This window comes from Phalacrocorax carbo, chromosome 2 (assembly GCF_963921805.1).
Source record: "Phalacrocorax carbo chromosome 2, bPhaCar2.1, whole genome shotgun sequence".
NCBI classification, from domain to species: Eukaryota; Metazoa; Chordata; class Aves; order Suliformes; family Phalacrocoracidae; genus Phalacrocorax; species Phalacrocorax carbo.
In genome coordinates this window covers 68,024,540-68,157,585 of record NC_087514.1, presented here as the reverse complement: position 1 = coordinate 68,157,585, position 133,046 = coordinate 68,024,540, and the positions used below count along the sequence as shown (strand labels likewise).

Sequence of the window (133,046 nt, the reverse complement as noted above, 5' to 3'; positions counted from 1 at the left end):
ATCAAGCAAACAAGAAAAAAGGGAGATGCTGAGATTACTTCTACCTCCCCACCTTTCTGCTTCTTGTTTAGCACTTTCTGAGAACGGCTTTAAATTATTCTGTTTTCAATTCACCTTTGCCTATTTTTTTTTGGTCTGGCTGTCATTAGTCATTACCTGACTTTTGCTGGAAGCACTCAGGATCCAGGATCCAGAGAAGCCAAGATGTTTTGGTTCAACTGTTTACATGAGACTTGTGACAGATGGCAAAACTTTATTCTTAATGAGAAGTTTTTCCACCACAGGTCTTCAGCAAGAGAGAGCTGCCTAAGCCTGCAGCAAACCCAAGGTCACTGCAGCAGGACAACCTCAGGTGGGTATCAGGAAAAAGCAGGAGCCCCAGGTTGGTCTGTTACAGTCTGCACACACCACAAGCTTAATAGATGGTGGTGTTACCCCTAGCACTGTTCTACCTTTTGAACACCGGTGCGCAATAATACGGATGGCAAAAAGAGGATAAATCTTTAGCCTCAAGGAAAAGTGAAATATCAGCTGGTGCATTCCTGTTGGAGCCAAAAAAAATATGTGTCATTTACTTGGACTTTATTACAGCCTGCATCCAACTGCATCAAAGATTAGTCATCTTTATGGAGTTTTAGTAGAAGGAATGACTAACGTAATTACAATAAAACCAACTAAAATATTAGTAGGTAAGGTCTAAAACCATAGAGCCAGATTCTAATTGTATTTGAATGGTATAATCTGTAATAATCCTGTCACGCTTAGGTATATTTTTCCAGATGTATACCAATGGAATTGTTATCACGACCTTTTCAAAATTCTCCCAATAAAAGGAATCAATGTGGATAAAAAGTTATGGCGTGAGGTAGTGATTAGCTTTAGGGTATGTAACAGTCATTATGATTTCTATCTCATACGTTTGTCACTTTCTGTACCAAAATTTATATCTGAAAATATATTCTGATCCCCATGCGAATATGTAACATCTGTTAGGATGTAAACACAGATTTTCTTGTACTGTATGAAAGATGTTGATGTTCTAGAAAATGCTAAGAAAATGTTTTAAACATCATATTTTTTTCTTAAACATGATCCTTTTTGGGTTTTTTTCTGAGACCTGTGAAGAGAGTATGTTTTCCTTCTCACTATTTCCATCACATACAGGAAAATTCTATTTTCCTTTATTTAATCAAGTCATGATTCAGGGAATTCCTAAAATAAACCTAATCTCTCTCTAGACATGCAAAACATTACAGGAGTTGTCCCAGGCTAATATAAATTGTTTTACTTTTATTGGAGCAAATCTTTCTTTGTTTGCATCTTCTGAGGGTTTGCCTCTGGACTGTGAGAAAGTAAGTGGCCTTTTCATCTTTGCTTTAGTAAGTGTTCGATATTCCCAGTCAACTATGACATAAATCAATTTTGCTATCTTGTATCCATATTACATTATAAATATCCTCTTCTAAACATTGGAAATTTGATCTGCCTTTTTTCAGTGCTGCAGTTTGAAACGAAATGGAATAAATTTTAGGTGGGCGTTCATGAAATTGAAAAAAAGGATCAGAGGCCTCTTAGGCAGTATTTTTCCCTTCTGTTAGTTTTTTGGGTTTGCTTTTATGGCATATGAACAGGATCTACCTTCGCTGTTTTATGACAGATAATTGGATCCAAATCTTTCCAGATATTAAAAATAGCTCATCTTCATGTATCTTTGTAAAATACCTGGGTTTTCTTCTATTTTCTGCATCACTATTATTCCATATATTGCTATTTCTCTTTGTCTGGAAGTATTTCTTTTTTCAAAAGAGATCATTAGATGAAATATGACAATGTGTTGGGAGAAGATTTAATAAATAAAGAATGACTAATGGGGGTTTTACCATTATTCCACATTGCTGTTCACTTCCAAGTGAAAACATCAACCTACATTTTAAGGAAGTTATTTGTATGAACTTTAATAAGTTATTTGTATAAATTTAATGAAGTTATTTGTATTGGTTTGTTCAAATAAACAGCGTAGGGTTATAATTTCTCTTTTGTCCATATTTATCTCATGTAATAGTTCGCTTTCTTTCCTGTCTTTCCAGTTACTTTAAATCCTACCTTGATTCTTAGAAGCACATTATCACATGAATATTTTACTTTTTAGTACATGGACATCCTTCTGCTTTTAGCTTGTATATATTTTGGCCTTTCAAAACTTTATAAAATATTGTTATGTCTAAGGGATTTAAATGTGTTAGCTATTGTTTTGCTAAGTGATCTACTTCATTCTGACTATGATTGAATTCTTATAAGATCTAGTGGCAAACCAAATATTATACACAGCTACAAAATGTATTAACCTACAGAATTTAATAATATGGCAATTGTTTAGAATTTCTATCTATAATAGCCATAAAAGGAGAATCACATTTTAACTCAAAAGTCCTCTTGAACATTGGAGCCTGAGATAATCTGTTTTAGGGTTTACATTTTGTGATTGCTCTGTTGATTATGTCTCATTTGACAAGAAGTTATCTGATAAAGTGTCTTCTGAGTTATAGGACAGGAAGATTAAAGAAATGTAAAGTTTTCACATCTTTGGAGCATGAAGTTGGGCTCCAAATCCAAGTTAAGCATTATAAACCAGAGGTGACCTACCTTGCAAAGGGGATGACTCCCAGCTGATGTGGATGTGAATTGTTCTCACTCATCGCACTGTTCCACTGAAATCCTCATGACTTGTCTCTGCTCTGTTACATGTGACGTCTTCTCTGATCATGCATTCCCTCACCTAGTTCTTGTCTCCCGAATTTTGACCCCAAACCTCTCTTCTCCTTAAACCCTTTTCAACAAAACTCTCTGTATGCAAATCATCTTAGATTCTAAAATTCCATACAGAATTTTAAAAGGCAAGACACTGAGTAAATCTTGACCATGACCTATTCTTCATATTCTATTCTCCCATCGCCTCCATTTTTCCCATGATATACTATTTACCCTGCTCCTATTCTGTTTAGAGATTTATATTATTACGTTTCTATAAAGCAATTCTCCATTTTGCCTTCTTCACAGAATGTCTTAGCAAATACTTGGTTAAGGCTTGCCTGTATCAATGCATGACAATTGCTCACCATCCTGTAAATCTGGTTGAGTTTGGTCACTTGCAGTTCTTCCCTTACAGAGTCAGTAGCAATTTGGTGACCTACAGCTTTCTTAAACCAAGCTACATTTTGTACTTAACAAAAGAAGAAAAGGTTACTGTAAAATATTTGTAAAAGGAGAACTGCTCCATAGAACTGCCTGTGTTGCTTAGCACTGTAACGTCTCGTGGTAGCAGCATTAGTTAGATCTATCTTCTCCAGCTTGGACCAGTGAAGCTGGTTCCTCTTCTTGCTTTTCTCAGAGGACAACCTTTTCAACCCTTACAAGTGCTTCATGTTCCTTTTTCAATATTATACCTGTTGCTGAAATCCCTATGAAATCCCTAACACTAAGTCCTGGTCCTCCAGTTGGCCATATCATGGGCCACCACCCATCCTTCCCATCCCCATGTCCTTTCTATAGAGAGAGGGGCACAGTGGAAGACAACGTATTTTTTCCCTTCTGCCTTCCACTGCCACATCAGTACTGTCCTACTATGGATCCAGGGGTACATGTACTACCCCACAAGGCTGAAGGTGATCTGAAATCCAATAACCTGAATGCAGCTTAAGATGGCAGGCTTTGTACCGTGTTTCTGAGCAAACACTTCTGTCCTGCCAGCTCCGCACTAGCAAGGTGCGACCTGCAGCCAAGGTGCAGAGTGGCTTGGTGCATTTTGTTATTTCCTAAATGGCTGCAGTAAGTTTTGCCTGAGTTTTTTAATTAACCCCCTCAACCCGCAGAGCAAATACAATAACCAGGCAAGACACAGCATTCATAAATGAGGACACTTCTTCTCTGTTGAAAACATGATTATTTTCTGGACCGCTTTCCTGTTCAGCAGCTACAAAATAAGATACAGATTTCCAGAACCGGCATCTTTTATCGTGAGATACTGTGATATTGCTACATCTAGTAAGCAGCCAAGTTCCTTCAAGGCAAGTACAGTTACGTTTTCAGTTAAAGCATGATGTCATACATTTGTTTCCATTCCTATTTAATTGGCAGACATTGGAGGTGAAGAAAATATATATCGCATTTGAAATCAGTTTGCATTCAGTGGTGAGGTGTTTGAGTACCACTCTTAGGTAGGCAGGAGCACTGTACCTCAGCAGCTATATAGCTTCGCACACATAACACAAATTTGCACAAGCGCATCTATCTCTCAAAAACATATCCATCTTTTCAATGCCATTTGGTTTCAAGTAGTCATTGGTTTCAGTCATTCTATGTCATTTAGGTAATACCTGTGACCCAAATGTTCTCCTCCACTTCTGAGCACTGGGGTCAGTTTGAACTGTTTGAACAAGTGGCCTCCCACATAAAGGCAAGCGAGAGATGTGATTCTGGTCTTCACTACCTGGAAACCTATTGCTCTGCCATACAGGTATTTTGGTCCCATCCCTGAGTCCAGCAAACATTTTTACATTTAAAGTTAGCATCTCTAATAAAAAACATTTTCCTTACGCTAATCATTTTGGTGGCACTTAAGAAGTGCAGGTTTTATTTTATTCTTGTTTGAGTATAGGTTGGTTTAAAATAAACTCGGTTTACTTTGCTAGGTATCATTTATATAGGCCTGGAAGGAGGTAATAAAGATGTCGGAGTGTGCTGTACTCTGAGGCCTGCATCTGCTGATGTGGCCCCTGTATAAGCTGCACCATATACGGAATGTACGGTAGAAGCTGGGTAGCCTTCAGCATGGCTTTTACCACAGTACACTGAGGTTGTAACTTTGCTAATAACAAACTTTACATTAATTTAATCTCCAAAGTAGAAGCTAAATCCTTTTGGTTTTTTAAATGTAGGGCTGTCAGGAGTCCTGGGGACAGTCCTGAGTTTTTTCAGCCTTATAAAAGCAAATCACCCAACACTTTCTATGAGAGGTTCTAGAAACTTTTGTCAGAGCTGCTTTTGTACCGTCTACACAGGCTGTCCTCAGCCTCCCACTGACAGGCTGGTCAAAGCCCTACATGGCTGGTTTTCTTAAAACTTGGCAAGTGGATGTCCTTATTTCTTCCCCTTGTTGAAAAGAGCTTCTGCCTGTAGGTTGCTTCTTGCTGTGCTACGAAGGCACACGTATTCTCACCTAATGAAGTATGATGATAGCCTTGCTGATCTTTGCCCCACTCCTTGATTTTTTCCCTTGTGGTTCAGCTGAAGCTGATTTTCAAACCTTTTCAAGAAATTTTAGTGAGAAAGAATTTTTGCATGGATCATCCTCCCTCCCACTCACAGCGATTGTTATGATTTTCCCCTGTTATTTGAGGCAACAATATTTCTAAAGAGACATTACTTATGTGGAAAATTATTACTTGGAAAAACTACTCCCACTACTATTTCACAGTTTTTCAGATAGGATCAAGATAAAATGGCTTATCCTATATCCAGTTTGCAGTCTGTAAGCCACTTATAATAATACTGTTTTGAAGTTCAGCAGCAGACACAGGAGGATGACTCAGAGGAATAAAAAAGGCTGAGTGAGTATCTGGAAACATATTCTTGGTCAGTCTGTAAATGATTAAACAGAGTTTTCCCCAGGAGAAAAAAAATTGTCACTAGCTTGAAACATTGAAAACAAGGTTGGATGCAATAGCTTATAGAAGAAAAATGTTTTACTACAGCAGGTAATAAGCAAAAGGGCTCGATAGTCCTATCTGATGTTTCCTGCCTATGGAAGGTTAATTAGCTACGTGCACAATTTCAAAGCAAATGTCATGATGATGTTTTCCTCAGTCAGATTTGTTTTTCTGTTCCTCTAATTTGGTTTTAATTAATACTCACAGAAATAGTTTTTTTTCTGAATATAAACACAGGTATATACTGTATTAAGGTTTAAATCATGCCTGTGATGCACTTGGATAATTTCTATTAGTATCAGGGAGGAGGATACCACTTTTTCTTTATGTGTGCAGGTGGAGCAGTGGTACCCTGAGTATAACACCAATAGTCATGCTTTGTTCCATGTGCGAAATTTAGCAAACGGAATTAACAACTGAAACGAGGGCTCCCACATGAAGGATAATATTAAACAAATCTAGCTTTAAGTCCTGACCTTCCTACCCATAATTCCTGTCAGGGGACTTTGAAGTCTGATACTAAAAAGACTATGAAGCTTGGAAACTGAAAACAGCATTTCACAAGTATTAGCATGATAATTAGGAGTCTGTTTTACACATCATTTTAATTTGAAAGTAAGTAATCAGAGTTTAGATGACACTTTGCTTAATTATATTGAGTGTTTGACATGAAAGTAAATTAATAGCAAATTGATTTCCACCATCTGCTACTATTAACACCAGGAAAAGCAGAAGAACTTCAAACACCCTCCATTTTTTATATTATTATCTAAAATAGATGTTGCATCTTTGTAAGAAACAGCACAATGCACTTGATGGAAGAATAAAGCAGCCAAAACAGTTCTCTAGAGGTAGAGGAGAAGGTGTTGGGACTCTGGGAGCAGAAGGTGGTTAGCAGGGCATTGTGAGAGGGATTGAGCGTGTAGCACCACCACTGCCCACAACATGCAAGGCAAACTCAGTTTTCGCTGCTGCACATTCCAGACTCTCTAGGGTGTTTTGGGTACAGCTACATAAGAAAGGGAGAGAGTCCCTCTACAACATGGAGAGAATTGGAAACTAAGAGCACATGTGTTCAGGCTTATCATTATTCTTTATTGTTAACCAAGGCTGTATAGATCCCAGCCAGAGATAACCATCAAGTGTTAGCACCCTCAGTTTTACAGACAGGTTACCAGAGAGACTCTTTGGAAATGTTCAGCCTTTGTTGTTGTTGTTGTGGTTGGTTTTTTTTTATTATTTTCACAATGCAAATGATTTGACAGTTTAAATATATGAACCATTATCACTCTGATATTTTTTCTTATGAGAAATATGTAATGGGAAATCACTTCTCCTGAAGAGCATGGCTTTCTGGTAAAGTATAAAATTCATATCCAACAAAAAAGAATACAGTGAGATTGAGTTATGGCAATAAAGCTGTGAGGTATTTTTAAGTGTGAATGTTTATTCACTTTCACAATACAACTTGAATAACCTGGACAGAGTCTGGAATATTTCAAAGGCAAACACTATTCCCCATCTGAAGCTGTTGTTGTTATGGGTTCTGTCACACAGTGTGTACACTTCATTTAAAACCTAGGGCTAAATTGCATCCAGCAACACATGCTGTTACTGTGATCTGATAAAGGCTGGGACAGGCTGTGCTCACTTTCTTGAGGAGCAGCAATTTTAAAATATTCACATTCCTACATCCATAAATCAGAGACCCATGATAAAGGTGGGTCAGGTATGGTACTAGTTCAGGGAAAACTAGGGGTAAAATGGAACGGCTATATTATGTTTCTTGAGATTAATGTACTTTGAGAACACTTTTTCAAATAACGTGAACACTAGCAACATAGGGGTCTCTTCTCATTTTGCTAAACAGCACACAGAACTACTGTGCTCATGCTGTCTTCTTCACACTGTCTTTGGCTAATGGTTTTCAGATCATTTTAGCAATTATCCAAAGGAGATTATTTTAGAGAACCTGGAAGAGAATTAGGCCCTGAAAAAATGAAAAAGCCCAAATGCAAAAACTCCAGCAACTCAGTAGAGAACAGTCAGGTTGTGCAGAGGCAGAGCTGAGTCCGGCAGGCAGCAGTGAGCAAAGCACTTACTACCAATAACATTTAGTGCTTTGTGGATTGCTTGCAGAATACAGTTTTACAATTGTTCTTGTTCAGCCCTACCTGAGACTTCCCTCCAAAATTCCTGTCCTGTTCGTAATAATAAACAGTGTTAGCAAGCTACAGAAATGATAGATGTTAGGAGTTGTGATTCTCTCAGATCTCAAGCAGGCTTCTTTTTGAGCCCCTAGGAAAAAAGAATTTAAACTGATTTTTGCTGCAGAATACAATATTACTGGTTCCTGAAGGTGAAAGCGAGGCAATTTCCCTAACAACCTCCGAGACTCCTGAAACATAAAGACATCAGCTTTATGAAGGCATCAGCAAGACTTGAGAATTTCCTTGTGAAGAGCATCCCTCAGCAACCAGCCAAATGCTGTTAGTTTTCACCTGGTTTTTCTCTCACCGGTAGTCCTCGTGCCAGATTCATAACTGGAGTACTTGGGCCCCCACCTCACGTCAAGACCGGGGCTCAAATATCCCTCTTCAGCTGCAGGTTTCCTGCCAGAGACACTCACCTTTGATCACCAGCCACCTCAGGCACATTGGCCGTTCTGGCCATGCTGTGAACAGGCTGGTCTTCACAGGGCAGAGTAGAGACACAATTTCCCTTAAACGTTCATATCTGTGATTTTTTGCTCACAGTGACAGCTTTTAAACATATTAGTAAGGAATATTTTTTTAATGCTTCTGGGCACCATTAGTGAGTATATTTCTTAAAGTATAACTGTAAAGTATATGTCTTCCTGCATCTTACTAATTACAAAACTTAATCTAGTGTATTAGTATAGACATTTAACATATATGCCATCCTCAGAAGAGATATACTAATGCCTTTGATTTATGCTGCAGTGACAATTTAAGCTACATGGATTGTAGTTTTATGTACGTTTATGAAGATAAAAATATCAGCATTATAAATGATTCTATGTTAGCTAACACCTTGCTAAACAAATTAATTCAGGTCAAATAACTCCACTGACAAAATTCAGGTGATCTCTTTGTAACTAATAGCCTCAACACCCTATTTAATTTTCAGATAGTATTCAGATAGCTCCTGAGAATGGCTGTGAAATTCAGACCAGTTTATCAATTTTCACTTTCACAAAAGAAGGTCTCTTAGATCAAGTGAGAGAAAAGTTTGAATTTGGTAACTGGAAATAATTCCTCTCTCTCTCTCTCTCTCTCTCTATCTCTCTCTCTCTTAAACATTTAAATAAATGGATAGTGGTTGTGCTTAAATAGAAAAATTCAAATACTATTCATGAGCTAGACTCCCCTCTAATGAACACCCCACATCTGATTTTAAACAAGCACAGAAAAAAACAGGTTTATAATCTATGATTAATTTTTTTCTGAGCCTAATCTAGTAGTTCCTCCCAGATTTCCTTGCTGCTCACTGGCAGCACATTATATTAGATGACACATCGCTATAGTTGTCATATACACTGTCACATAGCATGACAGGAATGAGGTTGAGATCCAGATGACTTGGTCAAAAATTCAGGCAAAAAGATCTGGCCTTCTGAAATGGTCCTCAGGTTTACACTTGCCATCAAGCATTGGAGGAAGAAACCCAGAAGATAAACCATGGAGGTTCCCTTTGTCTTTCTTTTATGCATAACCAAATTTAGACATGTTTTTATCAGCTCTTCAACAGACCATCCCGGGCTTCCCATCCTAGTGATGACTTGCTTTGTGAAACTCTAAAACCAGAGAAGCCAGACATGGCTTTGCAATAATTACAGTTTTAACTGGACAAGTATGTGAGAAAAACTTAAACATGTTACCATTGCCAGAAAATAAAGGCAAAACTCTGCTTTTAACAGAAGAAATAGCTTTGCTATGCTGGATTTCCATGAGAAGACTGGAACGCTTCCATCCCAAAGTGGGAGCAGTAGCTGCTGGCTTATACAGTACAACAGCAGAGTCTGTGTGATGTCCCTGGGTGGGCTATAGGCTTTCCCTCTGCCAGACACATTGTGTGTCATAAAAAATTTAGACATGAGATTTAGAGGCTTAGATTTTTACAAAACCTGTTCGGTGTGAAATTCCAGGGGGACAGTATTTGCAAATGGTGTTGGAATTAGGCAAAAATTATTAACTGATCCTGCTTTTTTACTTTGCATCTTTGGCATGAAAAGAACTTATCTTTCTTATTTCATTAAATATGTAAAAAAAAAAAAAAAGAAAGAAAAAAAATAAGAAGATGCTTCCAGCCTCTTTTACAAAATTACTTTTACCACAGCAGCATCTGAACTTTCATGACTGGCAGCTCTAACCTCTGTAGTCAATATAGAAACAGTCAAGGAGAAAGAAGAATATCTTACTGTCTGTACTGGGAATTTAAATTATCCTTATTGAAGCTCAAGACAGACTTACCTTCTATTAAACAGGGGAAATAAGGAAAAGAAGCACCTGAATTTGGGATAAGCCTGCAAAATCTTGTCAAGCCAATGGTCATATTAAGAAGCAGATTAAATTCCTTGATAGTGATCCCATTAATAAAATATCAGTCTGTTACAGCTGTGTTATACCTGTATTTAGAAAAAGTTAATGGCCTTGACACTCAGGATGGCCATCAAAAGCAAACTTGTCATTTTTACTCATTTAGATTCTCATGCCTAATTATAATGCTGTGACATTCAATTGCAAAACCCTCAGGGAATACAGCCTCCCAAACAGAAAATGTGTTGCTGAAGTGATTTTTAGTACAGAAGAACAACCACAATGGTCCAGACTACCGGGACAGATTTTTTCTAACAGTTATACTTGTATAATTGTCAAACTGGAAGCAGAGCTGTTTCTATTAAACAGGAAGTCCTGTGAACACCAGACCTCAGGAGGCCTACTTGGTTTCAGTCAGATCTCCCTGACGAGGTGCAATCAAGAGACCGGCTTTGACGGGAGATGAGGCTCTCCAACATCTAATAAGATATGAGCTCCAGCTGAAGCTTTCCTGAAGTGGGAGCACTTAGCATCTGAGAGATGTCAAGCAGGGTGGGGTGCCTTGGGTGAGGGCGCTGATGGCCATGCCTATATTAGCAAGCAAGTTCAGACCAGTAGGACCAAGTCTGTAGAGAGGAACATCATGGTCTCTGCTATCTACATTTCAGGGGTTTTTGAGCATCCCTTGCCTGGTCTCATGGAATGTATGCCCATATGTGACTGAAGTATATTGAAGACAATCTGGGAGAGCATCTCCCAGTTCAGTTTCATCTGAAAGGAAGACTGTTTGTACACACTGAGACCACTCCATGATACGAAATGACATGCAGCAAGAGTGGGCCAATGGGAAATTTGCTTTAAAATTAGTACTTTAAAAAGTACTCAGAATACTACTCATACATACAGTCTGTCTCCTTTCTCACCTGCTTTCTTCAAATGTACAGGAAACTTGTGTCTTTGAATCTCTGTCCTTTTTTTTTTTCAGATTTGGTTGAAATATACTGGCAAATAGAGAGTCCTTGGCCGTGACTTGTGTTCCAAGGTTGTTAGAGGGAAAATGAAACGTGTGCACACAAAGCAGTATCACATACTCTGTGTACATTAACTGGGGGCAGTACAGAGTTACATGGGCTTTTCTTTTCACATGTATGAGCATGAAAGTTAACTCTTAGGACTAGAATGTCAGTTTATTCAAATGTTCACTAACTTTAGAGTAGACACAGTGTTTTACTCAAGTCAAAGACTTGGACCCTTGTGTTTACAAAGTGCAAACTCATTTAATTCAATTGATCGGAGAAAGACTCCTGGTTAAAAAGACTTTACTAGGGATAGCTGTTCATTATGCATACCCACAGCTTCACAGAGAAACTCATCCTCGGCATCCTGCTGTGACAGAGATTAGTCATTATGCAGTAAAGCTGCACTGCTGGGACCACATTTGCATTATTAAATGAATTAGAGTATTACTTAAGAAAATGTAGTCCCATAGCTGTGATCACCACCCCTGGACCTAGGCTAAGGCAGCTGGCAAATGTTGCAGGGCACCTCTCACCATTTGGAAAGAGATGCATCCTCAGTCATCTGTCAGAGATAATCAGATTTGCACTGGCATCAATAAAATACAATGTAAGGAAAACATATCAGAAATGTTACATTAGTAGCCAAGTAGCAGTTATCAAAAGCAAAGCAACAGTAGATGCTGTTTATAAAACATCACCGTAGTGAAGTGCTAGGGTTTTTTTACCACTGCGCAAAGCCTGCAGCATCACTGAGCATATCTACATCCAAGCTTTAGCATGGACCTTTCTCCTGGTGCACTGCCTGACCCATTGCTGCTCTGACCACATCAGCATACAGCCAGCTACTACTCAGCCAGCCAGGGGCAACTAGCATTTGAGGTGAAGTAAGGAAAAGCTTTTAAGTGATCTTTACACAGCCTTCTCCTCTCTGGGAAGTTCCCTCTTCATCTCAGTGCAATTTTAAGTAGGTGTGTGGAAACATCTTTTTTAGTTTGAACTAGAAGAAACTAGAAGGACTTACAGTCAATGTCACATGTGTTTTGGGAGACAAAATTGAGCTGAGGCACTTCACCTTCTTAAATGGCCTCCTGGCCATCCTAGGACACTTAAGCTTTTCCAGTCCTTTTCAAGGCAATTTTAAACACAACTGAAATAAGGTAATAAGTTTGAGTTTAAACTTTTGTGAATTAAGAGCCTGTGGGTGTTCAACGCAGTTAAAAAGAAAATCCCTATTTCTACACAGCTACAGACTGCCACCTTTTAGCCTCTGTTTCTGCCTGATGTACTCATTCAGGCCCCACAACATGCGGAACATGGGTCATGGCCACCTTTAGAAATGCTGGCTGCGTCTCTTGCCTCCGCTCTGAACCACATCCCCAAGGAGATTTCAGGAGCTAAGCCAGAACATCCTATAGTTCAGGGCTGGTAGTATGGCTGGATAGTAAATGAAGGCATATGCTTATACTCAGGTAAAGGTTCAGGCATCATGTGCCAAAATTCAGGCAGCCCAGAAAGCCATGTGAGGAAAACCAGGAAGGCAAACTGAGCTGCAAGCATGCCCTGACTATGAAAAGGGGTGAGAAATGGCTGGTGGCCAAATGCAACAAGCTGGTGTACTTTAAAGTACAAACACCAAAATCAGTAACATTTTGGAAAAAAATACCAAAATCCTGCACTGTAGAAGCACACAGGCCCTGTCTGAACTGAAGGTGGCTTTTTACCCCCTACAGTTGCTATTATTGCAAGCTAGGAGCAAACGGGTGACTTCAACTTAGTTCATATTTTCAAGGTTATCAGCATAATCATAATTCTACAGACCCAAACACAATAAGGTATAGATCCTAGCTGTTATCAAACTCTTTGAAAAGCAAATGAAAAGTGAAGTTACAAATCTAGCAGAAAAACATGACCCTAAACATTTTGTTAAATCTGGGTCTGAACGCTTGAACTGTGGAGGCTCTGGGATATTCCAAATCTACTGTAGGACCCCAAGGGTCCAGTAAGGTTAAATAGGCTAAACTGATCCAGCAGGTCAAGGCTGCTAAAAGGAGCACTCCTCCTCCCTCTCCTCCTCCTCCTCCTTTTTGTCACCAGTGCCCTCCTTCTTCCTCTCACCCCAGTGGTCCCCAGCTCTCCCCTGGGCTAACTTGATGCTATCTGACCTTCCAAGGAGGCAGCTGAGCTCATGAAAGTAGTAGAAATTAACCCAGGGAAAAAAAAAAACCAAACGAAAAAAACAAGTATTTTTTAGCAACAGTAAGCTGTGAAGTCAGCTTGGCCATCTCATCTGATTGCATCTTCAGTCCTGCTGAATATAACACAAGCAAACACTGGTTGTTCTTTAAAAAAATATGCTGAGTTTTTCAAACAGCAGTATATGCCCTTGTTATTCTTGCAAAGTTGCATGAAAGTGCAAGACAGTAGAGTTTGGCTCAAAATTTGTACGGTTCCCTTGTGCTAATTAAAAGTGGCCTTTCCTTGTACCGGCTCCAAAATCCTGCCTGAACTTTCAAGTGCTTTTGAAGACAACAGCAATTTCTTACTTGAAATGAAGGACCAATAGCTTAATATTTAACCTGTAGCTGTTGTCAGCTATTTAACCTTGTTCAGAAGTGAATGGGTAATTCCCCTCTGCTAAGAAAGTGTTAAAATATCTTAAAGTGACCTTGTGCCAATTTTATGGTGAAAAGTCACACTTCAGTAAAGCTACACAGCTAATAACAGTGTTGACCTTTTGTTCTCAGGCATCTAAAGAAGTTAAAGTCTGACTGAAAGATGATTATGCAATCTTAGTCTCAAAAGTGTGGTTAAATGAACACGTATGCTTAAATAAAACAAGGGGATAAAACAAGGGGGCAGTGGTAGCGAGGACCAGCTAGGCAGAGGCAGAGCCAGCTGAGCCCTGCTCCTGGCAGCCCTGAGGAAGAGTTGTTCTAATTTTATCTCACTGATTCTTGGCTGCTTGTAGCATTTTTGTTATCGGAATAGACTTCTTTATTTGGACAAAGAGTGACTAAGAAGGGGTGATTTATTCACATTAACAGACAGTCAGTACTAATGACTCATTAGGATATGATCAGAGAGAGTTTGTAACCCTGCAGGCCTGTGAACAGGGCTGAGAAAATCAACAGAAGAAGAAAAAACAATTATGAGTTTGCATTTGAAAATTTGTTTTAGGAAATTAACCCAGATAAGAAGGTCATTAGTTATTAGGCACCTAGACTGACTGGTGCTCATTCCTATTCAAGGAATGAGCATATTAAGATTTCTCAAACTGCAGTGTCTTTGCAGTCATATGAAGCCTGAGACTAAGCTGCAAACAAAGCGCAAAGGACCCTACAGATGGCTCATGAAGCAGTCTTGGACTCAATGGCTTGGAGGTGCCAGCCTAGTTACTCACACACCCAAAAGAAACAGGAGATTTTGTAAAATGCAGTTCATCGAGCTCTGTTCATGGCCCTGAAGGCTGAAACATGCCCTTTAATTTCACTCTATCAGGGTGGGATCTACCCACTGTAGCCTTGTGAAATCTATAAGGGGTAATCTGGATTTTAGTCCACTGCTCTACTACAGCCTCTTGGTAGTTTTTAACACAATCAGACTCATCTGGACAAGAAATCCCACTCCTTACAACTCTTGGTCCAGCAGCTCTCCTGGTTTCCACTCGATGCCAACCATGCAAGACCTTGCTGCTCTAAAGAAAAAGCTGTACAGCTCTCTCCAGAGAAAATCCCACTGCCTTCTGACTCAGCCATCATGAAAAAAAAATTTGCTTTGATGTAAAATTGTTCCTGAATGCACATAAACAGGCAGGGTTTGAAATTTTGGTGCAGAATTTGTCCTTTGGGCACAGTTTACTGTTTCTGGCATGATTATGTTTTGAAATGCTTGATTTCATTGTACTTCTCTCTATCGCTGGACTGGATTAAGTCCAAATGAGCTCTTATCCTCTTCTGTAACCAGGCAGGTCTCACATCCACCGTGACCAGAGTGGTGTCTCTGCATTTTAAAAGGAGAGAAGCTACTTTTAGTTTCCCAGCTCATAAGTGATCACCGTCACAGTCTCTTCAAAAGTCTCCAACAGCCAGAAGGAGGATCACACTGAAAGTTTAATCTCCTCCTTATCACTCGTCCTGGGGAAGAATTGCTACAGGAAACAATGTCTTGCTCAGCACAGCAGGGTGGAAATCCTGGCTCTCGCCACGGGCAGCACAAGCTCTCCAGAGCAATAGACCCAGCACCATGTTCAGGATTGCCTTTGCAGGCAGCCTGGGTAGTTGCTTCCCACCACTGTGAGAGAGCCGTGTTGCCTCTGCCTCTGCAGGCACAGCAGGATGGACTGGAAATCAATGTGAGGCTGGCATGGTCTGTTCCACAGGCATGGTAAATAAACAGAAGATAATAGCTGGGAGTTTTCATCTGTGAGCAGGAGCTTCAGCGTGGCCTGTTTCAGTTTCAGGGTGTCGGGAGAAATCTGTGTTTTGATTGTTCAGACTTCAGAACAGCTGCTGTAAACATGACGTGTCTGAAGATTTCTTCTGGGCAAATGCTGACGACAATGCAGCTCACAAATTCTGCTAAAACAGATTATCTTCCATCTTCCTGTTCACCCTTCTTAGGGCTAACTGACTAATCCTCAAAATTTTAAGACAGTTATAGGTCTCTTTAATTTGCCCCTAGCTTCCTCTAATCCAAAATGATTGTTCCAGAAACCAAAAATAGCTGCTGCACATATCCAGCTGTCCCTTTATTTTACCAGGGTTGACCTAAATACCAGCAGGGACAACAAGATACTGCATGGGTTTCTGCTAAATATCTGTGTCCCATCACATTCCCTGCCCATTGATAAAATTTTCTTGGGATCCATCACTGGCCTCAAAGCTCCTTCTGGCAGTGGAGAAGCAATGCCAAATTGCAGCAGAAGGGAAAAATCGAAACTTAGAGGACACACGATCGACACTGATCTCAGCAATTAACTTAAAACTTTGCCAAGGAGGGAAAAACAAAGCTGTTAACGATGGTGGCATTGCTGCCCAGAAGGTAGGTTTTTATCCCATTCCTGGAAGGTCAGCTACGCTCTAGTTTCTAAGCAAGGACAATGTTTCACAGCAAAGATGTGCAGGTGCAAACATGCGCCAGCAGTGACCTCCCATTTCATTCAAGCTGGGTCCAATGCTCTTTTTTAAAGGGGCAGTGAATTGATCCATTTTTTTAAAATCAAATTTTAATTTGCAGGTCTTCCGTGAGTTCCCAACATCCAGTCTGAAAGCACCTGCCTGTAGACATCATGACTTAGGCACAGCTTCATTAAAGACAAAATCAAGAAGCTTGGGTTTTTTGGCCACCTTGAGGCTATAGTATGTCCTCCCAAATTACTATGTCCAAAACCTCCTTTTGATTTAAAAATCTAGAAGGCAAATGCAGAAAGCATGATGACTAGAACCATGAACTCAGAACATAGGACTCTTCCATGCAAAAGATGTTTTTCTTTGACCTCTAAAAGCAAACGTCTCTGCAGCTCTCTCCTGCCAAGGCTAGTCTACATCAGAAAGTTGTATGATGCAGTTGCGGCAGATCAAACTTTGTGGATAGCAATCCGAGATTGTGGTGGTGATCCAATGTTGTCATTAGACATGTTTCAGCTTTTGTCTGGTTGCCTGGACTGACCGCCCAGTAGTGGCTGGAGCACACTTACTGCAGTCCTGAAGCATATGTGTTTGGTTTGGTTTCATCTGAAAGGAAGCTTGTTTTAGGGATCTTAGGAAGACCTCATCCACACATGCCAAGACCTCTCCATGATGCAAACCAAAGCACAGTAAGTGGACACAATCAGGAGAATCACTTCAAAAGCATAATTCTGATCTGAACTACATCGTTGATGACAACACATTCTGAGTGAGCCGGCATCTGCCTGGGCTTAGCTAACCAGAGGTAGGTTTTAAGGACAATGCCAAAAAAATGGGCAGATTCTGATGCACTCAAGTCTGTGAAGGCTGATGAGACCCCACAAGGGTTAGCACTCCCTGCTGGCAGGAGGACCATTTTCACCATGGGTGCACTCCATCTTTAATTGTAAGGGACCTTTTTTTTTTTTTTTAATTTACTTGTCATAAGGATATAGAGAAGGCTGAACCATTCGGTCAAATGCTACTGGCATGAGTTTTGCCTGGCAACACCAAGGGACCTAACTGCTGACTAAAACCTGTTTCAGGCTAGAGTTCAGCCTGAGGAAATTAAATCTTTCAAAAAAATCTAAAGACAAAGCCCAGGGAGAGATAAAGTAATGGGTGTGGAGTTGTATTTGAGCTGTTGGCTATTGAAGACTGATGTTCCCCCACACTTTTATGTCTGCATTTGTAACCCAGTCAGAGAAATGGCATGCAAAAAAGGAACCTTTCAAAGGCGTCACATAGGGCTGTATGAACAGAAAATACTTAGCGTTATTTGAAGTCTAATATGTTTTATTACACATGTTTAATGAGTACTGTGGGAAGGGCAGAAACATGAAACAAAACAGCCTTTCTGGTTTCTATATTTTATTTTTTTTTTTAAATAGAGGCTTTACCAGAGCTTTATGGAAATTTCATAACAGGCTCAGCATCCTATAAATACAGGAGAATTTCAGCAACTGGGGGGTTCTGCTGTGTCACTGACGTATTCTCACACACACACTATCACATTGCACAAAGAAGAGTTATGGCCTCCTGAGGGGACCAGAAAGCGAGCAGGGGCCCTTCTGAGCTTAGGACAAAGACCACATGAGCATTCCAGAGAGAGCAGAGGTGGAGTACATCCCCCCAAAAAGCATGAAATGTAAATGCTTTCTGTTTTCTGAAGACTAGGAACAGTTGAGAGAAGTATGGTGAGTGCTTACTCCTAGGATTTGAATTAAATCCTGAACCCCAAATTTCATAAGTTTGTTCATAAACTTCATATGGAAAGCTGCTGCTGCTGAAGTATAAGAAGGTACATTAGGTATCTTCCAGAAAAGCTGTAGTCTACTTCCAAGATCTTCAGCTAAAATTACCCTCTGTAATAATTCTCTGTAGGATTGTGCTCAGAATGTCATATGCAGTCATATGTGATGCTTGTCTATCTAATAGGCATGTATACAGTCACCAAAGAGGCGAGGAAATGATTGTGAGTTAGGGTTGGCTGTGACCCTCATGTACTTCTATTTGTGTTTAATTATATACCTATATACGTGATGGCCATGACTTTAAAGATGATTAAAACATCCCATCAGCAAAACAAGAGATACCCCTTCACTGTAGAATTCTACATAGATCAAAAAAGATAAGAGCTTTCCATTTTTTTCATGCTGGATCATCAGACATAGGACAGCATAGTAAAAGATAAAATAATAAATAATAATAAAAATCAATTCCAGCATTTCTGCTAATAAACAACTTATTTTGTTGGTAAGAAAGAGAAAAAGGCAGAAGTGACTTCTACAGAAGCAATAAAAGTGTGCCAAGCAAAGGAATCAAGATTGTGACAGTAGATTATTTAATCTGAAGTGGGTGACTCTTTCACCTATAATTTGGAGGAAAAAAAACCTTTATATATTTCAAAAAATATAATAGCTTCTGGTTTAAAAGTAGAAATTAAAGACTTCGATGAAAAGGATATAGTTTTCTAGTGATGCCTGATACCCTAGCTAACTGGAATGAAATAGTTATAATCATTTATTATAGGTTTACAAGGGGAATATTCTAATATCTATCTGAATAAATTCAACAATATTTACTTCTAACTGCTCAGATCATATGCTGCATAAAACAATGACGTATGTAACTGATAATTCTTTATTTGAAAGTTATGCAAAAAAGCTTTCTAATCACTCTCATATACCAAAAAGTGCTGGAATTTCAGGACATGTTCCATTTGTCATCAGAATACACAAATTTTCTAAGGCTTATTAACCAGAAATGGTTTTCTGTTTGTAATGCCATTGAAAGGAACTTAAAAGGTTTTCCAGCTTCTGTAAGTCATCTCTGTATGTTAGGTGAGAATTTCTCAAATGCAATCTTTAAATTGTTTAAAGAAATGAAGGTACGGATGATAGAAGACCGCTTTTGCTAACTGAGTGCTACTTATATTTCTTTTACAGTGTGCAAAAAGTCTTTTTATGATGTAATCTTAGACCAGTTTCATTTTATATGCTGAGGTTTCTGAAATGATGCATTCTCTGCAGAGTGCTATGACCAAGAACTGATGAAAAATTCGTTTGTCATAGATGTAACTTTATCTAAGAAACACATCAGAACACAGCACAAGGTGTGAGAAGGGATCAATTCAGTAATGTACCTCATCTCAGAAACCAGACTTCACATTTTTTATGAGTAAACAAATTTTCAGCCACCTCCTGTGGAAAAAATATCAATTTTCAACATGTCATAAGTATGATCAAAGGGATGAAATGTGACAAAAGGCTGGAATTGGGTTGTTTTATAATAATATGTATGAAGAATAATATGTGTTGAGAGATTCAGTAGAGAATTATATATCTGAGGGAACTGTGAACGTACACCTAAAGCTTACAGAGTTCCTGCTTAAAACATCTCGTGAAGTTTTTGCATAGTTATCCTTTTTCCTTCCATCCAGAGGTGATAACATTGTTTCAATTGTTCTTGTAAAGTCCAGAGTTTTTAAATCTTGCCAGGCAATTCCACCTACATCCTCAAAGACCCACCATGATGAGTTACTACGACATTCCTGTGAAACACGGTATGTTTCTGCTACTTTGGACGTTGGTAAGAGATTAGAGGTGACACACAGAAAGGGTATTTGGGTTCCACCGATGCCTCGCTCAAAACTTGGAGATCCTAGGGGTCTGAATATTTCTGTCATGGCATGGTGGATACCTTAATCAGGTGTTACTTGGGAGGTATGACAACTTTGCAAGGTCTGCTCAGGAGTTGGTAGCTTTCCATTAGTATCTCACCGAATGGCATACATCTTCAGACACACGATGGAGGGGGGCTGTACTTTGTTTCTAACAGAATCACAGAATGGCAGGGGTTGGAAGGGACCTCTAGAGATCATTTTGTCCAACCCCCCTGCTTGAGAAGGGACACCCAGAGCAGGAGGCACAGGAACTTGTCCAGGAGGGTTTTGAATGTCTCCAGGGAAGGAGACTCCACAGCCTCCCTGGGCAGCCTGTTCCACTGCTCTGTCGCCCCCACAGGAAAGAAGTGTTTCCTCCCTGATCATCCTGGTAGCTCTCCACTGGACTTGCTCGAGCAGTTCCCTGTCCTTCTTAAACTAGGGGGCCCAAAACTGGACACAGTACTCCAAATGTGGCCTCACTAGGGCAGAGTAGAGGGGGAGGATAGCCTCCCTAGACCTGCTGGCCACACTCCTTTTAATGCATCCCAGGATACCGCTGACCTTCTTGGCCACAAGGGCACAGTGCTGGCTCATGCTCAGCTTGCTGCCCACCAGCACTCCCAGGTCCTTCTCAGCAGAGCTGCTTTCCAGCAGGTCAGCCCCCAGCCTGTACTGGTGCATGGGGTTGTTCCTCCCCAGGTGCAGGACCTTGCACTTGCTTTTGTTAAATTTCATGAGGTTCCCCTGGGCCCAGCTCTCCAGCCTGTCCAGGTCTCGCTGGATGGCAGCACAGCCTGCTGGTGTGTCAGCCACTCCTCCCGGCTTGGTATCATCAGCAAACTTGCTGAGGTTTTATCTGCTGTAGCATTTGAAAATCCTTACAGTAGAGCCTGTAAATAGTATTTCTTGGTTTCATCAATAAAGATTTTTAAGAATACGTCTAATGTGTTTCTCTGATTCCAACATACTTCCTCTTACAATTTAATAGTTAATCATAAACCTAAATTAATGACAAATGACAGTTTATGTAATGATAAGCATGAATTCTTAAGGAGCATTTGAATGTCTGGTTTAACATGCAATCCTTTTTAGCACTATTCTTAAGAGCCTTGTTGTTTTTTTTTTTCCTTAAAGGCCTGATGTCGTTTCGTGTCATACTGTCACCATTCTCATTTTACAGAAATAAATAATCTTCCTGTAACTGGCTTCTGGTAGGACATTGACAATGTTTAAGAAGTATCTCCAAGTCAAAGCATTGCTACTGATTATTGTCCCTTCCCCTGATGACTGATAGTGCTGATTAGTTAAATGGATGGCATAACTGTCCAAAGCACCAAAAATAATAAGTGTAAAATCACTCGTCACATGAGATGAGCAGCTACTGCTCTCATCCCGTACTGATACATCTGAGGGATGTGAAGGTAGGATGCCTGCAGGAGCTGGTCAGCCAAGAGAATTTCAGTGGTCTTCCACTCTGTGTTAGTTGCTGCTGACATGTATTCACATTTGGCCCCCGACTTGCGTAGTCTGAAGGGCTGCCATCCATCAGAGTATGGAATGTGAAATGTTTGTGTGACAGTTGAGCAGTTTTAGCTGCACTATTGCCTCATGTCCTCACTGCTCTGGGTTCCGCCACTGCAGTTGTGCTGAACTTCAAGTAGAGCTCTCTCCATGGCAAATTCCAAGTGGTTTTAGAAAGCCTTTTCAGGATTTAGAGGACTGTGGATTAAATCCACAAGAAGCTGGTGTTGTTTTCTTCTGCAACTGGAAATAAGAATGAAATTGTGATTTTCTTATAGGGTAAACATGTTATTATATAATAATCAGTTTTATATGTATGTATCTCTGATATATATCAGATAACAATATCAATATATTTTATGAATTATATATATTTATAATAATATGTATTATTCTATAATAAAATCTGTTGAAGATTTTGGAAATCTTCCACAAGGTCTGCACAGCAGCTGTCGTGAAGTAAGGGGAAATGGTAGAGAGCTGGGAACTGAGACCAACAGCTGCAAATTATTTTTTAGAGCTGTCTCATGCTCTTTTCCTCTCATATGCATCTTCTGTTTTCGTGCTATTTGAGAACAGTTTCACACAACAAAACCCCACTTCTGGGTCTGGGATGTAGACTGAACACTCCTGAGTGACAATAAGGTTCCCTGACTTTTTGTGATGAGCTGCCTGGAGAGCACTTCCACTGGGTTGAGAGAAAACATTTTTTTCTGTAGAGAAGATGTGCAAGAAATAGTCATTGCATTTTTGGAGATCCCCAGTAGGTGATACTACTGAGGAATACTGCCCAGTAAGTCTAGAAGACTGCCCTAGTGAGACCACATTTGGAGTACTATGTCCAGTTTTGGGCCCCCCAGTTTAAGAAGGACAGGGAACTGCTTGAGCAAGTCCAGCGGAGAGCTACCAAGATGATCAGGGAACTGGAGCATCTCCCTTATGAGGAAAGGCTGAGACACCTGGGTTTGTTCAGCCTGGAGAAGAGAAGACTGCAGGGGAATCTCATCAGTGCTTATAAATATCTAAAGGGCAGGTGTCAGGATGATGGGACTGGACTCTTTTCAGTGGTGCCCAACGACAGGCCAAGGGGCAATGGGCACAAGTTGGAACACAGGAATTTCCAGCTCAATATGAGAAAAAACTTCTTTCCTGTGGGGGCGACAGAGCAGTGGAACAGGCTGCCCAGGGAGGCTGTGGAGTCTCCTTCACTGGAGACATTCAAAACCCACCTGGATCTGTTCCTGTGCCCCCTGCTCTGGGTGTCCCTGCTCAAGCAGGGGGGTTGGACAAGATGATCTCCAGAGGTCCCTTCCAACCCCTGCCATTCTGTGATTCTGTGATTCTGTAATGAGAGAAGAGGACAAGAATGCTTAGAAATGGCAGTTTGAGACCAAATACACAAAAAAATCGACACATGCACATTACGGAGAATTATCTGAAGGCATAAATTAGTGGGTGCTTGGAAAACAGTCATGCTTCTCCAAAATGTCCCAGTACCTTACCCTCAAAGAACCGAGAAACCTGTGTTTGTTTCCTCTCTCTGTCATAACAATGCTGAATATCTCATCTTTGAATAGTTTATTTACTCTTTAATGTCCCAAGTACAAATACTTCAAGATGTTTGTGTTTTAATGTAAATGGGACCACAGGACTAGGCAAGGTATTCAGTAAAGTAAAACCACAGATCCCTTGAGCCTCTGACCTCTGACTATCCAAAGCTAATTTCAGAAATAAATATGGACTCCAGAGTAATCATTCCCTGTCAATTTGAAATACCTGGTGTTGGCTCCAGCATCTTAGATAGTACCAAGAAATATTACTGAAAAACATTTAAGACAGCACCCATTGCCTGGCTGATCGCTGTAAGGTCTGATTATTTCCTATTCTTTTCCCCCATGCTCTGTTAGCCCTTGTTCTGAATAAGTTCTGTTCAAATCCAGAAAACAATTTACATGGGTGAATAAAAGGGGATGAGAGCATGAGGAGCAAGTGGAACACTACTTCATTAATTCACAAATTCCCTAACTCATAAACTTTACCAACTCACACGTTCTCACATGCTTATATGCAAGACAGGTCCCCAGTCGAGGGTGAGAGTGCTCCTCCTTCCTCCACTGTCACAGTGCAGGTGTCCCTGCTATCACACCAGGGAGCATGAGAGCTTCAGCAGTCCTGCTGCTCTTGGATCCACTCCAAAAATTTTTTGGGTGAGCTGACATACCTCCCAGCTTGGAATTTTGGTCTATACTGACTCTGTAAGCCAGTGGACTCTGAAAAAACTGCCCACAGGGACTGTTGCAATAATGCAGTTGATGGCTGCAGCAGATATCAGCTGCAGGTGACAATGGCTGCAGGATGGCCCTTATCTCTTCCTGTCTGTTGCATCCAGTGTACATGTTGCTCTCTCTTTCACCTGACAGCACTGCTCCCAAGTATATGTCAGGCTTTAGCATGAGCTGTGTGTTAGGTCAAAACCTGAGTGAGATTTGAGTGAATGGGCACACCTACCTCTCCCCTCCCCTCCCCTCCCCTCCCCTCCCCTCCCCTCCCCTCCCCTTCCCTTCCCTCCCCTTCCCTTCCCTTCCCTTCCCTTCCCTTCCCTTCCCTTCCCTTCCCTTCCCTTCCCTTCCCTTCCCTTCCCTTCCCTTCCCTTCCCTTCCCTTCCCTTCCCTTCCCTTCCCTTCCCTTCCCTTCCCTTCCCTTCCCTTCCCTTCCCTTCCCTTCCCTTCCCTTCCCTTCCCTTCCCTTCCCTTCCCTTCCCTTCCCTTCCCTTCCCTTCCCTCCCCTCCCCTCCCCTCCCCTCCCCTCCCCTCCCCTCCCCTCCCCTCCCCTTCCCTTCCCTTCCCTTCCCTTCCCTTCCCTTCCCTTCCCTTCCCTTCCCTTCCCTTCCCTTCCCTTCCCTTCCCTCCCCTTCCCTTCCCTTCCCTTCCCTTCCCTTCCCTCCCCTCCCCTCCCCTCCCATTCCCTTCCCTTCCCTTCCCTTCCCTCTTCATTTTCCTCCTCTCTGTGATCTCTCTTTTCCCAGCACCTTGCATTCCCAAAGCCAACAGGTACTTCTGACTCCAAGGCATTAATACTTTTCCTCATTTGCTTGTCCAGCAGTTTGTACCTCCTCTTCCTCCATCCTCTAACTTTGGCAATATTTTTGCTGCCATAGGACCTTCCTGAGACTCAGCCCAGCCAACCTCTCCGCTGGTCCATACCCAGTTGTCCTTTTATCTCCCACTACATCAGTCCTACAAAAATCACAGATAATCCAAAGAGAAAAGATGTCAGCATCTCATGTCCAAGAATAAAAGAGCATCTTCTCTTAAACTGAAACAGAAACTGTTGGCCTTGGGAAAATAAAAGTGCTGGTTAACATCAGGCAGGAGTTTGCTTTGTGGAATTTCTGGGAAAGACAGTGACAGGGAAGTGGTGATTCTTAATAGTGACTGAGATAATGTTTAAAAAGAGGAATCCAAAGACACATGCAGAGTGGAAACAAGGAAAATAGAATGTCGTTCAGCAAGGGTTCAGCCAGTGGTCTTTAATAGCAACATCTATGAACACGAGCTTGTATTATGATACATATTAGAAAGTGAAATACTTGGAAGTATGTAACAGCTTAGAGGTAAAATTCTTCAGAATAGGATTTTATCCATATCTGTTAAAGCTTTTGTTATTTCATATTGCAGGCTGTGCTCTGGTCCTGTATGAACAGAAGGATGCACTATCCCCACACCAAAATGCAAATGCTTTGGAATAACAGACTCCTGGCTATTCCAGCATAGAAAACACAGGAATTAGAAGTTCCTGAAAGTGCATGAATAAAGCTGTAGGGTCTGAATTATGAAGAATACTCTGAACAGAAAAATTATTTCTGTGGGATTCTTTTGCTTGTAGCAATGAGAGCACATCTTTGCCAAGGCACTGTTCCTAAATATTCTGGGCCCCTCTGGGGACTGCTGTGTATGGGGCACAGCTAGCTGATTCCAACAGACAAGGCATGCTGGCGGTCACCATTGTGGATATGACATTTATCTTTCTACAAATGACATACTGGCTTAGAAAGCCAGCAAGAAGCCAAGCCTAGGAAGACAAAACCAGAATCCTAAACCTTAGTCCACTGCTTTGTACAGTGACCTGCCATTTTATCTCAGACTAGGTCCTTACACCATCCCAGTCCCTGCAGCATTGCCATAGGACTCACAGGACAGCCCAGCTGCTCAGGACACAGAACTCTGACAGATCTGAAATAAATCCTCTGAAACAGCACTAGCAATTGAGCAGTTTGGAAAGCTATTACTCTTGCACCCCTGGTGACCTGTAACGCTGAAGTCTAAATGAGAGGATGTTCTTAGGTAGCTGTTTGTGTAAAAGGTATTTAAGAGGTCCACCATGTATTTTAGTTTCTAGTAGTATTTATTGAAAATGAGAATTTGTAGTTCCTGGGAATTCCACCGCTGAAAAATGGATGATAACCAAAAGCCAAAATATCAATTTATTAATTTTCAAGTAGCAAATTTCAGTTGAGAAATGTAAAACCACATAATTTTGCCTTGGTTTGAAACTAACTTGTCCCTTGGCCTTCCCTTGGTACCTCAGATGTGACTCGTATTCTCATTCTTCTCAACAGTCTGGGCTTCCCAGACAGATTGCCTTTGCCGTTGCCCATGGCCCCTGCAGTGCACTGTATCAGGGAGACTGCCTGACTGAGAGTAATTTGAGCTAAGAAATAAAAACATTTCAAACCAAGCTGTCTCAGTTGGAGTCAGCCACCCCTGAAATATCCTGATGAAATAAATGGTTTGGGGGTTTTTTTTGCTAGATATTTTTTATTAAGAAAAGAAATAATGTAACTTTTTTTACTAACCTGACCTATATCAAGAAAGAAATGTGTCTCTAGAAAGGTGTCTCATTATTGGAGTTTAACTGGAAAGTAAATCTGATAATTTTCCTTTAATCTCTACTTTCTTTTCCAAATAGATATTCAAAGGAAAGATAATTTATACTAAAGTGATGGAAATCCAATAATTTAGAAGTTATCTTTGGAGAATGAATCTTTTGTCAAACCTTAGTGATTTAGAACAAGTCTGACATATATCATATTCATAGCCACTCTCTATTAATTTTTCTGTTTCGATTCTTCTGTCATGTATATTACCCAATGCAGCTGCCAAATACAGCTTATAGTGTGCTCAGCTTTCATGAATTTTTCCTTTATGTTCATGATAAATTTATAAAGCAGTTTATAATGAAAATTCACTGTAAGATAAAAACTTACAAGATATCTTTACGGACCATGTCAGAAGTTTTACAATTTAAACTGGGAAGCAGTAACTGTGAAGTCATTGCTAAAACCCATGGTATATTTTAGTCATCTGTCCACAAGATGCATAAGCTGGAAGAAAAAGGATTATTAAAAATATTAAAAGAGAATTTCCTCTTCTCAAGACGCAACAGAAATAAGATTCTGAGATTTGGAGACTACCACTGATGCCAGCTCTCTGTAAAGATAACAGCAATGTAATATTGCTGAAGGAATTGATTCATTGTTTGCTGTCTCCTTTGGTATGTAGACACAGATAAAAAGGAACTGTAATACACTGATGGAACTAATGACAGATTCCTCCATGCTTGGAAATCCCCTTCCAAACAAACAGCAAAAGCACAAAAAGCACGGCCACTAGATCCTTCAGCTAAAAGTCTCTAACTTGAACATGGCAGTTGTGAGGTAGCACAATGCAGGAGAAAATACAGTCTCATGGAAATAAGTCGTGGGCCAACTAGTGATTTGTATATTTAAAGCAAGACTTCTGAATCCCCAACCATGATCCTCAACCAGCTGTTGCAGAGAAGAAAGCACTACCATACTTGCTCACAGTAAAATATCCTGCTTAATGAAACTGTCCGTCTTGCAACAATCTCGGACTCTCAGTGGGTTGGAAACCCAGTCACGACTGGGTCGTTGCCATAGTCTAGCTCTGACGTGCACAGGCAAAGTGTGGACATTCGTTGGAGGGCATCACCATCATCATTTGAGCTGTCCCCAGTTTTATTTGAGGTATAAACCAGCAGATAGGAGAGAGGAAAGTTAGATCTCACTTGGGAGGGTTCATGAAGGAGTAGGACAGAAGAAGGAGGGAGTGGAGTAGATTCTTTCCTGGGCAAGAAATTGGAGGACTGTTACATTGTGTTTGAAACTAGTTTTGGAGAGTGCTCCTCCAGAGAACCACAGGATCCAGGTCTACCCGCAGTATTTTTTCTAGGGCTTTGAGTTTGAGGAAAATAGGAAAAGAGGGATGCAATTTGCAGGGGGAGAGGTCCAACTTCATATCATAGAATCATAGAAAATCTCGAGTCGGAAGGGACCCATAGGATCATCGAATCCAACTCCCTGAACTTAGAGAACTAGGAACCATCTTAAGAGATCTGCTGCACACCTGGATATACTTTGTGTGACTTGGAAGGCCGTCTGACAGTGAAGTTTGTGCCACAAAGGACCAGTACCACATCAGTAGCTGAGCTCATGATGCTTTACCTGACCTTAAAATTTAATTACAGCAGAACTGAGAGTGTACCCTTCAATTTAATTTGTTCCATGAGTGGGTAGGAGAGGAGACCAGTAAACCAGAACTCAAGGTCAGGGTTTAGGAGGGCTGGCATAAAACCTTGTCCATGCACTCAGACTTCAGCAACTGTATTGGATGCATTTAAGTGGTAGGTACACCTTTTCTGGCACCCTTAACAGAGTATATTTGACATAAACTGAACAACAGAAGTTCTCACCGTATTGAAATTGCTGAAAATGTGCCAAAAAGTAATAGTAAATTCACTAAAGTATTAGTCAGATTAATAACATTTTGATCTATTTTATGAAGTTCAAACATCACCCAAAACGTCAACATTTGTACAAATATGCGAAGCCCTTTTGTGAGCCCTTTTGCATGCCTGCACAGAGGAGCAAGGACTACCTGCCGTCCTGTATGTGACCTCAAGGAGCTGTGGATGGACCAATTTATCTTCTTTTGGAGGTGGGCAGAGGATGTAAAGCACTGTGACCTCTTGGGTCAGCGGGCTGGGCTGCAGCCCAGAGCAGGAGAGGAGGAAACAGGCTGTGCCAGGAAAAAGGGTGGTGCAAACTGTTTCCCCTTTGCAACAAGGAGGACGCTTGACACTGTGAGTCAGAGTTCCCAGGGCAGTTTAGCTATGCTTCTCCTTTATATAGGTTGAATTGCTTGGTGGAAAGCCAGTGTTCTGGGTTTGTTTTAGAGAGAAAGAGTTAAATCCTTTTGTTAAAAGTATCTGCTCTGGGTTTCCTTTGGTTTAGGGTGGTAAAACTTCTTCATTGTATTATGCAAGGATTGGAGTGATTCCTCCTGAGGTTCAACAATACCAGTGTTTGAGGGGTTTTTTTCCATTAGCTGTTACATTAGTCAACTTTCCAATTTGCTTGACAACTAAAAAACTCTGGTAACTCGACTCAGCCTCTGCTTCTCTCCTTGCTGTTATCTGGCTCTGCAGTGATCTTTCTGTTCTGTAATTATGAAACTTATTAAATGTCTTGGAACTGATAACTTCTCCAATTTTTTGGTTGGTATAGTTTCTCACTCCATTAATGGTAGTAATAGTCAGTGTGAAAGTAACCCTGAAGCATCCTCAGGCTTTACTACAATAAAAATGCCTATTAAGGAGCCATCAACTATCCATGTACTATCTTTGTGTGTATATAATGTTTGGCATATTTTGCCCCTATAATCAGAATTATATTACAGGTATAAACGATGCCTAATTGCCTGTCATGTAGCTCTTGGGTTGCTAGCTTCTCTTAAGCAGTATGTCAGAATATCATAGGAGATTTGCATAAGTAGTGGAGCGCACTGCAGAGCAGCTTAGAAACCCTCTCTGGCAGGAACAGAGTAGAAGCAAACGGATGGGCTGCAAGAGAAATATACAGCCAAACTGATGCTGGGTAGAGTGGATGGTGAGATGATGACACTGGTTAAAAATATAATCCACTACTGACTCAGCTTCTACTTGGGCAGCTTCCTAACTGTTCAGAATGCTATCCACAGCAACCACAAGCTACCACATAGGTACTGGCAAAACCACACGGTGAGTCTTGTGGTTAGAACAGAGGACAGAAGAACCCAGGCATGTTTCTGACTTAGCTATGGATTTGCTGCGGATATCAAAGTAAATGGAACTCTTTCTGTTCCCCTAACTCAGTCTGCAAACTAGAGAAAGAAAAAATATCTGGCTATGTTATAAAATAAAAGTCTTGCCTTTAAGGAGCTAAAGGAAAAGCAAATATGTTGAAGTTAGTCCTAATTCACTAGCCCTTTTTGCTGTAGCTCCTAGTACATTCCTCCCTGTAAGAAATGCCAAAACGAATTTAAAGTTCAGTCTCTCCTGGAAGTCTCTTGCTTTTGAGAAGGAGGGGAAAGGAAAGGCACCAGCCACATAAAGGCATTCACTGTAGAACTGCAAATGAGACTGCACAGTGTTTTATCCTTCACCAGACCTCTTTGTCTCCTTCTCTTCTGACTGCATTCTTGGAACATCTTGTACATGAATTTATAAGACTATTCATTTTATTGCCACATTTTTAACTGCACAGACCACATTGCAGCCTGAGAAATTCATTTGAAAGGAATGGCAAACTGTGTTATTTTGGTTAACAACAATTCTAGCTAAAACTGAAAGCTATGTGTTTTTCTCACATTAGAACTGAAAAAAAAAAAAAAAGAAAAAAAAAGCTTTACTTTGGCAGAATCAGGACATGAAAGGTAACTGAAAAGTTGAACTGTGTAAAGTCCAAAATGCTACCAAGTGGAATTTAACTGGAAAGTATAGGGTGCAGCATCGATTGCAAGTACTTATGTGTTTTACATATTTAAAATATACGAAAACCACTTCAATTTTCTTACAGTGAATAAATAAGGATCTTTTGTAATTTGACAATTATAAGCACATCCAGTACACCTGTTGATAAACAGAATTAATGTCAGTCAGAACTGTTTAGAACTTGGGTACTGTTTTTATTTAAAAATCGAGCTGGAAGACGCAAGCTGTGCCTGGAAGAATGCGTACGGGAATCAGTCCAACACCATGGGTGTAAAGAGCCCTTTGCAGGTAAGGTCCCTCCAGGTCTCCCACTTCAGTAGGTAGCGGCACCGCTCGTCTGCTGAAAGTGATGGATGTGCTGCTTACCTGATTATCTGAGCAGCAGCAGGGGGTGAAAGCGCCGGAGGCAGAGGTCCTCCAGCAATCTTTTTGCACCGGCTAATATTTCAGTTGCGCTGGGTAAATTTCATTTAGCGGAAAAAGTGACAGACGTCAGAGAACTAATCTAAGCACAGAGATTTCATCAGCAGGCTTTTGATCATTGTGGGCTGCTTTATTGGGTGACAGGATCTATAAAACTATATGGTAAATAATAAAGAAATTATCAAAATTATATCATTAAAGTGATGACAAAATAGAGTCTACTTGTTTGAATAGTTCAAATTCCCTTGAGATAAATGACATAGAAAATTATTACAGAGAAAATATAAAAAATAATTACAAAGAAATACAGGTTAGACACATTAATTGATGAAAGAAGATAAGAGGTTTTTGAAAATAGCTTTAGGAGAAATTAATAGGGAACACAAGCTTAGGAGTTGTGGGGCTATACTTCATGATGTAAAGACATGTTTCTTTGAGAACATGACTCCAATCCCTAGCCAGAAAAGTTTGTGGGATTGGAAATTTTTTTTATGAGAGGATACAAAAACTGCTGAAATGAGTATTGGATATATTTTTTTCTCATAAATATTCAACTTAATTTGATGCATCGATTTTATGCATTATATTCTACACTTATTCATTTGAATGGTACCATCTATGATATGTTTGCATAAAATGAATTCCAGTCTCACTATGACATATTTGTTGAAAATAATTCTGAATTTACTTTGGAAAATAATCACTGTAGAAATCTGATAAAAGCTCTACCTCCAACGAAGTAAAAGAAATTACCAGGGAATCTATAACCAATAATGTTAGCTTAATTTTTGCTTTCAAATGGCAAACAGCAGAGTATAAGAAATTAAAGAAAACCTTGTTTAACATTTTCCAGTAAAGCCTACACTGGAAAAAAAAGTATGGAAGAAGTTATATTGATTGCTTCAGGCTGTTATAAATTATATGATAGGCTGTTAGCAAACAATAATAATGTTCTTTATAGTCTTTTCTAAGACATCATAGGTGTCTGGTCCGTTTTACTCGTCCATAAGTAGATGCTGCTGCACAAAAACACTTCCAATTTTATGTAACTGCTAGTTCAGTTTTTCCTTACCACAAGTGATACGTAGTTCCTGAGTCTTTCAGATGCAAAGGCATTTCCAGGACCTACCAGCTTTGTAACTTAGTACTAGATACTGTAATTTCATCCAGTATCTCTTTATTTTGTTGAACTAAGGTGTGTTACATACCTAGAAACATTAAGATTCATATTCATAGAGTGTCTGGGAACTTAGTTTGTTATAGGATTCCAGATTCCTGCTCAAAGCTCAGATTTAGTGATTCACAGCTTTTGCCAAATATTTAAGCCCTAGGTCAGAAATGGCAATATCTGAAGGTTACTTGCTCTACGTTATACTGGACAAAAAATTCCATGTATATTCAACCTATAGCTTAGCAAAATATGTTAGAAAAATTTTTCTAAAAAGAAAGCTTTTTCTATTACACCTGCTTAGTCTGCTTGCCTTGCCTGTCCTCTGTGCTTCAGCGCTGTGGAACAGAGGAGGCTCAGCTATCTCTGTTTGCAAACAGGCTTATATTTCAAATATGCCTCTGAAAATACTGAACTCTTCCATGAAATAGTATTAAAATTGGCTGAATAATGCCTTCTCAGGTTGAATGGTTATGATGAACTGGTTAGTGCTTAACAGCTGCATGGTTGGAAAAGTATAAAGAGTTTAAATATCTATGTTGGATCATACTGGTATTTTTTGATATGGAAGCATATAACCTAAACTGCATGACTTAGCACAAAGAAAGGGAGCTATTAACAATAAGACCTTGACATCAGATAAAAGATTAAAAGGAATGGACTAAATTTAGCCTTTTTATCCTTGATCATAGTTCCAGGTATTGTCTTCTACCAAGCCTGAACTTAATACAGTCTTACTTTCCCACCCAACAAACTCTTCTAAGCTTCCCTTTAATTAACTGTTTCAAAATTTTGTCTACCATCCAGTGGAAAAGGATAAAAATGTACGCAACAACACGTCTCAACTAGAAATCCTTAAAACACCTACTCAGCTAAACCATGCATACCCTTTCTTTTTTTGGAGTAGTATGAGGTCCTGTGGGACAATAATACCATTAGCTACTTCTTCTGACCTAGGATGCTCTCCAAGGCTGGGATCTATTGAAAGTAAAAGCCAGAGAATTGAATACGTCAATTCTTCCATCAGCCTCACTAGGGAACACTAGTTAGGGAACACTAACTATGGTTGGATCAGCTTTCAGTGCATTCTTAGGATCAAAGGAAAAACTTAAAAAAAAAAAAATCCCAGGATAATCTATGACCAATTCTTCTGAAGCAAAACTGCCAAGAGAGGACAAGAGGAAGGTATTGTCTCCCTACTGGGAGCAAATCTACTTCCCCTCTGTTGGAAGCTGTCATTGATCTTTGACTAGAAGTGTCTGTACCTCTGAAAAACAGAGGCATAACTCATATCCATCATTAGAGGGTGAAGTCAGTCCCTACAGCTACTGGGGTACTTGATGTTCAGCACTGTTCAGAGTGAGCAGCTGTATCACGTAATCAGCAGAGAGCAGGGAAGGGTTGTTCCCCCGCCCCCAGCAGTTTGCATCCATCTCATTAGAAAGGAAATAAATGTAGAAAGAGCAAACAGGGATAAAATGTCTCTCATTATCAACTCTAGAAGGACAGGACAAAAGTAGAGGCATGATGATAATAAATTTTGTAAGGTGCAGCGGGTGCATGTTCCCTGCACCTAATTTCTTCTAGTAATCTTTCCAACATGCCTGCCAAAAACTGAGAGTGTGCACAGTGCTAAACAGAGCCTACCTTGATAGGTAAGAAAGTTGTCAGGTGGAAGGAAGCCAGCATACAGCAGTCTCTGAAGAAGAGACCTTGAGATTACTATAAGATGGGTTATGGGAAGTAGGGAGTCAAAAAAGTGCCCTTTATTGGCCTGTGCCTGATGCAGACGACCCAGGAGACGACTGCTGACTTCCATGGGAACAGTTTCAGGCTGGTGTCTGAAGGATTATGACTCTCACCAAAGAATTTGCTTAGTAGAATCTTAATGGGAGAAGTATAAGGTACCAAAACAGTTTGTTGGGTTTTGTTCTTTGCTAGAGGAGTGCAACCAAGTATAGCAGAACCAGCTATAAGTGGGTTTGCTGTATTAAAATGAGGAATATGACAAACGGGATTCTAATTATATGAACATTTTGCTCTGTAAAAGCTGGAAAAAAAATCTCCTAGGGGATAACAAACTCAAGATGTAAATGGGGAGAATGTTAACTGGAAAGTAGTACTGATTAGAGATATAAAAGTAACAGTCTAATACAAACTGCATAGCTATAGCACAATTTCATCATGCACATTAAGTCTGTTGGGATCAGTCTACATATACAAAATCCCTGTCTGAAGACAGGTGTTCACACCTTTTATAAGGTAATGGTAATGGTATGGTAAACTTCCTCTGAAACCCATATTTCATATACAAGGGGGGGTTTTAAAGAAACTTTTAAGAGGAAGAACCAAAATGATGCATGACTTAGAAGTCAAAAGTATTAATCCAGTTTCCATTAGGAAGGTGTTGGGGGCAAGTGTCTTAAAGCATCTTTATATATTGAAAAGAACATTAGGAGTGAAGGAGTGAAGAAAGAAACATTTATGCTTAAATCCTTAAGTGGAATCTAGCACCATTTGTTTGGGATGAAAGATAAACCTGCAGGAACATTGCTAAACATAATACGAGCTCCTCCAGATCACACTTTCTGGTCCCAATTCTATTTTGAAATAAAAAGGGCAGTAAATCATAAGTAAGTTACTAAAATGTTAAGACTGAAAATTTCCTATTGAATCTATTAATTTTTCCTAGATTCAGGTAAGAATTAATTGTGGGGAACACAGCAGTTTCAGTTTTGTATCAGGATGAAGACAAAGCCTGCCTGAGGCTTCTTCAAATAAAGACACCACCCTGAAACATCCACAGCTGAACATGCATGTGGGAAGTGGGCATCTAGTTTCAGGACCACAGTCTAAAGCTGGCTGAGAAGGGATTTTAATCAGGTTCTGTATGCTACATGTGTGACCTGGACACCAGGCTACATTGATCTATGTGGATTTTCACTTTCTGTCTTGTCCCTGCCGTGCCTATTTTAAAAAATATATGAATCTTAATCTGCTGCCTTTGGAAGTCAAGGACAAGCTCTGCTAGAGCTAAAAGGATATTATCCTTTGCTGTATTCCCTTAGCACCTTGATCATCACTTTTGAGAAGGACAGAGAAATAGACAAAATACAGTTGTTGCACAGTCCCTGCTGAAAGGGCTGAGATTCCCCCACCTGATGCGTGCCAGTATTTGAGCATGAGAGGCAGTGTAGGGAGGAATTCCATCAGGATGTAATCATCAATATATATTACTCTGTGATATTTTACATTTCAAAAATTATACTTTTTTTAAAAGTAGACTAATATTTTTCTAATTATGCTGCTCTGTTAAGAGACATAGTATTGTAACAAATGAAAATGGGTACATATATAGGTATAGACACTAAATGAGGACCTGACAATCCTGAAGCCACTTGTAGGCTAAATAGCTGACAAGCAGCACAAAATTCTGAAAACACAAATCGTCTCCTATCAGTTGGTTTCTCCTGTTGTCAGAGAAGCAGGACTCTTGCCATTATTTTTAAATAAACAGGATTAAAGAAATATTTGATTAGGAAATAATTTTCTCCCTATCCAAAGCGCGCAATTAGGTTTCACATTCTAATTAATTGCTAGAAAAGACTAACTGTGAAACAAAAAAGCTTGGACTCTGAAGTGAATTCCACCTGTGATTTGCAAACTTGCTCTGTTAGAGGAACATGCACAGTGTCCTGAGCATCCTCATTTGGCACCACACCAATTTACATCAATGGAAGCGTTGTTGAGTAAGGACTACCATTAACGAGTACAGCAAAAAAATAATCTGTCAATGTACTCCTTACACTCCGACACCTCATTTTGCTTTCAAAACTTTTGCCTATTAGGGCCTTTCTACGTTGTGATAGTTCCAAAAAAATGGTTGACATTGCACTGGCAATTCAGTACAAATCTCAAGTTCTAAGAAATACTTTAAGTACTTTGAACATGACTGAAAAAGAGAGGTTTCTAAATTTTCGGTTATTTACGTCATGTTTTCTGGAACTTCTTGTATTTAGTATAAACTCACTGAATGTACTTATTACAAAAATCCTTGTGCTCCCTTGGCAATAGCTTGCCGCTTCCCTTTCCATTTCAGCTGCACTTACAATTTTCTGCTCCAATTCTGATACTTCAGCATGTACTCCCCTGCTGCCAGAAACAGAATTGAATCCTACCAGCTGCCTGTAAGGGGTTAGGCTAATGGTTTCTCCAAATAGTACAGTAGTCTAATTTAGCAACAATACACCATCTATATTCTAGCATTAAAATTATTTTGTTGGTAATGCACATTAGTAATGCCTTTGTTGGGTTTAAGTTGGTTTGTTAACTGAAAAGCTAGGACCCATGTTTTAAAAAGAACATATACTGAAACAGACAGGGAATTTTAAGTAGTGGTATAACCATGAGTCTAGAAGCTGTCCTTTTTTTTTTTTAGAACACATCCAGGTTAATTTAACAATGTCACATGGGTAAAATTCCCTAACAAGTGTCAACAGTGTGGAGGTCTGGGAGGTATGAAAGACACAGTGTCCTTGGATATCCCTAGTTTTGTTCCTCTAAGGAGGTTAAAAAAAAAAGGAGGAAAATAGAGCAACTGGAATAACTGATATCCAGTGATACATATTCTTAGATGTTGCAAAGACTTATGCATGAGAGCAGTCTAAATAGAACCCATGTGCATTAGCATCTGTGTAATTTTTTCCTGTTATCTCATTAACATCACAAAATGCAGACCAATGGGATTTTGATAGTCAGCCAGCTCATGCATCTTGCAATTACCCTTCCTATCATATAATTCCCATACTTTCCTCACATATCTGTGCAAACTAACATGGTATCTGTGAGTATTTTTAGATCATTAACATCTGTAAATGGTATATTTTAAACTAATACAGAGATAATTCAAACTTTTCAAGGAATGTGGTATTTATTGCATGACTAAGCTAGCAAATGCAAATTTGAAAAGAAAATAGCTTCTAATCTAAGTATTCATTTGCTGATGAATTAAAATCACCAAGTTATTCAGCACAATTCAAAATGAAAAAGCTGACATATCATTTATTGTAAAGGCCACAGCTATAATAGGAACATCATTGTTTCCCTTTCTGCTGGTCTCACACATTCTTTTTAATCTTGATTATTTGTCACCCTGTTAGGGGACTTCTTATGGTAATGAAATCCTTTTGTCAGTGATGTAACTGGAGCCTTTTGCTGCATTTTCCCTTCCTACGTAAGTTACAGTTGCAGTTATAAACACTGTGGAGGTTTCTTCTGAATCACACAATTGCAGATTGTTCGAAGGAGACATGTTCCTGGCTGTTGCTAGGTGGCAAATACTCTTAAAGGTATTGCAGGCTAGAGATTTCTTCAAACCTTTAATCCTCCATATTTATTTTATAGCCCACAGGAATGGTTAAAATTAAAAAAAAAAAAACAACACCCCAAAAAAAACCCCACAAAAAACCAAACACGCGCTCGGTGCTAGGATGATAGAAGATTTGAAAGAGGTAAAATATTTGGCATCAAAGTTTAATCCAATCCCTAACTGAAGATCTGTTTAAGACTTTCACGGGGAATGATTACTGTGTATCTGCAGATTGTGAAGCTGCTCATACCTTCCTCTAAAACTAATGTGCCAGCTCTTGTTTAGAACAGGGTCCTAGATGTAATGAATAAGCCTCAGCAAGAGGCCTCTGAAAAATGTACATGTATGAAAGAAGAATTTCACAGAGTGCAAGGGGAAAACCCCAAATTATTGCTTAGCATATAGGAACTGATCATTTAGGAGTTGATTTTGCCTGATATATTGCAGCAGCACTGAGAACTTTGAAGAGTATATTAACGCATTGATAGATCTATATAGCGGTAGTCTGAAAAGGTCCTGTACTCTGTCATTCCTAGGGTATGATTTTATAAAACTGCACTTTACTAACAGTTCAAGATGAAACTGCATTTTTCAGATGTCCCTTTTGAAATAAGGCCCAATTCACAGCTGAATCTAAACTGGTAAGACTTTTCATCTCCAAAAGCTGTCACACCAGTGTCAGTGCTAGACACATGTCCAAATACCAATAATATTTATTAAAGGACAGCACAAGGAAACCCTAAATAAAGGAAAAAATACCAGGCTTGATTACAGAAGACCTTCATCTTCTCCTCAGTACCTCATACCTATGTAAAAGTCCCAAGTCCCTGGCTGTCACAGAGGCAAGACCTTGTGAAGGTAGTTCCTGCAGCCAGAGAACACCGAAATCTCTGACTAGCACAGCACTTGTCTCCTCTTACGTCTCCCTCACAGCCTGGCCCTTATTCTCACATTACTTGCTGTGCCCTCCTTCAGCCCTCCCTTTTCCCATTTATTCCTACTCCTTATATTTGGCACCCATACTAGGCTGCTCCATGGACATGGAGGTTTCTGAAAATTCAGTTGAACTCCAGTTCTACAAAACATACCAAACTCCCCCTCCCAGTTTTCAGACATTTATTCTTCAGCTAAATTTAGGCAAACTGTTCAGGGACTACAAAACGCATTTCTCTGACTGTCCCATTCTGTTTACCTACATGTCACTAATTTCAGCTTTGGGAGCCAGCCTGGATCTTCTCAGCAAGACAATGGTAAGAACTATTCAGTTTTACCAAATACCTTTTTTGCTAGTCTCACTTTTTTTTTTTTTAAACAAAGCTATGCCATTTCTTCTGAAAATTAAAATTAAAGAATAAATAATTCTGAGACAAACACCTGTCGGAGAACCACACCAAAGTTTTGGTGTTCAGCATATTCATATACAACCAGAAGCATGAGTCATACAATAGAAAGTCTTGGGTGACTCTAGCAGTATCCATTGGATCTTTCCTTGCCAATGAAGTCATATTATCACTAAAAAAGTAAAATCTTACAGGACTGAAAATAGTTCCATCTCTCTTCCCTCCCTCAGACACACATCTGCTACAACTATAGGGGGCTTGGGTAGGAAACATCAGTGAAAAGGTAGGATATATTCTTCAGACTCTGATTTTAATGACCTTTCTTTAATTCTGATCAGTTGACTAAAGCTTCCGCACTCTTTGCATTCAGCATGTCACAGGAAATTCATGCTTTATACCTAGATGTATTCTCAAAAATAAGCTACTGATTGAAGAAGTCTCTTGATGGCACTAGGATTTATGAAGCATATTGGGTCCTTACACTTCTTGGAGAACTAGCATGGGTAAATGTATTCTTATGTGCTCTGTAGAAAAAGCAGTCAAGCCACGATGGGTTATCAAGATCTGACGATCCAAAGAAAGTTCCTCATTTTTTTTGTGACAGCCATTGGGAACAGAAATGTTTTGGAGAGGTACGACATTTGGTAGCATGGCCAAATAGCTCTTAGTTGCTAAAGATTTTGACGGTTACCACCTTGTAAACTCAAACTCCTTGAAATCATGCTCTGGCTGTATAGGCACACAGGCATTCTGAATAAACATTCAGAACAAAGGTAGACACTAGCTGTAGTCCTTTGAATATGTCTATATGTTATTTTTACGTCCCCCTCTTCTTCATACTTCCTGTAATAACTGCCGCAATCCCATTGTGAAACAGGTAATTCACAAAATGACAAAAATATATAGTCACTGTATAGTCACATAAAATGCTCTCCATGTAAAAAAGTAATGTTATCTTTGTAAAGTGTTTTACTATGAGGTATGAAATAAACATAAAAGATTGGTTTTATAGAGAAGTGTAATGTGCTTTGGAGTTAATAACCACTAACAATCAGGATTAGACATTTCAAGCAATGCTTGCCTCCCATCTTTTGACATTTCTCAAAAGCCTAAAATGTTTAGTGATTTTTAAAATTACTGATTTCACAAGTTGCCTGCAAAACATCCCCACCAAAACAAAAAGAAATACAAGTTTTAGAAGAAACTGGAGGTAATCAAGGGAAAAGTTTAATCTTAGAGTGGATTTCTAAATTTCACATGAAAAGAGGATTGATGTGCTTTCCCCTCCCACACTGCTCTAACTTTATTCTCACCTGGAGGAAAGAGAAAGGGAGCAATCTGACACTTAACCCTCTCAGCTCTGCTTTCCAGACCGCAGCTGGGAGATAAGGAAGCACTGCTTCCTCTCACCCCTGGACATTTGGGATGGCCTCTATGGAAGGATAAAGAGCAATTACCCGCTCTTGGAATTCATCCTCAAAGTGCTATTAATTTAGGTAATTCCTATGTCTTATCTGATTCATTACAAGCAAGCATGGAAAAGTGCTCATTATCAAACTAACTGAAAAGCCCTCTGATCGCATCGGCTGGCCTTTAGCAGTATTTCCTTGTTCTCTGTGCAGTTTGTGTTTCTGAGACCAACTGCTCTTTGTGGACAGAAACTGTCAGGCTGCCCTTCACAGCACACAAGTTCAAACCTGTCTTGACTGGTTAAATGGCATCTGCTTTGCTGCACGTGCCTCAAAAGCCCATACACAACAGTTATAGCAACCTGTTTCCTAAGGGTTAGACACAAGGTTACTTACAGTGGAAGAGGTTTCTGCCCTTGTCACTGACCCTATGCCAGTCAAAATTACCAGATTAGCAAAAACATTATTTAAACTGTTAAAGTGTTACCCACATTGTTTTGTTTAACACAGACCAGGGAACACACATATCTTAGCTGGAAGGTAAGAGCAGGTGCTAGCTAGTCCATCAAACTGAGGCTGACTGACAGCCTGATCAGACAAGCCATGGTGTGGGTAGAATTAGATGGGCTTACTCATTAGTACATTTCATATCATTCCCATCAAAGCTAAGAGGCCAGCAACCATGGTCAGAGGCCTAACTACACATAAAGGCTCAAAACAGCCATCGCTCTCTGGAGCATTGTCACTGTGAGGGTATGGGGGACATTAGCTTAGAGAAAAGTCTTGAGAATTTTGGTGTGGCACTGTGCTGGATGGTAATGTTTTCTCCTACAGAAGGTGCTTCAGATATGACAGACAAAGGTGAAGAGCTAGATGAGGGAAAACTGGTTTACCTTCTGTGTAGGAACCTGTCATCAGTCGCAAAAACCAAGCTTGCGGGAGACTCGCATTGTCAGAGGAGCGGAAGCTGTCACATCCTTGTGCAAAGTCTGGAAAACAATATGAGGAGGAACAGACAGACATGTTCATAATGCTATGAGAATATGAATTACTTCCCCTTGAACACTGACAAAGTTATGAAGTTAGACATATAGTCGATTAGGCATTACTCCTATCCTCTATCCTTATACTTCAAATGTTTTTCAGATGCAAGGCAGAACTAAACAGTGGTAGCTGTCTAGAGACTGCCATGGCCAGCGGTCCTCACATCCTGCAGGCATGAGGGACATTCTTTTTGGGGTGATGGGCTACTGCTTTCCTGAATCCATCGCACGGGCTGAAAATGATAGTATGCAAAATATTCTAGCGCTGTGCATTGTACATTTAGAGTACTCCCTCAGAAGTATGTGGTGGCATGCCAAAGGTGTGGTTGCAATCTATCACACTGGCTCATTCAAATTGTCTTAACGTAATTAAAAAGCACAATTAAGCTCCGGGCTATCATGTTTGAAGATCTCCTCAAGGTGTCTTCAAAGCCGTTAGCCTGGAGCATGCTACAGCTTTTCAGTTGTGTTAAATTAAAACCATCACAACACACATTCTGTTTGCTCAGCACCAGGACCCAGAAGCAGAGCATGTGGTTTCCATGTTTAAACTGGAAGCGCCTGAAAAGGAGGAGTGGGAGAAGTAGACTGGGTTGTCACTAGCACCACCCACTAATGCTGCTTCTCTAGTGAAAACAAAATCAATGCAGGGAAAGAGAGCGGTAAATTGGGAATAGGACTTCCGTCTCCAGAAAGGCATTGCAAAGTTCCCACCATTTGTCCAATCTGTGTGGAAAATTATTTTTAAACTGCTATTTTTGCTACCATTTTTATGCCAAACTTTTCTTTTTCAATGCAAATTTAAAATCTTTCAAATTCATTGTCAACCTCTGCTACTAACTCTGCTTTGAATCAGGAAATGTCATCCCTGGGGAGTCTGATCCGTTACTGCAGAAGACAGATAGCCGTCTTTGAAATTCAGTGATGCAGACTTGGCTGACCACACCAAATTATAAGCCACATGGGCATCCAAGTGTGTGTGTGTGTGTTTCTAGTTAATTCCTAATGTGAATCGTAGATTCATATCTGTACATGTTGATGATGTAGATAATTTATATTGCAGTAATGTTCATAAAATCGTCAGTGAATGGGAATTAACAATTCTGAAGGAGGAAACAACTTCAGGTATAAGGGGGCAGGAGGAAGAGGGCAAAGGAATGCACTTCTCTCTCTCCGGTATTACTGACATTTTGTCTGGTGTATGCTTCAGCTCATATGATCCAGAACTCTCCTGTACCAGTGTAGAGTCCTGGGGAGGCTGCAATCACACCTGACCTCAGTACTTTACCGAAGCATGACAGAAAACAATTGTTTTCAAAGGCTTAGAATGTGGGTACTGAGAAGTAAAGTGAAAAAGAATTACCCCAAAAAAGAATGAAAGATGCTGTAAGAAAATGAAAATTTTAGGAGAAAACACCCAAGAAAGCTCAAGTGTGCTCTAAACCACTTTGATCAAGCACGACTAGCATTTATTTCAAGTCTACACCATCATTTAGATGTTTTTGTACCACGACAGATTTAAGCCTTCAGTTCTCTCCTGTATCACTTGACGTTATATAAGATGTCATTTTAGAAAATATGAGACCATGCTGGAAACCAATTTCCTGAAGAGCTACGAACAGGGTCGTATCGTTATCTAGGGTTATACTTGCAGTTCTGGCAATTTTCTTTTATAATAAATATGGATAACTCCACAGGACTCCAAAGGACAACAAATGCTGTCCTTTATCTTATGGCTAGGTTTCAAAATCATGTAAAAGATGCTTTGTCAAAGAGGTCAGAAATCTTTCCTAAGACAAAAAATGTTACAAAGCCCTTGATCTAACAACGTAAAGAAGCCAAAGACACGTTTACAGAGTTGTGTTGTCTGCGAGCGGAGCAGTCAAACACAAATCATCGGTTCTGACCAGGAAACTAAGTAGTTATGTTAGAGCGGTTTAGTAGCCCAGAGCCTACATAGGGCTTGTTGGCTCATGCACAGCGCCGCACTGAGTTACCCCAGTTCTGGACTGGAGCTGCTGTGCACCTTGGTGGTTTGGATCACAGCCAGAAGAGCTCCCTTCTGTTTCCACAGTGTTGCGCAGACAAGCCTGTAGAAGAATCAGCCTTATCACACACATACAGTCAAATTAGACGAGTGAGCATTCATGCATTGATGCTCCTTGAATACAGGTTACAAACCGATGTGGGGAAGCGTGCCTAGCCCACTCCACAACCGAAAGAAAAACACCCTTTTATTCCTTTGAAATTACTTTTGCCGCCTCCTTGCTAGCTCCGTCACGGACGGTCTGCTTTAGCTGCAAAGCTGGGCGACACCAGGCACACGCGACAGCTGCTCCCTGACAGCAGCCCGTGGCCAGGCACAGCATACAGAAGGGAGGAGGTGGGTTTTTTTCCCCCCTCCTTTGGGAGGCTGCTCAGAGGGAAGCCAGCGGAGTTTAGTTTAAGACAGCTCGTCATTCCTTCCAGATGCTACGAAGTAGCCGAGTCGTGATTTCAACACCCCTCACGGGGAGAGCGGCTCCCTGCTGGCCCCCCGCCCCGCCGCCCCCGCCTGGGACCGCCTTTCCCCGGGCTCCCGCCAGCCGGGGCCGCTGCTCCCCAGGGCCCGTTACCGGCCCGGACTCATCTTTCCTTGAGGGCCAGCCGACCCCCTCAGCCACCGCCCCGTCTGCCCTTCCCCACCCGCGCAGGGACCCGCCGCCCGCCCCCGCCTGTCTCGGCCCGGGGCGACGGAGAAACTCTCCGTGGGAGCGGGGGCGGCGGGGACCAGCCCGCTCCTCCTCCGCCGGCGGAGGAGGATCCGGGTGGGAGCGGGAAAGCTGGGAGGGGACGGGGGACGGGGGGGGGGGGGGGGGGGGTAAAAACACGGGGAGGGGGCGGTGGCGGTGGCCGAGAGCTGGCGGTGATGCGGGGCGGTCCCTTTAAATCCCGTCCCAAGGGGCGTGGAAGGGGCCGCGAGGGGGGCTGAGCGCGCGCGCGCGCGGCATCGCCCGGCGCCCCGGCGAGGCGGTGGTGCCCCGGCGGGCGGGGGCGGGGCGGGGCGGCGCGGCGGGAGCGAGGGGGCGCGGGCGGCGGGGGTCCCGGTCGGTTCCCCGCCATGGCCACGTCCCCGTGCAGCAGCAGCGGCGTCTCCTCCTCGTCTTCGTCGGGGCTGGGGGCGGACGCGGGGCTGGAGATCCGCACGCGCTCCGTGGAGCAGACGCTGGTGCCGTTGGTGTCGCAGGTAGAAATATCGACGCGGGAGCCGGATCCCCCTCTCCCGCCCCCCCCCATCCCAACCCGCGAACCGGCGTGCGGGAACCCGCCTCCCCCTCCCCACCCGCGACCGGAGCTCGGCCGCCGCCGAAGTTTGGGCGCTAGGGTCGCGGCGCTCCGTAACCCCCCCCCCTCTCCGGGCACTTGGCGGGGTGGGTGGGGGGGGGGGCGGCTTCTCCCAGCCGCGCCCCCTTCGTGGCGCCCCGGGGTCCCGGCGGGGCGGGGGCGGGTGGGATCCCGCCGCCGGAGGGGGGGTGGGGGTGGGATGGGGAGGGGGGAAGGGATGCTGTTCGCACGCCCCTCCCGGAGAAAGACCCCGAAGTTCCCCGCAAGGTCGCCGTGCCGTTGCGTAACGGAGAAGGCGCCGCGGAGCCGCCGGCGGCGGTGTGAGTCCCGGGGTGCCGGGCCGGGGGGCTGGTGGGCAGTGCCGCCGCCCGCCCGGCGGAGGGGCCGCCCCGGCTTCCCGGGCCTCCCGCCGGCTGGCTTTGCGCGTGGGAGCCGCCTCCTCCCCTCGCAGCCCGGCGCTGGGAGAGCGGGGCCGGCGTCCGGGGGGCTCGGCGGAGCTTTGTGTTTTCGCGGTCTGGCCGGAGCGTTGCGTTGATTGGAGCTCTTGCCGCACCCGAGGGGAGCACCCGATTTTTAAGAAGTTAAAAAATATGCAGACTGTGGCTCGGTGACCTCTTCACGTGGCCCGCACAGTGCTAAAGGAGCTTAAAAAAAAAGATAAAAATCAGGCTTTCAAGTGGTCTGCTAAGTAATTATATGCCCGCTTCGGTGTTGGTTTTTTCTTTTCTTTCTTTCTTTTTTTGTTTTTAAGATCTTTAGTTACAAAATTGGTGTTTGATATACTCAATCAAATTTCTCTTTCTTGACGAATATCGTATGAAAACGGCACGGTTTTTGCTGTGTAGCATTTTTGTACTTTGAGTACTGATTATTAACGCTAGCAAGTCAAAAAAAAACTATCTGCACAAATTGTTTAAGCAATGTGGAACAGCTATACAAAAAACAAACTAGTCCTGGTGAGGTCAAGTTATGTTTATACCGTGATAGCCCGTCTGGAAACCAACTGTTGTTAAGCCTTGTTTTGCATTTGTACAGCTGGGCTGCAGGAAGGGTTTGTGATGGGTAATTGTGTTTCTGTACTTATCATGGTAATTTGTCTTTCTCTGTGTGAAGAAATCGCAGTCAGTCCAAAGAAGCCCAACTGAAGGGATTAAACCACTTGTTCCATAGCAAAGTAAAATGAAGTATACAATTCAATGAATTTTCTACTCCTGAAACAATTGAGAGAGGTAAAATATGGAGACCTCTTTTAGGAAGCTTAAGAGCAAGCAGAAACCCCTCCGATTGCAAAGGCTGAACTTAGGTGCATATGCTAAATTCTTACTTTTAACAGATTTCTCTGAAGATGTGCACATTCTGGTCTTATTTCTCTGTGGGTTTGTTGCACATAACCACAAAACCTATGACTGCGTCTTCCAGAAGTGCTAAGCATCTTTCACTTCCCCCGTACACAGCGTAAGGTGTCTGAGCGTTTGTGAGCGCTCAGAGCTTGCTGTTTTCCTGGTGAAGCACTCTAGTCTTGAGACAAGCTTGTTCCCTTGAAGCGTGAGCGCTGAGCTCCGTTCAGATTCAGGCTGAAGTTGTTGATGGTATCAGCAGTAGCTCCCTACGCTTGCCTGATACAATGCCCCACTTACTGTGCTGGTTTTATCAGTTCTGTCTGTACTGTTTCATCTAGGTTGTTCACTAGAGGTCTCACTGGCTGGCTTTGTTTGGGAATTTATGCAGAAAGGGTGTTTTATAGAGTACTTAATCTCAGAATTTGTTTTTATATTCTCCATAAGCATATCAGCAGTAGTGCTCAGGAATGTGTTTTTCTACTTGCACGAAATACACTTGCAAAGGGATTTGTTCTTGCTGTGAAGCTAACTTCACAGTTTACCCTTCTGTTAAAAGCTGAGAAGCGCTATGTGATACTTGTACACTGCTGAAAAAACAAGTAGTCAGGATGTTGCTACTGCTTTTCACTACTTACTTTAAGCAAAGAGCAAACAAAAGGCACCCTGTCCGACAAACTTCGCTTTCAATCTCTCTTGTGGAGCTAAAGCTATTTTATTTAAGCAAAATAAAAGAAAAAGCTGCATTGGTTCTTATTTAAATTATTGTACTGTATAGTACGTATTTCTAATTGATGTGTAACACTGTAAACGTGTGATTGACTGCTTACTCTTACTCAGCAAATGTGAGGGTTATTTTTGTTTTATTTTTTTCTTAATTGCACTTTGCAGCTTGATTTTTCTTACAGACTATGTAGTTCCAGTATATTTGTTGCCAGCAGTGGTATGAAAGCCCTGTTTTCCTGGCAGGAGAAATTACCCTTAGAGTCATTACTGGACATGTTTATTAATAAACTTGTTTTTAAGACTTACTGTTTACAGAGTTAAACTAGGTCTTCATTGTCTCTAGATCTGTTCAGACCCTGATGTGGCCCTTTTCTAATAGTGCTACAAATGACAGAAGAAGACAACAGATCCAAGCTGCAGTACCAAGCATATATGCTAACACTTTCTTGTTACTATCTACCTCTCTCTACTGTGACGAGAATCATTCTATGGTATTGTGCAAAGTACGTGGCATGCAGTTCAGAATATATGGCTTTTGGGGTCAGACCCCACAGTTTTCTTTAGAACACGTAGAATTGTCTTCTCCTGGATATGTGGCTTCTTACATGTGAAACACTGAGCTATAGCACAGCATTTTTTAAAATCTAGACATCTCCTTCACTGCTGCTACCCATTTCCAGTATAATTATGTTGGGTTTTATTTTTTTATGGAAAGTTTTTGGCAACACAAGTCAGGAAGGGTGTTTAAAGTGGTCAGTGCTGACTCATTTAATAACAAGTCATTTAAGCAGTTGAGGAAAGGCAAAGACGGGGGAAAAAGCACTTTCCAGGATGTGGCTCCACCAGTGACTTCCTCAGCTGCCATTATGTACCTGTTTGCTAGTCTGGCAGCAGCTGGGTATCTTCACAGCTGTAGGAGTCTGTCTGCCTGGATCTGTTCTAAGGAAGCACTCTGAGAAACTTCGGAATAGGTTTTTGTCAACCTTCACAGTCAGGTGCTTGGGAAAAGTTCACTGAGGGGAAGCTCTGAGCTCTGTCTGCATACGTTCCCCAAAGAAAAAAAAGTCAGTTTTCATAGTTGAAGGTGACCTATCCTCCAACACCCTGAGGGTAGACCTGTGTAATTCCAGCTAGCTGCTCGACCTTCAGAAAGCCTGTTTTATCATAGGCACTTTGGAGAATGATTGTGTGCCCACGTGTTACTGAACATGGTTTTCCAACTTCCTTGTTACAGAAGATCCTGTCAGAGGTTTTGGAATTGGCTTGACCTCTGTAGTTAAAATGAAAACTTAAACAACTACAAAAAGCTCACAATACCCGTGTGCCTGAATTTTGTTATTGTTAGTCTTATATTCTGGAGAAGTTAACAGTGGCACATGCCTTGGTGTGGATAAAACAAACCTATTCTTTACTATGGTATTGTTTCCTTGCTTGCTGTGAAGCTAGCTTAAAAAGTTTCCATTTCAGTAAATGTTATATAGTTATATAATGTTACATAATAATGTTCTGCCAGTATTCTGGTTTTCCAGAAGTTCCTGGAGGTATGTATTAGAGCCCAAAGAAGAACCAACAGCTGATGCTTTCCCATTTATGTGAAAAGCTCACAGATGCTGTTTTCAGACTGAAGGTATGACCTTGAATAACCATACTGGATCAAGCTAGAGGTCCATATATAATCGTAACTTTTATTTTTTTTTTATTATCTCAATTACCAGTGGTGTACCTCAGGGCCTGATACAGGGGCCCCTATTGTTTAACATCTTTATTAATGATCTGAATGTTCCCTGGATGATGGGCCAGCATGTTTAACAGGCATATGAACTCCCCTACAGTGAGTTGGGGGAAGTGTCTGATATGCTGGGGAACAGGGCTGCTAGACAGAGGGACAGGCCACAGAGGTGATCTGACAAGAAGTCTGTGAAGTCCAACAAAGGCAATAATACCAAGGCCTGCATCTGGGCCAGGGTAGCACCATGCAACAGCACAGGCTGGGATCAGCTGTCTACAGAGAACCTTTGTGGGGAAAGACATGGGGGCCCTGGTGGACAAGGTGCTGAACAGGAGTCAGCACTGGTGGTCAGCTGCACGCTGGGTTGTTGCCAGGAATGTAACTGGCAGGCTGCGGAAATGATTCTTCCCTTCTGGTTGGCACTTGTAGTACAGATGCTGTCTCACCATGTCCAGTTCTGGGCTCCCCAGTACAAGGGAAAACATTGACATAGAGGAGCATGTGACATAAGGGGAGAAGCCGAAGGGTGCAAGTTTGTTCCACCTCAGGAAAAGAGGCATAATGGTCAGCTAGGACCTAGCTTTCATGTAGGAAGCTACGACGGTATTTTCACATCTGTATCACTTCAATCTGTGGTGGCTTTGTCTGGCCAATGGCAGAGTTTACTCTGGCCTACAACTACCCACCTAATGGGTAGGTATGGAGAAGACAGACAGAATGATCCTAGACGTGTACGGTAATAGGATAAGAAGCAATGGACAGAAGCTGGAATGTGGGAAAGTCTGATGAGGTATAAGAAAAGGCCCTTTCTCAATGTGAGGGTGGTCAGACACTGGATGAGGTGTGCAGAGCACCTACTGAGTCTGCAGTTTTGGAGATGTTCAGAGCTAACTGAATGAGGCCCTGAGCAACACACTCTAACTGGACCTGGTTTGAGCAGGGAGCTGGACTAGATAACCCTGGAAGTCCCTTTTGTCATAAATGAGTCTGATATTTTTTTTTTTGAATGGAGGTATGTGTTGTAATGAGAAGATCTTGCTGCTGAGGAGTAAAGGTCAGCTGGGACCTAGCTTTCATATAGGAAGGTAGGATGGTACTTTCCTATCTCTATCACTTTAATCTGCAGTGGTTTTTTAATTATTATTCTGTAGTCAAATCTTATCTTTACTGTTCTGAATAATCTAGGATCACCAGCAAATTTACATCATATTACTACCTGCTTATCTCTCTTCCCTCTTTATGATTATGTAGAATAATCCACGTCCCAGCGCAAGTATCTGTGAAACTCCGTTGGTCATCTCCCTCTATTAAAGTAAGCAATCATTTACTTCCTGCCTTCCTTCATCTTCTTTCTCATTATTCTGTCTCTTAATGAGTTAAATATTCATACAAAGGGCCTTTTTTAGTTTTTTTCAGACACTTGCTTGGTGTCCTTTGAAAACTTCGGTATGGACTTTGCTTTCTAGTTTTCTTTCAGCAGAGCACCTCCTTATCCCTGCAATCAGTGATCTCTACAGAGAAATTTGATTGTTGTGTGAGGCAGGAATTCCTTCAACAAACACCATGCTGACTCTTTGCTAGTACGTCATATTTATTTGGGTGCCCACTGCTTCCATTTTTCTTATTTTTTTTGTATTGATTTGCCATGTACAAGTGTTGGGCAACCTCCATACCTCAACTGTCAATATAATTTTAAGCAGGAGATTGTATGAGAAAGTTGATAGAATCCCTTGCATCTTTGAGTCCCTTGAAATCTTAGTGAATAACATCTAATGTAGGTGAGTTGTTGCAGCGGTTCATTTTACCTAATATTTTCATAGCCTTTTCTGCAGTCATTTTGATTACAAACATATTCTTTAAGTACAAAACATAGATATATTCTGGAGTAGGGATCCCTTTACTTTCTTTTGTAGTTGAGCACAAATATGAATAGCTGCTGTGCTCTGTTCTTATTTTCTGTCAGAGGGATAGGGAAAAGCTGTGTTAAGGGAGTAACTGAGTGTGTCAGGGTTAACTCCTGAAGAAATAGGCTGCGATAGCTGGTAAGTTACTGTATGTTCAGTGGAACTGAACAAGCATGTTCTATTGAAGTGAGAAATTTGAGAAGTGTAAAACTGTAAAACATGGAGTTCAGTATGCTACTGTTCCGTGACACTGGTCTTTGAATTTTGTCTCCAGGCTAGCAGTGTCTTTGGGGGAACTTTTGTGGTCTCATTGGCTTGGAAGTCCTCAGGTGACTGGAAACTTCTGGGTTGCCCATGTTGTACCTAGTAGCAACAGAACTCTGAACAGCAACTTGCATTCAGTTCTTCAGTATACTTGTAGATGTGGACCTTAGTATGTCTCCTTACTGAAGGATATTGCCTCTGGATGTAGCAAAGGAGCTTTGTAAGGCTTATTTTTTGGGGGATGTGCATGTGTGTGGCGCCAACACTGCCCAAAACCTAGGTAAGAGGTTTATCTATGATAAGTGACATACATATACATGATACCTTTCAATGAGCATTTGTTTCTTCTAAACTTAATAGCTGCAAAACTTGGGAATTACATCGTCATGGATTTGTCTTAATGGTGGTTTTGCTAACAGCTTTAAAGCAGAGAGTCTTATATTAAGAGCACTGTTAGAACTCTAACCTGATATCACTAGCTTTCTATTCTTGGAAGTCTACAAAAACTAAGGGGGCAGGGGGAACACCTGCTTTCCCTATTTTTTCCTCCACATCATACATCAGTCTTGTATATAAGATGATGTTTGATTGTCTGTATTTGTAGTATTGTATTGTTGTATAGGCTCATTGCATACCTACTCTTGAACTAGTCACGAATCAAATGCATTCTCTTTCTCCTTTAGAGGCTAAATAGAAGTGTGTCTCATACTCTCTGGACAACATTTATGAATAAGGAATGTGTGTAGTCTTGTTCCCTTCCTGACCTTCAGCATTCAGTCCAAGATCTCATCCATTTCAACTTACTTGCATTTCTCATGTAGCAGATGCATTGAGAGATTTGTTACAGCAAGTCTCTTGGCTGCCTTGTTTCACTAGGTCTTTCCCTTTCTCACCTCTAAGGTGCTAAAAGGTTCTTATATTGTTGGCTGTTCTTGCTCCAGTATGGTGCCAGGGCTTGCGCTTTGTCCCTCATGGCTCTTTTTGAAAGATGGGAAGACTCCTGTTTGGAAAAGTAGGGTAATCCATATTTGTCTCGCTCATAGCTTTCGTCAGTGCATCTGAGGAAATACAAAAAAATCTGAGTGCGCTCCTTTTGGAATGCTTCTAGTCTTTATCCTTTAGTACTTTAAAAATTCTGGTAACTTGCAAGCTTTGAGAAGCTGTTTCTCCTCTTTCCCAGGATTTTCTTGTTTATGTTAATTTGGTACTCAGTTTAGACTTGAGGCTTGGGACTACTGTTGAGTAATAAAATTATGAATTACGGTGTAGAGGCTTGCGTTGTAACTTGTACTGAGTGAAGCAAACCTCCTGCTAAACTCTTTAGTTTACATCCTGTCCCGCAGAGAAACTGTGCCATGGATACGGAGTCATATGCGTAAACTGCTGTCAAGTCTGGAAGCATCTGGTATGCTGCCTGTGTACAGAGCTGCACCTCATTAGTTTCAATTAGTCACTAACTCAGTGACTCTTCTCCTCCCTTTGGCTCCATTGGTATTGTGGGTTAACTTTTGAGCTTGTGGTTTGTATTACAGATCTTCCTCTTGATACAAATTCTTTTTCTGGAAAATGAAACTTGTAGCAGCTCAACTGTTGTTCAGCCTACACTTGGTGCTCTGTGCTCCTAAAGGAGATGATTCTTTCTCTTTGATTGATGCAGGAAAGTTAATCCTATGAGTTCGTAGTCTGGCTGTAGATAATCTGTTTCTGCAGGCACAGTATCAGTTGTATTTCTGGGCTGATGTGATTGTGCGTTTCCCTTTACTGAGGCTAGTTTTTAATTGACAGTCATATTTAGTCATTGAACTGACATTGTTATGAAACAGTGAAAGGGAAATAGATAATTTACAGTTGTGGTTTTGAAGGTGTGCTGGGGAGCACAGGAGTACCTCAGAATATCCCAAATAGGTAACTGAAATTATTTTGTTGTGTTAAGAATTAATGATGTTAAAATCACTAATGATATTCTGTTTTACAGGAAAACTTATACTTGAGCATTTTATCACATAAGCAACAGCACTACCGTGAAACAGCTGTGGTTTCAGGGTTTTTTTTCTGTGAACCCTTGGATGGTGAAACTGGTTTTGAGTTAAGCTTGGCTACTGCTCTATAATGTTCAGTACCTTAGTCTGACTCACTTATCACATCAAAGACTAACATTTCGAGTAGCTGAAGTAAGATGCTCCTTCCTGACATAGCTGAAAATCAATTGCTCTTTCTCAGTGGAATCTTATCTTTCAAATTTATGAGACCTGCTTAACAACTTTTCTATAGATTAAACAAGTTTTTGTATTTCTCCAGCAGAATGAGTATTAAATCAAAACTGCCTCATAGTGATCCTGCACAAAAAGGATTAGAGTAGCTTGCTTGCTACTCAGCATTGTTAACAGATGGTTTTAGACAGATTAGGTGGGGAAATCCCCAAAGGATGAATTATGAATTAATGATTGCAAACAACTCGGGTTATAGTTCAGTAAAACTGCTGTATGGTACTATGAGCCTGTGGCTTTCTGCATGGATTTATTTTAGGCTTATTAGTTCATTGACAAAGCATAACCCTTGCCAGATAGAGCCTTAAATGATAACTCTTACTCATTGAGTTGTATCACATTCCATCACTAGCCTTGTTTAAAGATGGTGCGGTAAATGAGTAGTGATATAGACTCTAGTGCTAACTTGTAACCGTTAATCTACTCCAGCTACTGAACGGGATGATTTCTTAGTTTTATACATAAAATGAATTCTCACATGGTAAGATAACTCCTAAACACAAGTTACAAAGATCATGTATTAGCAAATCCTGAGGTTCTTTGAGATGTATATGGAAAAATAAAAAATTATGCAGTTGCTTTTGTCTTAGAAACATTTGTGTATTGGCTTTTTCTGTTAAGCAGAATGAATGTTACCACACAAACCATGTATTTTCAAATAACAATAAAGTCAAATTGTGCTGTAGTAATGTAATGTTGTAAATGTGATTTTTTGGGGTGGTGTTTTGGTTTTTTTGTGTGGGTTTTTGTTTTGTTTTATTCACAGGTATCAAAATTGTTTAGAAGACTAATATTGTCCAAAGTTGCAAGTGTTTAGCATGTAGGAGTTAGACCGATGTATGTCATGTTCCCTTGTAATTATCAAAGATTCTGTATTGTATCTCAATGTTACATTTAAATACTCTTAAATTTTCCGACTGAATGAGTTTTTGTTGCCCTTGAGCTCTTCAGGGAAGCAATCAGAAAAATATATAGGCTCTTCAACATAAATAAGATCATGGTTTCTGGATTATATGAAGTTTTTGTTTTGTTTTACACTCCTGTAGGTGGTTAGTAGTTGGATTTGCATAGCCTTTGCCAGAGCACACTGTGCTTCTCTATTAATCCCTAGGGCAAATATGTGCTTTTCAAGATGAAATACCAGGTGTTGCTCTGAATTGAAGTGGTATGTCAAAGTGCTACTAAGTAAGTCTTCTCTAAAAAAGGCTGGGGGAACCGTCCTGTCTGCCAGCCTGCCGTACCAGAGGGATTGAATGGTGGGTATTCGGGCAGTGAAGCTGCCTGTTTGAGACTAACAAGCAAATTTTTCTGCATCTTCAGCAGCCAACCCCAAAATTAATAGGAATAATTCTCAGTTGCAGGTGATATCAGTGTGTTGTCCCTGCTACATCCTTTATTACAAAGTCTGAATTTGTAGTTCTACATCAGTGGCCTTTTTTGAATAAGCAGCTCAGAGCTGGCTTGGGCATTATTTGCAGAAGCAGTAGAGGGTTAGGTACATTAACAAAGGCAAGTTAGGGAGGAAAGCCACACTAATAATTTGCCATTCAGTCTCTGGTTTTGAGGTTACCTGATCATGATAGTAAATTGAGTTATTTCTAAGACTTGCATCTCTCTGGTGCTGAAAACATGTCTGCATCTGTTTTGACCACATCTGAAAGTACACTTTAAACAAGGAACTTCCCTCTGAGTTGGTTTTGTTTACTTAGGCTTGCTCATGCCCAGGGTTTCTAGGTGCAGAATGAAAAAGGGTAATAGCTTTGTTTATGAAATCTACCTATTTGTGTAAGAAGATACTGAACTAGAGGGCAACAGGAGGGGAGGAAAATGTACTGGCTTGTACACCCCTAAAAACCATTATTTGGTCTGTTAGCTTATGTTCACCTTTTCTAGTGAGGTAGTTTTGTGTTTTAGCAAACTTCAAGACAGAGGTTGAGTTAGAAAGCCAATCCACATTGAAAAGTGCACTAAAGGCCATCTTATTTTTGAATGCATTTTATGATAGGTAAACACGTATTTTCTGATGCTCAGTATACTTGGTGATCATATCATATGTTGATTCATGTAATCAGAAGAGGTTAAATTGGACTTTCAATGTGAAAAACTATTTTTGCCAACTTGTGTCAAGTTGCTCAAAGGTGGAAATTTCAGTCTGTAAGCTTCCATACATCTTTTCAAACAGAGAAGGAAGCTTGAACTTGACTTGTCTGAAAATTAAGATCTTTATCAACATCACTCATTTCTATAGAAATTCTAAGGCCACCTTTTTTGGGGAAGGAAGTCAGGGCAGTCATCTGACTTGTAAGACATGTGACAATAAGAGTAAACACGGTAGCTTTGATCCATGGTCAAGCCTCACTGAGCATTCTCCGGTGATCCCTCTCCTCTTCAGTGTGTGGGGGGAAAAAAGAAGGGAGGATGGCAGGAGTGTGGGTTAGTTTTCATGTACTTTCCTTCTTCGTATCTGCAAAGCACTGGGGATCCCCCATTTTAAGGACTCTGTGAAAGGTGAACATTAAAAAGCAAGCGTATTTCTCTACAATAGTGTTACTTTAGTAACATTGTTAAAGTAATTCAAACCTCCACATAATGTCTAAGAATCCACAGGTTGCATGAACTAGTCAACTGTGTTCATTCTTTTTTTTTGTTTGTTTCTTTGTTCCTTTTCACAACAACTTGCAAAAAAGTTGGAAATAATTTAATCCCAGTGGAAAAAAAAAATTCTGAAGTTTCCAGAGTTTTTATTACTTTGATAAAAACCACAAGTCCCCAAACCCAAAATAACCCACACTGGAGGAAATAAATTCGTGTCATCAAAGTACTACATCTGAATGGAACAAGTTAATCAGTATCACATTGTGGATAATTTTCTCAATGGTGTTTGGTTTGGATCTTGAAATTTAAAGGGCCCTTAGTTTTCTAAGAATGCATTCAGCACAAAGAAGGGGTATTTGCTACTGTAGTACGGTCTTGCTGTGAGTTGAATCCTTTCTTTTGATCTCTTAACAATTCCAAGAATGTGTAACAAGTACATGGCAAGGGTACTAATAATCTCGGGTGTGTGTTTGAATTTGAAGTTGTGTACTCTTGTCTTTCCTGGCAAACTTTACAAAGAGTAGGTTTTGAAGTCTAGATCTGAAGGAGGGGAAGAGGACTGTTCTCACCCCTTCCAAGTAATATTTTCTACCTGTTGAAGCTCTTGTGTTTGTGAAGAGTGCACAACTAAATGTTGTGGTTTTTTAAAATGAAATGTACAACTTGCAGTTAACCAAAACTCTGGTTACAACTGCAGTATAGCTCATGTCCCATTTGCTTGTTTTATTCTCATGTTCTTTTCTAGGCACCCATGTTTGGGTACTATAGGAGATAAAATGCTAGTTTAGGTATACCAATGATCTGATTTGGTAGGGCTGTTCTTGCATTGCTTGTCAGCTTCTACTTGTCACTGCAGGTTCTGGATTGTTCCTTCTTTCTTTTCAGAGGTGGCTTATCAGCTTGTTAAACGCTACGTGCGGAAGATTACCTGAGGCTCCTCTAAGCATGTTAGCATTTGCCCACAGATAAGTGAACCAGCTTACGGGTTAGTTTATTTCATTTGCTTCCCTGAAGGCTTTTATGAAAGATGTGTACAAAAGCAATGAGAAGATGCTTTTAAAAAACCTTCAGGTGAAGATACAACAGTCTCAATACCACAAGCATTAACGGAACTCAGCACTCTTGGACGTGCAGCGTGCTTGTACTGCCCTTCTAGACACCAGTGCATAGGCAGTATGAGGAAAATACATAACTAAGGGGTAGCAGGATCATACCACTTCTTGGAAGCTGTTCTTTTACAGAAGTGGTGGCTTGGGGCCCTGAACAATGCATCGGTGCAGGAAGGGGTTGGTTGCCCATTTTCAATAATAATGTGTAGAAGAAACTGTTCTGGTTCAAGTGTCCATAAAGCAGAGGCAGTTGTCTCAGATAATGTTTTCAGGATAAATAGAATATGGATTCTTACAGTTAACTAGAGCATTAGTAGTTAATGCAATTGCATTTCATTTTGGTTAATCTTTTCCAACCTTTGAAAACTTTTGAAGTCGAGTCTCTATAAAAGTTTACTTGTGGGATTTTTCTACAAAATGAGAACTGAGAAGATAAGGCTTTCCAATTCTAAAAATCTGCACATTCGCCAGACTTCTAAAAAATATTTCAGTGCTTGAAATTGTAGAAGATGCTTAGTAAGACTTTCATTAATGCCTGGGCAGGTATCTAATCTTAAGAGACCTTTGATTTCTAGGACGGGTAAGCAGGTAGTCCTTGTTAACTTCTCAAGGTCCCTGAGGCTCATCTTTTGTGATGAGAAGTCTATGTGACAGTTCTGCTTGTAACCCTTATGGACTGGATGTCAAATGCCAGCTGCTGCTGCTTCTGTGCTCTCTCACATGTGTGGTTGTGTTCTGTAGCAGATGTGGGTGTTGGAACAATGTGTGCTGTTGTCTAGCTAAATGAGTCTGAAGACCCGTTTATCCTTAAGTAGTACACAAGACTTAATGAGGGACAGTAGCTACATTTTATGTAGCATTAGAAGTTCCACCCTGTGCCCAAACTCAAGATGAACTAATAAAATGAGCAGTGTGGGAAAGGCCCTTTTGACCAAGTTTTCTGCGTGTCCTATTAAATGCAACTAAATTTACTTTGCAGCACACTTCTGTCTGTTGTAGGGGGTTGTACCTTCTTCCCTAGTATGTAGTGCCATTGCATATTCTTAGCAAAGGCTTTCCATTCCTGGTATTACTTTTTTTTTTTAGAAAGGCATTTACTACCATTATGCAGTTACTGGAAGGTAAGAAGCAGAAAATACACAAAATGGAAGAGGAGCTGTTACCATAAGGATGCTAATTCTTGTTGCAGAGAGAAAACATCTTGAATATTTTTTTCTAGCAGGAAAACTGATTAGTGTGAGGCAGTAACAAATGTTACTCTTGCGAGTCTAAATCATCCTATGTACAATGTGGGTACTTACCCTGTCTACCTCCCACCCTGGGTATCTTCTAACATGACTTCTCAGTTTAACTCTTGTGTTTGTAGCAGTGGTTGTGAAATAGCTATGTTTCCCCTGGTTTTATTTATAGTTGTCTATAAATACTTCCTGAAACCCAGTCTCTTAAGTATCACTTAATTCTGTCATGCAAGACTTAATTACACTGATAATAAATAGACATTAGAATATTTTTAGCTAAGCATGCTGTCATGATGCTTCCTGTGCATGAAGCAAATAACTACTTAAATGTCAGTGTCTGAAGGCCCTCAAAAAGCTCTGAAAACAGCTGCTCAAAAACTGCCACAACAGCTTGTTTCTTTAAATATGAAGTACACCTTGATACATTATGGCTATATATGTTAGTTTCAGTGAAGTACTTAGGAAAAGGCCATTTTTCTGGGGCTGCTTATAACAATTGACAAAAGATTGTACAGTCTCAAGAAACTGTCAGTTATGTTCCTTAAACAGATTGTCTTAAATCTCAGATAAGCATTCCATGGAAATAGTGTAGGAGCTCACATTAAATGAGTACCATCCAAAAGGACTGTTTCCTTTCTAGGACCTGATCAGTAAATCCTTAAATAAACAGCATGCAGTGTGTACTACTCTTGTTTCAAGGGGCTTGCAGGTAATCTTTTCAGCTGTTAACTCTTGCCCAAACACCATAAATGTTAGTGCCTAGGTGATACATGATCAGAATACAACAGGTTAAATATTTGGGAGGTGTTAAGCCTAAAGGAGACCTTAGATAATGTTCTTGGAGTCACAGGGGTTTCCTCCTTTTTAAAAAAAACTGAACAAAACACAATAGTAATAGTTCTGGTCTGGTTGCAGCTGAATGGGCCACTAGGGGAAAAGCAGTTCTGAAATACCCTTAGACGCTGCAAGTCTTTACTAATTCAGTTTCTGACAGGCTCTTAGGATATCTTTGGAGGAAGGTGGTTGTTCTTTAGGGAGAAAGTTCCTTGTTAGACTTCTTGTGAGTCTTTGCTTTTTTTCCGTTTAACTTGTCCAGTTTTATACCTCTGTTTTAAATGTTTTTAAAAGTCAGGAGCAAAAATGTTGCTTGTTCTTTATTTTAGAAGCCTAGCTTATTGTCCTTCTAATGCTCATTGCTTTATTTGTATCCTGAAGCAAATGGTGTTGTATGCCTTTCCCTAACACACCTCCAGTTGTACTGCTTGGGGATTTTTTTTTCTCACTATGGTCTGAACTGGTTAAATAATCTTTGTGCTGCTTATTAGCATCGCAGTTTCTTTCAGTTAATCACTTAACACACTAGTGAAATTCCTCTCCTTGTTCAGTTAAGATCTTGTTAGTTTTTTAATCCTGATTGTTAATTGTAAGTTTAGGTCTTGAAAAGAATCTGAAACTGCAGTTGCTATTACCTCTGCTTTTTCATAACATTATCTTACATGGAGGATATACCTGTCACTCTTAACACTTCATGAAGAAAAGAGAAAGTTATTTCTCAGAGTTATATATTCTCCTTGTCTGCACAGCAATGTTTTCTGCAGGTGGAAGGTTATGAGAAGCCCATCTGTATCTGAAGAACTTTCTTCATGCCTTTGTTATTAAGCGTTTTACATTTGGTATATGCCTATCTCATGTTTCTAGAGCCAAAGACAGCCCTCTTTCCTTTAGCCGATATATACTTCATATCTTCCTCTGTCTGTCTTTCATTGTGACTTACCTTCTCCTGTTTCAGGGCTATTAACTTGCTTTTTTTAAAACAAACATTCTCTGCAAATGTTACTATATTAATACTGGCTGCGTTTGCTACATAACATTGGTAACACTTGAAATAGGTGTTACATGAAGCTCACTGTCTTGATATGTTTCAAAGTTCTTGACCAACTTCTGTTTTGGTTCTTTCACAATTTTGTGTTTAACTGGCAAGCCATATAGGTTTTGACTTCTCGGAAAGAAAAAAAAAAACAAACGGTGGAGCTCAACAAACTTCCCTCCATTCTAATGTTAAACTAGTTACTGTAGTGGCTCTAAGTTAGCTAGTCTGAGAAGAAATTATATTACCCAGCTAGGAGTTCATTATTCTAGGAGGTATTTGCAAAGCCTTAGCTACTGTGTATAACGATTGGCTTCCAGTCTGGGTTTAGTCTGCATATACAAGTTACTCCAGAGGGTGCCTAGAGTAGATCATAGGATCACAGAATGGTTTGGGTTGGAAGAGACCTTTAAAGATCATCTAGTCCAGTGCCTCTGCCATGGGCAGTGACATCTTTCACTAGATTGGGTTGCTCAAAGCCCCATCCAGTCTGTCCTTGAGCACTTCCAATGATGGGCATCTGCAACATCCACAACTTCTCTGGGAAGCCTGTTCCAGTGTCTCACCACCCTCCTTGTAAAAAAAAAAAAAAAAAAAAAAAAAAAAAAAATCCTCCTTATGTCCAGTCTAAATCTATCCTCTTTTAGTTTAAAACTGTCCCCTGTACTGTCACTGCACACCTTGGTAAAAAGCCTTTCTTTGTCTTTTTTATAAGCCCCCTTTGTATGCTGAGAGGCTGCAATGAGGTCTCACCGGGGTCTTCTCCAGGCTGAACAGCCCTGACTCTCTCAGCCTTTCCTCATAGAAGAGGTGCTCCAGCCCTCTGACCGTTCTTGTGGCCTCCTCTGGACCTGCTCCAAGGCCACATCTTTCCTGTGTTGAGGGCCCCAGAGCTGGACACAGCACTCCAGGTGGGGTCTCACCAGGGTGGAATAGAGGGGCAGAATCACCTCCTTCATCCTGCTGGCCACGCTTTTTTTCATACAGCCCAGGATACAGTTGGCCTTCTGGGCTTCAAGCGCACATTGCTGGCTCACGTTCAGTTTTTCATGCACCAGTACCCCAAATCCTTCTCTGCAAGGTTGTTCTCAATCCATTCATCCCTCAGTCTGCATTGTTACTGGGGATTGTCCCAACCCAGGTGCAGGATGTTGTTTTTGGCCTTGCTGAACTTCATGAGGTTAAGGTGGCACTGGTGATGGACCTGCCAAAACAGCTGCTGATCTTGCTTCACCTTATGTAGGGGGATAGAGGGAGTGCCTTTTTTTCTGCAAAACTAATGATCCCCTCTGAAGAGGGTGCTAAGAAGTGATAGGATTGTAAACTTCACCCATGTCTCGAAAGCGTTTCTGAAAGTGTTTTGTAAGACTTTATTAAAGCAGCTTAAACTGTGACAGCTTCATGGTTGTTATAATTTGCATACCTCTACAGTAGCATATGGGACTAAAATGCCCTTGATGATTTGTAAGAGGCAATGGGATTCCTTTTGCTCTGCAGTGTTAGTTGATTATGCATTTTTTCAGGGTTATGCAGAACATGTTTAAACCTCTACTGGTATAAAATGCTGTGGGAGGTACACTTGCAGCCAGGATGTGCATCCAACTAGTAGTCTGTTTGTCTTTGGTCAGTGTTATTTTTATTTTATGTATAGTTTTGAGAAATCAGTAGCTGTATGGAAGTAATATTAGCCCTTTGCATAGAATTGGGTTGCTGTTTGCTTAAAAATCAGCTGAGGAAACGAAGTTGTGACCCTCTGTTAAATTGGTTTTCTTCAGCATTTGTTCTAACACTCTTTTAGGCTTGCTGCCCATAACTAGTTAAGAATTTGCCAGCTGGGGTTGTTAGGCTGCTGTCAGGTATTAGATCATTTGGTATACCTGGAACATCTACAATGCACTAATTCAGGACAGCTGCATAGTGCAGCTGTTTTTAATATCCACTTGATATTAATCTGAATTTCCACTGAAGTGATGCTAATTGTGTGTTTTGGGGAATGTCATTCCTCCTCTGGAATGAACCTGAAGGTGTTCAGATGTTTGCTTAATTCACTCTGTTTTCATCATCAGATGATATTTTCACTGGATGGGCATCAGGGATTCATAGGCTTTGTGGTTGAAGTGTGGTGAACTGGGGGACTCTTACAGGGACAGATATGTTGTAGGAATTACAGAAAGTGGCCCTCCTTTAGAACTTGTCTTAGGTAGAAGTTGGAGAAGTAGGGCACATATAAGAAGGCAGTGGGCAGATGATGCATTTCTCTGGCAATGTTTTGTACCAAGACAAAGTATTCTTCTGTTCCCATAGCTGCTCTTCCATAGAGCAGCACTGCTTATTGGAATAGTTCTTAGCTTTTTCTGGGTTTTTGCGTTGGGTTTGGTGGGGTTTTTTTGGTGGCTTTTGGGGTTTTTTGCCGCTTTCTTTTGGTGCAAAGTGCTCTGAAATATTGACATTTTCCACTGCAAAGAGTTTAATACTGCAAACTTGACTAAACCAACTCCTGGCATTCAAAACCAGCCCCAGTAAGGTGTTAAAAAACACCACTAAATTTTTTCCCAGAAATACAACTCGGTGATATCTGAAGGGTAAGCCTTGGACATTGATCAAATTATGAAGCAGAACGGTTCCTACACTGCTTTCTGCTCTGTCCTTGGATCCAATGTGAGCATTACAGGTACAGCTTCTGTGCTCTTGTCCTACCACAGACTTGACTGGTAGGAGAATATATGAGTGAATGATGATTTATGTCTTTTTGAGGAACGGGCAAAGACATCTGATTAAGCTGGTACAGCTGAGGTGTTCAAACACTTCAGTAATTCCTGTAATTCTGAGATTCTCTCAGCAGACATCTTTGACCTCCTGTGGATGTGGCTTACAATGCAGTTCTCTGGTCATTTAACCATGCTGCTGCTGAAAGGGGCACTTCTGGGCATCTTTCTCTCTCCAGTCTGTACCTTTTCCCTTTTGCCAAGAGAAGTGGCAAAAGCTGTGCAGTGAACTGGACTGGGCAACTCCACGACTCTGGTTTAACCCACACCAGATACATTAATTGCAAAAATGGAGAGAGGCAAGGACAGGCAGGACTATCTTTGTTGGCAAGGATGCCTTTTAGGCTGGTTTATGATGCTTGAAACTACACAGTTCAACTTCCATCCTGCATCTCACTAGAAAATGGTTGTCATACCAAAAATGTAAAGATCCTGTACTGTTTGTAATGCAGTTTGTAATGAGTTAATTATGAGTGGCAGTATTCAACACTGTTCTCATGTTTATTTAATGCCTTGGTTGAGACGCAACTTCAACAATTCTGCCTTTCTCTTTGGGAGAAAGAGAGGGATCTCATTGTTTCATGTTTGGTGTTTTGTGCAAATCATCAGTCCCCTGCAGCCTGTGTGCAGCTGATCTCTGGTCACTGTGATCCAAGAAGGACTGTACAGCATGATGTAGTACTGGGCAGAAAAGCCAATACGGGGTGTGGAGTTCAGAATAAGAATGTCCTTACAAATGTTTTACTGATAACTTATATTTTAATGGTAACCTTTCTCTAAATTCTAGAAAACACATGTAATTGAGGATGTTTAAGTTGTAAGTAGAGCGCATATTTTAATGGGGGCAGGACTTGAATATTTCAGATTATTTCTAAAAGATGAATGGTTCTTCTTGTGTAAAGAATGTGCTACTGCTTGTTCTTTCCTAAATCCTGCCTTAATCAATTGGATAAAACGTCATTTATAAAGGCTTATTTCTGTAAAATGATCCAAAGCTCCTAAATCCTAGTTGATGAGTGTGTGTGTGTAGTTACCTGGCAGTACAAAAACACTGTAAAGTTTCCAATGCTGGCAAACCCAAGATGATGTTGACGTGCCTACTCTTGGACTCAACTTTTACTGTGTAGTGTGAAAGCCCGTTGAGATACCTAGGGCAGCTTATTTTAATATTGCAAATGGGAGGGGAAAAAAAAAATCCCTCAGTTCATTTGAGATGTGAGATAAGCTGAGGTCACAGCAGATAAGCAAACTTAATTATACTCCAAAATATTTTCTCATTCTCTGATAAGTTAAATGATACCTCCTGACTCACCACTAAATTTTATTAGCGAAGTATGGTAAAAATCTATTACTGAGTTCAGTTCAAAACTTGCCTTTAATACTGAAGTTAAAATGTCTTCTTTCATACAGTTCTAATTATTAACTCTTCTTGTTCACAGATAACTACTCTTATTAATCATAAGGATAAACCAAAGCGTTCAGACAAGACTCTGCAAGCCATTCAGCGAGTGGGCCAAGCAGTTAACCTGGCAGTTGGAAGATTTGTTACAGTAGGTGAAGCTATAGCCAATGAAAATCATGAATTGAAAGAGGAAATGAGTGTTGCTTGCATTGAGGCAAGGAGAGCAGGTATGTAGTTACTCATTAAATTGTGCTTGTGCTGTTCTTGGCATGCTATTTTTAGTGTCAGGAATAATGTGAGGACTTTATTATTTAATTGCTTAACACTCTTCTGCTGGCTCACTCAAGGCCTGATCTGTTACCTGATTTTGTCACTTACTGCAATTGACATCTTATGAACAGGGAATGGTATGTTGGCTCTGATTTTTTTTTTATAGGATCTTTTGCCACAAGGAATTACCCAGCTGCTCTTTGTTTTATGATGTTACTACAGACAAAGAGCAGAGTGTTGAAAATACACCTTAGAGTTTATTGCTCTCAAGCTAAAACAGTGGAATATTTAAACTGAGTGTTAGGCTAGTGAGGTCACTGCATTCTAAATATCGATGTCTGAATGAAGGTCAGTGTCAACCCATATTTCATCAGGACTCAGTAAGATGACTCACATCAGTTATCTGATGACTCCCCTCAGTAGAATGAAAATGATATTGTACGTGCCTTCTTGCTGGATTCAGCTTTTGTCGCAAACTTGCTGTGTGAGTGGATTGAATGTGAAGTATGGATAATTGATTGAGTTGCCTGCTGCCATCCTCCTCTCCTGAGAAGTCCCTGTCTAAGCAAATAGCGGGTTATGTTTTCTGATACTGTAAGAGAACGTCAGTGTCATGCTAGAAACTACTTTCTTAGATATTAAGTGCTATTCCTTGCATGATATTTCAGTGGCTCTTCGTAAATGTATATTTGTATATCTGCAGTGCAGCCTTCAGGAAGATGATATCTAGAACATTTGTTGTTAGTGGTGGTGAGGTTTTGTTTTTTCTTTCAAATACCTTTGGATGATGAGAAATTCTACTTGAAGCTTTTCCTGTTTAAGCAGGTGGAAGTACCCACAGGTGTGACAGACATTCTGCTAACTCTGGCTTTAGGGAGACAATCTTGAGCTTCTGAATCTGGAGGCAAATAAGTGACCCTTCAACACTGATGTCTTGACTGCAGAAAGGAGTAGTACTCTACTCCAAGACATGGGTTACTGTACTTAAAATTGATCTGTTAAGTTACACAGTGGACTTTTATGTGGGTGTTTATCTTTTGAATAACCTCAGAAGCCTGAGAAACTTGCCTTTTGCTATCTTAGTGGGTATATTTCTTGAGGAATCACCATGCTCACCTCAAACTTTGGGGATGCAGTGCATACTATTCTTGTGGTGTTTTTTTTAAGAAAAGCTTACAAATTGGACATGGTACTGTAAGAAATCCTCAAAATCCCTCAACTATGAGTCGCAATGTCTAGAAACACGCTCATGATGAATGATTGTTTTTGTGATTTGAAGGACTAATCTAGATAAACTTCAGGCTGAAAATTTATAGTCGCTCCAGTAAACCTGGCTGCAAACAGAAATGTCCTAATTTGAAAACATTCCATTTGTTATGTGAAGCATGTGTTTTTTCTTCAGAGATCCATGTAAAATGCTGACAAGCCAAAATTGCCAAAGTTTACGTTGATAATCTCTGCTGCTAGAAGAGCAGTGCAATCTGGATCTCTTTGACTTGCCAGTTATGCTATAGCCAAGTGCTTTTTTTTTCTCCCTATCAGCACACCCAGGAGGAGCCCATAATCTAAAAATAGTCTGCAGTATTTTCTCTCACCAAAAAGTTCTACTTTTTTACATTGTAAGTTTTATTTCCTGTTATGCAGTAACGTGCCTCAATCTGGAGGAGGGTAGATAGAGAATGTTTACTTTTCTGTCGAGCCTCACATTTACCTTGGCATGGGTCAGTTTTTCTCTCTGAGCTATCCATTTGAGATCAAACTGGAGTCTTTCAGGGGGAAGTCAGTACATCAAACATGACTGCTGCTGATTTTTTGTTTGGTGGGTTTTTTTGTGCCAGTGTTACCTCTGTAGACTGTTAAGTATTGGACAAGGTAAGGCAGTCCAGCAAAGCAGTCTTTGTGCAGATAAAGTCCTATGGATAACTGTCCTCTAAATTCAGTCTTTGAATGCCGTTGCTTAGTTGCCATTTTGAACAACTTTCGTGTTCCCAAGCAAGCCAATAAAATCTCCTGGCCAATTATAGCCAAGAATATTGACTTGTATAAAAGAATCCCATGCTCTGATGGCATAGGCAGCAGAAAGCCCTTCCTGTTTAGGACAGAGGATGTTGTAAGAAAGCAGTGTGCTGTTCGTTCTTCTTTTTAGCCAATAAATTAGGTTGTGCCTCAGAAATTAAAGGGGCACTTTGTTAGGCATAGAAGATAGATTTTGACACCAAAGGATTTAGAACATTGTCTCAGTTGCTAAGAAAAGTAGGGAATCTTTAAATCAATTGCATATCCTGCAGAGGCTTTAAAGGATGACAGATGTTGTATCTGTCTCTCGTGAAGGGTATAATCAGTGATCTGAAGTATTTCAGACTTGTTATGACTATTTCCTTGTAATAAACCTTGTAATTTGATTGACTCAAAATAGAACCATAAAACACTGCAGAGGGTCATGTAGCAGATTTTGCCTAACATTAGTCTTGCACTGTGTCGGTGTTTACAGTGACAGCATAATAGTGGAATGTAACTCAAAGAAGCACATTTTTAGATGCCCATCTGTGATTTTTTTTTTCTCTGAAACTAGGAAAGACTAGTTAATTTAGAAGAGAAAACACATGTCAAGAATGAGTTAGTGTCATAACATTTTCAGTATTCTCTGCCAGTTGACTACATAGCCCTAAAGGAAGACATGGAGTAAAATGGAAGCAATAAATAGCTCTCTCCTATTTTTGCCTTGTCTTTTAGTACAGAGAAGGACTAAACTAAGAAGGTTGAACACCAATTTAAAATGGATAAACAGAATCACAGAATAACTTAGGTTGGAAAGCAGGTTTAATGCCAAGAACCGAGACTGTACAAATTCTGGTACACCTCTTACAGTGTTTGACCACCCTTACAGTGGCAAAAGTATTTTGCCTTGTCCATTGCTTTTTGTCCTATCACCATGCACCTCTGGGAGCAGTCTGTCTATTTTTCTCAATACCTGCCCATTAGGTAGGTAGTGGTAGACTGCAGTAAACTTCTCTTCCTGAGAAGTTTACTCGCAAGAAGAGACCTCTTCTTGAGATGGAACAAACCTGCACCCTTCAGCTTCTCCCCTTATGTCACATGCTCCTCTATGTCAATGTTTTCCCTTGTACTGGGGAGCCCGGAACTGGACATGGTGAGACAGCATCTGTACTACAAGTGCCAACCAGAAGGGAAGAATCATTTCCGCAGCCTGCCAGTTACATTCCTGGCAACAACCCAGCGTGCAGCTGACCACCAGTGCTGACTCCTGTTCAGCACCTTGTCCACCAGGGCCCCCATGTCTTTCCCCACAAAGGTTCTCTGTAGACAGCTGATCCCAGCCTGTGCTGTTGCATGGTGCTACCCTGGCCCAGATGCAGGCCTTGGTATTATTGCCTTTGTTGGACTTCACAGACTTCTTGTCAGATCACCTCTGTGGCCTGTCCCTCTGTCTAGCAGCCCTGTTCCCCAGCATATCAGACACTTCCCCCAGTTTGGTATTGTTTACACACTTGGTGAGCGTGCTGGCCCATCATCCAGAGAACGGTTTTGATGCCTTATGTCAGGCCCTGAGGGACACCACTGGTAACTGGCTGCCCATTGGACTTTGTACCATTTATCACTGTCACCGAGCCCAACAGTCAGGCCCGTTTTCTACCCACCTTACTGTTTGCTTTTCCAGTTCATATCTCATCATTTAGTTAAGGACACCATGGGAGTTCATGTTAGAGGCCTTGCTAAAGTTGAGATACAGCATCCATAACTTCCTTTTTTAGAGATGGTGCCATCTCATAGAAGGCATTCATGTCGTTAAGGGAGTATTCACCATTGCAGGCCTGTGCTGGCTCTTCCCCATTGCCTTTTTCTGCTTCATGTGGTAATGGCTTCCAAGATTATTTTAATAACGTTCTTGGAGACTGATGTGAGGCTAACTAGTCTGTAATTGCCTGAATTTTTCTTGTTACCCTTCTTGAAGATGGGTGTGACAGTTGCCTTTCTGTCACTAGAAATCTGTCACAATTGTCACAATCTTTCAGACATGATAGCAAAATTACAGTGACATTGAACTGTTCCTTTAAGACTCTGAGATGTGTCCCATGGATTTGTGTATGCCCAGCTGGTTTAAATAATCCCTAGCTCAGTCTTTTCACCTTAACAGGTCTTGCTCCCTGTAGCTTACTCCCAGGGTGCCATTCCTGTTCCTGCAGTTGCAGATTGGCCATCAGAGAAGGAAGCATTTGTTCTGTTGTCAAAAGTCTCAAATTTCTAGGGCTGTCTGGAACTTTTGACAGGCAGATGTTGCAGCTCTCTCTACATTCTCTGATTACCCTTGGTATACCTAGATGCTTCACCTATGATTTGGTGTTTCATCTTGAAGAAGGTGAATCCCACAGCATAGGAAATGGGATAATGATGTTGTGCATCTGTCTCTGGTTACCAAAAGCACTTTATGTCTGTTTTAATTGTTCTCTGTGTGTTTCTACAGCATTTTATGTTGTCACATGTATTTTGAGGTCAAAGGAAGAGATTGGGGTTAATTGCCTGAAAAAGTTGAACGGTTCCAACTAGAGATTGCTTGAACTGAAATAAATTTGACGTGGAGAAGGCAATGGCCAATCTGTTTTGCTGTTAAATGATCTCCTTGCCTGACTGGAACCTTGTCCTACAGCTTCACTGTCAGTGTATCTGGCTACCCTCACTGGATAATAGCTACACCACTTCTTGCTTCTATTAATTTTCAGGCCCTTCAGCTGTGGAACTCATCACCTCAGAGTGTATACTCTGTTTATCATACTGCATGCTTATACTAGAGACACCCTCTGATTGATTGTAGCATGGCGTTTATGACCCAGCCTTGGCCTAGAAAAAGTACTGGAAGTTCCTTGCTATAGTGCAATACCTGTTCAGGCAACTTAGGAGCTCAAGGGATACAATTGTCATAGGAGAGAATTCTATACACTGTGAAGCGTGGAGCATTACGGTTTCAAGGACTGTCAGGCCTTACTTTATCCATAGTGTTTGTGTGAGGTATTTCCCATATTCATATGGGACCTCTGTCTTCATCAGGCTTTTGGAGTACCTTTTTCTGCTTAGCTGAATTACCCTCGTTGAGGTTTTGAAGATGAGTCATAGGGAACTTGATCAAATGACTTAGACTTTATCTTCAAGTATGATCTGCAGGTTAGTTGTGGGTTAATCATCTCGTCTTGCATGCTAACAAAAAGCATGCCTCAGAGCTTGCCTGAGTTCGGTCTCCCATCAGTCCTTCTGTGGTTGTGGAATAGGAAACTGCTCAATGCCTTTCCTCTGTTGCACTATAATCTAGCATAATCCAGAAGACTTAACTGGATAGGGGCCTGTCATTTTTCTCAAACAAGGAGATCCATTGTCTGCTTTGGATCATAGAATTTTTAACTGTGTAAAAAATAAGTGGTCAAATAGAGCTATTTAACTATTCTCATATTAAGAGCTACTTGAATAAAAATATGCTTATGAACTAAAAATCAGTGCTGCTTTTTCTTTTTTTGCGCTCATGTCTCTGACAACATACTGTCTGGTAGCCCTCCTTTGAACATAAAGGTCTCACTGTAATGCTTCAGTCCTATAAGTTATAAAGTTACTATTTGGGATCTCTTTATTCTTCATGCCTGTAAACTTCTACAGGAACAGGAAATTCATAAATTATGGGAATACTAACTGAAATTTGGAAAGTGGAGGGGAATTTGCAGTTCTTCCTTCCCTTGCTACATCCCACTCCTTCAGTGGGTTGATGCTACAAGTATTGACACCGATTTGACTTTTGCTATTAAAATTGGGAAAATATTTCCCATGAATGTTTTCTCCCTCCACATTCCCCAGCTCCACCCCCTCCATCTCCAGTATCTGTAGACAACTGTAAGAAAATTAGTATGTGTTACAGATGGAAGAATGAGGCAGTACTGAATAATAATGCAAATTTAAATATGGAGAGGGTGCCACCAACAGTCAGTAGAAGGAAGTAAAGTGACATTAAAAAGAGGTATAGGTAGCTCTGAAAATGTTCTTTTACCCCTCAAAGGTAAAAGTTGAGAATGCATAATGGCCTGGTATCTTTTTTGTAAGTATGAAAAGTTAATTATTTCTTCTTTTCCCTCAAGGTGAAACAATTGCACAGCTTACAGATGTGGCAAGCTTGGATCATCCAGAATCTGATAGCCACATAACAATCTTTACGGACAAAACGGGTGTGGTAAAAGCTGCAAGGTTGTTGCTTTCTTCTGTCACAAAGGTGCTGGTGTTAGCAGACAGAATTGTTATTAAGCAAATTATAACTTCCAGAAACAAGGTATTTGTAGCTTCTTTTTTATTTTAACTGATACCTGCTGTCAATTAAAAAAAAAATGGTGGTAAACTAAGTGGTATTTTCATTGTATCTCTAGAGGAAGTGTGAAATATAGAGGTAAAAATGAATGTCTTGCACATGTTACCTACTAGATGTCTGAAAGGGGATGGCTGTAAGTCAGGAGGAATAAACCAGCAGCTTTTAGTGACTTTCTACATTTTACGTGACCTGTATTTCTCGGCTGACTTAGTGTGCTGGAGAAGATGCTGTGTTACTGCTTACTTAACTTTAAGTTTGCTGTGAGATGGAAAGTGTGTCTGTCAGTAAAATGGCTAATAAAAGCTTCTACTTGCTAAGGACAGGATGTTTGTACTCTCAGGATCAAGACAGGGAGAGCATTATGAATGTGTCTAAGGCAAAAAGCTGTGAGGAATGCTGATAAAAGTCTTGCTAGTGAAGTGAGGTTTACAGTTTAAAAGTCTCTTGTGCAGTTTAACTTATGTCTTGAAACTTAGCTCAAAACTTAGTTGATTTAAATAATGTATGAAGGCCCATTTAACCTCAAATGTAATCTGTTTCATGTACTGCCCTGTCTTGCCTGTAGGATATTCTTTTTTTTTTTCCCCTTCCCTGATGTGCTAAAACAAAAATAGAAAAACCTCATGTTTGAAGAATGAGAGCTTGGTAGGGGTTTTTCCATTAATTTTCAATTAGTAATCCAGAGCAGAGCCCCTGTTTCCTCTTTTGACTCCTCAAGCTATTTCTCTTCCTTTGTCCCAGTTTGCTTTCTAGACATGCTGTTGTCTCTATTTTGCAGCTTCTAGATCCAAGACACTTGGTTCTGAATCCAGGATTCAGAAACTATGGTAATACCTGCTTCACTCTGGCTTTAGACTTAGCAGCAGTGATTTGCTGTCTTAGTGCTCTTGTCTCCTAGTGGTTGGTGAAGGTGGCAGCAATTTTATCAATATTAATTTGCTGAAGTTACTTGCAGCTTTGGTCCATATTCTTGAGGCCAGAATGGTGTATTTAATACCTTTTGCTGCCTTTCCTGATCTTTTCTGCTGTCATCTGCAGCCATGCAGGGATCTGAATTTACCTTTCCAAAAGTGGCTGGTGTTAACACAGATTTAGGCTACAGAGCAACTGTGCAAATGCTTGTATCACAAAGGGATAAGGAGAAATATATTGTTTCAGCAGCAGGGCATGGTTTATGATAGTCTTAAATATATATGAAACTATTGTCATATATATGAAACTATTGTCATATATATGAAACTATTGTCATATATATGAAACTATTGTCATATATATGAAACTATTGTCATATATATGAAACTATTGTCATATGTACAGTTATATGAATATAGTAAGCATAGGTACGATTTCATTTTGAAGGTATGTAAAATTAAGTCTCATTCCAGAGTGTGTCTGACTGATTGCCATAGTCACCCTAGTCTTTGTGGTCTTTTGGGTTTTACTGACTTCTCCTTTCTGTGTGTAGTCTACATGTGTTGGAGAATGTCTGCTTCTGTTTATGCTACGTGTAGAGCAATTCCCATCTCTAGGACCAAATGAAACAAATGATGGTGTCTTATAGAGGCATAACCTGATATTTGTAGAGTACACTCCTGAAAAGTGGGTCAGACACTGATATGATGGATAGCAAAGCAGTTCTTCCTGTAAGGAATATTGTGGTAGAGGGATGATGTGGGCAGGGACTTAAGAGCACACAAATACTCAGAGGCAGTGTAGTATAATATGGTGTAGAGGATGGAAAGGCAGGAACAGGACCATCAGAACTGCCAAGTGGAGCAGATGCCAGCTTCTTGGAGTAGGTTACTGTTCCAGATCATCTCAGCTGCATTTTCCTCTTAGACTGAATGCCCAATATTAAACTTTTAGCACCAGTTTTCTTGCTGCCTCTTTCTGAACACCTTCATTTTCATTATCATCATCTTCCTTGAATGAATCAAGAGTAGTTAAGTCAACCAGGGGCAAAGGACAGAAAAACAGCTGTTTAGTGGTTGGACATCCAATCTCATAGACTGATGAAGTAACTGAAATCTTCTGGAATGGTGATGTGCTCCAGAACCCAACCTCTGGTTGATGATCCCAATGAGACTGTCCCTGCTTCTGTGTCCTCTGCACCATATATACTGTCCCTGTGTTCTTAGATTGTGTGCATTTCTTAAGTCCCTGTCCGCATCTTTCCTACCTTACAAAATTTGTTTTGCTGTCCATCAGACTTAGTTACTGCATCAGTGAGCTTAAAGTCTTGCTCTGCTTACTGTCATCAGTCAGGTTAGGAGTGCCAGAAAAACGAATAGGGAGGTGACAGGTAGTGGGGGGTGTTGCTGCACTGTGTGGATTGGATAAAAATATGGATGTGCCCTGGAGTGATGTCAGCCTACAACTACCATCTGAAAGGCCACGTTCATAGTGCAGCAGTAGCTGTAATACTAAGTTCTAATTTAGATATTAATAGAAAGTGGAACTTAAAGCCTTTTTTTGATGCATATTTTTAACCTTGTATTTAAAAATGTGTGTTTTAATTACTATTTGTGTGTCTTATGTTGAAGAAAGTTTAAAATGAAAAATTATGAAGACATCGTGGGTGTTTTGCGTTTTAACAGCTTCTTGAATAAGCTTTAGACAAATTTAGAGCTGACTATATGGTTTTTCCCTGTATGTAGTTTCTTGGAATGTCTGGAATGTCTAAAATTGTAAGCTGTAATGGAAATGCATATGCTTTCACTGAAATTTTTATCTGACAAGATATTTGTCATGACAGAAAAACTTGCTCTAGGGTAACTGCAACAGAGTTGCTTGCAACCAAGACCGTACTCGTGAAGTACTTTACTTCCTCTAAACGTAGAATGATAGAGCATAATTGCTGTTATCTTTTTTTTTATCCATTCTTAGAAAAGAAAGTTGGACCTTAACTTGTATGTTTTCTCCTTTCTTCACATTCACTTGTCTACATCCTTACTTTGCTAGTCCTGTGGTTCTGTTTCTTCTACTCTCATACTGCTATTTTCATATCTTCAACTTTGTGCAGCTTCCTTCCAAGTCCTTTGTTTCCCGGCCTTGCTCATGTATCAACACCTGAATCACTAAAGTTCATCTTTCTGCAGCCTTTGTGGAACTGGCTACATAACATAAGATACTCAGACAGAAACTTCAGCTAATATTGCGTGGCAAAGCAGTCAGTTCCACAGTGCTCACAGGATTTGGTGGAACATTTGCTTTACATAAATTATGAGATTGATCAGTTGCTCCGTTACAAAAGAAAGGGTGCTTCTAGGAGGGTTTGCCTGGGTTGCAGGGAAGGGGTAGTTTGTAATCAGGTGTGTAGACTGCTTTTTTAGTTAGGGGGAAGATACTTTTGGCATAGGAAAGGAAAAATAAGTTGAAGTTTCTCTGTTTCTCCCTTTCAAGTACAGTTTGTTAAATTTTCACGTGGTAGCTTATCTCCAGTCTGAAACACAATAAAGAACTGCTTTGACTGTCTGCCTTTCTGAAGACATTTAGTGGATTTGAAAGATCACTTAGGGATTAGCAACTATACCTCTAACCTGAAAAACCCTAATGTTAATCTCTGTTATAAACCATATTGTAGTGACTTCAGGAGGGATAGCTTCTGTAACTTACAAGCTATATGATATTTTTTTTGCTGAATATTTTAAAAATTGCTGATTTCACATGGTTTTTATGTATGTAAATAAGGGTTTGATCCAACTTGGGTTCCTTTAGTTCTTTGTTTTATATAAAGCTAATAAAAATCTTCAGAGTTAGAATAAGTTGTTATGGACAATATAAAACTATACTTGTTTTTGTTTGTGGGATGGCGTTGCTTTTCTTTTAATGCACACAGCCATCAAAACATCTGTGCAACTGTGGTTTTAGACTTTGAAGGTTATGCACCTGAAATTGAATTTTGAAATTGAGAGTTACAACATAGGGATATAATCTGTATATTAATTTCAAGTACTTATGTTTTTGAATTTAATATAACAGTAACATTCTTCCTGAAACTGTAGAGTGAATCCTGTAATACTATTACTCTTGATTCTGGGAAGAGTGAGGAAAATGTTTTTTGAGGGTTGACAACATATTAAATGAAGCGTGATGACTAATTTAGACTTGATTTCCAGCTCTTGAGTTATTAATGCTTAAATAGTGAAAAAATGTATACATCTTCAACAGCATGATCTAGGAATATTATTATTTGCAGACACTTGTGATTTAGTAATAACGTTTTCTGTTTAGCATCTTGATAATCTACAGTATTTTCCCTTATCTTGCAGGTTCTTGCAACAATGGAACAGCTAGAAAAAGTCAGTAGTTTCCAGGAGTTTGTACAAATATTCAGCCAGTTTGGAAATGAAATGGTAGAGTTTGCCCATTTAACTGGAGATCGTCAGAATGTAAGTATTAATAAAAAGCTGTGAGAGATGTTGTAAGGTATCATTTTCATCTGATTCACTGGAAGATTTGGTTCTTCTGGGATGATTGAGTATTACAAAACAATTGTTAGTGTCCTGTCTCTGAAACCTAACTTCTGCTTGCTCCATCCAAAGGACATGCTTTGATTTTAAAGCTCAGCCTGAGAAATACCACTGCGTTGTTTGATCTGCATGTCTTCCAGAAGCCTGGGTGCATGTTACTTGAGGTGTCCTTTGGCTTCAATCACTGTCTTTTCCCTCTAACGTTTCTGGCTTATTACTGTGTTAGAGAATTTGTCTGTTGTTACTTGACAGAAACATTTGATGTTTGCACATAGTTGAAGAGGTTTGAAAGCAGAGTAATTGTTTTAGGAAACTCCAAATGTGAAATCTTTAGATCCTAAGAAAGCATTTGCTTGCCTTTTTTAATTATTCTGGAATATTCTTCTAGGTTTAGGTCAAAACCTTATTATGTTGAGGTAATGGTTTTTTACTTCTTGCGTGCAGCTACTTTTTCAAAGCCTTTCATTAATGTAGGAAGCTTTTTGCTGCTTCTTCAGCGTAAATAAGGTTTGCGGAGGCTTAAGGCTTCTGCTGTAAGCTCTAGTTGCTTTCTCTTGGCAATCAAATCCTCCATTCGGAACTGAACCAGGGTTTGATTATAGATATACAGAGTCCCTAACATCAAGCAATATTCAGAATTCAATTTGTATAAACAATTGGCCAATCTCATACATCTCTTTATTATTGATGTGTTCTGAGTCTGCTAAGTACATGCTCAGTAGCAAAGAATCCGTTCTGGAAGAGCTACATTGTAACTAAAGGAAATACCTGCTTGGAAATGAACTCTTTATGTTTCCCTGAAATATTCATAACAGTTCTTCCTTGGAAAGAGAAGGGTGCATTACTATTAAGTTATATTCTTTTCAATTGTTTTTGGTTTTCAATGTTAACTGGTCTTTGGCTGTCCCCTCCAAAACTTGACTCTTTTGGAAAGAGTGTTTCATTACTACTTTTTAAATTGTTTCAGCACTTTCTTGATATGATCACTGTACAGTGTGTAGGCTGCTATGTGGCATTTCTATTTTTATTGGGAGGAGACAACCCTCAAAGTATTTTTCTGTAGTATAATTATAATAGGTATGCCAGAAACTCTTGAGCATAGTCAGATTTATCAGAATGTAATGTCAGAATTTCAGAAATGAGTGGGATTTTTTGTTTGCTTGTTTTGTAAATGTAGTGATTTTGGTCTTAAAGAGTTTCTGTAGTTGCTAAATAAGATTTTTGTAAAACTTTTAAGACTGCTGCTGTGATTTATCTGGGCTTTTTTTGCTAATCTAGGGTAAATTAGGATTAATTCCATCCTGTAAACTGTTCCCTTTTCAGCTGGTCCCATTCAGTTGCCTGTGTAACACTTAAATAGCACTCAGCTATATTTGCGAGCATCGAAGTTCTTAGCAGTAGATATAAGTTCTTCCTCTTGTTAGACCCTCTTACATGTTGAGGGATTCATGTCTTGCCCTCTTCCCTCCTCCCACCCCCGTCCGAATTTGGACTCTAAATTCTTTCCTTTTGGTGAGCTTTTCTGGGGGTATAGTTCGGTTTTGCAGGTATATCCTTCTCACTAGAGAGTTCTTGAGAAGTTTCTGTACTCAATGCCTTTCTACAGAGAACTATTTTTTTTAGCCTGTTGAAACCATATATTTACTACCTACCAGTAACAAATAACACTCAAGTAGACAGATGATTTGATTTATTTTACATTTCCTTCATTACAGTATAATGAAAAGCTAGTGTTCTCTGTTTTACCTTCTCCCCCATTTCAGAAAATATTTTGTCAGCTATCCCTTTCCTCTAATTTTTCTGTTTTATGAATAACGCTATATGATCAAGATAGTAAAATTAGTGACAGTTTACATAACATGCTCTGTATATCTGAGATCTTCGTACTTTGAAGTCTGAATTTAATAGAGCCAAGAATAAATGCATAGATTAAAATCTGTCTGAAAAGCAAGTTCTAGATCATGAGTTAGGCTGAAAATAGCAGTTGTGAGAAAGCTTCTTTATGCCTGACAACTCATCCATCTGCAAGAGAGTTTCCTTTTCCGGTCTCACAAGCAGTGAACATTTTAGATGCTGTGTAATATTCAGGTCACTTTTTCCTTTTGGTGTTTAGGATTTGAAGGATGAGAAGAAAAAGGCAAGAATGGCAGCATCTAGGGCTGTTCTTGAGAAGTGCACCATGATGCTCCTAACCGCTTCAAAGGTGAGTGAGTATGTGCACTCTTACACAACTTGAATAAATCAGAGTGTGGCATCTGGCAGGATAGCTGACTCTTCTTTCTCAGCGCCACTTCAAACTTCACGCTAAAGAAGGGTGTAAGAGTAAAGAATGAGTAGAGGAAAAGCAAATCTTTATATTCTGAGTAATGGTTTGAATTCTAATTAACACAATAGCAGTTTAACAGAAAGAATTTATCGTATGCTAACACATTTTTTTATACTTGCCTTAGCAGGAAGCATTCATTTCACTATACTGCATGTGTACTCTTTCATAATACTTACTTTGATTTCTTTAAAAAGACTTGTCTGAGGCATCCAGACTGTGAATCTGCTCGTATAAACAAAGATGGAGTTTTTCATCGGATGAGATTAGCTTTGGAACAGGTAATAGAAATTGTAACTGACTCTAGACCAAATGGAGAAAATGAAATGGCCCCCATCAGCATATATTCTGGCATCAAAGAATTCAAGGTAAGGGTAGAAATAGTATTGTTTTCTACATCCTAATAAATTACCTCCAAACCAGAATTAAAAAAAAAATAAAATTCCAAAGGGTGGAGCTTCCTCTTTTCAGCAGTGTTAACTTAAATAACTGTCCCAGAATGTTAGAGAATCTGACAAGAGGTGATTATAATTTCATTGTCATTGCCAAAATACACCTGATACTTGCCATCTCCTCCTAAATCAGAATGCATTAGGGACTAGTGTTTTGTTGAGGTGATGCCTTGACGTTGAATAAACCTCAGTATCAGGAAGCCCATCACAACTTCATTGAAATAGTTGTTGTTGAAGACTTTTTGCTTTGTGCTTTGTAGTATTTTTAAAACTGCGTACAAAAATATTCATGCAAACATTTAAAAGAGCAAACTGTCATTCAGAAGAAACGTTATGAATTGAAATTGTATCTTGTAGCTCAGTTGCTTTTTCCTGATAAAGGCTTTTCTGAATTTCATACTAGGTTAAGAACAGTTAATGAACAACTGTGGTTTATTTCTTTGGAGTCACTTTTTTTTTATTTTTTATTTATTCCCCTGCCTTTAGAATTTGGTTGAACTTTTTTTAAGTGCCTCAAAGGCACTTCAGAGTGCCCCTCAGGCATTGGAACAGGCTGCCCAGAGAGGTAGTGAAGTCACCATCCCCAGATGTATTTAAGACATGTAGACCCGGCACTTCAGGGCATGGGATTGATGGTTGGACTTGATGATCCTCGAGGTCTTTCCCAACCTTAATGAGTCTATGATTCTATGAAAGTATTCAATTTTCTACATGTAAATTTTTAGAAAAATAATCAAAATAGATGATACAGATGTGGAAAGATCAAGCAAAACGTGAATACACAATTTCTGAAACTTACTGAACTTAAACTTTTTATTGACAGCACTAGAACAGTAGTATATTTGCTGTTTCTTCTGATAAGTGGCCAGTAATTTGCTGATGGTATTATATTTAAAAAAAAATCCCAAACCATAAACTGGAGATCTGCATACAAGCTGTCGTGGTTTAACCCAACCATCAACTCGCCCACTCCAATGGGATGGGGGAGAGAATCAGAAGAGTAAAAGTGAGAGGACTCATGGGTGGAGATAAAGACAGTTTAATAGGTAAAGCACAAGCCAGGCACACAAGCAAAGCAAAACAAGGAATTCGTTCACTGCTTCAGCCATCTCCAGGAAAGCAGGGCTCCATCATGTGTAACAGTTACTTGGGAAGACAAACGGCATCACTCCGAGCATCCCCTCCTTCCTTCTGCTTCCCCCAGCTTTGTATACTGAGCATGGCGTCACATCGTGTGGGATATCCCTTTGAGTTGGGGTCAGCTGTCCTGGCTGTGTCGCCTCCCAGCTTCTTGTGTACCTTGCTAGTGGGGTGGGGTGAGAAGCAGAAGAGGCCTTGACTCTGTGTAAGCCCTGCTCAGCAGTAACTAAAACATCCTTGTGTTATCAACACTGTTTTCAGCACAAATCCAGAACACCAGCCCCATACTAGCTACAATGAAGAAAAATAACTCTGTTCCTGCCAAAATCAGCACATAGCAAATTGTTGGATTACTTTGAAGATAAGTGAATAATAATAATTAAAAAGTAAAACAATGCATCTGCTTTCTGCAATTGCTTCACAACTGTATAACTACATAAATTCTCAAGGAACTGATATTCTTCTTTTTCAGAATAAGGTGGAGGGTCTTCGTGAGAATCTTTATTTTCTCTCGAAAGAGAACCTTTCAACAATGCTGGAAGTTATCCTGGAACATACGGAGGACTTCACAGACTCTGCCTATACCAGTCATGAGCACAGAGAACACATTTTGGAGCTGTCTAAACAGGCTAAAATGGAACTAGAGCAGCTGGTTTCAGTGTGGATGCAAGCTGTAAGAGCTTTTTAGCAAAGTAAATCTTTTCACCTCTACTTTGGAAGGAAATTTTTAATGCAGTTGTTTCTTCTGGGCTAGGAAGAGAGAACTGTGTGAATTCCTCACAGTGAGAGCTGATCCCGGAAGCCAGAGTTTGTTCTGTGCTTCTGCAGCTTCAATGTGTTCTGTCCTCCTGCCGCCCCAGTGGTATTGCTGCTTTGATTCTCTGAGGGCTGAATTAGGCTACTAGTGGTGGTAGCATAATTATACTGAAGCTGTGAGTGGAAACAAGAAGGCGAATGAAAAGTGTCATTGCAGAGTCTTGAACAGTTAGGTCTTTTGAGTAGTTCAGACACTTCAGTTGCCTTTATCCCATGGCAGTGACCACAGATTCAATATTCTGTTGAAAACAAGAAACAAAATGCTTAAATTATTGAAAAGGGAAATATTCTAAATAAATTTACTGTTTTTTAATCTTGTGGAAAGAGGAGGGAGAGAACAGAGACAAGACTTACAGGCAATTTTTGTTTGTCCTTTTTACAAGATTTATATGATGGTAGTTTTCCATTTTAAAGCAGCAGCACATTAAGCCTCCCTCTGTCATTTGTCTTACCTTGTTCATTGAAGATGATAGAAGATACGTGTAAAAGGGGGAGAAAAAGCAGAGATGCAAAGTGCGGTTTCTGTTTCTGATGCTGACTTGCTTTTAGTCTTGTTCCTGGGGAAACATATAGCACAAAATCTTATCAACACTCTGAAATATGGCAGATGTGTGCTAGTATAGGTTACTTACTTAACTGAGTCTATTATGCGAAAGCAGTTTTGCTCCTTTGTTCCTCTTTGAATCAGATCCTGCAGTCAGGTGTTCTTAATGCAGCAGTGCAGTTTGAAGAGCATATAAATGTTATTGATAATACAGACTGTTATTACAAAGAAAACACATATAAAATATTAATTGCACAGAATCCCATAACTATAAGAAACTAAAACTGTTTAGCTTGGTGTTGGTGGTTAGCCCTGGTAGGCAGCTGTGTAAGCACTGCTCAGCAATAGCTAACACATCCCCACATTATCAACCCTGTTTATCACAAATCCAAAACAGCACCATACCAGATACTGTGAAGAAAATTAATTCTGTCCCAGCCAAAGCCAGTACACTTGGGTATTTCTAGGTTCTGTTACTGGTGGAAAATTGTCACCTTTAAATAATTTACGTGCTATGTTTCAAGTGATAGTGTACAAGACTATGCATATATATGACCTGTGAAAATACTTGGGCATGCGCATGTGTGCTTATGCATTAAGTAGCTTCATTAATAAATAACCCAGCCTAGCTGTGACTGAAGACGCAGTAAGCAGATAAATTAACATCAGCTCACTGAGGTAGCTTTTTAGTTTCAGCTCAGCAGCTTGATCAGAGGGTGAATATTTTCAGAGTGACTTAATGTAATTCAAGTGGGAGTGTTGATTTAAAAAAAAAATAAATACTATCATGCTTTGGGGATGCATGAACTGGGGGATATGTAGAGCTCTTAGAGTGCCCAGTTATTTCCCTTTCCATTCACCGTACTTGGTTTTAGCAAGCAGGGTAACTCTGTGTTCTGTCAAAAGTGTATTTTAAAATAGAAATGTCTTGAAACCGAGGTCAAGCCTGAATTAGATTGACATCACTGAACTGGTCTTTTTTGAGCTATTGTATGTTAATGAAAACTAGCTGGAGCACAACAGATAACCTAATGCTATTGATTGAATTTTAAATGTTTCCGAAATCCTTCCTGTGTATGTTTGAGCTCATAAGGTCGCAAGCTGCTGTTCTGTTTTACGTTTTTCTGTAACCTTATTTTGGCTAGACAATTCCTTCCCTTCTGTTTAATAGGAAAAAAATGTTGCACATAGAAGGAGCAAAAATATGCACATTAAATAAGTAAAAGAAATAAAAAGGACACTCTAGTGAGTGTAAAACATTTTGTTACTTGTGTTAAAAGTGATCTTGTGATGTTACACTTCTATACAAATGGCTTAAAGGAAAGCATTAAATTTGAGGAACAGGTAGCTTTGAGACTTAAAACATTTAAGAATACCTGATAAAATTATCATATTGGCTTGGCTTGGGTTTTTTTTGCCTTTAAATAAAATGGAGGGTGTGCATGTCTATATCCCACACACATTTTGTGCATGTATGTGTTTGTTCATTTAGGTTCTGAGGGGCTGTTTTTTCTGCAGCTATGGCTGTGTTAACAGTCCCACTTGGATAACTGTTTCCAGTATATTTTGGAGTAAAATGCAAAATCACTGCTACTTAATTCTTTTCCCAGCGTACGCCTCTTGACGTTTGTATTGTTCCATAGATAGGTGCTATTTGCAGAAGTGGGAGCTCTGTCTTGAAGCTACCTCAACGAAATGTTGTTAGCTACTGTACATGTTTAAAATTAGATGCTCTAAAATCTTAAAAGGATGCTTTAAGTAAGCTTTTTTTAATTCAGTATAGAACATATGGTGGAATATTTTAGGTATCATTTTATTTTAAAAGGGTGTTTATATTTAAAAAATTAAAATGCCTTAAGCTGTTGCTGTACTTCAGGAGGTTTAGATAGAAGATTTCTGGAAGTTGTAAAGCTTAAGGAAACCCTTTTCCTGAAAAAAAGGTCAGTGAGGTTTAGGAATAAATTCCTGTTGAATGGATCCAATTAGCTTGTATCACTGTTAGTTCTACATTTGATTTAGTGATAAAAGTTTCTATAAAACAATTTTTCAAGTAAAATATACATAGGATGTGCAAATGAAAACATTACACTAGAAAGAAAAGGCTGTCTTCTAAAACAACTTGAAGTAATGACACATGATGTGAAGGTGGGTTTTGCTGGGGTTTTGTGTAATATTTTGTTGGTTGCTTTCTTTGGCTTGTAGCAAAACCAGAAGACAAAGGATATTATGGAAGACTTGGAAGTAGCCATTTTAAAAACATGCCAGTGCATGAATGAACTTAAAAGAGAGGTAAGTCTAGTTTAAGCAGCATAAATTGAATAAAAGCTTGAATGTCTTGTTTGTTGTATGTGAAGTTGTAAAATAGGATCTTGTACCCAAAAAGGCTAGTATCTATTTGTAGATAGGAGTAGCTAAATCAGAATTGCATCTGGGAGCTAGTATGCAGTCATCTTCTGTGTCCTTACTTAAAACCGATTAGAAATCTTTGGGATACATAGGCTCTTTGCTAACTCTGACAACAGTAAAGAAAAAAAGATGTTTGGAAATAATTACTGCATATCTAATCATTACTTTAAATGTAAAGGCTAAACTTTCCTTGGGGATGCAGGCATCACTGTTTTAAATACTTGTAGTATGTGCTTAAGTGAATAAATTAAATTTGCTGTTTGTACTTAACCTGTTCTAATGATTTCTACAGCAGAAACGTGTTATGACAGTGCCTTATATTCAGGTGTTTTTCTGTACAGTTGGCAGCTGTGTATGTGCCTGCTGTAAATCATTCTTTTCCTAAAAGCAAGCATGCTGCGTGTCAACATACACATATGAGATAGCTGCCTCATCTGGTACATGGGATGGACTGCACTTGCTGATCAGGGTCCTCCCCCGCGCCATTAATGGATAGCATTGCTGTCTTGTCCCACAGATTTAAGCCAAAGACAGAATTACTGGTTTATGGCATCTTCCAAAATAATATTTGCAAAGCATTCAGATATCTTCAACTGCTTCCTATTATTGTTCCTTTAAACAGATGGAGAAATTAAGACTAAGGACAGTGAGGATTTCAATACTAGGCTACAGAGCAGTGCAAAGATGTTAGCAAAATATGGTGAACGTGCTTGGACTGAGCTCTCAGCTGCTGTAACTGGAAAACCTCAACTGCTCAAAAAATCATGCTGCATATTTTTAATAGAGGCGAAGTGAGACATTTTATCTTCTAGATTACAATTCCTGCAGCTGTCATGAAGATTTGAACAGTGCTTTGACGCTATTTCAGTTGCAGTTAAGTGCTTTGTGCTTCTGCTGTCAGGCAGTGTGATGGGCTCCCAGAAAATGGAGGATACATAATTTGTGCACTTTGATTAATCAGTTTTTTTCTTTGGTCACCATTATGTAGGAAGTTGGTAGCAGAGCTTTTCTGGAGTGACATTCAGCTGCTTTAACTATAAGATCCTCCTTTTTGAGTAACATCACTCCCATGTGCTGAATGAGGAGGAAGGGTTCCCAGTCAAAATAGTGTGTGACTATGTAATTGCATAGATCATAAAGCTGAAGGTGGCTGGAATACAGTATGTGGAAGAAATCATTAGTATCTTCTACTTTCTTGCAGCTCATACCATATTGTGTTTCTATTTATGAAAATGTCATACAACAAAGACCTCACATTTACCACATTTAAGTTAAAGACTTTTGTCAGGTGACAACAATAGAAAATTTCCTTCTGTAAACAGGCTAACAGAGGTGGCATAAAATACAAAATAGCAAGTTACCTGTGCCCTGTGATGTAGCTCTATATTAAAAGCAATGCAGGTGAAAACGTAGCACAGTGTTTTAGAAATCATGGAGCAAATTGAGTGGGTGTGGGTTTCTAAACTAACAAATCCTAAGTTCTGTATGACTTTTTTTGGTGACATGTAGAGTATGAAAGCTTGCTTAGTAAGAGCTTTCTAAAATGCACAGGATTCATGCTGCTTATAGAAGTAAACTTAGAGTATTACATAATTTTCTTTGTTCTCCATGTGGTGATTGGATTGATCTCAGAGTAGCTACGCTTCTGTACATGGCTGAGGAGGACTGTCCTGTCAGTGTGACTTCAGGTGCTGCAGTGTATCAGTCGCCAGCCAGGATCTCGATGGGTGAAACTTAAGTATTGTGACTTGAATTAAAATGTTTTTGAGAGCCTGGGTGGCTGAGAACACACCACAAGGCAGCCTTGTTAAAAGTAGTTTTTTCCCATCTCTGTCACTTTATGGAAGAAATGAAAGTTATGTTCCTTCCTTGAGATGATTTTCCTGCTGGTGATCAGAGAACAGTGTTAAGTAGAAGGAAATTTATTTTTTAGATCAGGATGAAAAGAATATGTAATGAAAAGGTAATTTTTATGTAGCCTATATATAAAAGAGAATTGCCAGTTCCTATTCTAACTTTACAAGCCTTGCAGATATCCTTTCTTCAGAGCTGATTTCATTTCTGAGATTAGTGGTTTGTGCTAATTTTTAATGGCATGTGAGCAATGTTATATAAATAGCTTATAACAGGTTGTCATAGCTTTTTTTCTTCTCTGAAAAACAGACACAGCAGATTTTGAGGCAACAATTCAGGTTTCTTGCATGAAATAATAATTAAAAAACCCCAACAACAAACAACAACAACAAAGAACAAACACAAAACCTTAATTCTGTACTGCACAGGAAGTACTGCCAGGGAAGGGGGTAAAAATAGGTAGGGTCCAGTGGAATGAAAAAACCAACATATCATTCTAGTAAACATGCCCTTCTCTACAGAGTCAAGGCTCACCAGTGTCACAATTTCAAGCTCATTGCATTCACACGAACTTGAAAAATTGGCTGTTCAAGAAGAAGGTTAGTGTGTATACTCGGTGCAGTCCAGCAAAGTAAGTGTAATATTACAAGACTCATAATAGTCTTCTGAGCATAGGAATGGTCTGCTATTTCTAATGAGGTTGCTATTTTGTTTTTACCTATGGTTTTAAAATGGGGCTGATTACAGGGCATAGGTAAACCTACTATGACTAGTCACTAGAACTAGCGGCAGCTGTTGCTGATAGCAGTTGTCAGGCAGAGTCCTTCACAGCACAATTTCAGCAGATCTATGGGTCTGAAAGTATGTCTGGATTTAGGGATGTGTTTCAAGGGGAAGCGTCTCCTGGCTTGTTTGGAGTGTATAGGGGAGAGTTTGAGACTTCTCCAAGACCCATCTCTGGCTTCAGTCTCCTTGCAGAAAAGATGCCTTTTACTTTTCTAAGGCTGTGTCACAAGCTGATTATATTCAAGCTTTTCTTTGCATCACTGAGAATTCAATTTATTAGTAGGAACTTAATTTCTAATATATTACAAACTCAGATACTGTGTGGCTTCAGTCTGATTCACACAGTTTAATGTGTGTTCTTATGAGAACTGGCCATTGTGTCATGCTTATGCTGAACTTGATGCCCCACAAATTCATGCACCTGTGTTTTTTCGCAGCTGTAACATTATTAGAAAGCAGCAGTGCAATAGCTTCATGTCCTCATTTTACCCGGCTGCTCTTTTGTTTCCCTCCGTATTTGGTTGTGGTTTTTTTTTTGACTGCAGTCAGATTTATGTTTGGACTTTGAATAGTAATTGGAGAATTAAAGCACCACATAACATGCAGGTTGCATATGAGCTTTCATGGCAGTAAGTTTTTTGCTTCTTGGAAAAACTAATCTGTCTCTTAAGTTTATTTGACCTGGAACTGCATGAAGATTTTTGCCTTCCAAGGTTTATCTCTCCTTCTTCTTTTAATGCTACTCAAGGTCCACAGTGCAGCAACAACTTTGGCAGCAGATCTTCTAAAATACCATACAGATCATATGGTTCTTAAAGCATTGAAAATCACAGGAGTAGAAGGAAATCTTGAAGCTGTAGCAGAATATGCTTGCAAGCTATCAGAGCAGAAAGAACAGCTTGTTGAGGTGGGTTCATGGCTACTTTCATTTTGTAAGGCACTTGGAAAATGAGTGGCTGGATTTATCTTAATCTAGTCTTCAGGAAGACTGGCTGTGTTCTTGTAATCTTTATTTTATTTTTCCCAGTATACTGTTGAATTTTGTATTGTTCTTGGTAGGGTCCGAGCCAGAGGTGTCACTGTGGCATACAGCTGCAGAAGGGATTTACAGTCATACCCAATTTTCCTCCTAGATATAAACTCATTCTGTGTGTATGTATTGGGGCTAATATATTAATTTAAAAATCGGTTTTTAGATCCAAGGAGAGATGCCTGCCTCTTTCTTTCAAGCAGTAGCTGTCCAGCAAACAGCTGAATCCAAAGACACATTTTAAGAATGCTGGGAATGTAACGTTAAGTTTCTTAATGCAGTGAGCTTGACTGTTTTAAAGATCTTGTGTTTTTGTCAGTCAAGAGGGCCACTGAAAATCTTTTCCCCTTTGTGAAAAGCAATTTATATGTTTCATGTACTAATACATTCATGGTTTCATATGGTAGTATTCACGCATGTGAACGAATAGGACTTCCAAGACTACTGAGGGATCATGGCTCTTAGGAGTTCCTGTGGAGAGGATGTCTGCCACATATACCTTGTTGCGCTCTCGTCTAACAGACGAGCAGAAGTAATTGTACCAGTAGGAGCCATGCAAAGATACATCAGTTTGATCTGGAACATGGTGATGCCAGCGGACATACTTGCATGGTAGCTAATACTCATTAATTTCTAAAAAATTCTGATATCATATGGGGCTTGAGGATTCATCCCAGAAGTATGAATATCAGAAGCAACAACCTTGAACTTCCAGGACTGGCAAATCAATACTCTGAATTTTTAATTTCAGCTTTAACATCCCCTTTTTCTGGGACTAATTCGTGTTCCAGCAAGACACTGGTATTTTTTTTTAGGCACAACCATGAGGTTAAATAGTGTTTGTATGTGAGGCCTTATAGCATTTCTGATGATGGAAAGTGCAGTTAGTCTAATATGTGCTGTCTCTTCTGTCTTATAAATTCTCCTTTTGATCTGAAAACTTTGATGTTCCTACTCAGCCCAACGTTCACTCTTAGTCTTATTTAAAAAAAAAAAAAGACTACCTTTTGCTTACTGTTCAAGGAAACAGTATTTATTCCCTAAGTTAATTTTATGCTGATTTACTCAATGATAATTCAGTCCCCTGGATGAGGAAGGCCTAAATTTTCCACATGGTTGCTAATTGTTGAGTAAGCCTGTTTTCCTGTTTTGGTGTAATCATTTATGCTATAATTTTTCCAGGTTCCATAGGTGTCCGATTACTTTCAGGTTTATTCAGTCATAAATATGTGAGATACTTGGTTTATTTTTATTTATTTATTAAGAATTTTCTTTCTCTTGGTGATTTTCTACACATTCCAAGTCAGGATTTAGCTCTGTTTTTGTTGTAAATGCTCTGTGAGAAACAACCAGCTCTGCAGTCTCCAATAAGTTTTTTGAATGGACTATCAATAACTTTGTGTGTGTGTGTGTTTGTGCATGTGCACCTTTTCTCACTACTAATGAAAGCATAATTTTTACCATTCTTTCCTCTTTGAATTTATAAAAAATACTTAGATGTGTCGCTTATTGAGGCATGTTTCTGGAACTGAGCCCCTCGAGATTACTTGCATACACGCAGAAGATACCTTTCAGGTGACTGGCCCACAGGTATGCTTAGCTTTTATCTGGCCACTTCTACTGGACATAAATCAATAAAAATTCTTGTATTAATGTTTTGGAGACCTAATGTTGAACTGTTCAAAGCAGTTCTAAGAAGAGTTACACTTTAATGTTGGGTGGTAGCTAAAAGAATGTATAAGATCATGCCTGCAAATGTCTTTGTATTGTATTCATGTGACATAATAGTAGCAGTTTAAGTTTGTGTTTTGCCTGTGAAAGCATTTATGAATTCGTGTGCAACACTATGTACTAGGACTTCCAATAGCGAATGTTTTGTTCTCTGTCCAGATAATTTCTGCTGCAGAAACGCTGGCATTACATCCGTCTAGCAAGATTGCAAAAGAAAATCTTGAGGTGTTCTGTGAGGCCTGGGAGTCTCAACTGAGCGACATGTCTATGTTGTTAAGAGAAATCAATGATGTGTTTGAAGGAAGAAGAGGTAAGAATGCTATGTAGAAATAGAAAAATGTAGTCTTCAAAACACATAGTCTAAGAATTTTAAGTGTGTTTAGGAAATACTGTGTTCTTAAGAGAAGAAAGTAATAAGCAATCCCACGTCCCATATGGCAATGTGGAATCTAGGTGGCAATACACAAATATATTGGTTTTGTATAGATGTCAAATTAGGGTGCTTATTGGATTTTTGTTTTTCAAAAGCATCGAAAAATTTAAAGGCCTGATTTGTGTAAAATTAGGCATGTTTAACTTTCTGCACTGTGATTAGTTCCAGCAAAATCAAATGGAACTGTTCAAAGGACACGAAAGTATTTGATACAGCTCTTTGCCAGTGGTGTCCAAATATTTGGTGTGTAGGGCTTTCATCCCACCTCTTGGTTTGTATAGGACGTTATCAGTTCATAACAACCAAGATGTAGCTTGAATTGTGACATGCTTAATTCATTTCCTGTATTCCTGGAAAATATAGATATACTTATGTATTCTATAACTGTCAGCTTGCCCTGTATTCACTTCATAATGTAGTGAATGTAGTTATTTGATTTTTAAACTGCTATCCTTTCTGCTGGATGGAATCTCTGGCGACTCTGCACAATCTTGGGATATTTTCTCTGGTTGGTAAGTTTATTGGTATTTGTACAACATGTAGAAGAAAACTGTGGAATCTTAAGAAAAAAAAATTCCGTGTTTACTGTTAGTGTAGGGTAATTTACCTTAAAAATGGAAGCCATTTTGGTTTTCATTTTTATCTAACTTTTTTTTTTTCAGATGATGTCTTTAGTGTAGCCTGTCATACTTCTTGTGGCTACGTGTTTGTTTCAGTCTATACAGATAGAATGTAATATATAATAATAATGAATGTCTTGTATTTTTAAGAAAATCACTCAGGTTTAAAAGTTTAGATTTAGTTAAGTACAGGGACTTTACTTTTTCTGTATCTTAGATACAAAAAAAAATCCTTATTCAGGTTAGGTGATGCTTTATCAATGATAGAATACTTCATCTTGTTATTCATGTGAGACTTTTTTTTCATTTTTAGAGTTTATTTTGTAATTTTATTTTGTGTTTTCTGTACTTGATCAGGTCTTTGGTTAAGCAGTTCTTTTCTGCCAACTTTGTTGTGAGGACAGTAAACAACCAACCACAAGGCAGTAATATCTTAAATTGTTGCTGATGGTGGCTAGATGAATGTGTGCAAGCCTGAAGACTTGTAAAAGGAAAACATATATTGAAGTTCTGAGCGGGTTTACAATAATTGTGTGTAGTGCAGGTTATTGGGAATTTGAGTGTTTGAGAAATACATGATTATTAGCTTGTTCTTCCACCTTGATCTGGAATGCCATATAAAGATGTGTAGCCATCAAATCCTGTTTATGGGCCTTTTAACTTTCAGTGAGCTTTTTGTTTGTTTGGGGAGCCAAGGACGTACTGACTTTATACACAGCTTTAGATTTTATATAATGCAACTTCAAATATGATATTACTCTAATATTAACATGTTATAATAAATCTGGAACCTGCAGGACTGATCATGCAGTATCTGATTTTTTCATACTCATATATCTATAATTTCATATTCAGTCTAGCAGGGTTGAATGATAAGCTTTTAAAATATTTTTATATAGATATGTTTATATATATATACACAGTAATATATATGTATACGTAAAATAATAGGATAAGAATCTTGCAGCCACAGTAAAGCATATACTTGGCTCTCCAAATAAATAGTACTTGAAGTGTTGTGGCAGATTCTGCTCTCCTGTAGTTAGTAACTCTCTCTTCTCTTGTGGCTGTTGACAGCAGATAACAGACATTTTCCACAAGCGGTACTTTCCAGTTTCTTTAAAGCATCATTTCACAAGGCAACCCAATATCATTGCTTGAAGGAGAGAGAAGAGAATGGGTAGGTGTTGCTGAGCATGTTGGAGGCTATAGCATGTGTGGGCCTGGGTGCAGTGAAGACTATCTTCTCCTGTTTGGCATAGCCAGATGAGTCTGTTCTTGTTAGTGTCTCTCGTTTCCTCAGTCTGGCTTTCAACATAGTGTTCTGATAACACCATTGGTAAGATAGTAAGTGTAGCTTGTATTCTTTTTATGGCCTTGGTTCCGTTAGGTCTTGTATTGCCAGAACAATGCTTAAGAAATCATGTCTCTATTTTTTCTTGTCTTGTGGCCTGGCCTAGTAAGGGACTTCTCTCTGAATCTGCATTGTTTCATATTAACTGTCAGTTATCTCTTTAGAAGTAACTTGGTCTTCTACATCCACCTGTCTTCTGCAAAGTTTTCCTCTGTATTGTGGGCTAATCTTTTTTTAGTTTGCTTGTTTTCTCTTGGACTTCAGAGTGACTCTTGTCCAAAAAAAAAACCCAAAAAACAAAAACAAAAACAAAAAACCACACCACCACCACCACAACAACAAAAACAACAACAACAAAAAAACCAAAACCATCACCAAAAGGGAGGGGGGAAGGCTCACACACATACTCCCACCTCTCTGCTTCCAGAAAATACCCTGAAGTTACCTTGCCACTTCCAACATTTTTTCACTTTTTTGTAGAAAACACGACAGATGACCCAATAAATAAAAACTAAAGTATTTGTTTGCTAAGAGATTATAGAGCGGCATTCACAAAACTTTTGCCTCCAAACACTATGAAGTTTCACAATATTTTATAATGTTTTATTCTTCTCATAACTCATGATTCTTGTCTTAATGTTGAGGTTAGTAAAAGTGTCTTTATCTTACAGACTAAAATGTAACAAGTGCTTTATTCATAGTAGAATTGTGATTTTGTGTAACAAAAGACAGTATTACAGTAAGAAGGTATATATATTTTTTCCCCTCAGTTTAAAAACTTGTATTTTTGTACTACCAATTCAAATGTTTGGCTTTGTTAGAGCGTTCAGAATACAGCTTAAGAGGCAAAAATTGAATGGTGACTCAAATGTGCTGGACACATCAAATAAAAGAAGCATTTTTCTGATTACACTAGATTCACATTGTTTATACTGATTTCTTTATTTTTACAAGCAATTGCATAACTCTTTACCTAGTGTTTCCTTCATATCAGCAAATTAGGTATTTCTCATACTGAGGTTCAAAACTGACATGGATAGAAAGCCAGATTTAGCTTGGAAATTACACCATATTTTACTCAATTTTAATATAATTACACCAGATCATGCCCAAATTGAAATGGGCTGGTCTTGGGGAGGGGGGTGCACATGCACATAGGGGTGGGGGAGGTTGGTGAGCATATCACAGCCCAGTAACCCTCGCGTGTCTCTTGAAAATGTCTCTGTGCTATGCAGAACTGTACGGTGAGGTAGCGTTGGCCTTCCGCTGCTTAACCCTGAAACACTTTTTAATCCAACAGTGAGGAGGCCCATTCTGCACAATGTTGGTGTGTGAAATGTTGCGTGGCTGGTTTGGGTGGAGGAGAGTGCCGGGCTCCTCTCAGAGGGTGGCTTCCATCAGCTGGGAGAATTGGTTCAGTCTGTGGAGGGATTGGTTTGTTCTCAGAATTACTAGTGTAGGTTAGATACTTTAATGTTCTTGCACTTTGAGATTAATCGCCCAGCAAAAGTACTTCTCACTGATCCAATCTGTTTGATGTCAGATAGTCTCTTCTTTTCTAACTCTTTGGTTTCAACATGCAGGAGAAGAATGTGAATAATCCCAATTGCTCCTTTGTGACTTGGTCAGAAGTGAGAATGATTTATGAAGATAATTTCGTCTTCTGCCCTCCTCTTGTTTTGTCCACTTGATCTGAGAGGAGTTAAATGACCATAAGGATTTGGGAGGGCCGTAGTTAATGAATAGGGGATGCAGATCAAAACTTCAAAATTTAGAAAATAGAATTCTAGAAAGAAGGGTGAAGCAGGGATGCAGCCATCCTTCTCTCAGTAAGAAGTGAGATCAAAAGCAGGATTTAGAAGTTGAATTAGTGCTATATTGGAAGGGAAAAATATGACTGGAACTATGGAAAGTGGAAAATTGGAACAGACAGAAGATGAAATAGTAAAAATTAATTTTAAATGAAAGAAATAGACAAGGAAAAACAGGTTAGAGAAAACACATTAGGAAAAACAAAGGCAGACTCAAATAAATAAAAGGAAGATCATAATATGGCAAAAAGCCTTTTGCTGTTAGAGCAAAGATTTGACTTACAAACTAAGGAAATTTAATGCCTGAAAAAATACATTTTGTTAATGGAATCAAACATAAATTCTGTGATTGTACTGATGTAATTAAGTATTTTCTGACTAAGTAAGGTTATCTCTGGCCTGAGTTAATCTGTGCTTTTGAAAGCTCTGGTATCTGTGGGTCCAGTGAGGTAGGGGTTTTGTGTATGTGTGGGGTTTGGGGTTTTTTGTGGTGTTTTTTTTATTTTGTGTTTTTTTTTTAAATGTTCCAAGAAATAAATAGTGACATCTATCCTCTTTCGAATATGGTAAGCAACTAAACCTTGCAAAGCCAAATAATGGGAATTGGTTGAAGAGCAAAAACAGGTTGTTTTTTTTTTCTTGTTTCTGTTTACCATCTCTTTCATTTGGTTTCCATAATTCTGAATGCCCACCTTGTGAGTGCAAGTAGTGTGTCCTGTCATTTGTATGCATTTGTATCACATTTTTTATGTCAAAGCTTTCTGTGTTTGAACTTTTTAAAGTGTCACAACAGGTTTTTACATAGCACCAAGGAGGCTTTTTATGCTACAGCATTTTAAACTTGCAAGTTAACTTTTGTTCTTGGTGTGTCTTACATGCTTTCTTATACCTCCTTTAGCTGGTGTTTTGATACATAGGATGTTGTAGAGCACTTCTTTTAATTTGTGTCAGCCTTTAGTGGGAAATCTTGCTTGGATGCACGTTTGGGCAATTAATATCTGAATAACTCTGCATTCTGAAAAGAGTAGTTAGGCAACTTGTGCCCTGATAGCTTATTTCATCTTTTGCAAAACTGGGCAGAGGAAGGATGAGGTGATCTTTGACAGGAAGAATTATATTTTTCGTACCTACCAAGAGGGTTGAGGGACACTTGTCAACTTACTGACATTTTTTAGGGGTCAGTTGCCTAGACAGACATGGAGTTCATGGAGTTCTGTGGTGTCAGGAGATAAAGAATATGCTTTCAAAAAGCACGGATGCAGAAGAGAGCAGTCTTCTGACGACTCAGAATGGAATTTCCCTAGGAGCTGATACAAGAAGTGGAAATAGCAGTTGTAGGGGGGTTTGCTTGTCCTTTGTCTGCCGAGACGCATCATCTCTATGCAAACCTGGTACCGATATCCATTATAGCATGCCCTTTGTTTCTTTGAGTAAAATCTGGTTTTCACTAGCTCTTCAGTTTTTTATTTTCTTTATTTTAATTTTATTTAGCAGAGTTTCCTCTCCTGAATCTATTGTAATAAATGTAGTCTTCACAGATAATTAAGCCTACTGGTAACTGGAGCTGTAATCCTAGGCTGTTAGCCCAGGCACTGTTGCCTCTTGCTGATAAACTCTTCTTACCCTCTCTTAGGTAACACCTAAAAGGGTATGGGTTTTTTCCTTCTATTTGTTTTGCTCAGACTTGGAATATCTGAGGCTCCTGGGGAAATAATTGAATAAGTGTGTGAAATGCTATAAAGCTTTTTGCTTTATAAAATACAGTGAACGTGGGATACAAATAGTACAGTACAACACGAGAGTTTTATTGGCATTACTTAAAAAAACCTGCCTGGGTATTTCTCACTAGTGGCGTTGCCTGCTCCAAATTTTAGACCATCCAACCCATGCCCAGAGAAGCCTTATGTGGAGCTACCATTGTGTGTTCTGTACTTCGCAACAAATGAGTGCATGTAGAGATAGCTGCTCGGTCATTGGAGATAGTTTCTTTACTTGCTTGTGGATTGCATGCAGGGGACTAGAAATCTTATTGAGGGAAAACCATTCAGAGGAGCTTTTGTAACTGCCAGTTGCGGTGGGCTAAAATCTGAACGGTACAGAGATCTTGGCTTGTCCCTCTCTGGAGGCACAAGGCAGGGGGAATCCTCTGCAGTATTCCAAGAAGAGGAATTACGGGTAAGTAATTTGCTTTTGTAGTGCTGCAACTTAAGGAAGGATGAAGTAAGGCGTGTGATCCCACTGATTAAAATCTGCATACAAATTTTGGTGTAAATGTGTGTGTGTTCTTCATAGGAGAGAAGCGTGTCTACCTATCACTGCCCAGACCAGGGGTAAGTTGCTTTTGGGATTATTGTATTTACTTGATATCTGCTATTAACTAACTGACTTCTTTCCATGTCATGCCTTGCTGAGGACATAGCAGTATCTCGGTAACCTGCATCCTGACTGAATGGCTGACAGTAAAATATTGAACTTTGTCAATTTTAATAAATTAATAACAAACATACTGAAAACTAGGGTAACTAGTTACGCTTTAATGACCTTGACTGTACATGAGCTTTAATTTCTGTTCATTGATAAGATATTTTTACCATGTACTCAGTTGTCACACTAGAAAATAAAAAAAATGCATTGTTACTATTAAAACAGTAAGAATATACTGTAACATAACTCAAAATAAGTCTTGGTAATCTGATTTTTATTAACATTTTTGCCTGAGTTGATCCATTTGGAACAAATGGACATGTTCGAGCCTGTTGTAGGCTCTTCAAATAATAGGTTTTTGTTTCCTTCTTTGATCTTAAATGTTTTTAAAGCAGAGAAAAAAGCCACTCCAAAGGTCCAGGTTTAGTTGTAAGGTAACTAATATCCTTAACTGATTATAATTAATATTACATTGTTTCTAAGAGCATCTCTGTGTTAGGAAGCCTCCTAAAAATTGCTAATGTCATATAATCAGCCATTTCATTCACTTGCCATATACTGAATCTTTTCATGGGTAGGAAAAAGGGGAAGAACGATCTCTGAAGGTACATTAAGCTCTAGCTTGTTTCTTTCTCTCCTTGCTTTCCTTAACCTGTAGTGTTGAGCAATTTGGGTGTGTAATGATCCCATTTCTATATCTCCTGTTTTGCAATTCTGTGACTTCAAACACAATATGCTCCTTCTGACCCTTAATGAAAACAGAAAAGGTCATACATTATAAATCCAACCTGGAGATTTAAATAGAATAATGTTAGGCTGGGTAGGCATGGGTGAATTTCAGGGTTATGGAACTAAATAGTGAGACTGGAAAATAGGTTGGCTCAGTGACTTTTGATGGGGTTTTTTGTCCCTCACCAGTTTAAGCTACATAGCTTCCGGACTTCAGCCAAAATTTAAAGGAGCGGTGTTTGAAGTCAGATCACCACATATGGATTCGTATGCCTTTTAAAAATACTTTCAATAAAAACTTTGTTCCCAGGATTTAAACAGCTCTGCTTTGTTGTTGTTTGAAAGGTCGCTGCCTTCTTTTGAATTTTGCAAGATGCATAGATTTGAGGGAGTTCTGATTAACGTGCAGGTTGGAGGTAGACAGGAGATGTAGATTACGTCCATAAGGCAACAGAGTAATTGCTTTGCCTCACTGATGCACTAACCTTTGGATCTGCCTCTCTTCCCAGTGCTGTGACTCTCGGTACTGCCTCTTCTCTCCCTGCCATCACAGAGGTCTGCTATGCCTGGCTAATGTCCACGCTGTCCCTACACAGAAGCCACACTGTTCCTGTTGATCTAATTAGATTACATATCTTGTTACATCTGTTAAATTGCAACTGTGCTGTTGCTTGTAATGAGTAGCATCCTAGACTGTGCCATAGTTGAGGACAGAGCGGTAGTGATGATTCATGTGTGTGCTGAATGCACAGGTATATTTTTCTCTATAGTATTAGGTGTCAAATCATGTTTTAAAAGCAGAATAACTGCTTAGCTAATTTTTGCCAATTTTCCTATTCAAATAGTGTGAGTGAGCCCTACAATGGAGAAAACTACAAATCTGACGAACATTCTGAGGTTTCTTTAGTTATCTGTGGACAGAAAAACTTATCAGTGCCAGAGTGCTGGTTTTCTTGAGTACCATTCACTCAGCAGCTTAAATATTTGCAATATCTTGTAGTTCATGTTTACATACAAATCGAGTTTGGCTTTGTGTTCCTTTCTTGTTTTAAGACTCTGCCTTAAAACCAGCATTTCTTGAATTGCATCTCTAATATGCAATATACTCAAACTTAAATGACAATTAGGAGTATCAGTTCTTACACTTCTTGCTAAATCTTTTGATATGAGATTGGCATTTCTAATACATAGAGAGAATTACAGCGTCTATTCAGGGTCAACAATCGTAAAATTCAGAATAATTAAAAATTTGGGGATGGGGACAAGAGAAATGGCATGAAAGCTAAACTGAGCAGCAAAATGCAGTAGGAACTTCAGTCGTGCTACTTTATTTTTGGTCAGACTCTTGAAATGAGAGATAAAGACTGCACCTGGAGCTTATTTCTGATGCTGTTCACAATGAATGGTGCTTTGTTTTTTTCTTACCCCTGAGCTTAATTTGCCCAAGTACTCCCACTAATGAATAGCAGCTCTTTTCAGATTCTCAGACAAGGGTGTCAGTCCTGTACTCTTATCATCCAGCCTCCTCCAGTGGCTCACACCTCTCCAAGTTATGACGCTAACTTTATACTTTCCATTCCTCTGCACTCCAGTGCAATTTCTGAATGTGGACTGTAGCTCCCATGTCTGTTAGCTTTTGCTGTCTTTGCAGAGTGACAGTGCTGGCACGTGAACTTAAGGACAGGAACTGCTGTCCTCTACATGCAAACTGATTTGAAACAAATCATGTATTACTGTGTGTATGTGTTATGCAGTTGGCAAGCTCTGCCTTATCAGACAGTCCGCTAGCATCAGTACCACAGACTGTTTAATCTGAGCCAATAATTGGCTTGCAGCAAGGCTGGTATTTCAGATAGTTCATGACTTAAATAAAAGAAGGAAACCCATAAAAAGATCATAGTGTCAGTATTTGTTTCCAGCTGCTTCAGCAAAGTGATGCAGAATAATGAGCTGCATTGTCCCACTAGCATTCGCATGGGTTGTACCCTAGATCAGCTTGCTACTAGCTAAATCAACTTCCAAGTCCCTGTTATATCAGTGTCATCTGTGATAGAAAAATCAGTGCAGTGGTACTTGATTAAGACTGGTTTTTAGTCCTAAGTATTACTGAGGATTTAGAGGATAAGGGAAGGAGGTGGTACCTCATGAGGAAGCGGAGCCATGAGAACTGTGGAAGTCTTTCAGTGAAAACTTTAGGGTGACTGTAGGCACAGACCCTGTTTGCACATGCCATTTCAGGAGGACAGCCAGATCAGAACAGGCTCTCAGCTTCTACTGAGAAGTTTGAATGCTGGAACTCACCTGCAAAGTCTCCCTCCGAGTTTAGAGCCACCTCTTATGATTTGTTAGTAAAACAATTACTAATTCCTTTTATTTAAAAATATTATTTTTTGTTTGAAACAGAAGCATAATGCAAATCTGAAAGCATTAAAGCCAGTCAAACTAGATACTGAGGTAAGATGCCATCATTTTAGTAAAAAAATTTCTAAATTTTTTTTACCTTGTCGGAAGAATGTGTTTTCAAGTGCCATAAATATGGTTACCATTTACAGGAACAGGCAAAAATTGCAAAACTTGGATTAGAGTTGCATCTGCTCACATCTGATGTGGATTCTGAGACGGAGAAATGGGAGGATCAGGAGAATGAGATCGTTCAACATGGACAAGGCATGTCAAGTATGGCCTACTCCATGTACTTATTTACCAGGTAATTGCACTTTATGCAGCATGTTTTGGTGGGAAGAGCAGCATTAACAGTGTTTATAAGAAATAACACTATTCAATTTTCAGAGTGTAATAATTGGGACACATTCCGAAAGGAGTTATTTCTATCCTTACAAGAATTTATGAAGTGAAATTGCTAAGCTGTGCTAAACATCTGTTTTGTTGCGGAACAGCTATTTAAATACCTCTTGGGTACAGAAAACATTTTAGGAAGAATATCCATAAATACTTTAAAAGTTAAGGGAATTAAAACACAAGTATATAACTTCAGATTAGAATTACTGATCTTTGCTGTACTGAAAGGTGTTCTTCCAAAACTTGCCAATGCAATGTCAGCTTTCTTATTTGAAGAATTCAGGGGTTTTTCTTTTAAGAGTTGGATTTTTTTTTTTTACCTACTAGTCCAATAATACTCAGTATGCCAGACACATGGATTTCTGTCCTTGTTCTGCTGATGAGAAGTGAACCATTGCTAATTTCCCAATAGTGCTCTAGCCACTGAGGTGTTTATATAATATTTTGAAACACATTTCCTGTAGTAAGTTATTGTTGGGCATAGCATCCTCTAAAAGATTGTTATTTTACAGTTCAGTGGTATGAATGGGGGTGAGAGAGAGGCTATAAACTGTGCAAGTAGCAGGCAAAATAGTCTGCAGTTTATACCTGACATATATTCTGCTTTTGTTATTTCCCACAGAGGAGAAGGACTTCTGAAAACTACTCAAGATTTATTTCATCAAGCAGAGGTAATATAGTTTTAGCAAAATAGGAGTTAGGCGCTCTGAGTGAAGAACAAACTAGAACTTAACTCTCCAGCTCCTTGCACATAAGTACACTGAACCATGAATTGACTGGCAACTGTAGATTTTGAGCAGCCCAACTCTGGTACTTACTTTCTGAGAGCTAACTTTTCAGCGTTTCAGTAGTAGCTTAAGGCAGCACTCATTAAACAGACGGATTCCAGTTAGGAGTAGGAATAGCAAACTGGCATTATGGCACATAGTGGACTTCAGGGCATTAGTAGTATTCATTGTGTCACTTAGCTCAGTCCCTGATAGCGTTACGAGATTCTCCATGCTACTCTGAGCAGCAGTATTTTCATGGGAAAGAACAAAGATGTAAAAATCTGAATAATAAAAACAAAAGACAAGGGGCCAAATGAAGGAGTGTGGTGTGGTATTTCCAAGGCACATGCCTGTGTTTAACAGGAGGCTGGTTGCCTTTGTCAGGACAATAAACAAACATGGCAGGTGTCACCTGCCCACAAAACTCTTGTGAGCTGCTACAGCGCAAAAAATAACTGGAAGTCAGGGGGGGTTTTATGTAAAGGGAAAGCCTTTAAACTTTGCTTATATGGGAGAATGGCAATTTGTAGCTTAGCTTATTTCAGAAGTCACTGCAAACTGCTGACTCGTGATAGTTGTATACATTTGTAATTAACAAGTATTTCCTGCTACCTTTTTACTTTATAGCACACTACTTATTAAACCAATAAGGAATCAGAGCTGTATCTTTCATTGTGGTTTATTTTGTTACATGCTTTCTTCCCCTTTCAGATTTTTGCTACAGAGGGCACAAAGCTTGCTTCATCTCTTCATGCCTTTTCTGATCAGGTGACGTATGACCTCTAAAGCCGCCGTTCAGCTTATGCCACTAGTGATACCGCTTAAAAGCTGGTTGTGCTGTCTTCTCCGTTAACTTGATTTTGGAGTCTTTAACCCAGAGCGGGTTTGTCTTCCTGAAACACATTTCAGGTACTCGATGATGACAAACCTTTGCTTCTGTTGGAGGCTGAAAAACTGATCTCTATGTGCAAGCAGCTCCAGATAACGGCTAAAGCTTCTGTTCAGGGTAAAAGTGCTACATTTACAAAGGTAAGGTAAAAATTACATATATTCCTGGAAGTAAGACCTAACCTGTTTTGAAATATAGTAACTTACTAATTTATGCTCCTGTTAAAATATGGAACAGTTCATGACAGCTGAACTTCAGTTGACAAAGGACCATAAAGATTATGCTGTTGTGCCTTGTTTCTGCTGTGCAATACATCATTGTTGCTGTTCCTTGTGTAGAAGAGGAATTTACTTCAACTTGAAGTAGTTTCGCACCGCACGTCTCTTGAGGAGCTGATGTGCGAAGTATAGAGGAAGAACAGTAAGAAGCGTTCCTCTTGCGGAGAATGTCTGGTCTGTTGGGACTTCCCTCACTGATAACTGCAATCCAGGCCATTTACCGTGCTGTCTTGCCTCAGGAAGGGATTTTCTTCAGCACGAGTGCTACTATTTTCTAGCGTTTTTTAAAAGAATTCCCCCACCCCCACTACCAGAGAAGGGCTTCAGTGACGGTTATCCTGACCTGACCCCCTCCTTCCTGTTGAGGGTTTGATAGGAGGCAAAATACGGTACACTGGCACCCAGCACACACGGAAGGCTGCCACAGGATGCCTTGGATAGTATGACCATACAGGCTTATATGAAGGTTTTCTTTAGGGAGCATGGATACCCAAGTTCTATGTAACTGGCCCAGTGGCCACAGGCCGCTGATATTGATGTTTTAAGGGACAGTTTCCCTACCCCTAGCTTATTAACGTCAGAGTCTAAGAATCAGTAAAATAAGTAATGTGATTTTTTTTTTTTCCTTCCTATTATTAAGAGTATCAAAATTATCATTTGGGTTTTGGATTTCACTGTTAGTTGAAAGAGTTTACAGAAATGTTTCCCAAGACAATGAGGTTCCTGGACTGGTCTTTAAAAAAAAAAAAAAAAAAAAAAGGTGGAAACCTGTCCATAGGCTTTATATTGCTTTATATTGCTTTTTATGGCTGAGAACTTTTTTTGAAGAACTTCTGTCAACATCTTCCTCAACTTACCCACTCGCTAAAGAGAGGTACTGGAATTCTATCATGCTGCAACTAAGAATTTTCAGCTGAATAATATGAGGTGGAGTAATACTGTATATAATATACGGTAATCCACTAGAACTTTATTCAGAAAAATATTAACTGTAATTAAGCATATCTCACTAAGAAAGGACTTCAATGATCAAAGTAGTAATGAAGGTAATTTTTATTTCCACCACTATAATAATTATTGGTATTCTGTTGTTCTTGATACTTAACATAAACGTAACATATTCCAAACCCCAAAGCCTCTATTACTGAAACGAAATACACGCTTGCTTCTCAGTAGGTAAAGTCTACCCTGGACTGCCCAGAGTTTACTCTGATATTATTTGTATTTATTACAAGTAAATATGTATACAGCTGCCATAAAAGTTTCAGCATTGCTACCGTGAGAAGTAGATCCGCAAACCTTAGTGGGGAATAGAGGTCAGGCTTTCTGACGAACTTCAGGTATCCCTGAGTAGCAACATGATCAATGTGAGCAAGAGCATTTCTGTACACCTGGATGTCTGTTCCAAAGGGCTATGGAAAAGATGTTTCAATTTTACAGCAGGGACTGAAACTGGCTGGAGCATCCAAGCCGCTCAAAACCAAACTGAGCACCTCAGGGCTGCTGCTTGGTTTGTTTTACGCTCTCTAGATAAACTAAATGGGAACTCCGCTCTGTTCATAGTGATTTACTACTACACAGCGATAATAAGCTATCAAACTCATGTTTGTTGAGGGCCCAGTCTTGTGACTTGTGCTTGAGGCATAAACTCAAATGCCTTTATGAATTAGCTGACTTTTAGTCTAACTCTTATCAAGGTAAGGCTTACGTGATGCATGGCTTTCTAAATCATGCTGACAGGGCATAAAAGGAAAAACATGAAGAATTGTGATGAATCATACTTACATGGTAAGAGCTCTTTTCCAATATTACTGTTTAATATTATATATTATTCGTTCTCCTGGGATGTGTGTCATTCCCTTCTGCTGTCTAGCTCAAGTAGGGTTAACAGAAGGGATGCTGTCACTTTACATGTATTATAAATACAAAAAAGGTGATTAGAAGGATTTGTGAATGATAAATATTGTCTGTTCAACCTCGAAATAACTATCACCTCACACATTAAACAATTGCCTCATAAAAATGAGTGGTCTTACTATACTTTTAATTGTCTTGTTTAGGTTGATGCATGCATTCTGAAAACAAGGAACGTGATGACTGTCTTATGCCAACTTCTTCCACTTTGCTGCAAATTACTGAGAAAGGTGAGTACTTGGTTCATCTGCAGTATTTTAAAGGTTTGGGGGGGGGGGTATTTTTTTCGTTTTGTTGTGGTTTTTTTTTTTAAGATTTTCTCTTTTTTTTAAAAATATACAGAATAAAGCAGGAAATACCTGCCTTAAACCTGCTCCACCATGGAGAGAAGAGAGAATACGAACTGGTACAAATGCACACACTCCAGAAAGGAGAGCTGAGACATTTGGCATCAAGTCTTTAGAAAATCATGTAACAAACATGACATTTTTAGAAAGCAAGAAATTATAGCGCTTAGAAATGCGGGAACTCCCATTTGAAAGTAACATTTTTGAATTTTCAATATTGCTTTCATTTGTGGAAAGTCAAACCAGGTGAATCCGAATTAAAACTGTTGACCTTTGTCATGTCTAATAGACGTCCCATAACTTAGCAGTTACAAAACCGACTAGCCTAATTGTTATGTATTTTTGTAATGTGAATGCCTTTCCTATGCTCACTATTGATACTGGTTTTGTAATCAATGCTTACGAATGTCTTAATGGATTTTTCAACCCAAAGATGCTGCTAATAGACATTTTATCTAAAGAACCTTGTGCTGCATACGCTATATGTAACACTACTGTTCAAGTCTGTAAACTCATCTCTGGCCTGTTTCAGTGTGTGTGTGTTTGATAAAGCAGAATCAGGAATACAGCCTGAAAGGCTGCGGCCTAAAGCACTGAAATGTTCTCTTAGTTATGAGCTATACCTGCAGTTAAGTAGTTCTAGGAAAAAAAAACAACCCTCTTTCAACAGCTGCACTGCTGAATTTTAATCTTGTTGACATGAGTCATATTTCCAAAAGTATTTTTAAGTGATTAATACTTTTGACTCAACCCCTTTTTATTTTACTGTTATTTGTAGTTGGCAGTTGTTGCTTCCTTTTTTTGTTAAAACTTACTGAGCAGAATTTTCATTACATTTAGAACCACTGAAGTATTATGTAGACTTTATCATACCATGTAAAATTTAAGAAAATAGATACTGATTATGACAAACTTCTGTACAAAGGGCATTATTTGACTTTGGGATGCCATGAAAATACAGCCTGGTGTGAAATACCTATTTTCAAGTTTATCTGCTCTTTGTACACAGGCTTCTGTTGCATTTTTATTTTCAATTCACCTTTGTCAAACTCCATATTGTGTTAGTTTAACTAAATCAGGCGACAGCTAAATCGCATGATTTTTCTGTATGTATTATGCTTGCGCTGAGTCAGAAGCAAAGCTGCCTATGGAACATAAATACCCCCCAATGTATCACTCTGTGCTTATTTAAAAACTTGTAGTGCTAGAATTCAGAAAAAAAGAGAAAGCACACTTTAACATACAAACTATTTGACCTGGTTTATTCTTGTATGAATAGTTTTAAGTTCTACTTTTACAAACAGCTGCTAGGCCTTTCAATACAACGCAAGTTACAGTGTACATTAAAAGTAGCTTATTTATACAGTTACCATCTGTATTTGATACTAAATAATTTCATGAAGAATTACGGCGTTTCAACAAAACCTCCTCGTACTCCTTCGGCGTCAGAAGTCCTTGGGTTATACTCTTGCTTTCTTCAAATTTGGGTAGAACCACGGCGATGTATCCCTCGGTTGATGGCTAAGAAGCAAGACTGAAGTTAGCAGTGAAATAAAAGTTAGAAAATAAAAAGCAAGAAAGCGTCTTACCTTTTCTTGCAGAATAGCGGGATTGCTAAGAATGTTTTCATTCACTTCTATCAGTCGCCCTCGTATACAACTGCAAATGTGTTTAGATTCAGCAGCAGTGCGTGGTATGTCAAGGTAAGAAGAGAAAGGGAAGAACCTTACCTGTAAACAGTGTATTCCTCTCCATCTGATGAAGATATCCTGCACAGAGGGGCAAGTTCTGTTAAAAACTGAGCTCCCTGCATTTGAAAAATAAATAAGCATACATATATTTTTAATTATACCGGGCTTTAAGTATTACCGTCAGCAACATCAGTTCATAAGGTTCTCTGAACAAAGCAAGGAAGTGTGATAGCGACAGGCCAGGGCAAGTCACACAGCTGTGCTTCCCTACAGAAGGAAAGATGCCAACTTAGTTATGTGCGCAAATCGAATGGAAGCTTCTTAAGAGCTTACAAATTTAGTCATAATTGACTTTCTTGTGGAATAACAGACTTGTAGTTTGATCAGATTAAAACTGGAGGAAAGTGGGGAAAAACACCACTGTTGATTTCCTATAACCAGGTTAAATGACACATATCTGAAAATCCACCATGAAGCACACTGAACTAGCCCAGCTGCTCTCTCGGTCTATTTGAGAAAAGCGGGAGTCTCCAAATCCTTGGCATTTTCATAGAATCATTGATGTTGGAAAAGACCTCTAGGATCATCAAGTCCAACCGTCATTCTGGTGGAACCAAATTTTTATCTTTTCAGGGATGTTTGAGTCCCTCTGTACACTATGGAAAAAATTACCGAAAGCAACTGTCAGCCTTGGTTTGAGCAACACTGGAAACCACCAGTGCCACAGCAGCACTGTAAGGCCCTGGCTGGGACAGTTAGGCACCTCTTGAGAAAGTCTAACTTCTTTGACTGGGAAGGGGCTGTTTTAAAATGAAATGCAAAGGTCACTTGGTTTCTATCCTGGAACGGGCAGAAAGCCTCAGGCAGTGAGAGACATGAAAATGAAAACTAACCAAATCAAAAAGCCATACCCTTTTTGACTTCCCAGAGACCTTATTCTGGAGTCTGCTACAGTTGGCACTGATTTGGTAATTAATGCTTTTAATTGTTTTTCCACTTTGAAGGAGAGGATGGGCTTCTGCCAAGGTGATGACACAGATTCTGCAAAAAGAAATATAATTATTATGCCATAGTTGTGTGTGAGTAGCCATATTCTTACATGCTCTAAGTAAGCTCCACAACCTTCTCTGCATATGCTGGCAGGATTTAAAACTGACACTGACTACCTCATGTGGGCTCCTAGTCTGAAATGCTAGCAAGACTTCCAGTCTTGTGGAAGCTGTTGTTTACTGCCACTCTTTAAAGCACAACATTCTTCCCTCTACAGCTCAGCAGGAATGTTAAGCTGACAGTTCAGCGTAATGCAGTGGGAGTCACAAGACAGGCACCTACCAGGCTTGGGGAGGAAGCAAGGACAGAGGGCTCTGGGTGACAGCATGGGCCTTGAGTAGGGTAACCTAGAACACAATTTACTTGAGCTAATGAAGGAGAAGAGAGGGTAATTGTTGGCTGTCAATTAGGGACAAATTTTAGCTTCCTGCTTACAAAAAATGTCAGATACAGGATGCAATCTGACTCGCTTTCTTCAGGCCATGTTACTTGGCTGCTGTACCAAACCGAATGAAAATAGCATTCTGACCTGAAGCAACTCCCACAGATTTTGAGCTACTAGACTGGATCATCAAAAGCAGTACACTTCTCTGTTAAACAGAACCACAGCTTTTAAATAAGCTAGAGCTATTCTGTCTGTTGTTGGTACCCATGGGAGCATACATGGTTGAATTGTCCACTGATAGCTGAACTAGATGTTCACGTAAGATGATCACATAAAGCACAGGTTTTTGTTGGAAGATCCAACACGAGGCAGTGTTTCTCAGAACAGCTAAAGGGTGATAGCAGTGAACAGTTACAGCAGATACACCCTTTACTGATCTGGGCTTTAGTTAACCTGCTGCTTCTGTTTTATCTTTTTCTAAAGTAGGGATATTTTCTGTCATGAAACTGGAGAGTTTGAGACAAGCCCAACACTTAGAGACTAGGCCTACCTTCACCCCTGGGCTAGAACCACGCCTAATGCACACTGAGAACGCAGGACTTGCCAATAAATAGAGGTGAAGCTGTTCTGTTTTAAGACGAGTTTAAAACCTAGAGCAAGGACCAGAATTAACACAACAGTAGAGGAAGCCAGGGCCGGCTCTCTCCCTGCGGATGCTGAGCCGTCCCCCTGCGCCCCTCTTCGCACGTTCCCGCCGCGCAGCTCCCCGCAAGGGGGAGCCGGAGCCCGCGCAACGCTGTCAGCGCGGCCCAGCAGCCCCGCGGGACCGGGGAGGCCGCCTCTTTCTGAGGGGACGAGTTCGGGCTCCACCGTTCTTATTGTAGCAATTAAGGCACCCGCCCTGGGCCCCCCCCCGAGCCCCGGCCCCGCCACTCGCCTGTTGGAGTGCTGCAGCACGCAGAAGTCCTCGCACGGCCGCCCCTTCACGTCTGCAACAGGGCACGAACACCAGTGACCGCCCCGCCGCCGCCGCCGCCCCGGCCCCGGCCCCGGCCCCCCCGCCCGGCAGTACCTGGCTTGTACCAGCGCGTGAAGTACCGCTCCGCGCCGCCCCGCGCCCCACCCGCCGCCATCGCCACAGCCACGGCGCGCGGCCGGGCCCGCCTCGCCGGCGCGCCGCGATGACGGGCGGGCGGGTCCCGCCTCCCGCCCCTCGGCCGCCGCGGCAAAACCCTTTCCTCCCCCTCCTCCCCACCCCGGAGGTGGGGAAGCAGCTCGAGGAGGCGAGTGGTTTGACTAACCGTAAGGAAACACTTTTTTTTCTTCCCCTGAGAAGGTGAACGACTGACGTGACTGCCCATAACTACATCAGTGAGGAAAACACTCAAAAAACAGCATTTTGTTCAGTGGTTTATTTTTTCTAGCACACAGCAATACAATACTAGCTATAGCAACCATACATACCCCAGAAAATAAGTATTTTAAATAAAACCACATTTCATTAAAACATCTTTTTGTTTCTTGCTTGTGGCAAACAGAATGGCCCAGTTTTTCCTCACAGAAATTTTAATTCTCCATTCAGGCACCATTTTAGTCCCGACCTTATTTTATAAAAACATGATCGAGCCCCGCTCCCACACCACGCCCGGCACCACTCCGACAGCCTGGGCGCAACGGAGCAGAGAAAGCCCGGCCGGCACCTGAAGCCCACAGGCCGGGCAGGTCAAAACAGCTTTGTTTTGAGTCTCACTGCACTCAGTAATGACACATGACACCTTTTCTGTAGAAATACAGGCCAAAACCATTAGAAGAACGTGTTACTGGTTTGGTAACTTTGATTCCAGCATTGTTTGTCTACCGTTTACCCACATCTAGCACAGGCACTAAACAAGGCAGCTGTGACAGCATATAAAATTAAGGTCTGCACTATAATTAAGGTACAGTTGGAGACACAAAACAGAGACGCTTGCTGGAATAGCCAGGCACATTATCAACTGCTGCATAAAAATATACACATAAAAATAAAGGGCTGCTTAGAGGCTCTGCCCCATCAGTTTGCTGAGCCATGAGTATTTTCAACGCAAGTACGTAGCGACAGATGCAGGTTCTATTTTATAAGGCTGACAAAGAAAAGAAATCCAAACTTTTGTCATTGTGCTGGTACAAACCTACAGTAGGTGTCAGTCTATGGTCTCCTTAATTATTGGTTTGGAGAGCTGTCCATCATGGACACCTCTCCATCAAAGAGCACTGAATGAGACACTTGTGTCTTGATAAGCTAGGCACTTCCGCCCACGTGGTCTAAAGACAATTTATTTTTCATGTTGTTATATTTGCAATATGTTTTGATATGCAGATATTTTACCGTCAGTTAATTACACCAAAAGCCAGCCAAGAACCCATTGGAAACAGTGGCTGAAAGTTGTAGATTTACCCCCATTGTTTAGTCATTGATCTTAAAATCTTGTGGGCAATACTAGGCTGTGTGTTTGCTTTCTATATCATGTCCAGCACATGGACAAGAGAAGACCAGCTGAACCAGCAGCTCTTAAGGTTGTAGGCTAGCAGAAATCACTAGTAAAAAATTCAAAGTGAATTGAGCTCATCCAAGTCTGAAATCCCTCATGATTGAAGAGATGAGCATGCCCCATTTCTGTAAGGGCTGAGGGTGTGGGACAGAAGGCAAAAGACCCATGGGCTAAAGCACACTGAATTTATGGTGGTTTACCAGACCGCTGTTATACACTCTGCTCAAGCCCTGCCAAACCCCCTAGGATGCAGTGAGGTTGCATCTCAGTCACTACATTTCAGCAGAACAGAGCTGAAGATGAAGATCAGCAAGCGGGTTTTAAGGAGAGTTTAGCTACACAAAGTCAAGAAATTAACATAGCACAGGTAAGGACAGAATCATAGAATCACAGAATTATGAAGGTTGGAAGAGACCTCTAGGATCATCAAGTCCAACCGTCAACCCAACACCACGTCTCCTAAACCATGCCCTGAAACACCGTACCTACACACTTTCTGAGTACCTCGAGGGATGGTGCATCCACCACCTCTCTGGGCAGCACAAGAATTTGTTTGGAGGAGAAACCAACTGGAATAAGATGCAAATAATCCACAAGCTATTGAGAGAAGGACCACCGCAAAAAGGATGGAGTGGACTCGCCTGCCACTCCGTGTAAACTAGGTGGATGCAGAAGAGATGAGTTTCTACCGATGTAAACACATGCTACCCATTACATGCCTTTTTCTGGTTTTACAGTGCTCACTGTGCTTTGTATCCACTGATTTTTTGATTGTGCTAAAATAAAACCCACTGTCGTTTCATTTCTTTAAGCCAACAAAACCATTGAAGTAAAAAAAATCACGTATAATTACATACAGTAAATAAATTTCCTAAAAAAACACAACCCCAAACCCTAACCCCCCAGACAATATTCCATTAATAGATTTGGCACTTTCACCATGCTTTACTAAGCACAACTTTCCACAGTACCATATGCAATGCTAAATCCTAAGTTAAAAAAAAAAAAAAAAATCAAAACTTAGTGTTCATTTCTATTGGGGGGAGGAGGGAGGGAGGGAGGGACACAACAAAGCACACCAATAAAAATACCTAGCCTATATCAAACATACCTCTCCATTGGGGTATTTAATAGAAAAAAAAAAACAACCTACCACTTTATAACTTAACACCAAGCTCTCTTCCTGGCAACCAGGATTACAGGTTTATGCTGAATACAATCTTATGTTCAAATATGGAGATAAGCAGCATTATCCCAAAACCCAACAGAATCCCAGCGTTCTGTAACAGGAAGTATCCCCAGCGGCTACATCCATGATCACTGGCGTCGTTGTGGAGCATTTCAGGCACCTAAACAAACGAGAAAGTATTGAATGCCTTCAAAAAACAGTTACTCCAAACCCAGTTCCTCAGGCATGAGGCAGCGGAGTCTTACTCCTCTAGGCTTTCCTGTTGACTGCATTAGTACTACTCCTTGAATTAGGTGTGATGCAACATGAACAACATTATCAGAGTCTGCTTTCATATTTAGAGACAGAATCTGTAATGTTCTAATTACTGTTTTCATTATAATTATGCTGATGTCTTAAGACAGCCATTTACTCAGGATATGATTATTTACCAACTGATTTAATCAAGCCATACCAAGAATTTTATTCGTAAGGAGATAGTTAAGCTTTCACAAACATCCACCAAATACTTTGTACTCCTGAACAAACATACTTCCGAGGTACAGTATAGATTTTAATACAATTCTGGCTTCATCCCAAGAAGCAGTAATGATTTAATGCAAAAGCCGAAGCACATTTGGTGGTGCTGATAGTGTGCAGCTTGCAGCCCTACTGGCTATCTGCTACACTAGCCACTATGAGAAGCAATTTTTTTTTTTTCACTCTATTTCTGCTGTTAACTGCCTCTGTTTAATCACTAAGGGGGGGGGGAAATCTCTGTTCCTACAGCAATATACCTAAAAGCAATCTTCTATCTGAACATGTAACTGAGCACTCATGCTGTGTACTCATCAGCACCTTGGAGGCACATAAAAAGTTAATTGAGGGAGAAAAGATGGAAGAATTTATTTTGAGATAAAAATATAATTAGCATTAATCCTTGAACTATGTTGTAGAAAGCTCAGGTAGACCTAGCCACTTACCATATCCACAAGAGCCACATACATGAACAAGCCAGCAGTAAGTGCAAATATCCACATTGAAACATTGTCTGCATAATGACCGATAAGAATCCCAGTCGCCATTCCAAGATAGGCCAGCATAGCTGACAGAGCGTTATAAAGCACAGCTTGCTTGACAGTCATACCGGCTTTTAGAAGTACAGCGAAGTCTCCTACAACAGGGCAAAAACAAAACAAAGTTTTCATCTTCAGGTAACTATGGCAGAATTTGTGAGTTCTCTTTCTCACAAGACTACTAAGCTGTTTTTATGCTGTCGTCCACCTTATCTTTTTCTTCATAAAAATCAAGAAATCATGGAGGGACAGAAAATTAAAAAGCACACGTGAGATTCAACACAGCAGCAAACATTGTAGGTTTATAACCTTAAAGTCTTAAGATTTCTGGAAGAAGCAGCTTTTAGTGTGGTCTGCATTTAAGCCAACACTGTAAAACACTGCAGTACCTGACATGCATGAGCGTCCTAAAGAAGTTTCTAAAATAAAATTTTCCCACTTAAGTGCCTAAAGCAATGGTGATGTTTCCACTTATTATCCTGTAACTGCTCTTTGTACTTTAAGTCTAGCTGCTTCATAAATTTGGAAATAATTTATTTATTAATTTCAGTAAATGATCCTTAATGTTTTATTTTTACTTGAAGAAATTATAGGCTACCAGCCAGAAAGATGTTTTCCGTAATTCAGGACAGAAGTTTTTTGTTTAGATAAATTAGATCTAAAATAGAGTAAAAATATAAGCATATTATTCGGATTCTATATAAAAACATAAGTTATCTCCAGCTAAAGTAAACAAAAGTAATCTTCAAAGCTGAGCCGAGTGATTGATTGATATTGCAACTAAAATGAACTGGCATGTTATAAACATTGTTTAGCATTAACAACAGAATGATGCAATTTTATCCCCAGCTAACTTCAGCTAGCCCCATTTGTTTCAGTGTTCCTACGCCACTTCATGTGCTCTGTTAAAGAAGGTATTTCTATCAAGTTTTCTGTGCTGATTAAAGCAGCATGATTTGAATTTTAAAAGATCTTTCTTGCTTCCAAAACCAACAGAACATTTGAATCTAAAATTATCAGATTTGTTACATGAATTTATTTTGTATATTCATACTAACAACATTTAGTACATGTAATTAATACAAGTTCCAATATTCCCGTAGAATTATTATTAAGACTCAAGACTCAATTAAGACTCAATTCCTCCTGTGTCATAAAAGCAGGTATGTTTTTCTCCAGAGTAATGTATTTCTGTGTAACATTATTGTACAGACAGATAAATATATCAAACTGTATAATAAATAGTTCAATGTATACACATGCTGGTTTATAAGCTCCATTAAACGAAATTGAACGTTCTGCTTTCTAGGGAATTGAACCTTAAAAAAGCACAAGCAAACTGTTCTTTCCTCAGTCTATATACCAGGTATGACTGTGGCCATGACAGCTAAGAAAGAAATACCAGCTGCACATTCAAAACGATTTGACAATTGGAAAGGTCGGCTCTGTTCCGAGTGAAACTAAGCAGCTATATCCTGTTCTCATGAGCTGCCCTGCAAAAGGGCCAAATACTAAACTTATATTGTAAGACACGTGCATTCCCATAAGAAATTACGTTCATGAATTTAAATCACTTGAGCTTGAAAGACAAGCTATTTCTAGGAAAGATTTCTAAGCAGTTCCAGGTTTAATTTAGAGCTACAGCAGTTCTTTGCAAGACTTAATGAAAAAGCAGCAAATGTTACACGGAAAGGAGTTCGACTAATTGTGACCTTCCTTTTAACAGCACAAACACAAGAAAAAAAATTAAACAGGGATGTGACAAAAGCAAATTCTGACATGCATTCTCCTGCAATTCAGAGTTTATGTTGCTAAGGAGAATAAGAACTACACCTAAACTATACAGAACAGAACAGAAGTTGTAAGTAACTGCAAGAGACACTGAGTTTTAAACAAAGTAGCAGAAATATTTAGATTTTTAAAAGGAAGATTAATTCAATTAAGAAATAAAAGTCTTTAAATAAGTTACAAGTATTCTTGAGTAGACAGTCTCACATAGATCAAGTTTTTTGATAAAGTTTTACTACGCCACAGAATAAAATCACTTCCAATTCTCCAGAGTGCATCTGTAAGTACCTATATCTGCAGCATATGGAAACACTGGGGTCTTACCTAGTTCATGAGGTAATTCATGGCAAAATACAGCCACAGAAGTGCTTAAACCACTAGAAAACCCTTCAGTAAAGGCTGCTCCTATGAAAAGACAGGGGAAAAAAAAATAAAAACATTACTGCGTATTCAGACCTCAAGTACAGAAGCATTGTTGCACATGCTTGTGTCAGATTAGGACATTAATTTCACTCAAATTTTTCTTATGCTTGTGGAAGTTGTTTATGATTCTTAAAGTTTCGAAGTCAGAGTCAACACAGAATCCCTCCACTTAGTTAAAGCAAACCAAATTTCACTCTTATTTCTGAACTAAGGCCAACACCTTTCAACAACACAACCCTCCCCCAAAAAATGCAGTAAATAGAAATACTGTCAGGAAATACACTTTTTTTTTTTAAAGATACAAAGGGAAGAAGGCAGCTCAGACGCCTCTGAGAGTCAGGCACTGGAAAAAGGGATGCCAATTCAGCAGTAAGAGAGGCTATATAGTCATGTGAAATCAGCAGTGAAAGACTGAATTCTAGACAGGTTGCATGTCAGTGAACTACCATGCTTTAAGCAGAAGGGAAGAAAAAAACAACCACAAAAACCTCTTAAACGCATCCAACAGTCCTCATCTTTCTTGTTTTCTCCACTCCTTCTGCTGCTTGCTGTTTTTCTTATTTGACAGCAGCTCAGGAGGAAGCAGCACGCAGCAGGGCTGTAGAGCTGAACCACAGCTCACACACAGCACTGAAGCTCCCTGGCTGCACGGAGAACCTCACTGAGGGATGCTGCAGAACTTCCTTTTCAGCTGTTATCAGAAGCATGCCAGCAAACAAGGTGCTGCCAATAAGCAGTCAAAGAGGCATGAGGCCATGTCACAGTAGCCGGCACACAAGGGACCCCAAAGTACTGCTCACAGAGGAAGAGCTACAATGGTGATGAGACCGTGGGAAATAATACCCTCTCTCCACTAGGGTCACCACCCCCAGTACTCCAGCAGCCTCTACCCAGATGTAACTCCTGAGGGTGGACATTGCTATCCAGGTCTTCATCTGCAAGAAAGGACTGATGCTCCTCCCTGCAGTGGCAATAACAGCAGCTTTACCTCTGGGATGTGTGCTGTGGCACGTAGTGCAGGAGATGCAAGAAGTAGTGAGGAGGCATCTTTGAATGAGGGATAACGAACAGGGGATTCAGAAGAAGTTCTACAGAGGCAAGAGCCCAAGCCCCTTCCGACTAAAGAGGAAGGCAGGACCAAAGTAGCACTGGAACAGGAAACATGAATTCCCAAATAGGTAAAATTTGACAAGAGTGAAGCCTGGTGACAGGAAGAACCCTCAGTCTCCACTTGCCCCTGCTAATCTGAAGAACATGGTCATGACCCTGGGAGCAGTGAGAGGATAAATGAGTTCTGCCTAGCCCAGAATATTCACTCAGCACATCAGATTAGGGCCAGCAATATAAAAGGAAAGATTTTTAGTGACAGAAGATTCCCTCCCATGCAGGACAGAGTGCAGAGGCAGACCTGCCAGCCAGAGCTACGAGTCCACTACTTCCCCAGAGCCTTCCTTGATGATGCTGTGGAGACAACACCAAAGCTCATTTGGCCTGTCATGGATAGATACAGACTGCCTAGAAAAGAAAGAAAATAAAAAAGCCTATGGGCCCCAACAGGATGCACCCATGAGTGCTGAGGGAGCTGGCAGATGTTCTTGCTGAGCCACTCTCCATCATCTTTGAAAGGTTGTGGAGGCCAGGAGAGATGCCCGAGGACTGGAGGACAGCAAATGTCACTCCCATCTTCAAAAGGGCAAGAAGGAGGACCTGGGGAACTATAGGCCAGTTATATCCCTGGAAAGGTGATGGAGCAGTTCATCCTGGAGGTCATCTCCAGGCATGTAGAGAACAAGAAGGTTATAAAAAACAGTCAGAATGGATTTACCAAGGGAAGATCATGCTTGACCAACCTCATAGCCTTTTATTATGGCGTGACAGGCTGGATTGACGAAGAAAGAGCAGTGCATGTTGTCTATCTTGACTTCAGTAAAGCATTCGACACTGTCTCCCATAGCCTCCTCACAGGCAAGCTAAGGAAGTGTGGGTTGGATGAGTGGACAGTGACGTGGATTGAGAACTGGTTCAACAGAACTCAGAGGGTCATGATCAATGGAACAGAGTCTGGATGGAGGCCTGTCGCTAGTGGTGTTCCCCAGGGGTCTGTGCTGGGTCCAGTCCTGTTCAACATATTCATTGATGACCTGGATGATGGGATAGAGTGTAACCTCAGCAAGTTTGCTGATGATACCAAGCTGGGAGGAGTGGCTGACACACCAGTAGGCTGTGCTGCCATCCAGTGAGACCTCGACAGGCTGGAGAGCTGGGCCCAGGGGAACCTCATGAAGTTTAACAAGAGCAAGTGCAAGGTCCTGCACCTGGGGAGGAACAACCCCATGCACCAGTACAGGCTGGGGGCTGAACTGCTGGAAAGCAGCTCTGCTGAGAAGGACCTGGGAGTGCTGGTGGGCAGCAAGCTGACCCTGAGCCAGCACTGTGCTCTTGTGGCCAAGAAGGTCAGCGGTATCCTGGGATGCATTAAAAGGAGTGTGGCCAGCAAGTCTAGGGAGGCTATCCTCCCCCTCTACTCTGCCCTAGTGAGGCCACATTTGGAGTACTGTGTCCAGTTTTGGGCCCCCTAGTTTAAGAAGGACAGGGAACTGCTCGAGCAAGTCCAGCGGAGAGCTACCAGGATGATCAGGGGACCGAAACATCTCCCTTATGAGGAAAGGCTGAGAGACTTGGGTTTGTTCAGCCTGGAGAAGAGAAGACTGCAGGGGGTTTTCATCAATACCTATAAATATCTGAAGGGCAGGTGGCAGGAGGATGGGACTAGACTCTTCATTAGTGCCCAATGACAAGACAAGGGGCAATGGGCACAAGTTGGAACACAGGAATTTCCAGCTCAATATGAGAAAACACTTCTTTCCTGTGAGGGTGCCAGAGCAGTGGAACAGGCTGCCCAGGGAGGCTGTGGGGTCTTCTTCCCTGGAGACATTCAAAACCCACCTGGATGCATTCCTGTGCCCCCTGCTGTAGGTGTGCCTGCTCAAGCAGGAGGGTCGAACAAGATGATCTCCAGAGGTCCCTTCCAACCCCTGCCATTCTGTGGTTCTGTGACTTGTGTTCTACATAAAGGAGTTCATTCACTGCACAAAGCTCCAGCACAAAACTGTGTATGAATGCAGTTTCCTGTGCCTATTTAGTCTCTTGGTCAAGATCAGAGTAACACTAGGAATACAGTTACAAAGCACTTAACCATGAAAAGCTGGTGGACAAGGCTACCTAGGAACAACCACACAGGCCATCACCATTCACATGAGAGTTTTCAGCTGTGAAGGTAACAGCATCGGGCACACAATCCAGGAGGGAGCCCAGCTGGAGCTAAGACTACCAAGACACCAAGGCTAACAATAAAGAGTTCTACAGGAATGCTAGCTGAGACAAAAAGTTCAGGAAAAATTTGGATCTCTTGATGGATGTGAAGGGAACCCAAGCAGTAGATGTCAAGAGAGGCTGAAGCACCAGCACTGCCTTAATCTCAGCCTTCACAGACAAAGCCAGATACCAGATCCCAGCACCATTACAAAAAGAAAGGGACAGCAAGCAGCAGAGAAGCAACAGTTTAAAGATACTTAGAAAAAAACTGGAAACACTCAGATGCATCCCAGGGTGGGACTCACCCAAGGGCACTGACAGAGTTGACTGATGTGACTGCAAGGCTGCAGTCTATCATCTATGGAAAACCATAGCTATAGAAGGCCCCAGTGGAACTATGGGAAATGAATAACATTATTCACATCTTTGAGAAAGGCAAAAAACAGGACTCAGTGGAACAGCCAGCCTCACCTCAGTTCCTGGAAAGATCATATTAAATATCCTCTTCAAATCCCCCTCTAAATGCTTGACCCAGTTTGAGAAAATAACCGACTATAGAGATGGCAACAGCAGTGAATATAAGAGAACTTGACTTCAGTAGGATTTCTGACACTATCTTCTACGGCGGTCTCATCTGGGAGCAGAGGAAATACACACTTGACAGATAATTACACACTGGCTGGACCTCTGGGCTAACAGGCTCAATGGCTGGCTATTAACAAGTAGAGTTCACCAGGACAAATATTACTACCCATTTTCTTCAATATCTTCACTAATGGTCTGGAGCAAACAGCCTGCACCATCAGCAAATTTGCTATGACACTAAATTGAGGGGCAGGAGGGAGAAAGTAAGGGCTGAGTTGACACATCAAGCACTGGAGCTTTAGATAAGAAAGACCATGGTAAGCTTGAAGACTAGGCCAACAGAAATCTTATGAAGCTCAAAAAGGAAAAGTGAGAAGTTCTGCATATGAGACAGAATAACCTCATGCCTTAGTACAAGGTAGGAACTGACTGGCTGGAGTAGCAGCCTTCCCATAAAGGATGTAAGGATTATCATGGAAAACAAGTTGAATATGAGCCAACAGTGTGCTCTCAGTGCAAGTACAGTGAATCACAACTGTAGTCTTAGGAGAAGCAAGACCAGAAGACTAAGTTCTTATCCCCCTCTGCTAAGCACTGGTGAGACTGTTCCTGGGATTCTCTGTCCACTTGGGGTGTCCCAGTTCAAGGTGGATGTGAATACTGACCAACAGAGGCTGACAAGATGATCAGAGGTCTACAGCATAAGGCCTAAAAGCTTGAGGAAGTTAGGTATATTTAACCTCCCTCTCCATCACACTAAGGGGTGGTCTAACAGCAGCTTAAAATTACCTTTAGTGCAGTCACAAATATGAAGGAGTCTAACTCTTCAAAGCAGTAACAGATGACACAACAGGGGAAGAGGCTGCAAATCGCAATTTGGGAGCTTTGGGCTGGAGATAAATAAAGCTTCCCCAATTAAGAGACACTAGAAGAGGTCAGCCACAGATATAGTGGAATCTCCCCATCTGTGGAGGTTTTCAAGGCTTGACTGTGCAAAGCCATGACCGTCCCAATCTAATCTAGTGTTCCCAAGAGCTGTTTCAAGCAGAGGGTTCGACTAGATGACCTCTAGAGGTCACCCATTTCTATGACTGTTTTTGCGGTCCAATTCAGACTTGCACAGCATGTAAGACGAAAGCTATTTTGACTTGAGCCCTCAGCAGGAGTGTTTTCCACTGGACTATAAAACATTCAGTCACAGGAGTCTACAAAGTAATTTATAGGTAAGTGACAGGAGTTACTGCTACTTGACTAGCAAAAGAGGCTATTAGTGAATACTAGCAGTCTTTTCTAGGCATCTGTCTGTTTTCCCTACCTCCAAACATTGGTTTATAGTTTTAGAGTCAGATTTTGAGAGACAGACAGGATAGCTCTAGTTATCTCCTACTAATACAGAAGAATTCATCAGCATTCAATTGGGCTTCAGTTTCTGAGGAGACTAGGTAAGTAGAGGAGGGCAGAAGGTAATTACCTTGCCTGCATCCTCAGTAATCTACAAGTTCCTCTATATTACTGTCTCTATACATTTTCCCAGTCTTATCACTTATTAGAGGAAAACTAAAAATACAAGAATCCAGCTTAATGAGACATGGTAAATCTAATTTTGCCACCACAAAAGCAAGCCAAGTAAAACTTGACTGCTTTGCAGAGTGCCTAGGTGGCTGATGTGGCTGCATACAGTACAGATACAAAGCAACCAAAGTACAAGCTTAAATAGCAGGAATATCCATTTTTATTTCTCACTGCTAAAAAGATGTCTTGAAACATTAACAAACTGAAGGCTACGTTAATACATCTGGTATTATCCCAACTTGCGAAGTTAACTTAATAGCGTCATGGTATCTTCAAATATACTTTTAAGACATCATTGCTTTCAAAAAAGAGCTAAAGAAAAAAATCTATATGCAAGCTTAGTGTAAAAATAGTGCTATGCCTTCTAGTTATTTAGTTGAAGCTACACAGAAAAGTTCAAATCACAGAAGATCGTTTTGTACAAGTTAGATTCAACTGTTCCATGCTTTAATAGAAAAATAAGCACACTTAAAATCTTATTCCTACATAATAGGCACAACAGATTTAAGTAAAAAAGTAACTGATGGAAGTTATGCATATCAAATCCCATGAAATGAATGAACTTAAGTGAAGGGTTACTCTGGCTAAAGCTATCTTCACAGAAGCATTCATATCTTCATTTAAATACAGATAAAATACTTTACGAGTAGTATTGGCATTTGCACAACATCAAATTGATGTTCTTCCATAATACTTTTGAGCACATCCAGAACTAAAGGAAACCCACATTTCCATCAGCCTGAACAAGCTACGCAGCAGCACTTCTAAAAGCTATTGCATCACTTGTTCAATAAGCCTTTATTAACCTTCCTCGTACTTTTCCCTTCATATCTATAAAGTCATAGCTCCTTCCCAAATCTTCCTAATGCTAAGAGGTAATTGATTCTGCCTGTCATTTGTATGCAAATCCTCCTCCTTCTACCACATCTTCACTACTGATCTGCTCGGAAATTTATATTCTGTGCTTCAACTTTCATCAAAAGTGAGATTAAATCAGAAGTCTCTTTTCACATTATACTTTGAATTGACTGAATCTGAACAACTGCAAATACCGCTATGAGAAAATAGTTATTACTGGGTTTTCTCCTCATACAAGAATGAACTTGTTTCTGCAATAAAATTTACAGAAAGACTGATATCTCTGAACTGACCCCAGTACGCAACACAAGCTGGAAATTAATCCAATACTTGCAAAGATTAGTCTTAAATACTGAAGTCAAGATTACAAAGGACTAGCATAAGAACTGTATATTCCCAATTTGACTTCACTTTCTATAACTTGCTTTAATCTTTTGAATTTAAAATACCTGTAGTCTAGCTCTCCTTCTAGAAAAAAACAAGGGAGTTCCCAAACCTGACCTCCCAGCCAGAAGTCTAAAACATAATATTCAACCTGTTATTTTTGTGATAAAGAAGTATTTTTACTGAAGCACTGACAAAAAACACTCAACAACTACAACGTGTAAGGGAAAAATAGGAATGTGAACAAAAAGGAAACAAAAAGATAAATGTTCTGTTTATATGTAAAATAACTGTTTATACTGGTTTAAATTTTAAAAAAAAGTGCTATTATGTTCAACTTTAAGAATAAGATTTTGAGTAAAGTATGACTGGTGTTTCAGAAAATAATTTTTTTAAAAATACTTTTCCAAGAAGAGAGACTGAGCCTATTTGGAGATTGAGTACAGCACACAGAGCATCTGAACAATCTACTTATTCTACACTCCTTTAACTGATATAGACACTCTTAATCCAAAAATCTGCGTAAAGGCAACATACAGTGACTTTATAGGTATCTTCTCCATGAATCCTATTTCTGACACATAATAGCTAACTAATGTCCTAGTAATTAATGCACACATTCCTACGATACAAAAAGCAGCGAAGACCTTCTCTGGAAGGTTAGTACAAACACTAGGATAACTCCAGTGCTACTCTTTATTGGACGGTTAAGATCTGAGAATCTGGACAGGATTGCTATGCAAAAGTGTAAAAGCACCTTAGAGAACACAATCCTTGGAACCAAATTCATTTTACAGTGTAAGTAAGTTTGTAAGGTAAGTTTTACAGAATGCATTCAGTTTTTGAATACATGCCTACCTCCCACAGCACAAGAATCACATGTATATGGTGCTTAATCTGTTTGGGTAATCTTCAGGCTAAAGAAGATTGAAACCAGGGTCCCATCTCCCCTCTCACCAGTGCTCTGGGGAAACTTACACATGATGTGTAACCAGGGACCAGTATAGGCAAAGCCAGATGTACAAAGTGCAGAACTTTACCTTGCTGTGTTAACAAGTGAAGATGGAAGCAAAAAAGAAATAAAGAAGCCGACAATACTAGCAGCCTGACTGAACTGGAAAAACCATAGTTACTTTATATGTGACCACGAAGACAAGCTTGTCTTAAAATAAATTTTTAACAAATTGCTGAGCACTTGCAGGCATTGAAATACAAAGTCACCTCTAATTCCTATGTTTTATCAGCCTAACTTTAGTTTTGAAAAATGTTAGCTTTAACTTTGCCAAAAGTAGAAAATAAAGCAAAGTTTATAGATTTCCTAAAGAAAAACATAGCTGTAAGCACATAATTTCTGTTTCATTTGTCATTAACGATCTGGAGGTCAAACTGGAGGTTTTTCTTACTCATTCAGAGCTACTATCAGAAAAAACTTTACCCTTTAAAGATCCACCACTAATTAGTTATGTTCCTAATAAAGGAGATAAGTGACAGCAAGAAGACTTCACTGTCCTCACGTATAACAAAGCTGCAGTGTCCAAGCTAACACTTACCGATTGCTAGGCCATCACTAAAATTGTGCAGTCCATCTCCCATAATCACCATCCATGCCAGAGTTGCTATCCCCGCATCCTTCAGTTCTTCACGTGAGTAGCGCTGACTGTGACTGTGGGGATGATGGTTCTGATGATGATGATGATGCAGAATATGATGGTAGTCATGGTGGTGATGACTAAGATGATCTGTCTGTCCTAGAGTATCATGTAAGTGAGAATGACATTTGTTTCTACAGCCCCTGGACACATATTCATTGTCAACCTCCTCTTGATGAGAATGAGCTATCATCACTTCTTCTTCTTCTTGTACAGTTGGCTGCTGAGAAATGAAAGGTGATGGATCTTGAGAGTCTGTCCCTAGATAGACCTCAGGCCCTGTGACAAAAACCCAGAGTATATTATTATTATTATACGTTTTTAAAATCACCTAGGACGCAAAGATACAATCAACAAGTGACACAGTAAAGAAGAAACCAGTAAGTCTAGAAGTTGAGACTGATACCCCAGCTTCTTGTACCCGTTTTTTTACCAAGGGTTTCCACAACTTTTTCTTTAAATCACATTTCTGAGAAAATCCCCAATAGTTCAAAATAAGAAAAACTTCTAGTTTCTGTCCCCGACTACTGAAGCAGCCCCTACATTATGGCCACAAATGCCTCCTAAAAGGTAAAAAGCCATGAAGGCTGTTAGTTCGATTGCTTCAGAAAGGCAAAGTGTTTGGAAACCATAGGCCATTTATTCATCTTAAGGCTGAAGAATAAGAATGCAGAAGAGGATTACATTATAGATAATTTTAGAAACTCCTATATTTCATATAAATACAGAAGCTTAAGTTTGAACACCTCAAAAATAAACATTCAAAGTCATCACCACAGACCATGAAACATCCTCATATAAACATTACTGGCACACTGCAGTTAATTATTTAAACTAACTCCTAAAAGCTGCTAAATTCTTCCTTTGCAACTAAATGAACAAATACGCTTTTTTCTGCTTTACCAACATCTCTTTCATGAGTTATAAAATTATTCTGAAAAACTGAATGCCTCTTATAGCTACAAGAGCTAACAAGTATCTAGCAAGGTGTGTTTTGGCTTAGAGCATGATCTTGGGGACACATCATCATTTGCAGTCCAAATACTTCAAATAACATCTAGGATTTCAGATTATCAACCTTTTAAACAAACTAACAAAATCCAGACTTTTTATATACAGAAATCTAAACAATGGATCATGCATATAACATCTAACAGTCTAAAGAGAAGTGTAGAAGCCAGTAGGTAAAACTGTATTTGCAACAGGTATAGCCCAAAGAGCTTCACAGAACGAGTTCAACTTCTGCTGTTAAACCCAGAATTAAAAGGCTAAAGGTTTCAGAACTGTAAATTCACTACTTCCAACCTATCGATCCTTTTTAAAGGAAAGCGGCAAATAGAATTAGCCCTCTACACATCAATGCAGACAGGTTTTGTTTTCAAAAGCATTCAAGCAGGTAGTTACCCAACCTACAGTATGAAGATCTATGAGCTGCCATCAATCAGGTGCTTTTTAAACAGTGCTGCCACAAAATAACTGTGCGATATTACTGAGACTTACGATCATCTGTATCTATCTTTTCTTCATTCGCTGAAAACTTCTTACTTTCTCCATCATCTTCATTTTTTTTCTTATCCCAAAAGAAAATACTGTAGTTATGAATATTTTACTTATTTTTCAGGATATACATGAGCAACTTTATATTCACAACATTTATGCAGCCTGCACAGAAAGAGGACAACATGGATGCCATAGAAAGAGTGCAGCTGAGTTTCTAACGTTCCTCTTCTAAGTCCAATAAGACAATGAAGGTTCCTTGGGCTCTGAAGGGGGCGGGGTGAGGGAAACATCAAAAAAACAAAACCCAAACAAATCCACATGCATAAATACCCCACATTTTTGCACAAGGAATGAGCAGAGGGGCTCATCTGAGAAGCAAAACACAGGAAATACTGAGTAAAAGTTACTCCACTAATTCTTTTACATTGTAATATCCTGCATTGTAATGGTTTTTTTTCTACTGTACTGTAAGAAAACCAAGTAAAATCCCTAATTATTGCTCACTAATGTCTGTATCACAACAATTTATAGTCAGTGACTCAATATCTAGAAGGGTGTAATTAGTCCAACAAGAAGCCTATTCCCAGTGGCTGAGAGGACGCAGAAAATACTTGCTTTGCTTAGAATTCTTCATGTCCTCTCTTAGCAAATAAATTTAACTAAAGATAGGAAAGCGATCCTGTCGCTCACAGTTAGTTTAGCTTCAGCATAAACCATACCAACACAAACTCCCATGACCAAAGCCAAAGAGCTTACATGGCACCTGCTCTGAGACTGATGCCTTAATGACCAATTTAACAATAAAACTAAACAGAGGTTATCAGCCATTGTGGTAGCCTAGAAATTAGCTATTTTTACGCTAAGTAATTAGTAGTTCAGTTTCTTCAAGCAAAGCTTAAGATATTGCCGGCTGTGACTGTATCTTTTTTTACTGAATCAACTTTTACACCATTTTTTATTTCTGGCTACACTAGTCTTTAAAGAACTCAGTTACCAATGATTGGCAAGTTACCAACATTTATGACCTGCTAAAATTCAGGGGTTATCTATCTCCCGCATAAAAAATAGCATAGTAATCTGAAAGCTGTATTGCTCTTCATTTTGCAGAGAGAGAAGGGAAAGAAACGAGCAGCTTGGCAGACTGCATTTCCAAATGGAACACCATCTAGTGAAGTCACTTTCTAAAGTGTAGTTGGATGCTTATTTATGTAAGCCCTTGCTGCCATCCTTTCTCATTTTGTGTAAGTGCCTCCCCCCAACAGGAGTACAGTAACTGTATGAGGCCATCTTATTTCATCCAGTATGAGAACTAAAATAACAACAGTTTAGATAGTTATATAACCGCCTTGAGATGTCAGAAGGAGGTCAATAATAAACAGTAACTTCTTAAATCACTTAAAACAAAGGGCGCAATTGGATGTTTGCTTATTAATTTGCTGTGGTGTCAAGCCTATACTATATGTGTGGTTAAAGAAATAGCTGAGAGCTCTTCCACACAAAGAAGCTATCGTGTAGTTTAAGACTATGTGTGTCACTAAAACAAATTAGATTGTAACACTAATCAAGTCAGCGATCACTATTAAATCCAGATAGACATACGATACTCAAAGGTTTTTTTATAAGTGTATCCAGAAATGATCATGCAATACAGTATAGCTTCAAAAATAGTAGTTTTTCTACCTTTTTCTTCTTGTCTTTAAACTGCTTTATTAAAGTGATCAGATGCTCCACTAGAAACATGAAATACAAGCCTCCAAGAGCTGTAAGTCCCTTCCATGTAGAATCCAGGTAAGCACTCTCCTCTACACTTTGAAAAACAAGATGTTTGAACATAGAGCCTTTGTTTTGTTCAAGCAGAGGTTTTTCGTGGTGATGGTGATGGTTTCCATGAGACTAAAGGGAGAACCAAATGGGGAAAGTCGTTACATTCAAAAGAACAGATAACATAGAAAAAGTATTTTTCATATTCTTTTCCTCAAGTCTGGAGTCCAGAACTGACAATTTTAATCAGGTAGGTGCTCTGAATACAAACTCAAACAATTAGGAAAATATCTGTTGATAGGAAGAAACACTGCAAGAACTGAGAGTAGGTCTCGTATTTGCCTTCTCACTGAAGCTACACGCGTACTGCTGAATACAAGATGTACAACTGCCCCCACAAAAACTCCTGACACCGTCAAGGAAACTGAATTTTAAGTAGCAGTCACAGCCAGCACACCAATTACTTTCCCATCTAAGAGAGCTCATCGACATCAGACACCTTTTTCTACAAGGATCTTAGCAGTAATTTCCTTCTTTAAAAGAACTCTGACATTCTTTCCCTCCTCACTGGCTCCTGTTATGTTCAGAGTCAAAAAACTTCTAGGACACCTCAGTCACACATGTTTAGATTTACATAACCTCCCATAGCAAATGCAAAATTAAATGAAAGGGAAAAGAACCACCCGATGAATTACAGGCAAGGCTGAGAAACCACCACAGGGATCTGCTGCCCTTTTTATTCATCTTATCTGAAAGCTGCAACAAGTTATGTGGGGGGAGGGGAGGAGACAGGGAGAACATCTGTTTAAGAGCTTCAAAGTTAGAAATTTCATTATAGTCCAATTTCATTGTCCATATTACATAACAGCAACATGTAACACCAAAGTCTATCAAGTAATGTTTGCCCAGGACTTCAGAAATGCTTGATTCTAATAAAAAATTAGAGTGGATAATCAACATAAATGGCTGATAACAGAAAATAGCGGATTATCTATTCCACACTTAAAGTATACAGTGAGTGATTTCCACTCTCTCTGAAGTTCGTTAAACTGGAAAAAGAAAACACAGAGGCAGCACTGCAATAAGTGACTAAAAACATTTATGCAAAATTCTTGCATGCAAGGAACAATGAGTGATTTGGCAGCATATATGACTAAGAACAGGAAATAGATTGAGGAATAATGGTGTGAAGTTCTTACACTGTAAGGACTATGAAATGAATAATACAAACAGTTCCAAAAGGGAAACCTTTCCATCAAATAATCTACTTTACAAGGTTGAGAAATGACTCACCAAGTAGGTATTAATTAATAGGGATTAAAATTGTCACTTCAGAGTACACACAGGTATCAAATTCTCTGCTTTGAGCTAATGAATGGAACAGTAATTAATACTTACATGTGGAAGGAGATGTAAGAAGGCATCTCCACTCAAAGTCCCCACAGCCAATGCCACGAGAAAACTTAGAAGAAATTTGAAAAACACTCGATTCATCAGTGGTACCAATATAACACCCAATAAGGAAAGAAAACTGATGACGGAGATAGATATAAAGCCACCAATCCAAGCTGTTAAAAAAAAAGGCAAAAAGTAACAACAATAAATAACAGCTGTATGAGATTTTGTTTTCTTAACATTGCAGTTATCAAAACCCCCTGATAAATCAATTAATCAGATGTTAACAAATGGTACACCACAAAGATTTCTCTCTAGACATGGTCAAGTGCCAAAAGAAAATTAAAAACTTCTTTCAACTTTGAAATAAGTTTCTCAAATTTATAACGCACATAAATGGGTTTCCAGTAAGCTTTTATTCCATGAAAAAAAAAAAACCCAAACACCTACCTATTTGCAGAGAGTAACTTTTTGGAGGAGTCTCCGCTTTTTCACTAGTTGCATGGACTATGCAGTATTTGCCATCAATCTGATTAATAAGAGCTGGACAAAGGTAACTAAATTCTGTAGCAGTCAACAATACCTGAGGGCCTATTCCATGGGACTGCATCAGTTTTGACGCACTGGAGCACTGGAAAGACACACGTTTTAAAGATTAACCAGAACCAAAATACCACGATATCTCTCAAGAGGACTGTGCATCCCATTTTAATTGAAATGCAGTGGCACCACATGAACACAGCTGTATCAACAGTAATTAAAAAACTAGTAACAAACCAATTTAGTAAGACTGGGACCTCCACCCCGCTTCTGGCCCAGAAAGCTAGTTTGGGAGTCCTGGTAGATGGTCACCCATTCTCAGTACAAGGGGGTCAGACACTTTGCTGTGCAAATATAAAACAGACTTTTCACTCCATTTTAGAGGCCATATAAGGAAGTATAACAAGGTTAAATACCCTTTTATGGAAGTGACTACTATGGAAAGTTGTGTACAGAACAAGTTCCACATACGCCTCCTCTAGTAGAGTTCCCCACTGTACAACCTCAGTCGTACGACTGAGTCAGTACAACCCTACAGTCTCGCTGGATTTAAGTAACAGTAGTACTTCTACTCTGACTGCAGAACACAGTAACACCTTGTGAATTCAGCACCTACGATCATATGCTACGCAACACCCACTCTGAATTACCTGGCATGGCTGCATACGTTAAGATCCAAAGAAACACTTGCTTTTCAAAGCGTTTAATGGAGAAGGATCTGATTGTGTAAGAAAACTGCCTACAACACAACTATAGACTTTATCAGCACTAATTTTTACTATTTTAAAGTAACAGATAACATTTTGCAGCAATCTTTTTCACAGCTGGTCTCTACATACAGTCTTAAAGATGGGGAGGGAGGGGGTTGAAGGAGGAAGGTGCCAGTTACTTCACTGCAGTTCTACACTATCTGCCATAGGATTACCTAGCACTGTGAGGCTGCTTTCATAAGACTGAAGTACTTTAGATTTTTTTACTTTCAACACATTATTAGGAAAACAAGACAGATTCTGCCTTTAACGCAGAACAGCAAGTTTTAAATGTGAAGTGTTTTTCACTTTTAGTAATATTTTAAAATAATATATAAATGATAAATATATAAAACCTAGTGTACGTTTATACTTAATATAAGTACCTATTTCTTTTCAGGAAAAAAGAAAAAATTAAAAATAACTAGATTACATATATATTTTCCTCTGAGCTTGTGTACATAACACAACATCAAAACATTAAGTGTTAAGGAAAGGTGTTTGTGGGTGTTTTGCTATGAGTACTGTTCCACCACAAAGCTGTTAAAACCCAGTTAAATGAAAAGCACCTGACAAATAAGCCATAACAACATTCCCAGTGGAGCTGGATCCCCAAGAATACAACAGAACCAGTCTCACCTCTTGGGTGTTTTGGTTTTTCAGTTTAGAATATAGGTAACTTCCTCTTTCCGAGTCCTTCAGAGAAGTATGAGATTCATTTGTTTTGCTGTTAGCAAGCCAGCTTGCATTGCTGCCACCTGTGGCATTAACAGCATTAGAGCTGGTCAGACCTAAACGAACAACCGGCTTGCCTTCTCCAGGTTGCACATTCTGTAATTCAGAGCGGCCATCTGTGGGAGCAGCGATGATAGATGCTGTTATTTCGTTAACGGTGTTCTTGCTGTGCACAAAGTTCTGCTGATGTTCTACAATCTCTACTTTATGAGGGTCCTTTGAGTGGCCGCTCCTGTGGTCTTTGTTAGTGTCAGATTCATGGTTTGGGCAAACAGTCTTCTCTGAGTTTTTATTCAATGAAACATGATTATGATGAAGGTGATGATCATGGTCATGATCATGGTCTATTTTAATCCTCTTCATTTTATCTATACCTATGTTCTGAAGCAGTTTTCTAAACCCTTCAATTGACAAAGAATTGTTTTCTCCGTAACGATGAAAAAGTTCTTGAAGGTGAAACTTCTGTATCAATCCTGCCAAATCAATATTAACGCCAGCTGCCTTTTCTGGAAAAGTTCTCTCCGATGTATGCACAACAGTAGCCGTCTCCACTCCATGATGGTAACTTTCACACAGTAGTATGGAAAACGATACAAGGAAGGTGACCGATACTGTACTCTCCATTGCAGTTTCTTTTTAGCAGTGAAAGAAAATCTAGAGAAAGAAAAAATTTTAACCATTCGCATAAAACCAATCATATCTTCCTCTGTCATAGATGCTCATAATTTGCTTAAACAAAAGAAACCCACAACAAAACAAAACAAGCCCTGCTGAAAGTATCAATGCAGTAAGGGAAGAAGAGCCATTTAAATTTCTCATACATTCAGCATTTTTCCCAGATGCATGGCCTCTGGCAACAGGAGATGAAGCTGCATACCATGATGTGGTCACCGGCCATAAGCACCCCCCAGGTGTAAGCTTACCGTTGTTTACCTTGGCCCGAGTCAGTTTTCCAACAGAAGGTAAACAATGACAGCATCTTCAAGGGTGTACCAACCGAGTTCTAGGTTAGGCTTTTCTTGTGCTTAAAAGAAGCCTTATAATTTCACTCTTAGCAAAGAATAAGTAGTATAAATTATATGTTTCTGCTTAAAATCAAAAATTCCAACTTTCCATCAGTGCATTTCCCACAGCTCCTGGCAAGCCCACAGGGCAAGTTTTCAGCACTCCACAAGAAGTTTTTTTTTACGTTGTCATGTTCTATCTGTGTTTTAATGCTGCCATCCTACAGCTCTTTTCCCTAAGTAGGCAGATCGCTACTGCAGAACAAACGTTCACGGTGTTTTATTCCACACATCACAGAATAGCAGGGGTTGGAAGGGACCTCTGGAGATCATCTCATCCAACCCCACTGCTTGAGCAGGCACACCTAGAGCAGGGGGCACAGGAACGCATCCAGGTGGGTTTTGGATGTCTGCAGGGAAGGAGACCCCACAGCCTCCCTGGGCAGCCTGTGCCGCTGCTCTGGCACCCTCACAGGAAAGGAGTTTATCCTCACGTTCAGGTGGAACTTCCTGTGTTCCAACCTGCGCCCCTCGCCCCTTTTCCTGTCATTGGGCACCACTGAAATGAGTCTGGCGCCATCCTCTTGACACCCGCCCTTCAGATATTTATAAGCACTGAGAAGATTAATACCCCACCGATGCCACAAAGTAAGTGACGTAACGGCTGCGTCAGAGGGCGGCCTCGGCCCTTTCCCAGAGCGGCGCGGAGAACTCCAGGGTTTTCAACAGGATTACAATCAGCCTTAAACCCCCCGCAGCACCGCCAGGACCAGCCGCAGCGCCTGTACTCGCCGTCCCCGTCACCAAAAGCACCGGCGGGAGGCGGCGTCCCCACCGACCCGCGCTCCCGGGCCCTGCAGCACAGGGCAGCCCCCGGCCCGGCCGCCACCCCCGGCTGCCAGCGCCCACCGGGGGCGGGGACGAGCGCAGCCCCGCAGCGATGCAGCGCCCGGCCCGGCCCTGCCCCGCCCCTCCTCACCCGCCGGCGGTTCCAGCGGCCCGGCCCGACCCGCCGCCGGCTCCTGCCCGACCGCGAGGCGCACACGCGCACGCGGCCCACCCGCGTGGGGAGGAGGAGGAGGAGGAGGAGGAGGAGGAGGATGGGGAGGTTACCTCGCTCGCCGCCGGGACGGGAGAGGAGGGGACGGACCCCGCCGCCGCCGCCGCCGCCGGACCCTTCCCCACCGCTACCCACGCGCGCGCGCCAGCCCCTCCCCGCCCTCGTGCTTTCCTCTTCCGGGTACGGCCGCCGTCACGCATCTTTCCGGCGGCAAACGGGGCGGCTGTCGCGTGGGGGCAGCGGTCACGTGGGGGCGGCGGGGCGCGTGGCGGCGGCCGGCAGGCGGGCTGGCTTCGAAGCCGGCTGGAGCCGCCGCCGGCGCCTGTGAAGGCGGCGGGAAGGAAGGGATGGAGGGAGGCAGGCAGGCAGGCAGGCAGGCAGGCAGGCTGGCCGCCCCACCACCCCACCACCCCCCCGCCCCACCACCCCCCACCTACCCCCAAGAGAGTTAAAATCGATTGTAGGCGAGAGCCAGAGCAATACTCACCAAAAGCGCAAGCTTGCAGCCATGGCGTAGGTGAAGGTGCTGGGTGTGGTACCGTCCCTTAGAGTCTTGGAAACGTTTCGTACAGGGACTCCCGGTCTTGAAAAGAGTACGTGTGCAGGCAAGCAAAGACTGGAAGTGAACTGGCTGGTTGTGAATAAGGGGTGCGGGTAAACAGCAAGCGATGGCGGTTTTTTGTTGGCACGCACCAGGGCACTGCAGTGAGCGCTGTTTGGTTGAACCTGTCATAATTAATGATCTGGTAAAAGAAAGCTGCACTCTGTGCACAAGTGGGCAAAGAGTCAGTAAGAGAGGGCTGAGGTCATCTCGGAGAAAGGCTTGAAACTTTCTATAGACATGTTGGTTTCTTCTGAGCAGGCATACTGTATTTTTCAAATGTTGCTTTGCTGTACGACTTTTCTTCACTGGCCACGACCCGATGACTGCTACGTGTCCCAGGCATAGGTTCTCTTGCACTTCCTCATTTCTTCTTCCACCATTTCCAGAGTTTTACTTTCTACCATCACATTGATGAGTATTGCTAGTACAGTGGGCGCAGTTCTGTTTGCCCATCCCATCTGGCTTTGGAATTTGGCCTCTCTTGTGTGGTCAATTGCCAAGGCTTTTCAGCTTGATGGAGTGTGAAGGCAGCACTGAATCCTGCTGTAGGGTCTGGCTTTTCTGATGGCTCCTGAATCTTACGCCAGCAACTTAAATTTAACATCCAAACCATTCTTGGCCGTCTTTCTCCTGCTGTCTGCTGCTCTCAACAGTACCACCTTGCTCACCAGTCAGGACGTGACAGATCTATCTTCTTTAAGCCTAATACCTCCAACTCTCCGACTGAATTAAAACTATTTATGGGTTCAGCTGACTGAAGGACAGGAGGGACGTATGTGTTGTGAACAAGTCCAGAAACACAGAGCAACATGTAAGAAGGTTATGGATTTCTTCCATGCAGTGGCTTTTGAAGTATTAAAAAAAAAAAAAAATCTGTGTCCCTCAGCCTGACTCTTCCTCCCCCCACCCCCGAGGAAGAGAAGGAGGCTATAAAGTGCAGGAGTGGATGGTTTTTTTTTTTCTTCAATGCTAACTGATTTTGCATGAATACTGTTTACCAGATGCCTTTGTAATATTTCAGTAACACAGCATTTATCCCTAAAATGCTAATGTTAGGCATTTCATTATTGTAAATGATTTTTTTTTTAATCTTTTCGAATTACCGGTGCAAAACGATGGGGCCTGTTTTTCTAGCCTCTTGAATGCATTCACTGTCTCCGGCTGTTTCATTGTGTCAAATCTGCAGTTTCCTCTCACATCTTGTCAAGGTCATTTACATATCTAAGTGTCAGAGCTTAGGTCACATAGAACTGGTCTTCAGTGCTAAAATGCTTTTTTTTTTTAATTATATTTTAATTTGAGTAGTTAACACACAACAGCTTGGCAAAAAGAACCCACGCTGGTAAAAACAGTCCACCTAAAAAGCTTACTTGCAGTAAAACTTGCGGTCAGATCTGTCTTACGGTACCTGAATTAATCTCAGTAAGTTCATCTCATGGTAAAATTAAAAGCACTTTAGTAATTTTTGCTCTGTTATGCAGTGACTTAGTCAAAATACATGTCCAGCCATGAGCTTTGGAGTAGCTGTGATCACATAAAACAAGGGTCTTGGTGTGCGTTGTGGATGGTTTAATGAATGTATAAAAATCTCTCAACCTGTAGACAAATGGGAAACATTTAGAGAGTGAGCAGAGAGCAAACCGGGAAGTGGTTCAACTCTGTCTTAATCCATCCTAAGACTGCATCTTAACTGCAGCGTGTAGCTCCAGGCCTCTGTTTCAAATAGGGTATATTGGGAATTAAAAAATCATCCTTACTGGCATTTTTTGTTTATTTTTTTCTGTTGAGAAGGGCCTTTCAGGAGGTGACAGCCTTCTCATGTTGGAAAAGAGATGAATGAGGATCAATACAATGGAAGTGGAAAAGTTTATTAAATAATGCCACCTGCTTAACTGTTGCAGCTAGTGTTGCCCAAAAAGTTCTTGATTACTTTACTGAGTATATGTCAGGGTAAATGCTCTAAAACTTAGCAGTTTGGGACTGGTGAGGATCTGGCTGTTTGTGCAGTTCTAGTCTCTTTGCTTGCAACTGCTAGCTATTGCAAGGCTTCATCACAAGCGTGCTGTATAAGCCCAACATTACACACTTAAGGGAGGTGATGATGAGTAAGTGGGCAAGGAAGTGGACACGAGCATGATGCCGAGGACCACTCTGCTGTGGTCCTTCTGAGCTTCGGCCACTGAAAGCTTCTTGAGATTTGAAAAGTTTAGTATTTCCCTGTCTTTTAACTTTTCATTGAGAACAGCTATGTGAGTAGAAATATTAAATGTTGTATAAAATAAATGACAACTCTGAAAGTTACAAAAATACTTGTTTTAAACTAGAAAGCTGTTACCACACAGTTTCTGGAAAGATGTAACCTCATGCAAAACTCCCATGTTTTTTCTTTAAAATCACCAGTAATCCTTTTATTCTGTTAACAGCATTTCACAACTGTAAAGAAAAGCCCAAACCAGCAATTCCTTCTATTATTGTTCCAATAGTTTCCTCTCTCCAATACCATACTGAACAACTAGTTAGCAATTGCATATTTAACAGTATTATAATCTAAGTCCTAAAGATATATTTTAAGTTAACAATGTCCTTAGTTCATGTGTGTTCCATATTGATTTTCAAAACGCTTTAGAATTATATGTGGAAAAAAAATAGTGTTACTAGGTAGGTCTGCTGAATGGCTGCAGATTTTCAGCAACCTACAAGTTGAGCTTTGGAGATTTTTAAATTAGCTTGTATACAGAGCAGTCGTTTCTTAAGTAACAAAACATATATAAACATACATCCTTCCAACAGAGATGCTAACAAGCAGTATGCAAGTCCTTATGTGAGATTCTCAAGGACCTTCTACTGTGCTCCTAACTCTCTTTAGTGGCTTGTACTTATGTCAACGAATTATCTTCCATCTCAGAAATAGAGAGGTTTTAACAAAAGAAACA

At 40.2% G+C, this 133,046-nt stretch overlaps 3 protein-coding genes across 5 annotated transcripts; 1 reads left to right on the top strand and 2 right to left on the bottom strand.

Moving 5' to 3' along the window:
- Window positions 1–44,188: 44,188 nt before the first annotated feature.
- Window positions 44,189–103,272, top strand: CTNNAL1 (catenin alpha like 1). 2 transcript variants are annotated; one of them, XM_064443199.1, is made up of 19 exons: window positions 44,191–44,442; window positions 63,781–63,970; window positions 70,148–70,335; window positions 74,643–74,762; window positions 76,957–77,046; window positions 77,364–77,534; window positions 79,231–79,431; window positions 82,321–82,407; window positions 85,913–86,071; window positions 87,692–87,784; window positions 88,085–88,235; window positions 94,436–94,473; window positions 97,700–97,750; window positions 97,849–98,003; window positions 98,718–98,766; window positions 99,577–99,633; window positions 99,775–99,894; window positions 102,093–102,176; window positions 102,289–103,272. In XM_064443199.1, the coding sequence occupies exons 1-19, from the start codon at window positions 44,317–44,319 to the stop codon at window positions 102,454–102,456; spliced, it is 2,298 nt and encodes a 765-aa protein (XP_064299269.1). In that variant the 5' UTR covers window positions 44,191–44,316; the 3' UTR covers window positions 102,457–103,272. The 2 variants fall into 2 exon arrangements, with proteins under 2 accessions (XP_064299270.1, XP_064299269.1); XM_064443200.1 differs by lacking the exon at window positions 85,913–86,071 and having other exon boundaries at window positions 44,189–44,442.
- Window positions 103,273–103,534: 262 nt separating this feature from the next.
- On the bottom strand, window positions 103,535–106,631 carry ABITRAM (actin binding transcription modulator). Its single transcript, XM_064443204.1, has 6 exons — window positions 106,492–106,631; window positions 106,357–106,408; window positions 104,896–105,025; window positions 104,024–104,100; window positions 103,883–103,952; window positions 103,535–103,814 (listed from the first exon to the last, which is right to left on the bottom strand). The coding sequence occupies exons 1-6, from the start codon at window positions 106,550–106,552 to the stop codon at window positions 103,689–103,691; spliced, it is 516 nt and encodes a 171-aa protein (XP_064299274.1). The 5' UTR covers window positions 106,553–106,631; the 3' UTR covers window positions 103,535–103,688.
- A 182-nt stretch (window positions 106,632–106,813) lies between these two features.
- SLC39A6 (solute carrier family 39 member 6) lies at window positions 106,814–129,683 on the bottom strand. Of its 2 annotated transcripts, none has more exons than XM_064443202.1 (10): window positions 129,563–129,683; window positions 127,350–128,099; window positions 125,872–126,052; window positions 125,425–125,594; window positions 123,946–124,158; window positions 122,266–122,335; window positions 120,667–121,044; window positions 112,304–112,384; window positions 110,099–110,289; window positions 106,814–109,296 (listed from the first exon to the last, which is right to left on the bottom strand). In XM_064443202.1, the coding sequence occupies exons 2-10, from the start codon at window positions 128,067–128,069 to the stop codon at window positions 109,144–109,146; spliced, it is 2,157 nt and encodes a 718-aa protein (XP_064299272.1). In that variant the 5' UTR covers window positions 128,070–128,099; window positions 129,563–129,683; the 3' UTR covers window positions 106,814–109,143. The 2 variants fall into 2 exon arrangements, with proteins under 2 accessions (XP_064299272.1, XP_064299273.1); XM_064443203.1 differs by lacking the exon at window positions 129,563–129,683 and adding an exon at window positions 129,429–129,448.
- Between the last annotated feature and the right edge of the window lie 3,363 nt (window positions 129,684–133,046).

What these genes read in the sequence shown, in the direction of transcription:
- CTNNAL1 (XM_064443199.1), top strand. Translation starts at nt 44,317, where the DNA reads ATGGCCACGTCCCCGTGCAGCAGCAGCGGCGTCTCCTCCTCGTCTTCG. An exon ending in AGAAAGAACAGCTTGTTGAG is followed by an intron (nt 86,072 to 87,691) that starts GTGGGTTCATGG and finishes AAAAATACTTAG; the next exon opens with ATGTGTCGCTTATTGAGGCA. An exon ending in ATTTATTTCATCAAGCAGAG is followed by an intron (nt 98,767 to 99,576) that starts GTAATATAGTTT and finishes TTCCCCTTTCAG; the next exon opens with ATTTTTGCTACAGAGGGCAC.
- ABITRAM (XM_064443204.1), bottom strand. Translation starts at nt 106,552, where the DNA reads ATGGCGGCGGGTGGGGCGCGGGGCGGCGCGGAGCGGTACTTCACGCGC. An exon ending in CACGCGCTGGTACAAGCCAG is followed by an intron (nt 106,409 to 106,491) that starts GTACTGCCGGGC and finishes GCCCTGTTGCAG; the next exon opens with ACGTGAAGGGGCGGCCGTGC. An exon ending in GAGGAATACACTGTTTACAG is followed by an intron (nt 103,953 to 104,023) that starts GTAAGGTTCTTC and finishes ACACATTTGCAG; the next exon opens with TTGTATACGAGGGCGACTGA.
- SLC39A6 (XM_064443202.1), bottom strand. Translation starts at nt 128,069, where the DNA reads ATGGAGAGTACAGTATCGGTCACCTTCCTTGTATCGTTTTCCATACTA. An exon ending in TAGTGATGGCCTAGCAATCG is followed by an intron (nt 112,385 to 120,666) that starts GTAAGTGTTAGC and finishes GTCTTTTCATAG; the next exon opens with GAGCAGCCTTTACTGAAGGG. An exon ending in TGAATTACCTCATGAACTAG is followed by an intron (nt 110,290 to 112,303) that starts GTAAGACCCCAG and finishes GCCCTGTTGTAG; the next exon opens with GAGACTTCGCTGTACTTCTA.